Raw genomic sequence first — 140,379 nt, forward strand, 5'->3', positions numbered from 1 at the left:
GTTCTTTCATGATTGCTGGGTAGACCACTTTACAGCTCTTAAAACGACTTGTAGGAATGTGAAAGCATAAACTGAATACTGCATAGACTCGCCAGCAGCAGATTTGTTGTGATGCAACGCTGATGTACAAAATGTGTAATGGGCAGGGGCATAGTTTCTACATATTAATAGATGTATTTTGAAGTCTAGCCAGAAGCATTGGAAACGGTGTAGTTTGAAGTCTGCAAAGAATGCAATGCATGGTGTATGCTAGTGGTTCACCTTTTAACCTCTGGGAACACTCGAGCTTTAAAAAGGTCCAGAGAAGTCCTGAGCATTTTGGCTGCATTATTCTGAATTTTCAACATGTACTCGGCCTTTGCTTTACCTCCCAGATGGTGCGATGTTTAAACAGCAATTTTTAGTGACAAACATCCGTAAATGCAACCTACATTGTAATGCGTGCCTATGAGGATAGCAAGTGATTTGCATGCTGTGAATTATTGGTATATTAATACTAAAGCCGATAATAGAAATTGCTAAAATGGGGTTTCAAAGTTGTCTTTTGCATTCAGAACTGCAATGTTCACTTGCTGTACACCAGAGCCGATCAAAATGGACTTCTATTTGATGCTAGGTGGCACTGCTTAACTGCACACTAGGATGGAACCGTTAGAAAACTTGGTACCTCTGTCCATATATGCATGCAGAATCGAGCATGGTATCTCAAATGCCCAGACTGACTGGCTGTAAAATGAAACAGACTACATGAACAACTGAAGCACAATTAGTCCCAAAACAAAGTGGGTAGTGGAAAAGTGCAGTTTCGAGCATGCCCAGCTTAGGTGCTCGGGCAACTCTGAAAACCCTCTGTGTAAGCAGTTGTCTTGATTTATATATATTGCAACCAAAGTGCTGCTAGTTGCATTGCTAGTGACATTTGACAGGCCCCACAATGCAAAGGACTGCTTTAAACTCTTCCCGTCAGCCCAGCAAGTATGGTCTATCCTGCTTCACATTTTTTCCCTCCCCCAAGTCCAAATTCAACATACTCTGTAAACTCTGATGTAGACACAGTGACACTGCCTTCAAATGTGTGGCAAATCACCCAACACTAGCTGCATTGTAGACTAGCAGCAAAATCTTGCACAGGGTGCCCCACTTGCTAGACACGCAAGCCTGTCCTTTTGGTACTTGCAGTTTGGCAGTATGGAAGAGACGTCCCACCTTGTTTTCCATCTTTGTGTTGCAGCCTGGTCAGCCAATGGCTCTGGTGCAAAGCCTGCCTACCTTACATGGCTGTCCATAGCTTGATGCATTGCATCAGTGGGATGCAAGAATGTATAATTATCCTACCAATTGTCTTGATTTGCTGAAACATTTGGAAGTAGTTCTTTATAATGTCACCACTCCAAAAGAGGCCCCTTTCCACCCTTCCACTGAGGCTCAAAGTAGGCATCACCACATTTCCCTGCCAATGCATTTTTTTGTGGGGCAAGTAATTGCCCAACAAGAGTTGGCTACATGCCTGCATGGCACTATAGTCTTGCCAGTAAGGCTACATTTGATGAACTTCATGCTTCTGCGATGTTTTTTACTAGCCATACCTCTGATCATACCAGTTGTAAAACATCTACAAAAACGTGTCAAAATTGAGCACTGAAAGCCAAAATATACAGACTACCATGCTGTCGTAACCATGACTGCTCACCACTTAGCACAAATATTCACCTTCGCAGTCAGTCTTGTGGCGAACAGCCGCGTAATGAGATCCCTGATAGTTAGATGGCAGGCAGCATCTAAGAATGATTGGGTAGCTTGCAACTTTCTAGGTTCTAAATAGGAGTATTTGAAGGGGAAAGGTTGACAAAATAAAAAGCCTGAAATAAGTAGTAGAAATATATCTACATCTATGTCATCATCATCAGCCGGATTATACCCACTGCAGGGCGAAAGCCTTTCCCATATTTCTCCAATTAACCCGGTTCTGTGCTAGCTGCATCCACTTGACCCCCCCCGAGACCTTCTTAACCTCATCCACCCACCTAACTTTCTGCCGCCCCCTGCTATGCTTTCCTTCCCTTGGAATCCAGCTTGTTACCCTAAGCGACAATTGGTTATCCTCTCTTCTCTGACCCACTCTGAACACTTGCTATCTCTTAATGTTACCCCTACCATTTTTCGTTCCATAGCCCTCTGGGTTGTCCTCAACTTAAGTAGAACCCTCTTGGTTAGCCTCCACGTTTCAGCCCCATAGGTGAGTACAGGTAAGATGCAACTGTTGTATACTTTCCTCTTGAGCGATACCGGTAAGCTGCTAGTCCGAGTACTTGCCAAATGCACTCCATCCCAATCTTTTCTTTTCATGGTCCGGATCTGCGATTACTACCTGTCCTAAGTAGACATTCGCCTACTACTTCCAGTACTTAGCTATTTAATGTAAACTGCTGTTCCTTCCCGAGGCTGTTGAACATTACCTTAGTCTTTTGCATATTGATTTTCAAGCCTACCTTTCTACTTTTCCTGTCCAGGTCATCAATCATCATTTGCAGTTCATCCCCCCCCCCCCCCCCCCCCAAGTTGCTTAGCGAAGCAATGTCATCAGCAAATCGCAGATTACTGATGTATTCTCCATCTACCCTTATCCCTAACTGCTCCCATTCAAAGTCTCTGAATACTTCCTCTAAGCAAGCTGTGAATAGTACTGGGGAGACTGTCTCCTTGCCCAACTACTTTATGGGAATTTTGTTACTTTATGCAGAACTATGGTTGCTGTGCAGCTACTATATATATCTTCCAGCACTTTCATGTACAACTCGTCTGCCCCGACTTTGCAATGCCTGCATCACCGCAGAGGTTTCAACTGAGTCTAATGCTTTTTCGTAATCAATGAATGCTATGTATAAGGGCTGGTTATATTCCGAGCATTTTTCTATCAAAGGCATTTATCTAGAGTACTGACATCTATGTCAGTACTCCATAATGTTGGCCCAGTTTTGCACACACCATTGCTTTGACAAAAGTGGCAAGGCCCCAACGATGGCAGTTTGTCCAGTCAGCCCATAGGTGGCAGCACCGTTTGTAACCCTTGATGAAGTTATTTGCAGTTCATCCCCCCCCCCTCCAAGTTGCTTAGCGAAGCAATGTCATCAGCAAATCGCAGATTACTGAGGTATTCTCCATCTACCCTTATCCCTAACTGCTCCCATTCAAAGTCTCTGAATACTTCCTCTAAGCAAGCTGTGAATAGTACTGGGGAGACTGTCTCCTTGCCCAACTACTTTATGGGAATTTTGTTACTTTATGCAGAACTATGGTTGCTGTGCAGCTACTATATATATCTTCCAGCACTTTCATGTACGACTCGTCTGCCCCGACTTTGCAATGCCTGCATCACCGCAGAGGTTTCAACTGAGTCGAATGCTTTTTCGTAATCAATGAATGCTATGTATAAGGGCTGGTTATATTCCGAGCATTTTTCTATCAAAGGCATTTATCTAGAGTACTGACATCTATGTCAGTACTCCATAATGTTGGCCCAGTTTTGCACACACCATTGCTTTGACAAAAGTGGCAAGGCCCCAACGATGGCAGTTTGTCCAGTCAGCCCATAGGTGGCAGCACCGTTTGTAACCCTTGATGAAGTTATTTGATGTGTGATGAAGTTTCACACATGGTATGATCAGAGAGCTCCAAGGTATGACCATTGCCTTGGTATGGCTTCCTATAATGAAAACAAAAGGCTAGGAGAGCACTTGCAATTCTGGCCTGATGAAGCATGAGTTTACCTTGAAACAGCTAGGCTTTGAGCCAGGAGTATCTGGTGCCTCCCCTTGAATGGGCAAGTGAACAAAAAGAAACCAGGCAGATTGGCAAACCCAGCATGGGTCGGCCTAAGGCCGGCCAAAGCGCGCACACACTTTTTACAAGAGAGGTCCGGCAATAAGGCAGGCCCTCTCGTACAGAAAAATGGCGCAAAACAAAAAGAAGAGGGATCCACCTGTGTCCATCCTCTGCATTCCATGGGACTCGCTTGCAAACAAAAGAGGAGGGCACGCCAAGGGTTAGTGGCGACCCGGCAAACGGGAGCCAGAACACAGGGCAAAAAGTGGGAGGAACAAGCTGCTCACAACAAAGGTCACACCACCACCCACAGGTGCAAGGCTCTCCTACAGCACACATGGGTTTTACAACTCAGCCCTGCTCCTGCTTGGTACCTTCTACATGCCTATGTGCACCTACTGCAGCTTCAAAAGACAACAGAAACTTTACTCTAGACTTTTTGTTTCTGATTCCATGTTTCCAAAAATTTTATGCTCTGCTTTGCTTAGAAGAGTAGCAATAGTAGCATGATACACCTTCGCTTTCCCAAAACTTAAAGCAAAACAAAACAAACAAATTAAAAAAATTATAGTAAATAAATATGTGTGCACCACTACCAAGGCTTGCAAGCCATTGGTCTCTCTTAATGGCACAGATGCCACAAGAAACAGACTGCATAGGTCATGAAATTTTGAACATGCACAAACCTAGGCTTGTTCAACCAATTTGTTTGTACATACTACTACACTACTTAGCAAAAATATGATACTTGAGCAAAATAAAAGCAAGAAAGGCATAATGCAAACCATGAAAAAAGGCAAACAAAACGCACATGAAAGCATGACATTTTATTACTGCTGGGATCTACTTGATGACAGTCGTGGCATATTTTATGACACCAGCGTGCAATTCAAATGAGAAAAAAAAATTCTTTATCTCTCTCCTGCTCCTTTAACTGACCAATGAATACACACAACAAAAGAATACATCGTCAGAAAACTTTTTGATGCAAGGGTGCGTCTGACAGGAGCAAGAGAAAGGTCTGCCACAAAAAATAAAACGAAGGAAACAGTGCACAAAAAAAAAATATTAAAGGCAATGAAAAGTAAAGGAAACAAGGAGAGCGGTCTTGTGGGGTCACCGCCTGCGGCGACGATGGCCATGCCGAGAACTGCTGCGACTCCTGCTGCTGCTGTACCTCACTCTAGCATCAGGAGCCCTGGACCCAAACCAAGGAACAGTCAAACAAAAGAAAACTAAAAGGTACGGTGCGCACTTAAAAAACAGAACCAGTAGAATCCCCTGGTAAAACAGCCCTTCACCAATGATGGCTCCCTCATGGAGTAGGCACAAAAGACATGCCATGCCAGATACCTGTCTACAGTGCTTTAAATTGGACATACTTTTACAGCACTAAAAGGTTTTCTATCCTACAGTGCTTAATGCATTCCCTCCTCCTCCGATGCATGATATTGCCCATCAAATCACATCAACGGGTCTCTGCGGCAACAACAGCACCATTCGGCATTCCCTTTTCTTTGAGCACTAGTCTGTGCCACTACAGAGCCTCAGATAGATATATATATATTCTTTTTTTGCATGCTGTAAGCATAAATGCAGATAAGAGACTTCCTGCCTAGTCATTAGGCGAACAAAGAGACGATCCGCAGACTGGCATCAACCAGAGCAGAATTAGGCCCAAAAACCGTTACCCTTGACAGGCAGTTTCCTAAACGCACTTTCAAGTGATTATAGCCACACGTAGACACCACTTATTGCTTGTCCAAAGGAAAGCAGCAAGCCTGCTGACATAGACTTTTATGGCAATACATAAAAGAAACCACGAAGTGCCTAGCAAGCCGAAAAGGGGAAAGGATGCATTCCGGTCAACAAACCAACAGAAAAAAGACAGTAATAGAGAGGGGAAAAAAGAAAAAAGCATGCACAAAAAGGCCGGAGACGGGCACCAAACTGAAGGAACAAAGGCAGGACCAAACAGCCACGTATGACGATGAAAAATTGGCAGGCAGAATGTGAGTCTCTGTGGTGCATTGGTGAAGAAAGCAGAGGAGGAGCCTCCAGGGTTTTACGCCACTGTGGGGGAGATGCCCAATGTTATTATGCATCCCTGATGCTGAAAGCAGTCATGCTGGTTACATAAAGCAACGAGTAAATGCGCAGCATGTCACAAACCTCCCAATGTACACTGCTGTTGATGAGAAAAGCACAACATTAACTTCACATAGTCAGGATGCCTTTCCAGGCGATTCTAAAAAAAATTTTGTAACTTTGTTGAAAAGTTGTGTCCCGAGAAGCAAAAATTTGCTGCCACTTGGGGCCCCCTACTGATGATTTACCGCGACTCTCCATATTTTTACGTGCTGACTACGCCTACCGAAGTGCGCATCACCTCCAGTGACTCCTCCTCTGTGCAGGTAACCCCAGGTGTGTGTGCACTGCAACCTCTATGAGTGAGTCCATTTACCTGGTGATGCGTCTCTTATCTAGAAAGCTCGGAGACCCTTTGCGACGCGGTATGGAGGGACTACGTGCGTACGACCTCGAACGAGACGACGCAGACCTCGAGCAAGACCTGCGAAAAACCACAGTCCCCCCACAGGAATGAACGGGCCTGACCATACAAGTCCATATCACGGAGACACTGCAAGAGTGAATTAAGTGGCCGTGCAAGTTGTGCAATAACTTTCTTCAGCAGTATCAGGGAAGGTAAACAATGCGACAAAAGTGAAAACTCGTCACGAATTTAGTCGATTAATGTAGACCCTGAGGGAAATGTCTAGCTCGTATGTTTGATGTGGTCTCTTAACAATCATATGGGTGTGCATTCTCACGAGCAACCACTTTCACTTCTGCGAAAAAAAAAAAGCTTAATCTGAGTAAAAGTTGAAGTGATATTCATATCCCCTTCCATGACACTTCTTGACGTTCTCATTGTGACCCTTTACCATTATAGCGGCAAGCACAGCCATAAGCACCACATGCATAACAATGCAACTGCACGGCCAGCAGTTTTCATTATGGGTATATAAAACCCGTTTGATTTCCATTTGTGAAACCCATTTGCATACAAACAAGTCCTTTTAGCAAATTCTGGAGGGAAATGGGGCACCAGCCCCATTTGTGGCTTGGTCCCGAATTTGGGATGATCATTAGGGACCTTTAGTAAACCATGTACCGTACTACCATTACCGTTGCTGTAGCACAGGGGACACGATTGCGTGACTTTTACTGAAAGCGGCCACACTACCAGAAAACACTATCTACAGCGATATTGTAACAGTCTATGGCTTACGCCTTCATCCCAGTAAGAACTTGTATTTGATGTCAAACTCGCTCGCTTCATTGATCATGAATCACCGGTGCCCCCAACTAACTCTCGGTACTGTTACAGTACAAGATTACACCATGCTAAACATCTTCTCAAGCGCGATCTTGTATGTGGCGGTGTGTGCAAATTGCTTCCAGCAACAGTAACATGGCACACAGTATGTTAAAGATCTTCACTTTTGCAAAAAGTGAAGCAACAAAACTGATGTGCAATCATATATACAATATGGCGCTGCATTTCTATGTGGGCAATACATTTTTGATTTGCATGTTTTCAAATTTGTTCCTCATATAATCGCCTTTTAGTTGCGTCTGATTTCCCACCCTGCTCGAGGTGTCCCTGCTGCATTTTCCCTCCTTTCCCTCACATTCCTTCGTTTGTGCAGAAACGCTCAACTTGGATGTAATGATGACAATAGTGATGGGGTCCATTACAGTGTCGTTTTGGTTTTACATTCTATTGTAACCCAGATGCAGTTTCGAGGTTCGACTTTTCGTGGGGAAAACAAAATGAAGAAAAAAAGCATTAGAATTGGAGATAAATATGGTATATACAGTCGCTACCAGGTATATCGACCTTGAAGGGGATCCCGAAATTCCACGACTGCCTGTACGCAGTAGGTCCGAAGCTCTAATGACCATATTGCATTGTTAGCTGTCAGCTTACCGTTATTGCAGAACAAGAACAGAAGACCCAAGCAAGACGTGGACGAAAAAAAAGCAATGAGCAAAACTGATGCACCACGTGGTTTAGCTGCAGTTATACGATAGGTGCAGGCAAGCTGAGAGGTTAGGCTATATCAAAAAGCAGATAGACCACAAGGTACAGGACAAAGCAGACCACCTGCAATAAAACACAGTTGTGCTAACGCAAGGAAAACCAATATTGTGTTCACCATCACTAGAATAAATTAACAAAACATATGGAAAGCACAAAACCATCAAAGCAGTTACATTATTTACGATACTCCTAGAATTCCAAAAATTCTAAAATGTACTGTAGGCTCCTGGAAGAAAAAAAAAAAAAAGAAAAAAGACCCTTGTCATTTTTATTGGTATAGTAAAATCTCGCTATTTCAAAATTGAAAACTACTGTAAATACAGTAGCCGACCGATTTTTCGGACTCCAATAATTCGGATTTCCGAAATATCCAAAATACTGCACAAGTGCGCGATATTTCGGACTTTGTGCAGGAACTGTCATGCAGCCCATAGGAGCGTGTACATTTTTACGACCTATATTTTGGACCCTGTGGTGTCCAAAAGTTCAATTTTTCGGGCCAAATTTGGCACAAGCAATATTGTGGAGATTGTATTTTGGCTGAAGGCTCGTTTTTTCGGCATCACTTAGACGTGAGCGGGCATCATTATTGAAAACAAGCACTTTTGCGCGGCCATGAAAGTTAGGCAAAGACATTCGGACAGACTAGCTTGACTCTTTATTCATGTTTGCCATTTGAGGCAGTAGCAATAAGCGAATGCTCAACCTTTTCATGGCGGCACCCTACAAGGAGCTCACAATGGCACGTGAGCACCGTCCACGGCAGCCCGATCCGATGCCGCCACCCGTGGGAAAAAAAAGGGGGGGGGGGGGGTCCGGTGTATTTACAGGGGTGGAAGCAGGCTTGAGCATTTGAATTATATTTTGGAACCTGTTTCAAAGGTCAAATGCCTCTGATAATTGCAGTTTTCTTTTTCTGAAATACAAAATCTCCAATCTGATTCCCTTTAATGCAAGTTCAACGCCTTTCCAACTTTGCACTCATATCTGACAAGACAAACGGCCAAAGTATATAAAGATATATAAATATAACACAGGCAGACTTTAGCAACAACTTGGAACAGACTAACTAGCAGCAAACGGAACGCTTGCTAGCCCGCTTCATAACTGAGCACCTAGTCTGGCCTAATGCGTTTATTTATTTCGACTTGAATAGATTCAAATGTTGAGTCTACCACTTCAATGCGCTCTAGCAGTGATACTAATTTGGAGTTCAGATTAATGGGTACGACATTTCTGCTCCCTATCTCGTGCGTATCTACTTTTATTTATTTAGAATACACCTCAAAGCCCCCAGATATGGGGTATTAGATGATCCTGTGCCTGGGTTTATAAACTCCTGAGCACTGGTTATTTTGTTTGCCAAAAAGGCGCCTTCAGACCACAATAACGCGCCTTGACAACCTTGGCGCCAATGCCGCTCCCATGCTTTTTCCAACCGTAGGATCGCAGATGACTGCAGCATGACCTCATCGCCTTGTCTGTAAATATGTCAGAGGTCTACAGGGGTGCAAGCAAGCTCAAGCATTTTGGGGCAGCTTTGGGTTATATGATAGATGGCATTGAAGGGTAGCCTTTCCAATAGTTCATCATTCTTTTCTTGAGCAATGCAGTGCCTCATTTTTAATATCTTGGCGATACAGCTCCGTATGCTTTTCCAACACTCTTGAGAAGCTTCCTAGTGATTGACGGCTTTGGTGTACCAACCCATAACGCTTCAGGTATGATTTTGTCTGCCGTAGGCCTGGCATGCTTGTCATTGACAAAGAGGCCCGGTGATGAAGTATTTGCTTGTTTTCACAGTATAACCATTAGAATAACTTATGCAGTCTTTTGCAATCGGGCAAGCTTCCTTCCTAACGAGTAATTTGCACAATCTGCTTCGCTTTCTTCTCTCGCTTCCCTCCACCGGCAATTCAAAAGGCTGCGAGGAGGTACTATGACACATTCGCAGCGCATTTTTTTTTCCCAATTACCTCCAATCGCTGGTAGCATATACTAAATTTACTTGCGAACAAATATTTATTGTGCTCCATGCTTCCTTCCCTTACAAAAATTTCATTTGTATAGATTTGTATTAAGCCCCGTGCAAGATGCATTATATCATTGCCACTGGTGCTGTGACATTGTTCCCGTGTTCAGTTAAATTTGATGGCAGAACATCAAGGCAGCCAGTTTGGAGCAATATTGCATTTTGGAGCAGGACTGAGCAGGGAAGGCAGTTTGGAGCAGAATGGTACACCTGGAGCAGCACTTCCACCCCTGAATTTATTATTCAAGGGGGCAGTCGTTCCGCAGTTTCCTTCCTGCGAGTTCCATCTCACGACCTTCGAAAACGTCATTAACCATGGAAACTGAATGTTGTTGCTTCATGCGATGTGCGGGGGCCGATCACAGTAGCAGACCACGCTATGCTATAACTCCCTATTATTGGCATAAACGAAACGTAGGGAGCAGCGAATTTTGTGATTTGTAAAGTTGATTTCTTTGCAGAAAAAAGATTTTTTTTTTTGCAACTTCATGAATTTTTCAGAATGTTCAATTATTTGGACCGTTTCCTGGGTCCCGCCAAGTCCGAAAAACGATCGGCGACTGTATATGTTGAAAGAGGCTAGCAGTTCTGAATGAAAGGAGACTCACTGGGTATGACACTCCACTCCACATAGTTTGTGTTCAGCAGGCAGTCACGTGTCGGTTATCGACATCGTGTATCAAACAGCTTGAACTGACTTGTGTACACGAGACAAAGAAACAAACACAGCGATTTGTTCGTCTGTTTCTTCCGTCTATTGTTTAAGTCATTGTGCTGATCCGATACATGATGCTCAACCAACTAACCCACCAAAACATATTTAGTGTCAGCAGCTAGTATTGGTAACCTGTGCAAGCAAGAGAAGTTATATAATGTGGTTTGTGACACTGTTACAAGTCGTCAGATTGGAAAAGCAGGGAGACGGGGCGGCTTTCGCCCACTGTTAAAGCTCCAGGGAGAAAAGGGGGCCACATCCTAACAATCCAAGTCTGAGGTGTGACGCTAATCAGCACCTTCGGAGGAGGAGGGGGCATGAAAGCCTTGCGAACAAGGCATCAGCAGCAGGCTGACAAAGAAGGGCTTAGAAAAAAAGGGACGCTCATGAATGTAAGGCCAGAAAAATCCACCAAGACATTGACTGTTGCCTGAACAGGTCTCCCCCCTCCCCCGTGAAGTACAAAGTCTGAACAGAACCAGTTCTAAAGCCTGCCCTGTGCTGTCATGGAGCTTGGCCTATTTCTGGGCAGTGGTAGTGGTTCGTCAACATGTTTCACTTCAGGACATCATGATATTACACTCGGGAGGAGCATGTTAAAACTCACTCTCGTGCATTTTTTTTTTTAATAGCCCCAGTCGCTCCAATTTCAATCAGTTGTTCACTACCAAAAAAAGGTTAGCATATATAGGATAAAAGTCATGATTACTGATAACTAGCATAATGAGTAGCCATTAAATATCAAGTGAAACTGGCAAAGAGTGAAACATGTATGGCAATCTCACAGCATTCTGGTTATAAAGCCAGATGCTTTTAAATTCCCGCGTATAAAAGTTTCCATTTCTTACAGAAACTTGGATATCGAGAAGGAATCAACAAATGTATTTTCTCAAGGGAGCAAGCCAGAGTGGAAAGGGGTGTGCTTGTTATGAAATTGCGAGCAATGCAATTTCTTAATGTGTCCAGATCTTGCTCATGACATTTTTCTTTTGAGAAATGAAGTCCGAGTTTCTGCTAACCTGTAGAACCAAATCTCACCTGTTCAAAAATTCTGCATAGACCAAGGAAACGACCCACTAATGGGAGCAGAAAACAGCTTCCGCTTCGGTAATCAACAACACAAGAGACAATACCTTGAAAGTAGCGCACAGAACACACACTGCCCGTAGCTATCAGACGACAAAAAACGAGATGGAGAACGCTGCTAAATGGAGCCTATTTTCAATTAAAGACTGCTTCAAAAAGATGCAGCAAAGAGCGCAGATGACTGGAAAATCGCCAATAAATCATGTGTCATCACAATATAGTATCCACTTGTTACAAACCTTTCTCAAGGTCCAGACAAGGATAGTGTTAGGGCTCACCATAGTTAGTTCTTCAGACCTCTAATGTAGAAAAAGTGTTACTGTACCATAAGGCTAATCCCTCTCTGTCCCGGCTCATTCCTTCCTTAATGGTATGGTCCAGATCTTTACACGCTGAGATTGTTACTGCGCCTTTCCTTCACTTCAACACTAACTCCAGCACCAAGACCTCTCCCTGATTCACACTGAACCCAAATAATCCAGGTTGCTCTATTCTGCCCTCCTTTCAAGATTTAAAGTGTGTTGATGTTTCTTTGAAATATGCCTAGAGGACATCATTAAAATGATTTTCATCACAGTGGAAGCCATGTCACAGTAAGGAAACTACACTTCCAATAAATCCACAAAGCCCTACATAGCTGCCAAAAGTCAGCCCTCTACCCATCCATGCCCTGCTTGGTCAGCTCATTTGCACCATTCTACCCTCATGGAGGATGACAGCCTGCCCCAATCCTTGCTGATGAGACTCGCAGGGTGGGCCTCCCGGCTGGCCAAAGGCAAGACAGAGCTCACCTGGAGCTGTGCGAGTAACTCCGGCTGCTGTAAGAACGGTCTCGCGAGCGGCTTCGCTCACGAGACGGCGTGTGCCTGCGCTCCGGGCTGTGGGATCTGCTGACAATGAATGGGGGGGATGGGAAGGAGAGACATCGTTTGACAGCGGGAAGAATATCGCACAGTATAGGAGGGGAGAGAGAGACCAGCAGGAGGAATTGAAAAAGGAGGACAGGGGAAGGACAGAAGACAAGCGCACCTATGATCCACTGCACAAAAACTGAATGCGGAAAAGGAAAGCACCTTCAAAGTATATTAAAAAAAAAAAAACAGAGCAAGATGCCCACGTGTGGACAACACCGAGCCTTGTTCTAGAAACTAATGACATGTAAAGAAGGTAGTGCACCATGCCTCGAGCCTTGCTGGAAAAAAAAAAAACCTTACTGCTCATCAGCCATACGTGTTTCTTTGTACAGCGGTCACTATTTCTTTCAAAGTCGACTTACAATAAATATTACACCTGCTCAAAAGGCCCGAAAGCCTACGGCAACGGAAGCAATTACACAGCTCTTGCCCGGAGGTAACTCTTTTCAGTGCATGAGGCTCTTAACTACTACACCTGAATATGGCATGGGCGTGCTCGAAATTACCGAGTGGCTGCTGGTTGACACTCGGCAAAGACAATATTTTGTGGAAAAAGAAAAAGAACTGGAGATGAAAACACAAACCAAATCTGAATGTGAAAATTTGGCAGATAATCGAAACCTACCCCATAAATAATTAAAGACAAGCAACTACTATTAGGCTAGCATTGTCGCAAGTGGCAGAGGAGCCTGGTGGAATTAGTCTTTCAAGGATAACTTCGAAACCAAGCTTACTTTCAGAATGCTCAAATAACCTGCTGATCTCTGTGATTATCTGCTTCTTTGCCGAAGCTGAAATGGGCTGAAAGTGCCTGAACCTTATCAGGATGATGACACTATAAGTACTGCATACGACATATTTATGTGGTATGCAAACTCTAGGTGCAGGGAATAGAAGGTCATCAAGGAAAAGTTGCTCGGCCGGAGACCACCTAAAAACGGTGGTATTGCCCCCGCTTACGCTGTTCAGAGATCAGCTAAAGCAAGTGACTTTAATCAGTTTGGCACTAACCCCTTCTAGGAAACATCCTCGAGACTGTGTAATACCTGAAAACAAAGTGTCACTTAAGCAAAAAAGGGGACGACGGGCTTAGCTCCAAGGCACCAATTAAGACTAACACTTACCTACCTTTCACTTTTATAACATCAACGCAGATTCCAAACTGCATCCTCATCGATACTGCTCTGCCAAAGGCGCCCCAAATTAGGCTGGTACATCTGAAGACTTTCCAACTCACTTGCGGTAAGAGTTGTACGATGGAGAGCGCGAGTCCCGACGACGACGGCGTGGCGAATCCCACGGCGAATGCCGCCGACCCTTGCTTCGAGACCTGTGGGCACAGGGTACGGCAAACTGTCCAAGCATACTCTGCAAATGGCACGTGAGCTAAGCGCCCGTTTGAGCCCCCGCTACAGCAAAATCTCTGCCACAATGAAGCATCTTTGATCATCCATCACCAAATATTACCAAATTGTACCGAACAATGCGGCCCATGTTCTTCGACAACTAACAGCTTTCAGAACAGGTTTCTGCTTTGCAAAGATGAACTGACATTATGAACTTATGTATCAACAGTATAAGCTTAACACTGAATACTGTATGTTTTTGGATGATACTAAAACTTGGGTTTACATTGTTTTGCTTCTCATCTTATCTGAAGTGAACAAAAAGAAAAACTGCACCATCAGCATCAAGACTAGTCGCCCTCTGTTTACAACACTCCAAAGCCTTTGTGAAGGCAAATGGTGGTAGAGGGCTTGCTGCAGGAACTTTACATATTCTGTATAAATCATAAGTCTGACTTGTAGATTCCGCTGCACTGATACAACTAAAGCCTAAGGGGGGGTTGCATACAAATCATGTATGTGAGCGGCCCTACCTGGAACGAGACCTAGATGAAGCTCGGTGAGGAGCAGGGCGTGACGAGTGCCCGTTGGGCTGCTGTGGCTGCTGTTGTGGCTGCTGCTGCTTAGGAGATGGGACGTCCACCCGAGGGCTGTGCTCTTTGGGCTCTTTCGTACGCCTTTGGGAAGAGCAAACCACATAGCAAACTTTAATAAGATCCTTACCGTACCAAGTCAAAGTTTCGGTACACTAGTAGGCCATCTGAACCCTCCGCATACATTCTGTCACTTATTCAATGCAACGTTCCTGCTTTGTAGTAAACACACAAGGTTGCACGGACTGAGGCAGCCAAAAAGCACAGTCGACATTCATTACAGCAAGCAGCATTAAGACCCGGCACAACCAAAGTACTCATCTTTCAGGCAAGGTCACCAATGTGCGGCTAACTAGATAAGTGCTACCAGTGTGTTTACACAAAAGTGACAACAGTGAAAGCATTAATGCACAAGTTAAGACATTCAGCTTACCAGTACTTTCGGGCCCCTTAACCGACACTGACTGCTCGAATTTCAGTGCATGCACATGAAGGGCGCGTCACATCATACTACTGGCTTCAATAACTGATGTCTGGGAAGCCAGCCATCAGAAAGGGGCAATGGGGCTTGCCTGTCATTGGCCGCGACCTCTGGCTCATCATTGTCATCACGGTCCTTGGCAATTTTCTCCTTGTCCTTGACAGCTTTGCTCGCCTTTGGTTCTTTCTTTTCCTTGACAATCTCCTTGGCACGATGCCGGTCCACATCGCCACCTCGGGATGCCTTGCTTGGCCTGTGCACAGAACAAAACAGCCTTGTCAGCAAGAAGCTGGAGGACACGTTAGAAGCATCGCCTTCCGTCACCCCCATGCCGAATCCGGTGATGCAAGGAGTCCATAACTGCCCAAAAAAAGTGAAGCTACAAGTAGTGCTGCTTAAAGCATGAGCTATATAGGTTGTAATGCCATGGCCTCTACCCTTTTTGCTGGCCGGAAGGACCCTGATGCTTTCCAGTATTAATGTTGCGAATCTAACTGAACGTCTTGACCACAACGCTCAAATAGAACATGGGTCACTAACTGAAACAGAATGCAGAGAAGGGAGAAAAGAAAGCCCCTGAAAACGAAACAGCCCAAAGCATTGCAAGAAAAATGACCAACTTCTTCCGAATCTCCGCCTCTTCCTCCGATGAGCTAGACTCCTCCGAGGACGACTCTTCGCTGGACTCCTTCTTGGACTTGCGGATTTTCTTGATGCAGCCAGCTGCCTTCACAGCGTGCCTCCTGTGGCGGCTTTTTTGGGGGGGTGTATCATCCTCGCTGTCGCTGCTGGATGCCTTGGCCCTACGGCTACTACGCGCCGGCGGCTCGGACTGGCTGCTCTCACTGTCGCTGCTGTGCTGCCGCCGGTGCTTGGAGGAGGTTAGCGCCACGCCTCCTCCCTTCCGGTGTTGACGCTCCTTCTCCTCCTCGCGGCGCCACTTCTGCACGAGGACCCCAGACTCTTTCAGAAACCCTGCCCCATCACACTGAGCATATGCGCGCCACTGTGGGCTACATCTACCCAGAGAAGTAGAAACCAGCATTCCCTAACAGAGATCACGGCAGTCTTTGCACGTGCAGCAATATCAGCAGCTTTCTTCCTTGTCAAAGAGGCATCCATTAGGCTAAGGTATGCAGTCAACTCAAACCAGCCTGCATATACTACCAGAAGGCCGAAAGTAGAACATGAGCTGCTTGCCTAGCACTGCAATGCTGCTAGCACTGCTAACAAGCCCCATCCTTTTGTTATGCTTTTAAATGCAAACCCTTTAAACACAAATTACTACACATGCTAAACATACGCAGCTGAGGCAGCCAATCAGAAATTGCGACAAACATGTGACCAGGTATGCCAATGCATTAGCACGTGACCAAACAATGCAGACAGAAAAATAGCTCTCACATTAAGCGAAATGAAAGCTGCTTAGCAGATTCACTGAGATCGCCACCGGTTTGAAGGGGTCTGCTTTCAGGTCTTACAGAAGAATGAAAAAATAGTTGCCGAGTAGACAGGGAACAATCTTTTTTCACTACTGCTTTGATAAACTGCAGCACTGTATCATGTCGCTGATTACTTTATTACCGTAGCGCCTAAAAGTTGTGCTCCGAGACCCTTTAACAGTGTAACTAGGCTTGTATGAATAGTTGTTCTTGGTTTGAAGCGAATAGTAATGTCTTTCAATGATGTGAAGCGAAGCAAATATGCAAATACGTTCAGCACTACGACCGCACAAGAGGTATTTTTAAACTCATGTATTGTTTTACCACACAAGGCCGTTACATGGAAAGATGGTTTGGTTATGAGCTTTAACGTCTTAAATCGGCTAAGGCTACCAATGAGTGGCACTGTAGTGCAAGGCTCCGGATAATTTTAAGCCCCTGGCGTTCTATAACATTCACTGACACGGCATAGCACATGGGCGCTTAGCATTTCACATCCATCAAAATGCCAACGCTGCAGCTGGAATCAAACCCTGATCCCCCAACTCGGATCATCGCCGGCGTCTGACTGCGATGTTAACTATGACTGAGTCGCCATGCCACAGTCACTTCTAGCCGTGCACACGCTTGCTATGTGAGGTGATCCCGCAAAGAGTATGCTGAACCGAACCACACGAAGCAAGTATTCCGGAAACACTGTTCGCTTCAAGCCAGTACTTTGGGATTTCGAAAACAAAGCATTCAGACTGACTAGAATACTTTGCCACTCAAATGAATATTCAAAATTATCAACACAAGCGTAGAGTATACCCATGCATAACAGACTCCTTGCTTAGACTTCATTGTGGATGGCATGAGCAAAACGAATATAACCAGGCAAGAAGACAACGTTCCAACAACAATTGGGGCTTCATACTAGTTACAATGCTCAGTGCTATAAAGTACTCCAGGAAGCATAGAGGAAGAGTATAGGGGTGTTGGTACGGTTGTCATTTCATTACAAGTGCGCCCCATGGGGCTTTTTGATCTGACGATATGTGCCTGGAGTGCAGTGTGACGTCACCACAGCTATTGTCATTCAAGATGCCTCACGGAGAATGACCCTCAAGAACTGACATGCATGCAACCTCTTGTGTACCAGACAGATCTGGAGACAAAGTTGTAGGAGCACCCCGAAACCAAAACATTCCTACCAACGAATGAATTTCGGCAGCTACAAAAAAGGTTTCGAACTTCAGCAGTTGGTGCATAGGAATTGGTCGGCAAGAGGACAGACCTTGCTTTTTGCAGAGTACGAAGATTTGTCTACCAGTGGCAGAACGGTCTCCTTTGCTCGGCTTCTTGACTGGTGCTTGTTTTGAACAGCACAATGAGAACAGTACTCCGTGTGAGGGCATGCTGTCAACGGGCACAAAAGTACTCTCTCTCTCTCTACAAGAGTGATAACTAGCCCAGAATGCTGGCAATAAACTGTTAGGGGGGAACTTGCCAATGGCTCCGACGATGTGGAAAACGATGCTAGTGTACTAGTATTTGGCTAGGGTTCAGAGCTAGCCCCTTTTCCAATACTATTTTGGAAACTGAAAAACAATGGTGGCATATGCTTTGAGAGTTCAGAGACGGCCCCTTTCTTTTACAAGGTCTGCTTTCAAGTGGCATGCACACAAGGAACTGAAGGGGCAACAGCCCAATAACCTTACTGTGGGTATAAAGGCTAGCTGTGCATCCCAGGCGAGTCCTCAAATCAATAACTAACTGTTTAAAAAGCAGGCTCCTGAATTGATCCCACAAATATCTTTGGCTTCGTTATACTTTAACCCTCTTTGAAGCATGAAACTGTGAAGGTGATAAAAAGAACAATGACAAAAGAAATAAACAAACAACGACTTGCACCACTGGTGTCTACTTCCTGAACTAGCATGTGGAGTCTTTTCCTCCTGCTCCCTAATGGCAGACTGAGAAAATTTGAAAAAAAAAAAAAATGATCTGTAAGGTGCAGCGCCAGAATATAATGAAAATGTGCTTCAACTGAAGGCATGCTAATGTATGAGAGCAAGAGCAGAGAGAAAAGAGGGAGATCAAGTGGCTGCAAACACAAAATGTGCAGGCCTCTTGATGACTGAGCACTCCCAGCAGCGAAGGGGAGGGGATTGAGCCCAGCGGGTGTGACGTGTGCGTGTCCGAGCACACTACTGCCATCAGTGTCCTGTATACACCCGGGGCACAATAAAAATAAAAAAAAAGAAAAAGAGAGAGAGCCGAGCGGAGAAAAAAAACAGGCTTTCAGGGCAGAGGACATTGTTTCGTGTGTACTTACGCTGGCTGTGCCTCCTATGTGCAAGCGACCAAGGCATCAAGACAGAAGGACGGCACACATTTTAATCCAGAGAGAGAGACAGCAAACCTTCCTCAAAAGTAGTGCATGCACAAACATCCTGGTTCTCCTACTACACTGCTGCCCTCCGGCAGCAGAGCTAGGCTATGCTCCCACACAAGAACAGGCACTGCAGACATGCTCAGAGTTACCCCACTATCATCCTTTAACAAGGCCCCTCTTTCTTCTTGAAGACCCTCCCTATTCACAGATAGAAATACAGAAGCAAAAACAAGACAGCTACAAGGGTGACATGTGTAGTACATTCCAGCATTAAAGAGACAAGTGAGATGGGCATGTCACTGCCGTTACCTGGTTGTCATCCTGAATGCCAGAGGACAGAAAGAAGTAATTATCCAGGTCTTATTAATACAGCCAGAAAAAGTGTCGTCATGCTGAGTATTGTGGCACATTAGTGACTAAAGCCATCCACCATGCGCCGAACGCAAGGTAAATGTAGAGGCAACACAAGTCTAACATGCTGTAGTTTAAGGTATACGCTTCATTTAGAAATTTATGTAAAGACCTGTTTGGCATCTGCAACTGAGTAGTATTCTCTTAAGAGCAAGGGCTGAAGTGAAGCATGCATTTTTCAAAAAATATACAGCTTGCTCATTTTGTGCGTGATAACAGAATCTCATGTGCTGCTGTTACATGTTTGCATAACTCACATACAAGTCAGTATCGTTTTGTAGGTACACAGCTGTGATATGACGACGAGGAAAGCGAAGAGAATCTGACCTAGAGCAGCCTTCCGTAGCACCTACTCACTGCACCCTGGAGAGTGTTGCCAACTCCCTACTGTAGCAGATAAAGGCATATGGTGCAAGCATAAACAATTGAACATTACTTGCCATTTCAGGGCCAACAGCAAAAGAAATTTCCAATTTCTGTGACTGCTCCTTTCAAACTGCAGTTTGCTTCAGCTCCTGGTGATATGGCATCGTTAAGAAACATTCTAGTACTGAACCTGCAAGAAATCTGCCCACTGCTACTACTGCTAGCTTACAGTGCTCAACAACAAAACTGCAACCTAAAATGCCTACCCAAATAACCTACGGTGAAAGGCTCGAATAAAAGTGACAAACCTACCCCCCAAAAAATGTCTGTTGGGAAAGAACACAACACAAAGCCAGTTTGCATTCATAAAAAAAAAAAAAAGGAAATGCATCAGACACGTGGAAAGAACAAAATGTAGATGAAAGTAAAAAAGACGAACAGCCATGTCGACTGTTTGCCGCCCCCTGCAAAGAGAGTTGTGCCCCTAGCCTACCTTGCCGTCATTGTGCCGGTCTTTGCGCGACTTGCGAGACTTCGAGTTGCTGCTCTCTTTGACCGACTTGTGGTGGGGACGCTTAGCCTTCTTCTTGTGGTCTTGCCTGCTTCGCTCTGGGCTGCAAGCAGAGACAAGATCAAGGCCAATGCAGCTTTGTGCCTTGCAAACCATTATCAACCAGTTCCTGGACTGGCAGATGTGCCGCTGGCAAACATGCTATTTACAAAGTGAAGGTAACTGCAATAGTTAGGTGCAATAAACGAAATGACAAGTACTAACAAAATGTCTTTCCAGTGAAAAAAGAAAACCTAGTAAAGTCACACGAGCAAAAGTGCCCTATTCAGTAGGCAACGATGCAGGAACAACAGGCACAACCTCGATTGGCAGTAGGAAAGAAAGCATTGACTAAGAATGCACCACACAGGTGCTCCTTAGGTAACGGCATCAAGTGTTAAAAAATTAAATATCAGATGAGGACTGCACAAAAGAAAAGACAAGCTTATCACAGTACTATAGATCGGGAGATTCAGGTTCCTTGATGTATATTTAAACATTTAATCATTAACCAAAAAACACAACATGAAACTTGGGGGAATGTCAACCTTCTACACACATCTCCTCTAGGCTGCTCCCCAAGGCTGTCAATACTTGATAAGGCAGGTTAACTTTGCCACGAAGCCTCTAGGTTGCAATCTAAGGGGTACAGTTTAAGCATGCCACTACTGCTTATGCCGCCGAGTCTAGGACAAGAAAATCAGAATCAGCCACTCACACATACCCTCTGCTTCAAACAATACCTGCAATTACAAAGGGAGAAGGGGGAGGTACTCATGCGTGACTTGCTCAAATCTCTCAATCACGGCTCACAAGGATCCAAGCGAGTTGGCCGAGCCAGAAACTAAAGCTGCAGCAGCTACAGAGCAGAGAGAGCAGCAACAGCACTCTCTTCCTAACATATAATAAAGTGTGGACATGCTTTTGATTAGAAACATCTAGCAAAAAACAAAAAAGTAGTCTTTTTTTTTTTTTTTTAAGACTGGGGATGCTCTGCTGTGGCTAGGCATACTGTTCCTCTAAACGGCAGCAAGACATGGTCTGCATACGGATTATGTGCTTTCACGCAGCTGCTTTGCAATCAAACAAAATTACACAGCCTGCTTTAACCTGGCAATACTGTCCTGTATGCACAAACAAAACCAGAAAAGGAAAAAAAAAACAAAAGGTGCAAAATTAATGAGCCTTATTTAATAAGGTAGCCATTTGAGAGCCCCTGAAGAACAGCATACCTGACACTCATGCCAACATATTGACACTAAAAAACAGTTATCGCGACATGAAACAAATACATATGCGACAGTTCCAAACGCACTTAAAAAGCAGGAAATACAAAGACCTAAAGCAGACCATGCTCGGCAACCACGCTCTATCCCAGCATGCAAGGGAAGGAAACTGCCCCACAATGCTCAATCGCAAAGAAGCACACAAGACTCTAGATACGATTGTACTCACCGCAGCAAAGAATGAGTGTGAAATGCCTATCTGGAAGTGTGTTGGTAGCAACTTAAATGAATAAACATTCAAGAAAACCAAAACATACAAAGCAAAAAAATCTTCCAAAGCCACCACTCAAAACAAGCACAGCTCCAACAAGGCATGGCATGGTTAAACAGTATGATTACAGATTTCCAGCAAGTACACAAACCTTCGGCCCATATATACTAAGAAATAATAGTAGTCAGATTGACACAGGTTACACGCTTAGACACAACTTGCTAGCGAGACTGAGAATACGAAGAAAGTAGGTTCTCGCAGCAGCCATCAACAATTAAAGGACTTAGTTCGATTCACCCAAAGTTGAGGCTATTCCAGTAACAGCATATCTGAGAATGAACTGAGCTGCAAAAATGCAAGAAAAGCTAAAAAAGCAAAACAAAAAAGGTGTTCTAATATCTAGAAAGCTTTACAACTGCAAGCCTATCCTGCTGAATTAAGTTTCAAGCACTATATCATGTTGTAACCACACAATCAAAACACCACATATGCACTGAAGTCTAGACAAGCACTGGTAAAGAAGCCATGCCAGACAAGCAAGCAGAGTAAATGCTTTCACATGCAAGAAGACCACATCAAAACATACCAGCAGTAAAAGTGGCTGCAATACGTAGAAAGCAGTATACTTTACAGATGACATGCTGCACTGCCCACTTGGAATGACGGGAAGGGGCCATCACAACCACTAATGCCTAGGGGCTAGAGCAGAACTTGTGCCTACAGGTAGGGCAAGTCTTTAGAAGTTCTCTGCACCCAAGTAAGAAGCTTGGACTTTCACTATATCAGAGCTGCCAGCATAAAACGTCACAGGACGACCCAAGTGCTCCAGTTCAAAAAGATAACTGGAAATTCTTGAGAACTAGTTTTTAAATTAGCGTGTAGATGCTTTGAATACCTGACACTGTCATTAGAGTGGCACCAATGGAAGCTCTTCTGTACCTCGCAAGTTCACTTGCAGAAAATGTGAACTACAATAAGACATCACAACACAGCATTTGACAAGCCAGTATACACATACTTGGAGTGTGCATGCTGAAATTAGTGGCAAATTATGTGGAAAAAAAAATCTAACTAAACGCCGACAAGATAGCATTATACAAAGCTGAGCAACAATGCAGCTCGAATGGCAATCTCACCAACAAAGGTGTCCAATCTTGACCTTTGGCGATCTGAGAAACTACAAACAAGACAAGAATCCCAAAGCTGTAAGCAAACTGGACTGTTGGCAGTGCATGGACAACAACAACAAAAAAAAAGTGCCTCTGCTCCAATTTGTGACTGCACTGAATTGCGTCTGAGTTTAAAGAGAAGGCTAAAAATTTAACAGAAAAAAAAACCTAATTGCAAGACCACTTCTGGATTGAGCTCTCAATTTCTAAAAGCAATGATTACAATCAATGCACTCAGGCAATACCTGAAAACAACGTCCCACAGGCACAGACAGAGAAGCACAGGCAAATTTTCATGCAGGGATGCAAGCAAGAAGTAGGAAGAATAGCCCCTTGTTAAAACTAAACTAAGAGGGCACGGAGCAATCAAAATGGGCCCTACCTGCTTTCCTCGGATGAGGACGACTCAGTGTCTTCCGAAGATGTCTCAGTAGACTCATCACTACTCTGGTCAGCCGAGCTGCTGGATTCCGACGGGGAGCGCCGTGGACGCTTGCGTCGGCTTTCAGCAACCGGGCTACTGGGAAGTCCCAAGAAACAAACGTGCTCCCATATTTGCTCCCTTCTTTTATTTTAACAGTAAACAAATTCGTCCAGAAGCTTCTTAGATTTCAGGTATATTTAAGTGAAATGCAATAATGTAGAACTGCGTGAAAGGTAGTACAGTAGGAGGTCTCAAGTAAAACTTGTGCAGGGAACTTTCCACACATTCCCAACCAAAGCAACTATATTTTGACAAAAGCTCGGGTACAATCCCACAGCCAACTGGCCAGCAAAATGCAGAATTTTTCTTTTGTTTATTTATATATATATATATATATATATATATATGAAGGAAAGAAGCCAACAGTCGGCGAGGCCAAGGAAAGCGTTGGGGATGGTATCATTATGTCATTTTTTTTTTTAATGTTTACTTCGATAACCACAGAAATTAGTAATGTAATCTGTTTAGGGGAAAGATAATTGGACACAAAGTAGAAGAAAAAACAACGTGCCGATGGTGGGATCCGAACCCACGACCTCCGAATAACGCGTCCGGTGCTCTACCAACTGAGCTACATCGGCCGCTGTCCCCCCTGCTACTTTCTTGGGTATTTATGTTGTCTGTATACGAACCTTGAGAGTGTTCACCAGCGCCACCCTCAGCCATAGCGGCGGACGTGGGACGTCCTTTGTATTATAACGAGCACCCTCATTTCCCCTTGATTGATCTGCTTGTAGCTTACGGGGGTCTCGGTTCTGGCAGTCTTGAAGCCATAGGTAGCGTAAGAGGGTTCTAGCACAGCTTTCGCCCTCGCTCTTGATCACGTTCTACGTGACGCTGGCGGTAACAAAGGACGTCCCACGTCCGCCGCTATGGCTGAGGGTGGCGCTGGTGAACACTCTCAAGGTTCGTATACAGACAACATAAATACCCAAGAAAGTAGCAGGGGGGACAGCGGCCGATGTAGCTCAGTTGGTAGAGCACCGGACGCGTTATTCGGAGGTCGTGGGTTCGGATCCCACCATCGGCACGGTGTTTTTTCTTCTACTTTGTGTCTAATTATCTTTCCCCTAAACAGATTACATTACTAATTTCTGTGGTTATCGAAGTAAACATTAAAAAAAAAAAAAAAATGACATAAAGATACCATCCCCAACGCTTTCCTTGGCCTCGCCGACTGTTGGCTTCTTTCCTTCATGTATTATAACGAGCACCCTCATTTCCCCTTGATTGATCTGCTTGTAGCTTACGGGGGTCTCGGTTCTGGCAGTCTTGAAGCCATAGGTAGCGTAAGAGGGTTCTAGCACAGCTTTCGCCCTCGCTCTTGATCACGTTCTACGTGACGCTGGCGGTAACAAAGGACGTCCCACGTCCGCCGCTATGGCTGAGGGTGGCGCTGGTGAACACTCTCAAGGTTCGTATACAGACAACATAAATACCCAAGAAAGTAGCAGGGGGGACAGCGGCCGATGTAGCTCAGTTGGTAGAGCACCGGACGCGTTATTCGGAGGTCGTGGGTTCGGATCCCACCATCGGCACGTTGTTTTTTCTTCTACTTTGTGTCTAATTATCTTTCTGTGGTTATCGAAGTAAACATTTAAAAAAATAAAAATGACATAAAGATACCATCCCCAACGCTTTGCTTGGCCTCGCCGACTGTTGGCTTCTTTCCTTCATGTATTATAACGAGCACCCTCATTTCCCCTTGATTGATCTGCTTGTATATATATATATATATATATATATATATATATATATATATATATATATATATATATATGAGCCCAAAGTATGCCAGAGACCTTCCTCAATATTTACACACTGGAAACGCTGGTATTCTTTCCAGCTGAAACGCTCAAAGTGAGATGGAGAACCAGTAGAGGATGTGAGAGGAGACGACACTCACCTCTTGCGAGACTTCCGTTTGGCCTTTGTTGCCTGCTTTTTCTTAGGCTTGCTCTTTCGGTGTTTCACTACTGGAGATTCTGACCTGCAAGGCAGTGATGCGAGCCCCAATTAAGTACTAAGTAATTTTCAGCTGCCAATAGAGCCACAGGCCATGGGGCGCCGAGAAGGAACGCACTTTCTATCAATTTCAGCCATGTGGCACTCTCTGGCATGCACAAGAATGGGTTGGGTTGGGTTGGGTTTTTGGCACATAGGCTACTATGGCCATCATGCGCCAAACACTAGGTTGCTGAGCTTCTTTATGAGTGAAAATGAAAAGTTTAGAAAATTACAGCTGATTTAGAATCCCTAACTCTTTAAGAAAACTAAAAACAGATGAAATTTCAACAAGCGGGTTGTCTCCTAATAGTAAACAGGGGTGGAATGGGATGCGTTCATTATAGAATGGAGTAAAATATTTTTTCCTTAACTGTTCAAGTTCTGTGCACGAGATCAAAATGTGGTTCACGGTGAACTCACCTCCACATTCTTCGCATAATGGTTTTTGCTCTTTTCTCAGTAAGAAATTGTGTGTCAAGTGTGTATGTCCGATTCGAAGACGGCACAAAATCACCTCACTGAAGCGTTTGTTCTGTGTACATGATTTCCATTCTCCTACTATGAGTTTTACTGTGTGCAGTTTATTTTGCTCTTCGTTATTCCATTTTTTTCTGCCATTTATCTATCAGGCTTCTTTTTACTAACTTAATACAATCCTTGTAGGGAATTGGTATTTTCTTTATTTTCTTAGTTCGAGCTTGTGCAGCACATGAGTCGGCTACTTCGTTACCATCTATCCCAACATGGCTAGGAACCCAGCAAAAGATTATGGTTTGGCCTTGCGTTGTGATTTTTTCTATGCCGTGAATGATGTTCCCTACTATAGGCTCAACTGCATTTTTGGAATGTAATGCCGTAAGCACACTTAAAGAATTGGTATAGATTATGCTCTTTTCACAGTTCTGTTGCATAATTTTATTTACAGCTACATAGACAGCGTAACATTCTGCAGTAAATATTGAGGCACTGTTAGGTAGCCTTACAACTTTTTCTCTGTTGCCTTGCACGACAGCACATCCAACATAATTTGCTATTTTTGATCCATCTGTGAAAAATTCTGTGAAGTTCATATACTTCTCTCGTAGTGCTAGGTATTCCTGTAATATGTGTTCGTGTGCTGTTTGATTTTTTCGGAAGGTTGTCAGTGTGAGGTCACATGTAGAGGGAAGGCTGTACCAGGGCGGAAATGGATACTGTCTCTGGGCTACGGTTGGAAGTGCATCCAGTATTCCTAAATCTTGCCATATTTCTTCAAAGCGGAGTAGTAAAGGCCTGATAGCATGGGGTTTGTTTATGAACAGTGTTCTGGAAGGGCACTTTGTAACTAAGGGGAAACAGAGATGTTTTGGTAAAGATCTTATCCTGAGTATGTATTCACATGTAAGCATGCTCCTCCTGTCGGCAAGGGGTGGTTCATTTGTTTCTACATAGATGCTTTTAATGGGGGATGTTCTGTATGCACCACTAGAAAGACGTAAGCCGAGGTTATGTATTGGGTCTAATTGCTTTAGATATGATGACCTCGCGGAGCCATACACAATACAACCGTAATCTAAACTGGAGCGTACAATAGATCGGTAAATGTCTAAAAGGCATGTTCGATCGGATCCCCAGTTCTTCTTTGAGAGATTTTTGAGTATGTTGAGGGACTTAGAAGCTTTCTTTTTAAGGTTAGTTATGCGAGGCAGGAATGTTAATTTTTTATCAAAAGTTATACCTAAAAATTTATGTTTATTTTTTACTGGCAGTTCAGCTTCATTTAGGTATAAAGTTGGATCTGTCTGTAGGCCTCTCTTCAGTGAAAAAAGAACAGCTACTGTTTTTTTAGGGGAGAATTTAAACCCATTCCTGTCTGCCCATGTAGCTAACTTATTCAATGTTATCTGTATTTGCCTCTCACAGGATGATATGTTGGATGATGTACAGGCAATTTGCAAGTCATCAACGTAAAGTGAATACATAACAGACTCTGGGATTGCTTTACTTATACTATTCATTTTTACAACAAACAATGTAGTACTTAAAATACATCCCTGTGGTACGCCATTCTCTTGGATAAATGTTTTTGACATAGTTGTGCCTAGACGAACATTGAATGAGCGGTTAGAGAGGAAATCACGCAAGATGTTTAGCATTCTCCCACGGATGCCCAAGTCTGCAAGGTCACGCAATATTCCGAACCTCCATGTTGTGTCGTATGCCTTTTCAAGATCGAAGAAAACCGCTAGACAGTGCTGTCTGTGTATGAATGCTTCTGTGACGGTATTTTCCAGACGGACAAGATGGTCAGTTGTACAACATGCCTTCTTAAAACCACACTGATGAATATCGAGAAGCTCTTGGAATTCTAGGATAAACATTAATCTAATATTAAGAATACTCTCAAATGATTTTGCCAGACAGCTAGTTAATGATATTGGCCTATAACTGCTGGCCGAAGTTGGTGGTTTGCCATGCTTCAAGAATGCTTGGCACGTTTATGTGCTCACACAATACCACCACAAAAGAGCAATCTTATCACATAATCCACAGAAGAAAAAAAAAAAGAAAACATCACTAAAGCATTCACAGCAATCAATGCAAGCCTTCCGAGAACCACAAAGTATGGTCAACCACCAGAACTTCAAAGGAACATTGTGGACCAGAGACTCGAACTATTTCTTGAGTGGGGTGTGTCATGACTGATTTTATTTTTATTTGATTTTATGTGTAATATTTTTCGAACTGTTTAAATGTGTACTTGTTAATAATGCAAAAACCAAATTTAAATAATTAGCTTTGTAAAGGTGTACACACGAGGAGTGATGGACACCTCATTTAAGCATTTGTATGTTTTGTTAATCATGCTCGTGAACAGAAGTCAGTTAACAGCTTCTGTTGGGACATGACTGGTTTCAAGTTACCCAAACGAAATGCATTATGACTAGCTGCAAAGCCAACCAACCCAGTAGCCCCCACTATTACATTAATGATATCCTAGAATGTAAGTGTCTGCCATAAATCTAAGTGCAAAAAGTTGGAAGCTAGTGGAGGTTGGGGGGGGGGAGGGTACTGCTCTTATTCTTGATCCCCATGTTTCAGACTCTCTGCTGGGAACAAACTGAAGCTGGCATACGTTGAGTGAACATTGCACACTGATTAAATGCATTCTAAACAGAGCTGACAATCAGCAAACGAACAAGTTTGCCCTCGGTACCCATTCAAGAAATAAATATGAATACTGGCCTCCACAGCCTGCAACTAGAGAAGTAGTGAAACAAGGTTGAATTCCAGCCTCATACCGCTCCCACACGATACACGCGTCTAAAACGGCAAGCTTGTCATGCAACAACCGGAATCCCCAACAGCTTCAACGCTTGCCAATGAAACAGACTGCCCTCTCCGACTGAGCATTGTCGCCTTTCGCAGTGCCGCCAACATGCCCAGACAGCACAGGGGCCACGGCCCGACTTGCCTGGACCGCTTCCGTTTCTTGGAGGAGGAAGATGACGAGCTCTTCTTCTTCTTGGGGGGCGGCTCAGGAGACGGACTCCTACGCAGCAGCACAAGACCAGAACATGGTCAGTGGATGACCGGCAGTGAATAAGCAAGCAGCAAGCAGGTGGCATACAGACACGCACACACACACACAGTCAGAAAGCGTGACAAGAAGAGGGAACTAGGCAGGCACTACTACAGCAGAGTGAGACAGAACACAAGCAGGGAGGGCAGGTATGCCCAGAAGAAGAGGAAAACAAAAAGGAAACCAAGGCAGCACTACTCACCAACTGGGCCCTGTAAATACCAGGGTTTCTTTTACTAACACAAAGACAAAGGCACAGGGTAGATAAAATTTGGTCACGGCACAAACAATTCACAACCAAGGCAACAACACAGTATCAAGTGTGAAACCTAGAGGTGGAATGCTCATTGCATAAAAAGCAAACAGTCGCAAAGATAAGCTCAATGAGAGGTGACATCGAGGTGTAGTAAACTGCCCTCAGTGGGACAAAATGCAAAACACAGGACAAGCATTATCTCACAGCTGCTCGTTATTCAGGAAAGTGCATGAGGACGAAAACATGTGATTGGGAATTTCGTTGCAGTACGTCCCAAAACAGTGTACCCTTTTCGTTACATAAAATTTAACCCCGAGCACAGTACTAGTGCTTTTACTCTCCCACAATGTGTAAATCGCATGCTGGAACGTTAATTGTACAAAATAATTGTCAAGGAATGCCTGGATTCACTTTTCCCAACCATGTACCGCCATGCCCACAATTGAGTAGCCGTAAAATATCACCTGTCCCGTGTTCTTTTTTTTTTTCTTCCTTACAGACAGTACTGAACTCCTCCTACTTCCTAATTCCTCCTAATAAGTAGCATCGCTCATGGTACTCGCAGTGAACAAACGACAGCTTGCCAAAGTGAACTTAAATGAAGCAAATCTTCTCCATCAAAATAAATTTCAAACTAGCACTGATGAAAAAAAAATAAAGCATTTTACTCACAAACCACTGCTCCAAAACCTATAAGGCACAATTCTACAGCTTTGTCCAACTTGCCTTTTGCTCTGTGCCTCTTTTTCACTTTTCTTTTTCTTTCTGCTCTTCTGCTCGGGCTCAGGCGAGCTCTCAGAGTCTGGGACGAGACTGTAAAGAAGAGTATTCACATGCAAGAACATCCAGCCTAGCAACAATGCCTTTTTGCAAGCAAAAAAGAAACAGCCAGTATTTGCTAGTGCACACTTGTGTGATGGCAGGCATCAGTGCTAGCATAAGCTGACTGCTTGCAGCATACATGTATAGAGATGCTGATAGACATCAAAATTTACCCATATATATATATATATATATATATATATTAAACTGCAAAGTTCTCAGCATCTTAGTCCGTGTGTAGAGCTTCAAACCACTGCACAACACCGTTTCATGAAACCTCGTTAAATCTCCACTACACAGCAATTATGAAAAGTCTTCTTTGCTTTTGAAAGCTCATTACAATTAAAATTTAACAGCAATGGAATGTAAACACAAGGCATCTTGTGACTGAAATAGTTCTGTTCCAAATAGTAGTGTCTCAGTCTCAAAAGTTCACGACTAGCCTTTCTCTACCGACAAGTAGCACAACACAGTTCAATAAACAAAGCATGTATATATACTCAAAGTGAAAAAAGAATAAATCACCTGTATGCTTGGCTCTGTTAAAAGAAACAAGCCTACAAAAGAAAAGCACGCTTGCCTAAATAGTTGTTTCCTCTCCTGCACAGCAAATAGCTTTATCAACAAATTCAAAGGAATCTTGAAAACATACAATGTTCAACATAATGACAGAAAAGCTGCCCAAACCCAAATTATACCAGATGTATCGGGAGACAATCTGCTGTTATCAACCACAGCATGGTTAGTTTCAAAATAAGGTGGGTAAAGGAAAAGAAGGATGGAAGCATGCATGGCTTTCCGTGCTTCAGAAACACCAAGAACTCAAAAGTTCACTGAGTCTGAGAACCCTTCTATAGACCAAAGAGAAATAGTGTATTTCCGCCCTCAAATCTCTGGATCAGTACAAAGCCTCAATGTCAACAATATGAGGAGAGAGCTCCAAGGTTCACAGTCCATGGCATCTTTCAAATGCTAAGCAGAAGCAGAATATATATACATATGCGCACCCCATCCGCAGTTCCATGCCCCCTCCCACTTGCCTGTGAAGCTGCTTGTGGGCCTCGGCAGCTGCTTGAGCCTCACGGTTCTTGCGGTCTGGGTCCAGGGAGCTACCTTCCACAAAAAAGTTGCTGATGCCCAGGGCCTCCTTCAGTTTGGCATTCTTCTCCTGGTTAGCCTCAGCCATCTGGTGGGTTTCTTTGACACTGCAAATATTGTGTTCACATTTTTTCCTATCAGCCTTCAAAAGCAGATTACTAGCAAATGATTTTTTTTTCTCGTTCTTCTACAAGCACTGCAGCACACAAATGACTAACAAGTCCACTGAGCATATGCCACCTAATTCAATGTGTGATGGTCACGTTCAGTGAAGGAAAAAAAAAAGGATGAGGTGCAGGCTCCATCATCCACGATTTATCAGATAATGCTGCGATTTCCAAACTTTCAGGACATCAAAGTCATGACGTCGTCCCTTCCTACGGAATCAGTGGAGGAGGGTGGAGGCACGTTCTACTCATACTACCACACCTCCACACAGCACCACACACAATGTCTTCGTTCCACCGGAGATGCACTTCTACAAGTGCAATCTTTCTTGAACCCCGAATACAGTGTATTAGTTTTTTCTAAGGCTGTACCAAAATAGACGTTCTCTTATACAGGAATTGGTGCTATTGCAGTGTTGTAGCTTTTCAATACAATCTTTATTTAGTTGACAGAAACTAAACCCTGTTGGCGAAAAGAGAAAACAGCGCTGGACACCTTAAACCAGATGGCTAAGATTGCTGTCAAAAGGCAGTAGGGCTGGCCTCAACGCAAGCCAAAAATGACCGCAGGCGTACGAGAAGTGTGAGGCGCCAAAGTCCGCTAGGGGGTTAATGAGGCAGTCAGGGCAAGCTCTCTAGAGGCACAACAGTCATTGAAGTATACCTAGCAGGAAAGCAAATGAGTGCCAACTGTACAACATTCGAACCGCAGCAGAGAGCTCCTTTGCACATCCCCACTGCTGTGGTTCAACACAAAATGGCTTTCAAGTTGCTTACTCCATGCAGCACTTGTACAGTTGGATCAATAAGAAGGCAACTGCTTCCATGCCAGCCCAGCAAAGCCTGTAATTTTTTTTTTTGCTGCGACAATTACTTATTCTTTGGAAGAAGATGTGGTAAACTGATACCCCTGTCACACGGACAGTTTCGATCCTCATTGAACTCGATCTGCATTCAACTCAATGCAGATCGAGGTTGTCACACGGCAACTTTCAAGTGCAATCGAGCTCGAGCCTGCTTGACTTCAAGCTGCTTCCTCAATCGATCTTGAGATTTCAAGCACACTCGAATGTGGTCAACGACACACTTGTAGCGCACATGAGGAAAATTTCTCAATGCTCATTGAAAACGACTGTGTAGCATGGGAGGCTTCAATCCTTCTTGAAAACCTCAACGCAGATAGAGGTCAATGAGGATCGAAAGTGACCGTGTGACAGAGGTATTAGTCTTTCATTCTGTCTTCTGGCAAATATGCACTGTGGTAAAGTACCTTGTCAAGGTAGGTTCGCCATAAAGCGATCGCTTCACACTGATTGCAAATGTAGCAGGACACACACCACTGTATCTGCCAGACTACATCCCCTTTATTAAACACTGCCACAGCACAAATGCTGCGACACTTTCGGGACACAGCTTCTACCATACCAGCATAATTTCCATCATCGGTCGCAGTGCACCAAACTAACGATCCTTGCACCAGAAATAATGACAAATCATATGCTTGTAACATTCTATAGATATCAGATATTCTTGAACACCCCTTCAATCTCCCATTTCACGGCGGGGCTGATAAACACACGCAGTTTTGCAGGCTGGTGCGGCAGCGCGCAAACCTCTTTCACGTGACTCGAATATATGACGACATTCACGGACGCACTCACTGCGTCGCGGTCATACGTTCACAGGAGGAGGCCAAATACGGGGAAGCATCGACTAGTATTTGAGCAAACTGAAACACGCAGTCAGTAGCAGCAGTTACCGGAGAAACGCTCCGCGTCCAACAGAACTCGCCCGCTGTGTCCAAAGAGCGTAGCGAAACGCCGGAAACGCAGGCCACACGCTAAGCGCTCACGCCGTAACCACGATGCTGGGAGCTCACTTACTCGGCCAGATGAACGTACTACGCGCTGGGCCTAGTCAAGGGTCCCGACGGACCATCTCACCTGCAGCAACGAGTGACTCGCGGGCAGGCACGCCGGACGGCAGACGCGACAGCGCCGGCAGCGCCTCGGCACCAACCGGGAACGCCGCGGAGCCCGCCGGGAATTAAGCCGACGACGCTTCAGCCGCGCCGATCGATGGCGCAGCCTCCACGGGCACCTCTCGGGCCTCATCGCGGTTCTGACTGTGGACAGCCTCTACGACAGCGCCTCGAGCTTTCAACGAGGCGCGACCAGACTCTCCCCCAACGAGGTAGCACGGTGTCGCGTCGCGGACCCGCCGCGGGGGCCGTGCTTTTGACGCGCTTCTACGTATGGCGCCAACGTGCGCGGTTTTCAGCCCAGATTTGGCGAGCTCGCTGTAAATAAGCAGCGAGAGCAGGAGCACCGCCGAGCCACGGCTCCGAGCGCTCCTAAGCGCCTGACACACTGCCCGGGCCGCGGGCGCACGGACGTGAAAGCGCCCGGGCCACCGTGCGCTTTCTCACGCCGCATAACTGCTGCAGCGCAGGCTGATCGCACTTGCCGCCCGCAAGGGTAAACGCACCTGCCTCCGAGCAGCTGCAGCTGCTCGGAGCGCCTGCGCAAAGAGCGGCCACGTCGACGCGGAAGAGCTGCCAAAGCCACGCGCGCTACCTCAGGTCCCGACTCTCGATCGGGGACACGGCCTGCGGAAATAACGCGCGTGGGCCCAACTCGGTGACTGCAGAGACGAAGCTTTCACCATCACCACACAGACACGCAGGAAGGAAATCTGCCCACACGAACAAAGCGCCACGCGGCACAGACGACAGTTCGAAAGCGACCAAGTTTCACGATCGGGGCGCGAGAAAAGTGATGCACGTCGGAGCACAGTGCGAAAGCCAGCCTAAGCAAAGCGCCAACCGCAACATCGAACTCCACAGGAGGATGGCTGCGGTAATGTCCTTATTTCTCCGGTGCTGCTTTCTGTGCGGAGTCAATTTGGATTGATGTTCTATTTGCGAGACGTGGGCGCTGTGGAGCGGGTGCTACATTTCTCCAGTGTACAATAGCGACGACGTCAGCGCCTCCATCATGCTGCGTCACTAGCGCGATCGGAGAATGCTCACGCAGAGCACCCGAGCCCATTCTTTCGAACACCCACAGAGAGCTAAGAGGCAGCGCGCCGACGTGGCGGTGCTTCGAGACAGACCAGGCGCTCCAGGACTGCGTCGAAACCCCCCGGACATGGTTACCTGGCCACCTTCCTGCCGCCGGAGATGGAGAAGGGCTTGACGCCGCGGGGCTTCTTGGACGCCTCGGTCTCGACGGGCACGAACCGGCCGCTCCCGCCGCCGGCAGCGGTGCCGGGGCCGTGCTTGGGGCTGGTCTCGGGCGTGGAGACCACCAGGCCTTCCTCCTCCTCCTCATCGTCCATAGGCGGGAAGGACAGCATCTTCGCTGCTGAGACGGCTCTCGCTCTGTCGAGACGACGACCACCGAACGTATCCTTGTCGTCTTCGAGCGCGTGCCTTCGAGCGCGAGCCGAAAGCGTTCCGAGCGCTGGCCGCCAAACACCACCACCGGCGCGCGACTCGGCCGTCGTCAGTCGGTCGCGGTTCTCCCGAAAGAAGAAGAAAATGAAAAACAATCACGCGGCGCAACCGGCTCACGCACAGCTGCTGCTGCTGCCGACGAGGATCGCGTGAACCGACGGGCGTGCGCGGAACGCGGGCGCGACACCGCGAGAAGGCGACGACGACCGGGACGCGCGCCTTGGGCTCCCGTCGACGCTAGCGCCCAGGGCGGCGGCGTAGACTGCGTAACGATGTGAATCCACACACGTCGGCCACTGGCGGAACCGCCGAGACGACTGCCCGACCAGCTGCTGCTCGCCGCGAGCGTGCGCGCACCGAAAACAACTGGCACGTTTCCCCTCCGCTGCATTCGCGCAGTCGTTCATTCGTTTCAGGAACAAAAAAATTAAAGGCCCATAAATGGGGTATTAAACGAGAGAGAGACAAAGGGGCGCCAACGTGCAATGATTAAAAGCCTGCGCAAGACGTGTCATCGAGGGCATTTTTTTCCGGCGAGGACAATCGGCAAACATTTGCGTGTTTTACTCGTGGGAAGCGAAACATGCTTTTAATCGATGGTCTATATACGATACGACGATACGCCGAGACGAATGCGCGCAGAAATGAAATGTGGCGGCTGCTGCCAGCCGTCTACAGAACTGCTGTTCTGAAATCGAGCGATTGACGCTTGCAGCAGGGATTGAGGTGGTAGCTGCGGCCTCCGCACGAAGGACGCATATTCAGCCGAGGTCCGACAGATATGATGCGTGTTGAACGTGGTATGGGTACCGAGCCGGTCGTATGCACAATGCTTTCTGCAGTAGTAGACACGTAATTCGGCCACATACATCAACAGAGTACTTTGCTAATTATCTGGTTTTCTCACTGGACAATATATTTTTAAAGGCAGGCTATTTATTAGAGTGGCCTGGTGTTAGCATTTCGCTACCAACACAAGGAAAACTAACAAATATACGAGTCCCCAATTATGCAGCTTATATTCGGAAGGTTTCTACTCAGACAAATGCAAAGATTGTGATACCAAAGCCGATTTAAGTCACATGACCTGGAAATGCCCCAGTCTACCCCATGGTCATTTTATACGCGACTCTGATCACTGCTCTACTGTTCAGCCCTGACCCGGGGACATAGATTAAGCTCCTGCAGCTAGTTGAAAACGCCGCCGCTGCCCAAGAGATACACGGCCGTCAGGGCAGTCCTTCAGATTTGTATCCGCTGGCAATAAAGTTTCACGACCACAATCAGCACTTTGGACTCTCTTGATGTGCGATGTCAGTAACAAGGCGGAGTCAGACAATCAGTCAAGAATCAGTCAAGGCAATTTACAGCGCCAAGCCAATGATCATCATCGGCTTCGCAATCACGTTCGCGACTTCACGATAGCACGAGTCAAAATTATTTAGTCTGAGCGGTTAGGGAACTTCAAATAAATACAATAAATAGAGGTTAGCAGATACAGTGCGTTTTAGAGCGCAGCTCTTTGGCGTCGTCGTCGCCGTTGTCCTTCGTAACCATCTCCATTTTCACTCCCACCTTCCTTCCTTCCCTCAAGGCGCGATTCGGTGTCCACAGAAACAAGTGTGACAGATACTGCGCATTTCCATTCCTGTGAACCAATTAAAAATGCACGCTTCAGAGCTCAAGCGGAAGACGTGACCAAACATGGTACACACTGCAAAGATAAGAGATCCGGACTATCAAACTAGCTGTATATACGCAAACTACATCAAAATATGCTTTTCTCTGTGAGTGTGTGAATTCTCGGTTACTGCACATGTTACCCTGCAGTTCGGTGTGGGCGCTCACTCACAGAAAAAAGGCATCATATTTTGATGTAGTTTGCGTATATACAGCTAGTATCTCTCTAGCCGACCGTCCCTTGGCTTTCAAGGAAGGCCTGGCCCGGATCTAGCCCGCCCTCATTTTCCTTTAAAACATACTGCAAGAAATTCGATGTGACGCTTGCTAACTTTGGCTACAGCGTTTTCAAGTCAGTTTAAGATATTTGCGAAGGTTCTTTCTTTTCGTCTGCAGCGTGTACCACTAGTCTCTTCGCCGCGCAACGTACAGTGGTGAAGCAGCCTTGTCTAGAGCGCGCCGCTCCGCAGAGCAAGTCAGCGCCATCTAACGTTAAGCCCTGGGTTTGAGTTAAGCGTCCCGTGCGCATGCGTGGCCAAAATAAAGCGTTGCCTGCTCGCGTGTTCATGGCCTCATTTCCGCTCAGTGCTTGCGCATCATGCCGCCAGGTACGCTCTTAATATGTAACAGCGGCCGGAAAACCAAACCGTTTAGCGCTAATCACGAAGCGGCTGGGCAAGTAAGTGCAAGTGATATCTGGTGGTCGCTCAGTGATGGACAAGGCCGACGCTTTGGCATTGCAGATGGTCTGGTGGTCGCTCAGTGATTGAAAAGGCCGACTCTTTGGCATTGCAGATGGGCCGCATGGACTTCAATTGCAGCAATGGCTGATTTGAACGGTTTAAGAAGAGAAACAACGTTGCCTCGATTGTAAGTGATAACAGATGATCGTGCGTTTCAGACACGCACCAGGCTAAGAGTTCGAGAATTGGGCCTAGTGGTTGTTTAATGCGCTGCAGGAGTAACGTTTTATCACGTCTTTGCATTGGCCTATCAGCTACATGGGACACCGCACTTCGCATCCGTACAGATCTATAGAACTTGACATCCTAAAAGGGGAAATCACCGGGGCTGCTCGCGCTGCGTATGCATGGAACGCGCGTTAATCCGCTATTGCTCGCGCTTGCTTATCTGGCAATTTTGATACACTCGAGGAACACTGCGGCATCGCGACGCGCTGGCGACCGTTACAGCCTCACAAATGCAGGCAGCACGGCCCAATCCCGGCCTCGGCGGCCGCTTTTCGATGGAGGCGAAAAGCAAGACGCCCGTGTGCTGTGCGATGTCAGCGCACGTTAAAGAACCCCAGGTAGTCGAAATTTCTCCACTACGGCGTCTCTCATAGCCTGAGTCGCTTTGGGACGTTAAACCCCACAAACCAAACCAAACCTAACGGCACAAAAGGTAATCGCAAGGGAGTGGCTGGAGAAGGAAGCGGTGAACAGGCATCCCTTTAACTTGCCGCGCATGCGCACCGGACGCATAACTCAGATCCAGAGTCTAACGTTAGATGTCGCTGACTTGCTCCGCACAGAGCGCAGTTGGAGCGTTTTAGACAAGGCTGCTCACCACTGTACCTATGGGCCCACGCACTGCCTCCCGCAACCTCCCAATAACTTTTATCGCTTTCTTTATTTCTCCGACCACAAAGCTTCCTTCGTGACAGTCAAGAACTGTTAGCGGGGTGTTTCTTGAAGGAACGTGTGTGAAAAATAAAATAGTTGTCTGTAATTGTACATACATGTCTTGCTCTAAATCTTTGCCTCAATCTATCGAAAAAGGTGAAACAGCTGATGAGCTGCGCACAAATTTCGCATTAGGAAATAGCGTAATCGTCGGCATTTTTTGTTTTTTTAGAAGCGCCCGTTCATGTGAATACCACAAGGCGGCAAGACTTAATGGGCAACTCCGGCGAGTTTTCGACCGTACTAAGTTAATGACTGATTTATATAGCTGAAGGCTTCGTCATCACAGTACGCGATTAAGTTTTTTTTTTTTTTTTTTTTTTTTTTTTTTTTTTTTTTACAATACGCAAGCAATAATTTTAAATAAGCAAAAAAACTTGAATCAAAATTTGCGTGACGTCACATGATGACACAGGCGTGCAGCCGCGCCGCACGCATCCGCTGCCGTTCTGCCGAGGGGTACGAACGGCCATCGCTGTCGCGTGCGGCACCATGTGAAGCATACTATGTGATGTCGGTGAGACGCCCTCGATGTCATCAGACAGGGACAGTTAAACAATGTTCGGCATGCATGGCCAAGTAGGGCAAAACGAGCGAGAGATCTTGAATGCGGCAGAATTATGAAGCATTAATTCCCTAGAATTTTTAAGACATTTATGCACTCCCAAACCCCGATGCAAGTGGCCGGCATATATATGAGGGCGACCGATCGTTACTACAAATCCCCCTCCTCCCTCCCCCTTTCTTTCCCCCTCGAAACCGACCCTAAATCCGCTTCGCTGCGAGTGAGATTACTGTCCACAAAGACCCCTGCCAATGTAATTTCATTCCCACCGAATGACATTTGTTCAATTTAATAGCACTTTTTTTATTCTGCGGGCTGCTACACGACCAAAAGTAGTCTAATGCCTTTTGCAAATAATGGCAATTGCGATGGATAAAAATTGGAGCGAACAAAAAACTTTATAAGCCTTCGACCCATGTTACGAAAATGATTGCGCTCTGAGCGAAAGCAGCTTTCAAATTACCGTTGACATCTTAAATGCCATAGTTAACCAACCTGCTACCACGACTATCCAACATATACCTTGTATCCATTAAGAAGCTGAGCGGCGGTGTCGGCGTTTGTTATGCGGAAGGGTATGGAAGGTGCGCCGAGCCTGGGTGCAAAATTTTCAAGCGCATGGGCTGCCCGTGCAGTTTCAGTTACGTGCACTTCGCACACTAAAGTAAGTTTCAATAGCAACAAGTCATATAGGCGCATTGCCTTTATGGCGACCGGCGGATACAACTTTCGAGCGTATACGCGCCCGAAGCCCCGTTCCGTCCTCGCATGATCGTTAACTCGGCGTAATAAATGTTAAGCGAAACATAAAAATATGAACGACCCCAGACGCATCAAGAAAGTAGACGACAAATTAGCAATACTTGCCGCACTGAATGCAGCGAGCTTACCGCAACGATGCTGCCCACGAGAGCGGCGGACAACGGGAACTCTGACCGTGCGCTGCGCCCTATTCGTGGCTATGCCTAAACTGTTTCACACCGAAGCCGCAGCGGACAGCGCTTCGGAATTGATAAGCGGCGCTATAGTAAATGGTGTACTCGTGGAACAGCTTTACTATCAACTTAACTGTATCAGAGTATAAGAAAGATGTAATCTCGGCGACGCCTAATAAGCAGAGGAGCGAGCACGAGGTCGGACGAGCTGAGCCACATATCGGCAGCTGCATGGAGCTGCAAGCAGAAATTCGCTTGTATCGCAGTTATTCCCAGAACCCCGTTGTACATCAGAGATCCTCAGTAAGGTTGTTGTTTGTTTGTTTGTTTGTTTTTGCATTAATTAATTCAGTCACGTATTATTTAGAAGATAAACAGATTTTAGCATGCTTTTTTTTTTTTTTTTTTTTTTTTTTTTTTTTTTTTTTTTGACGGTGGCTCGCAAGTAATCCGCGGTGCCGGCACCGCCGGACTACGGCAGGCGGTTTAGCCTATGTCGACTGCGGAATGATCGTCGACATAGAATCCGCGATTTCAACCGTCGCATAGCACTCGCGAGGCCTAACTCTTCTATCAGAACCATCCTGTGTTGGTAACAGGCCCGTGCGAAATGTTCCGAGCATACATGCGTTCTCAGGTGCAGAGGGGACGCGGGATCGCACGATTCAATTTGTCGCGAAGCTCTTTTTTTTTTCTCGGGAAATCGGTCATAAATAATTGTTTGTTTTTTTCGTAGAATAACTCGTGCAGCCAACAACACAACACTAGCTACCACCCATCGCTGCAAAGGAATGCACTGAAGTGTGAGCTGAAACTGCAAGACAGTGACACAGTGATTCCAAAATCTATGCTGTTTGCAAGAAAGCTGTCGGTCGTGTCTGCATCGTTTGAGTAGTGCCACCGTGGCCCTCCCCAGTGCCAGTAGCACCTCGTAGGCTCGCACAGGCGACGCCACACGTAGTACGTACAAGCCACACTCAGTAGGGCCATTGCATTGTCGCCATCGTCTGCTCGAAAACCCCAGCACGGCTATGGTGGCTAGAAGGGGGCAGTGTGACGGTCGACGTATCCGCGCCTTGTGAGAGGGAGGCGCGATCCGCGATGAAATTTCCCGGCGCCGCAAGGGGCGCTGCAGCGCTCTGGTGTGCATGGGGAACCAGCCGCTGCCGCGCGATTGAGCGCAGCAGCGCGGGTGAGGTCTGGGACGCGTGGACCGCGAACGATTCGAAGCTGGTAGTCGCACATGTACCACAGTGATCCTTTTGAGACGCGAAGTGAGTGATTTTGTGCTGATCCTGTGTTATGCAGTAGATAACGCTGTGCGCACTCGTGGCGCAAAAGCGCGAACATGCTTTGTACCTGGGCGCAGAAGCGCGTACAAAGCGCGCAAAGCCGAAACCCCCTTTTCAGACCACCTAAATATGTAGCTTAACGCGAACTGGGATTGCGAAATATCAAACGTGCTGACAAGGAGCTGACGACTTATTGTGTCTCGTTTGCGAACGCATGGCATACAGGACAACTTTTTCGGTGTAGAATACCCGAGACAATTCTTCACCAAGAATCCTGCGAAGTTGCTCGTAACTATCTGCCCTAGTTTCTATAAACTTGTCCATCCACAGAAACAGAAGAATATTCAAGCCAAACTTAAATATTACGCTATGCCTTTTCTGATCAACAGCTGAAAATAATATTTTAATACGCTGGACATGTTTATATTTCAGGACATATGCTGGGAGCATTAATGTGATGCTGGCTCTCTTATTCAGCTGTGCCTCAGTTCAGGCCACAATAATGTGGGTGAAACAAGGGATAGCCAGCTTACCTTTTACATGGCAGGATATGTGTGACACAGAAGTTTAGCAGCACAATTTCTTGCCAGAATTGTGATTCTGGCCTCAAAGTCACCCGAGCAGCAGCTGAATGCAATTAGGATCGCTGTGCACGCAACAATTTGGTAGGTGAGGCTTATTTTACAGCCAGGGACAAAAGTTTGAGGGATGCTGGCTCGTCGAATTTTTTGTGCGTGTGTGTGTGTGCGCGTGTGTGTGTGTGGTCGGGCAATTATAAAGAAAGAAGTTTGTGGAGTCACGAGAGGACATGCACACTCCATTCAGAGAAAAAAAAATATCAGAAGACAAACTTGCGAGGCAACGAAAAAATAAATTTTTCCCACAAATCCGGCCGCCCCCAAACGTTTGTTCCTGGCTGTTCCTGGAACGCATTCACATTTGAAAACGTTTTATGCTTTCAGTGTGCATAATTTCGCGCAGTTTCTCAACAGTCTAACAAACTCCACCAAGTGGGATGCGCTATGTTCGTCATAAAGAGGTTACTGCAAAATGCTTCCAGTTTGTGGTGCTAACTATGGATTCATTTTTTTTTACTCGTTGAATAAAGGACACGGCTCTTCAGAATGACCGCCAGAAACATTCGAAGTTATAAACAAAGTGAATTCAAAGCAGAGCCATTAATTCGTTGTTCGCTCGGTCTGACGTCTGCATTTGGAATTGTAGTAATAAAATAAACGTCATTTATGCTCTTAATTGTAGACATTTTGTGCAAATGATTTCTTTACCTTAATTGTAATGAAGTGTTTCCTTGAGTCTTGTGGATTTGTCCAGCAAAAGCAGTGATGGAAAATATTTAGTGCATGATATGAGATGCGCCAGATCATCCATAAGTGCACCTATTATTTATGAGCTACAACTTCCAAGTAACGTGATTCCATAAACGGCATGTTGCTGGCGCATGCAGCCTGACGAACAGACAGCGCTCTGTTCGTCGTCCTGTCTTTTTTACGTTTGTCTACTTCTTTGCGTGTCGTAGCGCGCTGAGAACTAATTTGCTAGTACGTCCTTTTTTTTTTTTCTGTGGCCACTCATTATATTTTCCGCGGCTGCATCCGAACTCCAAAGCTCCCAGTCAGAGTTCCGAATTGTCCGTGTTCGTTGTCCATGTTCACTTGTGCTATCAAGCTTTTAGTGAAAACTAAGCGCGTACAGAGTTAATATTCTGATATGCGTTCAATTAAGCTTGCTTTTCCTAAATTACGTCGCTAAACTCCATTTGCGCGCACTGATGGAGAGAACAATGCATCTTTTCATCTCCGATCTGCAAACATTTCGTCATGTTGGCATCGCACCAGAATAAAAATTCAAACGCGACACAAAATTCACGTGACGCGCCTGCCTGGTGCCCTGTGCCGCACCCTCCAACCGCCGCGACGGCTGCACACCTGCTGCAAGTAGCGCCATCTATAGCTTTCATCACTCCGTTGTGCGCTTCGCCGGCTCCCGCCCGTCACACTGCCCCCTTCTAGACACCATAGCACGGCTGTGACGTCATCAATCACAGTGTTGGCCGTAAAAATTCCTGTCTGGCAGCGCGAGTCGCGGGTCCCGGAGCGATATCTTTGAATGTTTTTTTTTTTTTTTTTTTTTTTTTTTGCGGAAAAACTAAAAGGTCCTCAACTGTGCTTTTTGGAGCACGTAATCTTGACGTTAAGAAGAACGTCTGATGCAAATTTCCTTGACATCTGTGAGCATCGAAAAATTGCCGGAGTTGACATTTAAAGGGACAATAAAGAGAGAAAGGAAGTGGGTTTGCATCGATAGAATGCCAGTTCCTGATTACAAAAAGACCACTCTTACTGAAAACAGAGCTGTTATAAGGTAGTAAAGAAGAATAACAGAAATACAGGTATCGCCACCACAGCCAAACGGCCCAGGCTCGCAACTACAAATCACGTGACGCGCTACGGATCCCGGAGGCTGACAAATGCGAATTACATTGTATGTTTGAATGCGGTAGTACGTTTTTTCTCAAACATGATAACACGCTTTTATCATACGTAAACAACGGCGAAAAGACAACGTAAACGTTGCAAGGCAAATACAGAAATATTCTTGGAGGCGCCACAGGCGCCCACTTCAGTTTTGGTTGTTTCGGCTCAGGCATTTCGTGCGCACTCGGATAGTTTGTTTGAACCTGCAGCGCCTGAATTACGAGCTTGGAGAAGCAGATGCGCCTTGATGGTTCCCATTTGAGCATTCGGAGGCACGAGCGAGCGAAATCCGCTACTGCCGACACACTCCTTCGTTCACACTTCTGCGCCAACATATCGCCGCCGTTGCCGCTTCGACTGCGACCTGACCGCTTGACTGCAGCTACGTACGCCACGAAAAGCATACATATGCTAAGTACCGAAGGAAAAACGCATTATCATTCAATTGTTCACTAAATCATGGCACATCTGACCAACATATACTGCGTCAACAAGACCTTCAACGTGCTATTTGCAGGCGTCGTAAACAAAAGGGGCATACGGGCATACTTGCCGCTCATACCAAGGAGAGCGTCGATATATTGCGCTCGTAGCCCGGCGAAAAAAAGGGCCTCGGGTAAAATGTAAAAACTAGAAATAACGAAGCAACAGAAATACATTACAAAAGGTTAAAAAAAATCTATTTGTAAAAAAAAAAAAAATGCCAGAAGCGGTAAGACTCGAACTCGCTACTGCTTGCTCCGTAACGTTCGGCGCTAACCGCTCGGATGCGCCGCGCCACAAGAACCTTGGAAATATTTCTAGTTTTTATGTCATGGCCCCATTTACAACAAAGTGTTTCTGCTGCCGGTCTAAAAATTACAACTTCTTGATCATCGGCGCATGCTGCCTGCTCTCACGTCTTGCAACTAATGTTCTGGATGCCTATGCGCACTATATTGTGCACTGGATCCATTTTAACATGTGGAATTTCACAGCGCTGGCAAATGTAGTACGTGGCGCCGGCACTTCGGTCATGTTCTACCACCGTGGACTTAATTTTCGCTGAACACGGAGCTGTAGCACAAATCTTGAAGGAAAAAAGTGCGACGAAGCTTCAAAACTAACAAGCGCAGCAGCGAGGACACTATTTTGCTGGTAACTAAATCTTATTTGTATGTAAACATGTCAGGAAGCGTTGCGATGACCGAGGGCTCGGTTTGTTTATACACAGTGCAAGAAGGAGCGCAAAAGCTTGAGAAACATGTAAAGTATTGTGCATTACAAGCGTTCTATGTTTTTTTTTTTTTTTCTTCCTTTATGGGCCCATCGCTCGGTAAATTACTCTCTTCATCGTTTTATTTATTTCGGCTGAGGCCGTCATTGCGAGTACGCTGTTGCCAAGTTGGCCCTTGAGGGATGCGACGCCGCGGGCCGCGCCGGCTCGCTAGCTATCACGGAGTCTCCGCTTACGTCATAGTGTGCGTCACTCAACTCCAACTACGTAGTTGGAGGCCACAGTTTGAATTCGACCGGCGGGAACAAGAAAAAACCTCAGCTTCTTATCGCAATATCTCAGCAATTATTCGATTTTTTGCTGCCGGATATAAGGCGACAGTGTCACCAAATGTAGTTTATTAGATTTTCATACCATCTTTGGCTGTCTTTAGTGTCCCTTTAAGAAATCCAAACCTGAGCGGCAGATTTATTGTAGCGAAAGATACGCTACGCTAGTCAGAGTCATGTTTCGTGTGGACAGGGTAGTCATCCGGCCAGAATGCGCATGCGCTGTTACCATGGCAGTCAACTGCGCCTTTGCGCGGGTGTTGGGCCGCTTCGCCGCGCCGGTGTCCACCGCTGCGCCGACGTGTGACGACACGCCTTATCGCCGAGCAAGTGCCGTTACCATGGCAACCAGCTGCGCCGTTCCACAGACGTTTCGCAGCTGCGCCCTGTTTACATGGGCTCGACAGCGGGGATCGAGTTGAGGAATTGAGTTGAGTGGACTCGACCCTACCGAGTTTACATGGACCGATCCGACAAGCTGCAGAACCGACTCTGGACGAGCGGCGATTACGGCGGCACCTCGCATCGAGGCGAAGAACTAGCAGACGGTAAACGATTCCGGTTTTTCTCCCGCGCATCTCTAGCTTTTTCTTTACTGTTCTCCTCTCCAACTGTGCCCCGACTCAACCCGACAGCGTTTACATGCTTCCTGCAGGGCGGTTGAGTCCTGTCAACCCACCCCCTGGCCGGAGTTGACTTGACCCCTCGAATTCTCGATCACCCAACAGCGTTTACATGAACCCTGTAACCGGTTTTCGAACCGATAACTCAACTCAACCCGCTCCTGTCGGGTCCATGTAAACGCCGCTATAAAAAGCCCTGAGGGGCTCTTTGCTATATAGTGAGGTGCTCCAGGGTGAAGATGTAACCCCGGCATGGTACCTCAAAGCGACCACTCGCGCACACCAGATCCGTATATCTGGCGCACACCAGCAAATTGTGGACCGTAAGCTGCCGCCCCACTAAACTTCGGCTGCATATTGCATGCGTGTGCAAAGGGCGTTGGTGCAGACCTGTGTGATGAGTGAGCAGGCGATCACTGGCCTCTTTAAGTCATGGCAGCGAATACCGTTTCGCGGTCCTAACATAATTAACCACGTAAAAACGACGAGAAAGAAAAAGCAACAGATGAAGCGAAACAACGGCATCAGAGTGACAAATGTATGGTTCGGCTCAAGTAGACCGCAACCGTTACGATACTGAGGGGACAGCCTACAGGGGTAACTCAAAAGAAACTTAAAACGATCATTACTTTCGGACTGAAATCAACATTTACACTACCGAGTTGCCTTCTGGATGGTCGCAAATATATAAAGGTGTATTTTAGACCTCAAGAAACTATGAAGGTGGTTGACATGAACACCCGCCGTTCAGTGGCTAGGGCGCTCGACTGCTGACCCAAGAACGCAAGTTCGATCCATGTCGCTGCAGCCGTGTTTCGATGGAGGCGGAAAGCAAAGCACCGGCACACGTTAGCGTGCATTGGCGTGCGTCAGTGCACGTTGAAGAACACCAGGCGGTCGAAACTTCCGGAGACCTCCACTACGGCGTCCCTCATAGCCCGAGTCACTCTGGGACGTTAAACCTTATTAACCAAGCCAAGCAACTGAGAACGTAGCCGGACGTCCAGAACAGGCGTCCTCCGAGGCTGTCCGGATTTCACCCCTACCAGAGGTAAAACAAAGCAATAAAGTACAAACTGGGCAGGTGCTAATAATGAAGCGCATTTATTCAGCCTTGTAGAGACGGCTTTCTAGTGATAAGCGGCCCAGCCAGACGCATGAAGCGTCTCTCGGAACGATGTTGGCCCATCAAATCGAAAACTGGAAACCCCAAGAAAGTTCTTTTCATTCGATGACACGTGACGCCATCAGCCAGCCCGCGCGGAAGGGACGTTATACCAGCGTGGGCGTGTGTAGACGTGCCCCAATTTATTTGACGCCTTCTGTGCACGCGCAGTAACCCCGCCACAGCCACTGCGCAAGAGGCGCCCAGCTATACGTTTACGCTACAGTACATGTACTGTAGCGTATTTGAAAGGCTTCTTTTCTAACCACGCTGCGGAGCATTCCTAATCAACATTATGGCGCCCCTTGAGCTCCAAATAAGTGCAAGGCATATGCCTTCGTCGTCGGTTTTCGAGAGAGCTTGTGTCCTTTACATGGACACCGTAAGGGCTCCGCTCTACGGCTGAGGAGAAAATGCAGTAACGCCATAGTAACGCAACGCGGAAGCAGTGAGAACCTTGACATCGAGTTTCGAAGTACACGCTTATATCAAAGCGCTACGCACCCGCAATATATATGCTATTTCAGACGCCCATCAAACCACGCAGGGCAGCTCGTCGACTTGTATACGACGCGCAACACCTGAGAAGAGTTTGTGGACAACCTTTCAGTACATTTAGCAAAGTTTACTTGAAAAAAAAAAATATCCGGCTTCTTTAACTTCAATAGACAGCCAGCTCTCCTGTCCCACACATCAGTGTGAATAAGAAAAACTACACGTCCGTCTCTTCTTTTTTTTCAGGCGAATGATTTAGGGGACGTGTAGACCACGTGACTCCATGCTCAGCCAGACTCGTAAATTTAAGAGCGAAGTTTCTTCGCAAAGAATGGCCAGTCTCGCTCCAAGAGTGATTTCTGCAACTGTATTCCGACAGCTGAGAACAAGACAGCTGGAAACGGCCGCCGGTTCCCGGCAAACACGGGGACGAGCCAGCTGAGGTGCACGCTTTGCGGCAGAGGTGACTCCACGCACAAAACCTGCGGGCCCCGCACCCTACTTTGCAGCCTCGCGCACTGTAGACCCCCCCCCCCCCCCCCCCATTTTTTTTTATTTTTCGCTGCGACTCGTATAGATATACCAGCCTGTCCTTTTCACTTTGTACGTGAAACAGTTGATCAGTCGCTCTTTATCTGTCACTGTAGGTGCTTGCATCTAAAAAATTACAGGGTCTCTTAAGATACCTCGTAAGAGGTGAACGGCGAAAGCCTACTCTTACTCTTGTCATTCGCCTCTTTCTCTTGCCCCTTCTCTTTACCTATATCTCTTTCCTTCTTTCCTTTGGCCTCTCGTTTTAGTCACTACTAAAGATTTTTAGTCATTTCTAATCAATAGTAGTCGTCGTTAGACACATTAGTCATTAGTAGTCATTACTACTCATTACTAAGCATTTTTAGTCATTTCTAATCAATAGTCGCTAAAAATCGTCGTTAGGCATATTGGTCATTACAAGTCATTACGAAGCATTTTTAGTCATTTCCAATCAATTTTAGTCATTACAAGTCGTTAAATATCTCATTTGTAGTCATTAAAAGTAATTATTAGTAATTTTATTTATTACTAAGCATTTTTAGTCATTCATAATGAATTGCAGTCACTACAAGTCGTTAGACATATCCGTCATTACAAGTCATCAGTAGTCCTTTAGTCATTACTCATTACCAAACATTTTAGTCATATCAATTGCAGTCGTTACGATTCGTCGTTAGACATATGACTCATTACAATTCATTAGTAGATATTATTGGACATTATCAGTTATTACAACCTCTACCAATAATTATTATGACCTCTATTAATCACTATCACTACCAATCATTTTTCCTTTAATCTGTCTTCATGAGGCTGACATTTCCTGATGACGCGTCCGGTGATCACATCCAGCCGACGCACCATGAACCCAGAAAGGCTTTTGCGCCTTAAAGGCCCACTGTCCACCCTCCGGTCGAAAATATTTTCTTCCCCGGTGACTGTGGGACTTCGCCCCTAGAACGCAAGGCCGCAAAATGTTTTTGAAAAGAGTAACTAATAACGCAGTTACAGCCACCGCAATCACCCGATTCTGTCATGCCTCTCTCTCCTTCCGTTCCCTCGCAAAGGTTTTTCACTCTCCTGCCCGAGGTCGTCTAGCCTCCGCAATACAAATTCCCCTTCCTCCTCCGCGTTTGGCGGGAGGTGGGGCGTGGCTCTCCGCGAGCGCGAAAAAAAAAAAAAAAAACGGTTGAGGGAGCGCGCGCCGCTGGATTCAGTCTGGCCGTGGCGAGGGAAAAGCGCGCTGCGAGCGGTAGACACCCATCCTTCTCCCGTCAGTCAGCGAGACGGACCAATGGACATCGTTCCCGATACGTACGTCATTATCGTGGCCCGTCGGGCCAGCGCAGGAAGCGGGGAGGCTGGCTTCCCAAAGGAGAGCATGAGAGAGCTTTGAATTGTATTTTCGATGCTTTGCGGCGCGCGTGTCACTGTAGCATTTTGCACAGACTATCTCCGGTACCTGATCGAAACACTGGGCTCCTTTGTTTAAAAGGTCCTTCCCTGGACAGTGGCCCTTTAAAAGAGGTCCACGCTGTTTGGGCTTACGCATCTCCTCGTGCATACACATAACCTCCGCGCCTGCTTTCAAAGCAATGAAATAAACCTGGTAGAGATCCTGAGCTACCGCACGGACATACGTAAAGGGGGGACTCCAAAGCACTTTCCACGCGTTGAGACGCCAACTTCAGGCGTCGAAAAAGGGGAATGCACCTGCATCTGCATGTTCCTGGTGCTGGCTAGTTCACCCTCGCAAGGACTGAGAAAATTTGAAAACCGTGAACAAAAGAGCAGAGGAGAGGTGAAAGGCCCCAGTCTGTGAAGAAAAGAAGCAGGAGGAGCCAAGTGGACTTCAGGACGAGAAGAAAGGAGTAGGGGACAGCCGCGCGGTCCCTTACTGGTAGAGACCTTTAGCTTTGCGCAACCGCGCGAGCGTCATTACGCATGCGCAGATCACCCCGAGGGCGACAGATGGCGCCACATTCCTGTCAAATTCCAGTGGACACCGCACGCAGAGACCAATCAGCGCGTGCTGGGCTGACGGCGCGCGGTAGCGATAGACGGCCGCGGTAAGCAGCAGCAGTAAACTAAAAAAACCCTCGCTAGTTTCCGGCGCTTGTAGCGCGAGCGCTTACGCACCAAATATCTGGCAGGGAGATCGGAGCGTCAACGCTCGCGATGCACGCGTCAGGTGCCGCGCACATGCGCAGACCGGCTTTGGCTGACGCGCGCGACGACGTTGGCGCGGCAGCGCATGACGCGTGTGTGTTTGGAGTCGGGGCAAGCCCTGATCTCCTAAACAACGCTCCACATGAAACTGGTTAGGGTTGTTTTATGGGGTTTAATAAAGTCCCAGAGCGACTCAGGCTATGAGAAACGCCGTAGTGGAGGGTTCCGAAAATTTCGACCATCTGGGGTTTATAACGTGCACTAAAATCGCACAGCACACAGGCGCCTTGTTTTTCGTCTCCACCGAAAAGATGCCGCCGCGGCAGGCATTCGAACCTGCTCCATTGGGCACAGGAGTCGAGTCGTGCACCCCCGCGGCGGGGCGCACCGGAAACTATTGCGTCGGACGCGGTATTGAGTTTAGCAAAAGTAACAGAGCAACGCGAGGTCCGACACTCAAACCTTCGATTTTGGCATTTTTTTTAACGCCTAACCGTCGTTGTTTACAGACACCTAAAACATATTTGCAGAGTTGCAAAATTTAGTTTCAGAACGCGCGATATCAAGGCATCCTTGTGCCATGGCATGTCAGTGTAAGTAAAAGAACCCGGGCGGTATAAAAAAATACGGAACCCTTCAACAAGGTATTCGTCACAGCCCAAATGACGCTTAAGGACGTTACCCCCCCCCCCCCCCCCCTTCCCCCCATTTTTTTTCACGTCCAAGTCAGGGTTTTTTTGCTTTGGGATGTTACCTAATGCAGAAAAAAAAATGAACCACCATGTGGAATTAGCCTGCATTCAGTAAATAATATAACTAACAATAATTTTGCTCCAACGAAGTTTCAACTTCGATAGCCGAACGATGGGCAGCGACGTCTCAATGCGAAATGAAACGAGGGATTGCCGGTTTGTCGTTCGAATTCAAACAGGCTAGCCTGCTCCATAAGCCGAAATACCAGCTAGTGAAGAAACTATTATACGGCAGCTTCATATTGACGTCACGACTGCCGCTAAAATTACTCATAAAATGTAATTTACTTAGAGGATGCGAATTTCGAGTATTGTCCCATGTTTACTAATACGTTACGTATCATTTCCTATCAGAAACAAGGTAAGAAGGATATAGTGTGTGCACTCATTAGGATTGCTGTTAGTCGTGCCGCCCACCGAAACCATGTGCTTGGAGCGAATAATTCTGGACTCTCGACGAAGCGGAGAGCATCGGCGTACTCCCCCAACCGTCACGGCAGAGATGTCGAAATGTAGGTGAAAATAGCGTTAGCCCAACCGGACTGACACTCGTCACCGAAGCACTGCACAGGGTGAAAGCGGGCACGTGAGTGCGTATCAGGCGGCCGGCTACTTCAGCGTGCGTCCATACTAGCACATCTCACCTGTGCTAAACTTCTCTAAACACGGGTAAGGAAAAAAAGTAACCGACTCAAGGCGAACCTCCTCCTAGAAGTTCGAGTCAATTACTCGTGTACATGTTTACAAAGGAACCGACTGCGTAACGGGATGTACGAAGATCAACGGGATACAAATTAGCAGTTTTCTCGAATTGACAGTAACGCTTCGTGCGCCAACTTGACTTTCCGACGACGTGCATGCCGACACCATTCGCGCGGGTCGCTTCCTTCACATGCAGAGGCGACAGCGACATAGATGGCTTCCACGCGTTCTGTGCTCGATACGGTGGATTCGAGGCGACAGAAAGCTAGGTGGGCGGATTAAATTACGAACATTGCGAGGAAGAGATGGCCGCAGCTTGTAGAGGGCAAGGTTGACTGCATAGGTATGGGACAGGCCTTTGCCCTGCAGTAGGCGGCACAGTCGAGATGATGATGACAGCGGCTTGAGCAGAAGCATCGGCGCCGAAATGCGCTCCGATCACATGAAAAAACCAGTCACAAACCGATCAATCAGTCCCGACCGGCGGCCACATCAACCGACAGTAGCGAGATTAACTGATCGGCTTTGTGCAAGGCTGGTTTTGTGACGTAGTCGTTGGCCGATTCGGCCCAGGAAGAACGCGTTTTTCCTGCTTTGTTCATCGCTTAAAGTCACCCACCCAGAAATGAGCGAAAGAGATGACAGTTATCGTGGTCTATGTATCCCCCCACGCTCGCTCGGGGCCAAACGGGGACCGAATGTGAGCCAGTCTTTAGCGCGACTGATAGCAATTGCTCAACTGAAAAGGAAATCGCACCTATCGCGAAAACGAAACGACGCCCTCGTTTCGCGCAGTATCTTCCGCACACGTTGGGACACGAAAACCGCTTCATTGTCCGCGTCAGAACGCTAACACTAAACAAAAAATCTACACCGGTCAATGGTTTTCACAAAAGTAGCTTTTTTTGGCAGACTCCGTCTCAAGGGGGAAGCGATTTATCTGGATGCTCCGTTCAATTCTCCCCTGCCGACTCGGAATGGGGAAAAAGAGGAGTGTTCCGAAAGGGAAGGGAGCGTTATCGCAAAATAAAACGGTGTTTTCAAAGCGACGCTTCCCCGGATCGTTTCTTCGGGAAGCGCTGCTGTGCCGAAGCTATCGGCACACGCTCAATGGCACGGAAGAAAACGACGCCCGCCCGTACATCTGAGCGGAAAGCGGCCGATAACGCGCGGCACACTCACCTGACAACGCTGCGAAGCAGGACGCGTGGTCTCGGCGGCCGACCCCTGGTCGGCGGCGCTTGCAGCAGGGCCCGCACAGTGCCCTTCCAGAGCCGACGGAAGAGCTCACCGTTGGCGCCGCCGCCCCCGCTGCTGCCGCCGCCCCTGGGCACTAGGCGAGCCGTGCCCCGGAACGAACACACCACGGCTTCGTCCATGTGCCCCGAAAAGAACGCTCTCTCGAGACGGGACGCCGACGGACCTCTTCGAAAGTAGACTTCCCCGCACGCTCCTGATTACAGTGCTCGAGCTGAGCAACCGTTTAGTGGCACGAGACAGAAGAATCCAAAGCGCGGAGGCAAAACTGCTACAAATGACGCTTGGTATAGACGCACGACCGAAATCGCTACAGAATAGACAAACCTACAGAGCTAAGCTTCCCAGCTTATCGCACTATTCAGCGAAAGCTGATTCGAATTAGCGGATTGGAATCAGAGGCCTGCAGGTCTGGAGCGGCAGCCTTGTTTTGACAATTCGCAGGCGACTTCCCGGTGGTGTGTCTCACAGGCCGGAAAACGGGCTCAACGACCAGCCCTGCCGGCAGATATGAGCCGGCGACAAATATCGCGCAGAGAAAACGAACACAGCGCAGCGACTGCCCCGAACGAGACGCGCGATTCGCAAAAACAAACAAGCAGTGCAGAAAGCGCAGATGGGATCAGCACTCTTGTAGGAAGACTAGGTGAGGCCGCAGTAAGGCCGACGAGTCACGCAGAGGGCTTCCCCCCCAATGCAACACGACCGCGAACCACTACTGCAGCCCGTGGAAGACTCTGAAAGGCTACCTGTAAACTAGCACGCGGTAAAAAGACGATCAAAACGCGCTTTCAGCCACAAGACAGTGTCTACCAGCTACACAGAGCGGTGGAGGCTACGAACACACCAGGAAACCTCACGGGTCAATCACAGAAGGGCATTCAACGACGACACAAACGACGACACGCTACAGTGGAAGACTGGCCGATGGGCGCGACTAGGCAACGCCTTTCGAGAATCGCCGTATATATAGATGAGCGTGCACAATGGAAGACAGTGGATTACCGGAGGCCACCGCGGAAATACGGCAGGGTTCCCCGCAAGCTATGGCAACGACGACGACGAACAAACGCGGGCTATACGCCGCTCGAGACTCGTGATACAGAGGAGCGCTCTCTCGTACTGTATAAGGCAACTCGCGAGCTGGAATCTTGCTTGCGAGCTTTATGGAAGACTTGGTTTCAAAGGAACGCGGGTTCCCGCCTGTTACATGGCGTTCAGAGCTTTACCGGGTGGCCGCGGTAGAAGCCGCGTCACTGCAGAGCGCGCAGGACTCGCGTTGCAACACGCGCGCATCGCGATGCGCGCGGCCGATCCGGACACGGCGCGACTTAAGAACAACGATCAACGACACCAAATAAACCAATGGCTCATCCTAAAGCGCTTGGCCCCGAGGCAGAGAGCGAGGCGTCCGGGCGAAAGAATGCAGCAACAGAGACCTCGAACAATGCGTTCACCCGAGAGGAAAGCTTACTCATGACCAAGCCACACGGGTCGGCACGCAGTGGCGACTGTCCATGGGGCAGCAGCAGCAGCAGCAGTACGGGAACTCACGGCCACAGGCCGACGACGCGGCCAGTCCAGGTCGACATCACATGATCGCCGGCGAAGCGCACGCGACGGTAGCGAGAGGCGACCGCACGGGAAGTCAGGCGCCGCGACGGGAAAGGACGCTTCGAGGAGCGACGCCGGGAAGCCAATTTTTTTTCCCCTCGCGCGCCATGATGGGGAGGAGGGGGTGCCAGCCACTCCGGCGGCCGCACGCGGGGTCCTAACCAGCCAATTCCGAGACACGCGAACCGCGGGCTGCGCAGCATCCGCGGCGCATGCGCGTTCGGGGAAACATTTACGGGGAGAGGGAGTCGGCGGGGAACAAGCGTCGGCTCCCGATTGCGCCGCCGAGGGAAGGAAGATTTCGGGGTCTCCTCAAAAGGGGCAACATGTGCAGGAGGTTGTTGCCCACTAGCAACCCCGGTGTATCTGTTCCTTTCTATTTATCTCTCTGTATGTGAGCGTGCAGTAGCTCCCTGGGAAAGCCACAGCCTTTATCTCACGCAATCGTGCCTCCGGGAATCGCTTACAAACGAGAGGAACTCCTGCTCGCGATACAGCGTATTGATTGTAACTTCCGCGAACAAGCACACGCAGTTGTTCTCCAAAAGAGAAGCTTTTCTTCTTCTTTTTCCCTATCCTGTCTATTCATGTGAAATACTTTCTCCTGTTCAAAGCCGTCACTATAGTTGCACAACAGATATATAACGAGCGCAGTGGAAGAAATACCCACGACCAGCAGCAGCACGAAAAACGGGTATTTCGCGACATCAGTTATAGATTGCAACGGACCCCACCATCATTTGAAAGGCAAACAGAAAAATGTGATAGCGCAGATAAGGCTTCTACAGAACAGAAGGGGTAATTTTTGAAGCAATCTTTAGCGAAGGAACTGGAAGGTGAATGCGGAGCGCGTACAGTATTCCGCGAGAGTCAGGTCATCACGTACTACACCATCAGGAAACGTCTGTTGTAGACGCTGTATCACTACATGACGTCGCCGGAACTGCGGATTACTCGGGCTAATTGAATTAGGTAATTCTAAAAAAAAAAGAAAAGACGATTCTGATGTTTTGGCTTCCATCGCAGGTGTTGGAAGTACGCAGAAAAAAAAAAAAAAGGCCATCTCTTTTTACGTCCGCAGGCATGCGGGAAAAATAGCTTTGTTTTTTTTTTTTGTTTTTTAAGCAGCTAAATAAAATAAAACTCTAGATTGACCTTGATCTCGCGGGGGGATTGAAAAGGAAGAGCGAATGTCTATCCCGACAGGAAGAACGTGAACATGAAAACAAAACGGTGCCTAGGCGGCTGAAAAAATATATATATATATATATATATATATATATCCGCAAGCACCTGACAACGGCTGACAAAGTGTCAGTCTTTCTTGTTTCTTTTTCTTTTTTTACAATATATCATATCCACAAAGCGCTCGAGCGCACGACACAGGGGAAGCTACGTCATATCGAACGTAACTCCACAAAACAACTGTTTCCACGTGTGGAGAACGCTTACAAAGCTGGCGGCGCCAACCGCAGGCCGGGGCAGCTGAAGAAAGCGCATTTAAGAAATCCAGGTATTTAGTTCATTTCTGTCGCATTAATTTATTATTACACTCACTTTAAAGAACGGCGTGGTTCCCAGAGGTGCGACGCAAAAATAAATTACAGCGTGCCCGTTAACTAAAGCAAACCACTCCGGTTACGAAATGTCAACAAAACGTCCACGAAACAGTTTTATCATGTTTGTTTGCGGGAAGGCGGCTCCTTCCCTAGTACATGCAAGCAAGAGGAAAGGGTGAACAGAAAACTACATCTTCTGTTCTTCACCGATGGCGGTGACCGATGCCACCCAACACATCCTGCGTGTGAGGAAGGAGGTGGCTATCGCAGAGCTTCGGAGTGATGAGACAATTTTCGAAACACGGGCGATCGTGCCAATACGCCACCGCGGGCGCCACAGAGAACGAAGGGCACAGAGTTCGATTCCGTGCACTCAACGCCTACACGGTTCGGTAACGTTGGAAACCATTGGGAACGCAGCCAGCCAGCCGGAATTAGGGCAACCAGCGAGCGCTCCACGGTTGGCCGCGTTGCGTGCGCGGTACCAACTTCGCGCGCGAACTTCGTCAAGCTCGTCGTCGCGGTATACAGAGGAGACGGACACAGCCGTTCGACGCGTCATGAACGATGTCCTTCGCTCGCGGTCCGGAGCCACGCCACGCATCACTCTTCCAGAGCGTCGCTGCGAACAGCGATAGGCCATTCTGGGCGCATTGCCGCGTGACGCCCGCGCACTCCGAACCGGCCGCAGCACTCTCGAGGGACAGAAACACGTTCGGTCTATTACTACTGTCCTCCGCGACAAAAACACACGAGCTTCCAACACCGCAGAACTCGGTGCCCGATTGGCCTGACGACTTGGGCACTTCCAATTGTACAGCGAGTATAGGGGGTGAGAAGCTTAAAGGGCAACTCCGGAGGTTTTTTGACATTCGAATATTCTAATAAAAATTTTACTGTATATTCTCCTCTCCGTCCTGACGCATTCTACAAAATTTGGGCGCCGTACGATAATCCGTTCGTGCGCAACACGACTTTAAAATATGCTGTTTTCATGGCTTAAGTTGAGACTATTTCTGCCGGCAACACTGAGTTTCTGACGTCACAAACAGTGTACCAGCGTTACTGTCCACTTCCCGCACGATTATGAAATTGTGAGGCTTATATTGAACTACCTCAGACATTTTATGCAATGTTTCATGATTTCCATACGTTATTTTCACCATCCAATGCACGTACGAGTGTTTTTCTAATAGTGAGTGTGACGTCACCATTTCGTCACCTGGGACGTCGTTTCTAGCCGTGAAAGCAGCTTCGGTTTCGATTTGCTGTTTTTCTTTTTTAAAAATACTTCTAATTGGAATTTCGAAAAATGGTTTTGTGTGTTGAAGTCAGGACGTGCCGAGGAATGTAATTCAATGAAAAACAGAAAATGATGGAAAAACCACCGGAGTTGACCTTTAATTCGAAACTTAATTCACTGCCAGAATACTGAATCCGGGTTCGACCCCGACCACGGCGGCCGCGTTTCGATGGAGGCGAAATGCAAAGTCGTCCGTGTGCTGTGCGACATCAGTGCACGTCAGATATTCTCGGGTGGTCGAAATTATTCCGGTGCCCTCCGCTATACTGCACCTCTTTCTTTCCGCTTACACTGCCACCTCCCTCCCTTCCCTTGGGCGCGGTTCAGGTGTCCATAGAGATGTGTGACAATTACTGCTTCTTTCGTTATCTGTAAACCCATTTACGTTTAGATTTTAGTACTCAAAAGCGCCGTGAAAAAAGAGGACTTGCTCCGCTAAAGCCAGTCCGCCATCCGGCGAGTCGGAGCGATGCCAAGTACTACAGGAAGAAAGTAAGGAAAATAAGGCAGAGAAAGTAACGGCGGTGTTACATGGAAGACCGTTAAACCCCAGAAGTGGTCCGTGCTTTTCACAGCAGTATACCTGCCAGCGGATCACTGCTCCACATGTGCGACGCAGAAGCTGGAAAACCCGCCTTCCATTTCACGATTTACGTAAAAGTGGGCCAGTCCATGTGCGCGAACTTCCAATAATCTATCTGGGCCCAGAAATGTTGTCACGTTGACAGAGAAAGGAATTCTACTTCGTGATGCAACCAAGTGAGAGAAACATGCTTTCATGTCTGCAGCTTGCGCGTGCGCGATTCTTGCCTACCATGACTTACAGTTAACCTTGCCAGGGGCATAGCGTGTCGTATCCCATTACACTTCCCAAATATGCCTGCAACTTTGTCCACCCGGTGAATGGCTACGTTTTCTTTGTTTTATTTTCAGAGCGCGTATATGGTGCAGGCTTGCAGACGTCTATTTTTTATCGTTTTTGTTTATTTTTTAACCTTCCTTTCTTTTCTAGAATGCTTCTTGATCTTTGCTGCATAAAGGTGTCTTCAAATTATTTTTTTTTTTTTATTATGTACAGGTTCGGAGTGCGACCACAACTTGCTCGACGCATCGGTACATATCTACGAAATTTGCTTTCGACGTGCCACGGAGTCTCGGGAGTGCTAAATGCCGCAAAACTCGGGCTTAAGGTGCTATACTGAAAACTTCCCGCAAGCGCATCCGAGTGGCGACGATCCGGAGTCCTTCATGCAGCGCCGGTCGAATTGTAACCTGTTTCATTGCTTTTGATACCCTGCGTTCAGAGTTACTTTCGCAGGTTCGCGCAGGTTCGCAATACCCGGTATCGCGAGACACGATGGGGCAGCGCCGGAGAGGGCGATTCGCGCGCCCTCTCGACGGAGGAGGCCTCCCGCATCGAGGAACCCTAGAAGAGGCCCTCCTCCCCTATGTTGGGCTTCTGGTGGAGCGCGCAAACGTGCAGGAGAAGCACGCTTTACAGGCACAAACGAGCGGCCGCCGCCATCAGCTCGGCCGAACGAGCTGTTTGTCCGAGTTAACAGATCGCCTGCCCTGTGCCAGCCAGAATCAAACGCGGAGAAAATGAAGGCGGGTTCCTTGCCTGAATTCCGTGCCGAGCTTCTGGCACTACAGGCGAAGTAAGCCTGGCGGGCGAACAGCGATTGTATACGCACCAACACAAGCGGCACCACCGTCGACTGCGAAAAAAGAGAAAGGTCTCCTATCCCGGGGACCACGCTTTCAGACACAAAGGCCCTCTCGACGGAGGAGGCCTCCCGCATCGAGGAACCCTAGAAGAGGCCCTCCTCCCCTATGTTGGGCTTCTGGTGGAGCGCGCAAACGTGCAGCAGAAGCACGCTTTACAGGCACAAACGAGCGGCCGCCGCCACCAGCTCGGCCGAACGAGCTGTTTGTCCGAGTTAACGGATCGCCTGCCCTGTGCCAGCCAGAATCAAACGCGGAGAAAATGAAGGCGGGTTCCTTGCCTGCATTCCGTGCCGAGCTTCTGGCACTACAGGCGAAGTAAGCCTGGCGGGCGAACAGCGATTGTATAAGCACCAACACAAGCGGCACCACCGTCGACTTCGAAAAAAGAGAAAGGTCTCCTATCCCGGGGACCACGCTTTCAGACACAAAGCGCTGAAAAAAGTTGCGTGCAGGCACTGCCCGTCCAGAAGCCAGGCTTACCGAGCGAAGGCCAAACTAGTTTCAGCACTGCACGAGCATACCGCCTCTTGTCATCACTGATCCGCCTTCTTCCGCGAGGGACACATTCTTGGAAAAAGACTACATGGCACAGTCGCCGACCCATTCGCTCTCTATCTCGACGGAACTGGTAAGGCCGCAATATTACGGCTCTTTGTCTAAGGTAGCCGACCACAATATATACTAATGCCGAAAATGGCGAATTAAGAGGGCGCCTGCATACAAGGGCGTCCGGCCCTTCGGTAGAAATCTGGAAGATCGCACCACGAGCCGGGAGACCAATGATTGCCGTATTCGCGTTTTTTGCCGCCCCTCACATATGTGCCTCCCAAGCAACTGACCCCGCGAATAGTTGCGGCAAATGGAGCTCCAATGCAGACCCTACCACTTCCGCTTGGCGAAATTTGGCGTTCGCGAAAAAAAAAAAATCGTTTACAGCACTAAACGCTTTACGCGCACGTGGCTTCCGGAGGCGGGTTCTCCGAGGATCCGACACAACCGCGCTCTGTCGTCGCTGTAGAGTCAGGCATGACGGAAGGCAAAAGGAGCTAGTCCAGGCACACCTGTTGTCATCCAAAACTGCCCAGACATAAAACGTGGACGTTCTTCGTTCTAAAAAAAAAAAAAAGAAAAAAAAACTGAGGTTTAGCCCTGCTAAGCCTATAGTAAGGCGAAACGAAAGCGCCGTTTAGCTTGGTTTCGCTTTGTCTAGGCTTAGATTTAAACATGGGAAGACATGGTTTGCAGCAATTAAATTGGCGAGACTACGGAGTCGAGGACGCCGCAAACTACACGGGGGAACACGTGATGCTGTGTCTGTCGTCAAAGGTCAAGTTGTGGCACACTATAGGTGGTGGCACACTATAGGTGGTACCACAGTTAAGCTATTACAGGGGTGCAGCAGCTGAAATAAGATTTGTAGCATTTTTTTGAGCAGCTCAAAAAAAAAAAAAAAAAAGGAACGGCGCTTTTCAACATGAATTCAAAATTTGGAGCCGTTAAATAAGCTAAAAAATACCCTTACTTTTGGCACACAAAAAAAAAAATGTAGAGATCTGAATATCGGACCGTATGAATGTGATCCTGAGGAAATCTAGCAAGGGCCACGCAACACCCACGCTTAGTGTATTTCCTTTAGGAATCCGGCAAGTACCTATTTTTGTAAATAAACATTTTGCACTGCAAAGTATGCTATCAAACTTTAAAAAAAAAGGAAAAAATAATGTGAGCCATAATACCGAAGTTAATTTTTCAAACTTGGGGGCCGAATAAAGATTTAAAAAAAGCTAAAAAATAGGTGTGTGTGTGTGTGTGTGTGTGTGTGTGTGTGTGTGTGTGTGTGTGTGTGTGTGTGTGTGTGTGTGTGTGTGTGTGTGTGTGTGTGTGTGTGTGTGTGTGTGTGTGTGTGTGTGTGTGTGTGTGTGTGTGTGTGTGTGTGTGTGTGTGTGTGTGTGTGTGTGTGTGCGTGCGTGCGTGCGTGCGTGCGTGCGTGCGTGCGTGCGTGCGCGCGCGCGCGTGTGTGTGTGTGTGTTTTATCTAGCGCGGTTTGGCAATCATTAGTCACGGAACCTTATCTTCCTCGCAAAACTCATCAGACAACGTTTTACTGTCTCTGAAATCCACAACGTCGTGCGAGCGCAGCTCTAGAAGGACCCAATTCGAAGCCGTGACTGCGATCAACCTGTGCCCAAAAGCAAGCGCAGTATAAAAACAAAACAAAAAGCAAATAGAAAAAAAAAAGGGAAAGAAAAAAGGAATTGCAAACTGCGACCAAAAGACGAAAGGGCAAATGCCGAAAGCAGATTTAAAAAAAAAAAAAAAAAAAAGCAAGTGATAGGCAAAGGAAACTGACAAGCGAGCGCGTTTTCGGCCAGTGATTTACGCTTTCTATGGACTGGCGATGACTCGGTGGTTCTCACTCGATATTTTGATTAAGGAAAGGTGGACGACGACACGGAATATTAGGTTATATATTTCGCGCACAGAGAAGGCCTTACGGTATTTCGGTGTTCCAGCATCAATTTTTCGAGTCTTGAGCTCCACTGCAGCGTTATGGAATTTAAAACGTATAAGGCTGCTGCGTATTTCCCGACCTGCTGACGACCGAAATAAATTTCACATGTACCACCGCTAGCTACATTCGCCCAAGTACTGCAGCGGCCAACTAATGCACCTCCTACACTATCTGGCGACGGGAAAGTGAGTCTATCGACGAGACATCATGAAAACAACCTTGCTGTATATGAATGGCCCAAAAACTTCCAAGAGCCGCATAAAAAAAAACGCGAGATACACCCATTAAAAGAATGCAGCGCTTAAAACACAGTGTTGAAGCACTGCTCCAAAATCGCAAGTACCACCAAGGCCCTTTTCACAGTGCGAGGCATTAGCAGAGGTGCGTCGTTACAAACGGCCCCTTTGCGTTATGGTGATGCTTCACCGCACGGACTGTGACTCGCAACAGTTCAGCGTACTCCGAAGAGCGGAGGAAGCGCGTGGATCTAAGGGAGGAAAATATGAGTAGCCTTTAGAATTCAAAATAAAACTAAAAGTGGTCAGTGTCTGAAACGTTGCGACTGGCCATATCACTGTCGCAGAAAGTTGTCCCCGAGTATGGCAAACTTTCACGGCTAGTAGAAGCATTTTGACGCAGCGTAGAGCAAATTTAACAAATTTCACTCTTGTGGCGCAGCTTGGCGCGGAAGTATGCAGCTGCATCAAAATGGCTCAATTGGCGCAGCTGTAGCACCTCGGCTATATAGCCGCATTGGCTCGCTGAAGGTCAAACGGACGCCAAGGTTGACCTTGGCTGATACATGACGTATAGTGAAGAATAAGTGCCGGAAAAGCCGCGCGCCGAAGTCCTACGTGACTGCGGGGACGGCCTATATATGTACGCCACGCGGCTCCCGAACTAGGACGCCAAAATCGCGGGCGCATGTTCCTTCGGAGCCTCCCTTCACAGCGACGCGAAAAACATTGGTTGTGACGGCCCAAGTTGCCATACGCGGTGCAGGGGCCACGAAGTGGTGCAGTCCATGCTAGCGGCGCCGATTCCCGCCCCGCACTGCGGTCTCGCAAGCGAGCAAAATATGACAACTGCTGAAAGCGAAAAACCGATGGTCGCGACTTTGAAACCGCAACATCTTTCCCACACAGCCGGCCCCCCACAGGGAGCCGACCAGTGTGGCGAAAGACGCCACTCCTCGCGGTGCGACCGGCGCAACAATGGACGGCCGACCACAAAACAGTTCGCTACTCAGCGGCTCAATTATAATCGTCCGAGGCACTAAGTGAAAGGCGGCCACTGCGCGGAGCGGTGATTGCGTCTGGCGACTGATTTGCTGCCCACGCCTTGTTTCTTTTTATCTCCCGCTCTTCGTTTCTTGTGCAGGAGGCAGTTCCACGCCCTTTGTTGCTGCCAAGCTCATCGAGCGCACAAAAGATAAAGAGCACTTCACTAGAGGAGGGCCTTAATGGCTTTGAGCGCTCCTACACCCTGTATCGCCTCTCATAATGGCAGGCAAGCGAAATGTGTAGGCTTTCTCCCGACCCGAATCATTTGCCGCCATAATAGAGTGCGAGACGAAATCAGCGAGTCTGAGAAGCCTCCGCATTTTACACTACTCCGAACACGAGTCCACGTTTCAATAACTATCATTTGCCCCTCTTTGTCAACGTTAGCACTGCTCTAGTAACGTGGTTTCACCACAGGGTTAAAATCACAGCCCCGAAGCGCTCGGTAGATTACAAATTTATAAATGGCAACTACAGCGCGGGCAGCCCATACTCTGCATTTTAAAGCATGCACCGCTCTGCGCTTGGTTTCGAGAAAATTTACAATGAAACATCGTTCATCACATGACACACAGTTGAGACCAGCTTACTGAAAACTCGCGTTGAGGAGCAGTGTTAGAACCAGGGTCCATATTCGGAGTTTGCGTCGTTATCGAAAGTGTCGCTATCTTCCCGACCTCGAGTCACCCGACTGGCAGTATTTGAACCACGAGGGGGAAAAAAAAAAAGAAAAAAAAAAAAAAGACAACGACAAGCACAGCTGAGGCAACTCGGCAATCAGGTCAGAAGCAACGGCCGTCACGCGAGCCTTTTTGCTCAGTTGACCCCCCTCCCCCCTTTACTTAACCGCGACGACCTACCGTTCGAGCGAGTCCAGCGTGCGGGGTCCCAGAGGAGACGACGTGGCGGCGCCGGGCGTGCATACAGTGCACACGAGGGGGAGGGCGCCTTTCAATGCGCGCTCTGCCTCGTTGAGAGCCGCGAGCAGGTGCTCACCATTGGAGAGACGATTTACTGCCGGCGAAACGTGGCGTATTTACTCCGGCGACGCGCGCGTAACGAGCCCATTTCGCCTTCAAAAGTTTGACGCGCACGCGCGACGCGGGAGAAGGCACAGAGCGCGCGCGCGCGCGTCCGTCCGTCACCCCCGCGAGCCGGGTAAATAGACGCGCGAAATTGCGACCCCGCCAGAAAGGGACGGCACATGCGCGGGCTCGTCGCGACGTCAATCACGGACACAGACGCGCCGTAGAGTGCGCTATATGGCTATACTACGCTCGACAACGACTGCGCGCTGGGAAGCCGCGGTGCCAACGGCGTTCGAGCGCGCTTCGAAACTCGGCAGCCGCCGCTCGGTGGAAGTGCAATTCAAATGACGGAAGCGCGCCCCACGTGGTCGAAATTGACCAATAGCGCACTTTGCCACAGCGACTTCTCTCGTCCTTCGCTCTATTTGCTCACAATGTGGTTCTCAGAGTCACGCGAACACTTCTGATCCTGATTGAACTCGATCTGCATCGAGGTTTTCAAGCAGCATTGAAGAATCCGGGCCACATGGCCATTTTAAATGACCACTGAGAAGTTTCGTGTGCGTTAGGTGGCGTCGAGGGTGGCGACGCCAGCTCTTGAATGTGCTTGAAAACTTGAGAGCACTTCAGAAAGCAGCTTCCAGCCAAGCAGGCTGGGCTCGATTGCACTTGAAAGTTGCCCTGTGAAAACCTCGATCTGCATTCAACTCAACGCAGTTCAAGTTTGATGGGGATCAAAACTGTTCGGTATAAGGCTAGGTCTTTTCCTATTCTGCAGGCAACTTGTCGATCTAGGCAGGCTGTGAAGTGCCAGTTTAGGAATCTGCGTGTACAACGTACGTCACTGTGGTGTGGCCGGAACATGCCTCAGAACTGGGCCACCACGCAAAGTCCTCCCTAGCAGGCCTTACAAAGGAATGAGAAGCCGCCAACGGTCGTACGGTCGTCCACACACCCGTTCAAAGTGCTTGAATGGCGTGCTTTGCTGTGCAATAAAGACAATCGCCTGGCGACCCTGTATGTATGGGTTTTAAATACATGATGAGTTAAACGCGACCCAATGGAATGTAGATGCCGAATAAAGTCAGGTTTCAAGCCCTATGACACTCGTAAATGACACAAGTGTACTCCGTGATGCACCATCTGAGCACTCTACACAGGCGTATGGAGAACTGCATAAGGTGTCAGTCACTTCAATGACAGGAAAAGGTTCAATGAACTGACATAATCACCAGCTGCAACCCGGGCCCTGCAGACCCGGACAGACAACGCCACATTAGGCATGCGGCGTTAGCTCTAAGCCAACGAATACATATACCCAAAACACTGCATAGTCCAAGTAGTTTTTGCCACCTTAGAATTGCAGAACACACAGTAAATCCAAGCCATGTTATTTTTCTTTCTTTTTTAATTGCCCATGCTGTCAGTAAATCTCAGCCATACTCAAGGAATACGGCTACTTCCTCTATGGGCCCACGAAGTCAGAACCCAGCCAGCACTTTAGCTAGCCTATTACTATGCTGGGCTTACGCCCACCATGAATCCGTGCACTCAGACTAACCCAAAATATGGGACACAAAAAGGAAGGGAACAGCAATCCGGCAAAAACATTTACTATATCAGGGTCTTTACTATATCAGTTGTAGGCGATGAGTCCTGAAGATGCTTTCTGGTAATTAAATATCTACTTATGAACCCATGCTTGTTGCTTCATGAAAAAAGCACTATAAAATACCTTCCATTTCTCTCTTATCAACTCTTTGTGCTATTTCCTTTTTTTTTCCCCAGTTATAAGATTTTTTTGTTGCTTACATCTTGTGGAAGTACCTCTTTAGCATGAATGCAACGTGATTATGAATACAGCTGAATTTGATTTCATGTGAAAATCAATGCCTTGTGTGAACATGGCGTCATCTTCCACTGTTTCTGTCTTTTAAGAGGCAATAGACGAGAAATGCGCGCCACAGTCAAGTACTGCTAAACTGTAAAGCCGCGCTTCTGGTTCTTGCCACCTCTGCCTTGTGCTTCGTGCTGCACAGTGCAGCGAATGTTCGGTCATTTCTTCCCTTCCCTATTTCTTGCTGCACTTTCACTCTCATTTACTTTCTGGGCAGACCGTGCTGCCTTCTTTTCATGTTTGTAGACTGCCTTACTTTTCTTTTCTCCTACGCGCTGCATGCTTTCCGCCACGGCTCTAAGGCCTACGTAAAGTTGGCTTCTCCTAGGTGCTGCTAAGCTTAATGGTAAAGCCATTTAAAGAGACACTTGTTTTTTTTTGTTTTTTTTTTAAGAGATTGCCTCGCGATTCTGGGTAGCGTGCGTGCGGCGATGTCACTTCGAGGAAAGTCGTCGCCGTGGCTAGACACACCTTACTATAACCGAATTTTTCCAAATATGTCTCTACTGTAAAGGGGGGAAAATGTCCAGTCATCTATGGAAGATGAACTGGGACTTCAGTTTCTCTTTACTGTACCCGAGTTTACTATAGCGGGGTTCTACTATTTTAGCTTCTTATTATAGCTGCTCAGTGACTTATTACAGCTGCTCAGTAATTACAATAAAAATTCTCAAAAAAATCATCACCGGGACATAAAATCATTATAAAAGCTGTCCATAAGTTGTTGTTTTTTTTTTCTTTTAATTCCAGGATGCTCATAAAGCCCTGCTGGGTGCAATAAAGCTACTAAATCTTTTTTTTTTATTTTTTAGATGCAGAGCGCTTATGAAAATAAATGTTCAGCTCTAGCATATATTCTACATGAAAGCATTTCTTACCGAGATAACTTTCAAAAGCTAGCATATTTCATAAGTAAACAGAAATCAACGGCTTTACTGCATCCTCTAAAATCTTGGGATTCATTCCTAAACAGCAGAATCATCCTACGTACTGCATTTGCTATGAAATGCCACAGGAACGAGTGAAAGTAACTGCAAAAAAGGCGAGAGCTGAGAATATCAAAAAATTAATTTCCTTGTTTGCCTCATTTATGGGCTCATTTGCTTTTGATTAAAGAAATGTGATGACACAACCAGTAGAAAAGCCATGAAATCCGTGATGCGCCAAGACTATACGATGTGCAATTCACGCCCAATTTGTGACAACCACCAATAAACAAAAATTACTTCAAATTTCTACAGCTTATTCTATCATAATTTTTCATCACGAGACTAGTGAAGACCAAATAAATCACAAAAGGTAATGTATTGAGAAATCAAACATTCTGACCAAACTGGACACAATACTTGTCGTGTCTCCCCCCTAATCAAAACTCCACATACTGCAAAAGCACAAGTGAACGCTACAGCATACAAAAATATGTTATTGCTGCCTGGAAGCTGGCTATCAATGAACGGTTGTTAGTGTAGCAAACTGGGTACCTCTGCCCAAAACAACATTCAGGGAGTAAGACTGTTTGGACAGTGTCAATACAAACTATGAAATATGTGCAACCGAACAGTTTGCAGGGTATGGAATTCCTGGAAAAGCTTAATTCAACTGCAACCAAGTAGTACACAAAGTAGCTGAACTGTAGCACACTTCCTTTTGTGACCCCCACAGTGCATGCCTCAATTTCAGGCTGCTAACCAAGGAAATGAAACAATTCAGTTCTTTCAAAGCTGTCCTGCCCTGTAGATGTTTGCGGTCCAGTGTACCACCACTTCCTTTCTTTCACTTTTTTGCTATTCACAGCAAGCGCACTTGGTGATTAATGAGAAATTTTCCTGAGAGGTACAGGCCGCACAAGACTGGAGCAATGGCCCAAGGCTGACAGCACTAGAACTACCATTCCAATTCAATTTGTCCCTAAATTGGAAGAATACGAAATAGCCAAATTCCTGTGAAAAAAAAAATATATATATATATAACAAGCAGACCTTTCTACAGTTGCAGAGTGCACCCAGAATGCTACGTACATACTTTATCCCAGTAGGTTCTACGCATGGTGCTACGATTACTTCACAAAAAGATGACATAATGTCACAAGACATAACTTAAAAGTTGCGCGACAAAAAAAAAAGTCTGTCTGACATCAGATCTCAATGTAAGTGCCTTGCCAGTTGCTCAATATAAGCAATGCCATTACAAAACCAGACCGACTATGCACCTTGCCTTCGGTCAACACTACCTGTGGAACAGAAAACAGACTCGTAGTCATGACACAGCCTTCCCTGCTTCCCCAGAGTGGATAGAGCTGACTTACATGGGACGCCCTGCTTCATCCTTGGGAACTGGGAAGTCAAGCAGGTGCCCTTGCTGTTGCAGCAGTTCCCGCAGTTCGTCCACTTTGGCCGTGATCTCCTCCTGGTCATAGCTGCAGGCACAAAAGGTTAAAATATGTACACCATTTATGAGAATAACATGATGACGTGAAAGACAACCATAAATTTTCATTTCTGCATGACATGTAAAGTGAAAGAAGCCACAACATTGCGGAAGACACATTGTGTATTATTGAGAAAACTTCAGTGCACAAGAAAGAATGAAGTAAAAAGAAAAAAAGCGATATGCACAGCACTAAACTTACAAATGTCCCGAGTCAAGAGCTGACTATATGTCGTTCATGAAAGTCTCACAATTAGATCTTCTAGAGTTTACGTCGCTGTACTAAAGGCACAGTTATGCTTTCTGCATGCAAAGGAATTTATTCCCTTAAAATATCCGCTCCTGTAACTAATGAACCAGCAGAAATATGAAATGAGACACATTTCTCTGATTTCGGTGGATGCCAGGAAGCGTGGCTTCTCTATACTGCACCAACACAGACAATTGTTCAGTAGTTGTAAGCAAAGTGTTTATCACGCAGTGACTCTATTTTCTGAAATAAAAAAAAACAGGAACAGGAAGAAGCAGATGTCTCCTGCTGGCAATCAACATTCTCTACTCCCCACCACAGTGTTCTTTCAATGCACATCTCTCACTGTGAAAACGTGCTTTACAGAAGCCAGTTCTCCATGTACATTTGATGGATATATTAGCGATGGATAATAGCCTTTCCTCAGGCCAATTCATTATTCTACTGCATACAAGATGATTGTAGCCCTCCACTGTAGATTGTAACCGTCTACCAGAGGAAAACATCAGCAGCCACGAGGTGAAGCACTGTTCCGGAAGTGGACCAGCAGAAGACGACAGGTGTCCAACATCCTGCCTCCCAAATCTAAAAAGAAGTCTTTAAAAAGAGTCCCCGTCATAGAACTGGCAGAATCCTTCAATTTTTCTATGACTGAGTGTATATAAAACCGCGACATTCTCTTGTTTCCGTAAACATATCCACGATGCCTGTATACGTATCATTGATCGGGCATGCCAGAGTGCGTACATGCACATTGCCTCCATATTGTAGTTTCCCTTGGTTAGCCCCAACTCTCCCTTTGCCCGATCGGAGGTGCACGTGCTGCTTGGGGTGTCTATTTCCCCCCTCTCCAAGTCACCCTTACAACAGCCAAAGTCTAGAGCCACATTTGCATATCCGTAGCTTTTCTTCCCTAGACATGTGGCCCCAGCAGAACCGAAGTTGTTAAGTATGTGCAGGCTGTTCTGGTTGTGCGTTACTTTTCTCAAACCCAACTTGACTGCCACGCAGTGTCAAAGTGTAGTGCATCTATGTGACCCACCCTCTGTGAATGAACTACTTTGTGCACGTCTAGTGTGTGCTTTATTTTCGGACTCTGGGCACAAGGCATCATCTGCGAGTGTCCGTTTGCAACTCCCGAAGGGCTTAAAAGGAAGCGGACGAGGCACCAATGGCAGTACGGTCCTCGGGTGGAAACCCGAGCTGTCACATACTCCCGATATCCCGAGCTGCCACCGCACCACATCCACGGAAGCTACCCCGGAAGGACCACCGCCTTCGGGGGCTGCCCTGTCTGCACCATTCAGCGATGGACTGCCGCCGAGCTCCTCAGTCAACTGTATGTGCACTCCTGTTCTAAACTTGCTTCCTACTGTTGTAATTGGACTATTGCATGCATCTTGAAATGCATGTTTAATTCTTTGTAACGCAAATTATGGTGTTTGATTCAATATGTTCTTCACTAGTAGAGTTGTTGTCCCTTAATATGTTAACGTTGCTTTTCACTACTACAAGCGGCGTATTCCCTCTTTCTGAATATATAAACATAGTTTATAGCTGTTACAAATCAATACGCCTTCGTCTCATTCTCTACATTTGCTTGTCGGCTTCACCGGGTGCAGCATGTCGTTGGATTGTGTAGAGATTGCTTGGGTACTCCAAATGTTTACGTGATGTGCGTGAATATGTCCTTAAGACCAGAAAGTTGGTCTATTTGTGTGAATATGTTCGGTGAGACGAAGTCTGGGAAAACGTGTCACGCTGTTGGCTGCACTGACAGCTACGCAAACTCTTCGAATGCTTCTAAGTCGATTCATTTCTACGGGTTTCCACATAAGCATGGGTGGCAGGTGACTTGGACACGGTTGGTTCAAAAACAGATGCACACATCTATGCATTGGATTACTGTGTGGTCGTGGAAAGTGCGGAAGTTTTTAATCTTGTTACAACCGGAAGCTTTGTGCCATTTTGTTCCCAGGAGTGACGGCACGTGAGTCTCGGACCTGAAGCCACACTCCTGCACCTGTGGTCATTTTATCGACAATTAGGAATTGGGGGAACCCAACAGCCTAAGTTGCAATGCCAGCATTTTCCCACCTGTGCACATGAAAAGGCTGGCACGGAAAAGTAAAAGGCAGCCAACATAGTCATTTGAGCCGTGTTACGCTCTTCAGTGATGACAGAAACAATGTTTGCATAGTTACTTTTGCTGACATAGTTATAGCGCATCTACTTTTATTCTTAAGAGAAAGAGCAGAGAGGAGACATGAGCAATTTCTATTGCCATGAACTTCTTTTCCCATTTCTCTTCTTCCTTCGTCAACTAATGCAACGTGCTGAGCACTCTGCATTGAAACTCTTCTAATTTGTTCAGCTTTGTAGCATGCCCTTCTCACTTAATAAAAGCACTCAGTACAGAGATCATTCAATACTACATGATCATAAAATTAAACAAGAATAAAATTAATATAAACGAGCATAAACGGAGTTTCGTTTTCATTTTGAAAGCACTCAGATTGCTGTTCGGAACGTTACCACGTCCCACATCTCAAGCAGCAAATATTTCTACGTTGTTTATTTCACCTTCACATTACACTTGACCCTATTTTACATACTTTCTCACCTGCACCCACCCATTTGCCAGCCCACCTTCACATTACACTTGACCCTATTTTACATACTTTCTCACCTGCACCCACCCATTTGCCAGCCCACCTAAGCATGGTGTTTCTCATTGGTGTTTTAGATTTCCTGATTAGGACGTACGTAGTAAGGCAAAGACTGTTTGCCTCGGAGAAATTGCTCATACGACTGTAATGCTGTGAAACAGATTTAACAGCACTCCAACAAGCAGCAGCTTACGAGTAACACGTTATGCGAAAGGTACCCTTTTCAATCGCCTGGGATTCTTAACGTCCAAATAGAAAACTGTCCATGCCAAATTCGTTGCACGCTGAGAGTGTAGAACACCTTAGCAATGCCATCACGGCGAGTCCTTTAGTAATAGGACACCCACTTAGGTGTTTGGCGGCCTATCTGGCAACACATCACGCTCTATGTTTTTATTCGATTGTATTTCATGGTTTTGGCAGTATTAAACTACTGGCTTCAAATGCTTTAACAGGTGCCCTCAATAGTGATGAACCTTCTGCGCTGTGAGAAGACCTAGATGAACAAAAGAAAAATATTCCTAGAATCACATCTATCATAGCAGGTGTCCCAAAAATAGTGCTGCCCAGAGCAGGAAAATTATCTTTCCTTTTCAAACCCTCCCCCACATGCTGAGAAAGTGTATTCATATTATAGCTTTTCCAAAGTGAATTATCTGCAGCAGCTGTGCCGTGTTCAACTACAGCATTGGTGGATACGTCATATACAACTCAAGAATGAAGTGGCAAATACCCTTCAAAGGAGGCCCTCCATCTAATGGCGTCGACCACGATTGTTGAGGTTAATCTCATGGGCAGCTTATTTCGTAGTGCTACATGGGAAGCTAGGCAGAAAAGGGAAGGACACACACCTTTGTTACCGCGCTGTGGCGCATATTGTTCAGTGTATTCTTCACGGAACGGGGACAAAAGCCCAGAAACCTTCTCTTTCCTACCGGGCCTTCTCAGCAGTCACAGAATGTTGTCCTCGAATATAGTATTCACTACGATTTCACGATATGTGGTTAACCACCATGTCATGGGAACCAGACAATGCCATTAGATAGAGGGCCTCCTTTGATAGGTATTTGCCGCTTCATTCTTGAGTTGTATCAGACTATATGACGCGCTCATATGACGTTAAGTTGGGTAGTCCCATGGCCAGGTTCAGTGAGCCATTGTTGCATAACTGTGCAGTGAATCCTGAAAGTTTATTTCTTTACTTTTTCCTACTTTTTTAAAAAGGTCATCATATTTCAGCCTTGTTCGTTTATTTTTCTACCATTCCAGCTCTTGTTGCAAGGCTGAAGCTGGAAAATCATCGACTATCATTCTCTTCTGAATAATTTGAGCATAATGCCAAAACAGACAGATACAGAGCCTTGTTCATTTTTCACGAACTGCAACTACCGCTACTCAAGCATCATCACTTCATGGCCCGACAGTATTTGATCTTCTGGCAGATTTCGACAAGAACAAAAATAAGATTAACATGCAGTGCAGGCGCAGGTTGTGTCGCCGCCGAAGTAGTCTTCATAAGTGCCTAACAAAGGCATTCTTAATGCATGGTGAATTCACACGCAACATTTCCAAGTATATGACAGAAATACCATGCACTGAGCAGTTTCAAAAACATGCACTCCCTGCCGAGGACGATTCTTCCCTTTTTCAAGATTTCCTGATCAAAAAAACTCTGACAGATTACTTCAAGTTTGAAAGTCACACCGGAGAACGATGAGTACAGACATGCTCGAGTATGCCTTGCCGAATGAAATGGGTTGCGCCCCCCAGCTACCTCGGCATTCCATTGGCGAGCATGTTGCAGCGGGCGGCATTGTTCCGCCGAGGCGCCACGGCGGCGCCCGGTCCCTATGGGGTTTAAAATCGCAAAATGACCCAGGCTACGAGGAACACAATAGTGGAAAGCTCTGGAAATTTCAACCACCTGCAGTTCTTTAACATGCACTGACATTGTACAGTACACAGGCCTCTTGCTTTTTGCCTCCATAAAAAAACCAGCTGCCGCAGCCGGGATTGAACTTGCGTACTTAAGTCCAGCAGCTGAGTGCCCTAACTACCGAGCCACCACGACAGGGCACTAAAACCTGCAAAATCGAAATGTCCATTGGAAAGCTTATCTGATTAAGAACAACGTGTGCACAATTTGAACAGCACCTATCTAGACCGAAAGAAGTCTGCAGACTAGTTTTTTTTCAATTTTGAAAAGACAAGAAGATTTGTGACAAAAACTCACGTCACACACTAAGAATACAGAATACGTGCCAGTTAAATGTAAACAGAGATTCTGTATTAAAATTCATAAACGAATTTTAAAGCATTTTTTTCCTTTGTCCTTTTCTTTTTCTGTTATGGCAACTACTCCCTTTTTATTTCAATAGCACTCAGCTTTTGCAATATATTGTTGCGAACCATTGAAAGCTTGCCGGCATGTGGCATTATCATTTTGATTGTAGCGCATGAAACAATCTTGTTCATGCTCACTGTCGTGAAACACGGCTTTATCACTTTCTTCGTAGCGCGAGATGCACCGAGATAGTTCTCGAGTGAATGCAGCAAAGCACAGCTACTTCCGTATAGTTCCAGATGTTTCCAGGTCCTTTCGGCTGGTTATCTAGATGGTTCTTCACCCATTTTAAATTGAGTGCTGATGAATGCTACGGCCGTTCCCTGATCAACGACCGACAAGCACATATGCTGTTATCGCCGCCACCGAATTGATTAGTCCTTTTGAGGGCGCAAGTCAGGCCAATAAAGAGTTCGTTCAGTTCAACGCCAGTCTCTTAGTTTGCTGGTTTCGGCATCGCCACCAACATGTGACAATATGTCTAGAAAAAAAACTGTAATGAGAACATCAGTTAGAACAGCTTAATCATGCGAAGAGATATTGAAAGCTGTTTATACTTTTTGAATGCCAATCTCGTGTCTACGTCCGCAGTCACTTTCCAACATGCAATTGACGTGTTTCAGTAAAATATTAATTTTAAATGCAACTAAGTCATTTTTTTCAGCAGTGCAAAAGAGATCGATGCTAGAACTGCATTATCTATTTCTTACATGTGTATCTGTATACATGTGAGTCAATACCTTCTGACGAGATTTAAGCAGGCAGGTAGCAGACGACACGACACGCGTAAGCCCATTGTAACCTGATTAAGTGCCGCTGCCTGAGTGGCGACCATTTGGGCCCACTCCATACCTCGGCGTGCCCGTGCTCTTAGCAAACTGGTCTTCGTCTAAAAAGGCTGGGCACCTTTAAGGAGGAATGACTTGAAAGCTTAAGACAAGGGTTCTCTTTATCTTAAACACATGTCAAACATGACAGGTGCCATAAGTGCTCCACTAAGAAACAAACCTAGTTGCTCAGTTGCTTTTGGCAAATACGGTCCGTTACCGGTATGATCTGGAGTGAGTATCCACTAGAGAAAATGCTATAAGATTCATCTGGCATTACTGTGTTCGGCAAAAGCTCATGGTATGCCAGCAGCAGTTATATATGGCGCATGTTGAGTAGTGTAGTGCGGTTCCTGCTTCACTGCTGGCAATCAGTGCTGGCATAAGGCCACTATAATTCACTACAAATGTTGCTTGCTGCATCACAAAAATGTTGGTGCACTTTCTCTCCATGCATAAGTGAGCAGAAAACATTTCTCTTCAGTGGGGAATTTCCTTGCTTTGTGGTTCACTGTAAAGCTGAGCAGCCTACGGTTAAGTGAAACTTTGAGGAGGCTCTCTGACACTTCTTATCCAAACCTCCATAAGCTTTCATACCAGCCAAGTAGAGCTAGGGCTAGCAATTGCGGAACTGTGCACATTTGGGGTGGTCTCCATAGCTCCTACAAGCTCTTGCTCATTAATTAAGCCCCTCACTTTGGTTGACGAGAATAAAAAAAAAAAGGCAGATGAAGGTGACAATACATGTAAAGTATGATGTCTACATAACAAATTTCGTGAGGGAAGAGCAGCAGTCTATATGTGCAGTGTCACATTAGAACAAGAGCAACGAATGAAGAGACCAATGAATTCCTCCAACATATTTAAAGGTGTACGGTCTTCCCTTCAAGGAACATGCATCAGCCATCTGAGCAAAGAACCAAATCACCTCAGAACAGTCACTATACAAAACAATGATTAGGAGGAAACAAGGCCTAACTCATGGGCACGGCATGCACAGCAAAAGAAGAAAAATAGTGACCAGTTGATAAAGTGCTACCGAAGTATGCAATCATAACATGGCTCTTAAAAATGAGGAGTAACAGGCTCCACTTCCAAACTGAGGCCAACTGCTTTCAAGGTATAGGGTCATCCACTTCTAGCTATAACATGGTCACTGCTTTCAAAGCAACATTGCGTCTGACGCAGGCACATATCGATGCAAAGCGATGCAAGCATAGATGGACCCGGACATGCTGCTTTACATGGCCTATCACTTAGCTTTATTACGTAGCCGGGTCGGACGCAATGGCGCTTTGAAAGCAGTGACCGTGTTATAGCTAGAAGTGGACGAGGCTGCACATGGCAACACGGCATTCCTTCATATATAAAAAAATACCTTCTGTGTGAGACGAGAAGGATTCGAAGCCATAGCAAGCCAAAGCCATCAGGCTGATGACTGACACCACTCAGCCACTGCCACGAGGCTCTGAGCAACCCACCTAACCAATACCTATGTACAAGAAGCATGTCTAAGTGTTCCATAGCAGTAGTGCTTCAAATGATAAGTAGAGTTGAATAGATAGAATGCCAGCGATCTCTTCAGAGCAATTAATGGGATGCCACGCCCAAAACTGAAAGTGCTCGACCTCTCAGCAACTGCAATTTTATGCACGAGAAAGGGGCTGAGCAGATCTCTAAGGTTGATGAAGAAAAGAAAACACACACCACCCTAAACACCCAGCCGAGATTAATCCAGAGAGTGTAGCTGGCAGAGTCAATGGCCCATCCTAGAATGTGCCTGAAAACCAGCTCAAGAGTTGTCATAGATATCACTGCAGCCAATCCCATGTATCTTGCCGAGGGTTGCAGATTCCTACATCTCGATTTAATGAATGCCGAATAAAATGAGCAATAGACCTTTCCAGTAATTCTGCAGCGCCACTGCACAGTCGCGCAAAGCCACCTGGGAAAGTGGAGCGCCGCTGTGCTCACATCTCTCCGACTCTGCCGGTTCTCAGGTGAAATTTTCTCTGCCATCTCGGCATCACTGCTGCGCTACTGCTTCCCGCTGTTTTCTTTTATGTTGTGCCCACCATTCCTTTGCGTTGTGTTGCAAAGTTGGGTGTTGCATTCTAAATCCATGGATCATCAGCCAACACGGAAAGTTCGGCATTCTCTCACTGTAGCTCTCTGTGGCAGCGCGCGCATGCGCAGAGCAGAAACACCTCTTCTCCTCTCCGCGCTGACGCACGCATCTGGAGCCCAGCGGCGAAACACCTTGGTAGGGCGCAGCTCGTTGCCATGGTTACAGCACGTCCGCTGTAGCGGCATGTGCCACGAACGGTGACCTTGGCCTTACATGGCATAGTGAAGCTTTCACTTCAAAAGTCATAAAAAAATTGCACAAGGACTAGCTGCTAATCATCAAAGCAATCCGGTGCTTGCTGCATTTTACAAGGAAGCACCAACAATGCGCATGAGAAGACGCATGACGGCAGAAAGCAGCGGCACAGCATGCCAAAACGTTTGCCAGCAGCCAACGCGGGAAACAATCGCTAATCATCAAAGCAATCCGGTGCTTGCTGCATTTTGCAAGAAAGCACCAACAATGCGCATGAGAGACGCATGACGGCAGAAAGCAGCGGAACAGCATGCCAAAACGTTTGCCAGCAGCCAACGCGGGAAACGATCGCTTCGTTCTCCCATCATACTTTGCGTGGATCCTCCAGGGGATGGCGTGGCGCTGTAATCTGTGAAAAGGTCTATTATAACAGCCTCCAGATACATAACATTTCATTTATCTCCCTAGTAATTCTATCCCCATTCCCATGAGTTCAACACACGTCCACACTAGTGCTTCAGGTGTGCCCTGAACAATCTTGGCTGTAAACATATGCTACAGAGCAAGAAAGGATATGGGAAAAGAACCACACAAATTGGTGCATACTGGGGTTTAAAGTCCCAAAGTGACATAGGCAATGTAAAGGACATAACAGTGGTGGGCTTCGGATAAATTTCAGCACCCTGAAGTTCTTTGCCATTCCCTGACATGGCACAGTGCACAGGCTTTTTGCTTTCCATCTCCACTGAAACACGATCACCATAGCTGGGATCGAACTCACGTTCTTGGGATCAGCGGTTCTGCATCTTAGCCAGGAGCTCCCACGTAAAGCCCGTCTACCATTCGCCACTGTTTTTTTAAGTAACGCCAATCTTTGAAGAACCTTGCTGCCTTCTTTCCGTATCCACACATGGCTTGTCAGCTTCCGATTTCCGCCTTACACAGGTAGTTGTCCACTTTGTATCCTCTCGTATCCTTGCCTTCATGCGTCCGCTCGCTTCGCCTCGGCGCAGCGTACTTTAACACTTGAGCAGACATATCATTTCGCTGCTACGCTGCTTTTCAGCCTATAGCAGGCTTGTTAGTCGCAGCCGCAGACTCATCCCAAGACGCTTCTGTTCAAGATCAGAAGCCGGAAAGCTATGTAAGGAGGAAGAGCTGTGGGAGAGGGGAGGTTGGTGCTTATTTAACCCGGTTGACAGAAAACGTCATCAAGGGGCTTTACTCCCACAGTGAGGCACAAGTCGAAGTGACCATGCCCCAGAATTTTTTTAATACACAAACAAGTAAAGAAAGCTAACTCCATTTCATGTTGAAGGTTTTTACTTTCCTAAACTACTTAAACAAGAATGTTTAAGAGACTCAGCTTAGAAATTGTCACTGCCCCTCCAACATCCCTTGCATTAATTCATACTTTAATGCCCAATCCTTTGGTAGAGTATGAAAAAATACATAGTCAATGAAAACACCATATTCGGCTATTGGGCAAGCTGTTGTGGTAGCCAGGTACCACAGAATTAAATGCACAGTGAAGATATGCCAACTGGAACGAGCCATCAAGCTAGCCGTAGCAGTATGTCTAGAATGAAGCAGCCGGTCAAACTCCCATTGGAACCATCAGGAGTGACTTGAATGAACAAAGGAATGTTGTTTGATATAAGGGCATTGTAAATGCAGTGATTAATGCTCTTGCTCTTCAATTCTGAGCTTAATTCTTATGCAAATCTAATTTGCAATGGTGTCAAGCACAATAAAATGCCACAGCAGCAGCTGTAGATGTAGACTGGCTATGCAAGCAGTAGGGACCATCTCACCTATAAATGTCAAATTATCCACGTGAAATTACTGGTCATAACAAATACCACAACTGCCCCAAGCAGTGCCAGTGTGTTGCATCCATACTGAAGGGCTCTTTTGCATCGCTTTTAATATCATGCAAATATCCACTTTTTTCCGAGTTATACAGCACCCCAGGCAACAAAGAACAGTGATATGGTAAACAAGAAACATGATTCCTGATATATATTCAGCTGGAGCCAAACCACTAAGTATTTTTTATGACTATGAATTTTTAGAGCTACCCTTCCTGAATAAGAAAACCAGCACCTGAATACCCACTCTTCACATTTTTTTGTTGTGGAACCACACTACCTAGTACAGACAACGACTGCAGAAAGCTGCCTCCAGAACCTAATCCTTACCCTTGTTCCTCCATAGTCTCTTGTAGCTCCAGACACTTGATCTCTAGTTTGCGCTTGCGCTCATGGTCGAGGATCTCAGAATTGGCCTTGCGGATGAGCTGGGCATCCAGGCGCTGGATGTCTTCCTCTGACTTGTAGGCAACCTTCTCACGAGAACGTTGCACAAGGGACAGATTACGCTGGACATAGCCATTGGTGCCACTGCCCCGGGCAGTCTGCAGTCCAATGCCGTTGTACATGACTTGTCGCCTGCACAAAGCATTTTTGTTTGCCATAAGCACACATAAATCATTGAGTCCAATTTGCAACTACGAACACATCAACCAAGTGGCTGCATTTTGTACATAGTCAGACACTGCCCCCCCTTCCACCTCTCGCAGTACCCCAATATTACTACAATATGACAGCTCTTTTTAATTCATTGTACTCTTTACGGGCAAAATAAATGGGAATGTAAGATCCCGCGATAACTGCATCTGAATACTATAGCTGGATCATGAAGAGAACTGTATGCATGTGGAAGAGGTAACAGGATAGCTTGTTTCTTGATGCCAGCCTACGAGAGAGGCTTTTTCTTAAAGGCCAGGAAAGTAACGGAAGCCAGCCTAGGCTCAGTTAATTACATGTAAACACAACTCGTAGGAATACTACAGTCGTAAACCTGCTTCAGCTTTAACAGGTCCATACCGTAAGCATCCAATTACTATTGCACCGTCACTGTCACACCAGTGTACCTGTTGCCAAAGTGACTGATGATGATAGGCGGCGCTGACATTGAGCAATTCAAGAAAGTAGACATAACCGAGATTAAATGTAATCAACCCTTTTATTTTGATGCCATATTTCTCACCATCACTAAAAGGTAAAATCTGAAGTTCACTACTTTGACCTGCCTCACACTATTGCCATATACAGATTATATTATATGTTGGCATGGAGCAATCAGTTTGTTCATTATTTGCACCAGATCACCGCAAAGGTCAGGCAATGAGGAAGTTTAAAGCTGCAGGCACAACCGAAACTTAAGTCTGAGTATTGCCATCCTAGGTTTGATTTTTGTCATGGCCATCTGTGGAAAAACGACCTTCGGCTCCATGTCTGACAGAAGTAGCAAGACCTTAATGCACCTTTGGGAAAAGGGGCATGCATTAGAAGCACTTTGTTATACTGAGTTGCAACCATTTCAGCCTGTCTGCACCCACCACAGAGCAAAGGCCTCTCCCATAGCTGGGATAAGTTTGGTCAGCTCCGGCCACCTTATCCCAGCTATAATAAAGCAAGTGCTCACAACTCGGGAACATGTCCTGCTTCTGTGAGGTTACGCTTTACCTTCCAAATGATGCCACCTTAAAAAGCTAAACATTTTGAACATGCGCTTATTTTGTCATGTCGATCAGCCTATGCCGGGTGACATATTGAACCCTAGCCTGTATGAAGCCTGCAACCGAACAAGATTATGAAATGTAGTTTGCAGGGTAAAGCAGCTCTTAAATATTGCACCAGCTTCTGCCGGATACAGACATTGAAGGCACTCCGTCAGTTACTACCACAGTTGAGATGGATGCGTTTTGTCATCATATATATTAATTCCAATGATACGAACTGATTGCAACTGTGCGTTTCTGTAAATGGCAAAAATGTTCTGCTCTTAACTAAGCCAAGCCATAGTCTAAAAGTAATCAAAAAGCTATGAAGGCACCAACACAAATTTTCAGTCGCCCAAATGCTTTTGAAAGTATCCAGTTTGGTGCAAAACTGTCAATAAAGGTGACATTGACAATGGGCACCTTATAATTGCAGCATAGCCAGTAAAACAATCTTAGGAAGGAAGACACCAGCAAAATCTATCGAAAGTATTCTGGGAATTATTGGTTCCTCTGCCACGGTTAACTGTGAGAATTTGCTGACACTTTTACTTCAGTGCAAAGGAAGTCACTGTCAAGCCTATTACAAGCCTGAGATTTTCCGTTATAAGACACTGCAGCTGATTAGGATTTAAAGGAGTCACCACCATCATCATCCACTGGACTATAATCAATGCAGAGCTAAGGCCTCTCCCCTATTCCTTCAATTAATCTAGTCCTGTGCTATCTGCGTCCACTTGACCCCTGTAAACTTCTTAACCTCATCTGCCAAACTAATTTTCTGCCCCCTCCTGCTAAGCTTTCCTTGCCTTGGAATCCTATTTGTTACCCATAGCAACCATCGGTTACCCTCTCTTCGCACTACATGTCCTACCCATGCTCATTTCTTCTCGATTCCCACTAGAATGTCAGTGACTTGAGTTCATTTCTCTGACCCACTCTGCACGTTTCCTATCTCTTAATGTTACACCTACTATTTTTCATTCCATAGCTCCCTGTGTTGTCCTTAACTTAAGTAAAATCCATTACATTAGCCTCCACGTTCCAGCCACATAGGTGAGTACCAGTAAGGTGCAACTTTTATATACCTTCCTCTCGAGCAATATTGTTAAGCAACTTATCACAATTTGCAAATACTTTCAAAATGCGCTATATCCCAATCTTATTCTCCTAGTTACTTCCTTTTTCGTCGTCTGAATCTACAGCTACTACCTGTCCTAAGCAGCCATATTCACCTACCACTTTCAGTGCTTAACTAATTACTGTAAACTGTTGTTTCTTTCCAAGGCTGCTGAACACTACATTAATTTTCTGGATATTAATTTCTAGACCTAACTTTCTCCTTTTCCTGTCTTGGTCACCAATCATTTTTCAAAATTCATCCCCTGAGTTACTTAACAAGGCAATGTCATCAGCGAAATGCTGATTACCGAGATATCCTACCGCGATATTACTGAGCAAAACACAGATTACTGGGGTATTCTCCATTAATCCTTATACCGAACTGCTTCCACTCCAGGTCTCTGAATACTTCCTCTAAGCAAGCTCTACTGACGGGGAGATCATGCTTCCTTGCCTAACACATTTATTTGAGGGAAGGGGTATGGCGTTATAATTTTTTGTAGTGTTTTATTCCTTGCAATTATGCAAGACATTACTGCATATCGATTAGCATGTCGTTATGCCTATGGCCTCTAAATAATTTATAATCAAATTTCTTCTCTCACCTGTTTCAGTTTCAACAGCTGAGTGATGGCAATGACAGCAAAGTTCTGATAGTCACAAGAGGGATGAAAAAACTGCCAAACCATCATCGCTCTTTCGCTCATAGCGATTCTGGTTGCTGAGGAAGGCTGGCATTAGTGTTGTAGTGAGCCAAAACAACAAAGGAGAGATAAATTGCAGTCTTTTTCATCCCTCACATGACCTATGCGAGACTTTCACACTAAAGCCATTGCTCGGCTGTTGAAACCAAAACAAGTGAGAGAAAAATAGACAAGTGCAAATTATTTAGTGGCTGTATGAGAATATGTACTATGCAGCTATTCATGCACAGTAATATTTTACACAGCATTGTAAAGGAGAAAGCATGTCACCCAAATTCTCTGCCTATAATCTTTTAACAGGACTCTGTGCCTGGAAGTGAATATGCGTAGGAGTGGGATGCTCGGCTTTAAATTTTTTTCAGCTATTTACAGTAAAGCCTGATTCTAATTTGTTTTTCACAATTATATTTTTCCTAAGGATAAATTGCTACTTTCATTTTTTTTTTAAGTAATATAATTTGGCATTTCTGTTTGGGAGAAGCTTCGAAGATTATGTTTGCCTTTTTGCCTGGCTAAACATTTGGTTTATAGTAATTAACACTATTTATTGTGGCGCGGGTCACCAGTGGATCACATCAATTATTCATGATGTGCAAGCATGAACACTCGATCAGACGGTGAATCACGGGCTGATTTTGTTATGAGGTCTAAAAAGGAGGACCCCACAACAAAAGCTGCCCCACTTCTTCATCATGTGACCAACCGTTCCCGGCCCTGCAATATGAATAAATGATGTGAATCTCCAATGAGCTATGAAGCAGTGAATGTGTTAAAAAACAGTGACAAGCATTTACTGCTGCGCTTGCACAACAAAATACTTAAACCAATAAGGAAGTAACAGAACTTAAATAGGAAAACACTTAAACAAAAGCACAAATGTAAGCTGATCACTCATGTGGATAGCTGTGTTACAGCACGAGAGAAAGATAGGGTATCCCATGGTCTGGGAGTTGACAACAGTGACCAAACTTCCACTTAGTTGTCGTCAAAACAAGAACATTACATTTTATCACAGCACTTATGCATGATTTCAAGCCTGCTTACATGAGGTAGTGAAATCTGCTTAACGAAGTAACTGTTTTAAGTGGCTGATGGCAGTGACGAGATCATGCTAGCAGATGGCATTGGGCGACGAGGTGGAGCCTTACAGTATGAAGGGGCATGTGAGGTAGTTGAGCTATACTGCACAACAATTAACCGTACTGCTTCATCCAGTGGTACACCACTTGACCATTCCCCTGGTGTATGCACTTTGTTCATTTCTCCTTCAGCTGAGTGCGATTCCTACTCGATAGCCAGCTAGCTGCGGCATATACGTCAATGATTCCACTGTTTTTCAGTTAGGACTAAATTTAAAAACTGAATAATGCTTGCTACTTTTATAATGTTTTTTTTGTGACTTTAAACTGAGCAGCACAACCTAGATATGTAGCAAGTAAGGCCTAATGACTTGGAACCACACATGGGCCGTGAGGGATGCCGAGCTGAAGGGCTCTCGATTTATTTGATCCCTTGGGATTTTTAATGGCGCACCAACACCCAGAGTAGATGGGAATTAGTGCATTTCACCATAATTAAAATGCAGCCACTGAAGGCAGGATATGATCCTGCGACAGAATAGTCAGCAGACGAATGCTAAACCACTGAGACACCGTGGCTGGTGATGATATGATTTGAAGGCTGAGAAAACTGCACACACACCCAAAGGGCAAAGCATCAAATTTGCATATACAACTCAAGAATGAAGTGGCAAATGCATATCAAAGAAGTCCATTCCGCTAGCTAACAGCTTCAAACAAATGTCATGTTACTGCAGTCAGTTCATTTCTTTGTGGTTAATCTTCTAGCATTATTCCCTGTAACTTCCATGCCTTTGCACACGTCTTAACCGAGACCATTGAGGAATCCAATAAATAAATAAAATAATAAGAGCCTACCAACACCCTGCAGTATCATGCTACCAGGTGTAAACCACAAAGTTGTGAGAACTAGTCGACACCATTGGATGGAGGTCCTACTTTGAGGGGAATTCGCCCCTTCGTTTTGTGATACAGGTCAACTGCACACAAACGCAGCCGATGCCAGAATGTGAAGCAGAAACTTCCAGTGATACATACTGCACAGACCATTTTTGCACACTACTACTACTATGAACCACAACAGCAAGCCCTAACAAGCCTACTGCAGTAATGCTTGCCTCGACTATCTAGCAAACATGCTTGCATGTGATGCAAGTGAACTAGTGCATTTAATAGTTGTAAACATCCTGACCCACGATTTGAGGCAGTTTGTCTTGTATAAGAATTTCATCATTTAATTCACCTTTAATTCTGGCTGGTCAAGTGTTGCAAGATGATAGATGCCAGTGAAAATGTGTAGCGTGCACTCTCCTCTGTGCACTGTGGTTTTTGTGTATTATACTTTTCCTCCTTTTTGGGCACCCTTACGAAAGCAATGCCGCATAATATTCGTTTAGCAAAAATACTAAACCAAATGTTGTTACGCGGCTTTTTTATGGTGAATAAAACGAACTACGTGAATTTATTCGAATGTGAAAGACCCATAGTGAAAACTGGCAACGAAAACAAAACTAGCACACACTGAAAACATTACCGAAAGATCGTAAGCAACCCTCTGTCAGCTTTAGAGCCAGCTGGGCGTCATTCGCATGAAAAAACTGCTCTTGATACCGTGCGAGCGATCTCCAGGGAGGCTTCCACTCATCATGTAGTGGCTACGCGACCATCTGTGCAAACAATTCCGCCCTGTGAGCGCGAGATCTTGCGCCAGACGATAGCAAAATATGCGCCGCACAGACTCGAGTGCGCCTCCGCTTGGTAGAAAACTTTCCACGCAAGCTAAAGTTGCACAGTGACTAGGTTGCTGCGAAAACTAAACGAATTAAGGCAGAAGAAAATGGTTGCGTCTGTTTTTGCGATAGTGCAGCGACGACCGACTCTGTCCGTGAACTCTATTCGTGAATTCAGTGGTCATGTTACTGCAACAGAGAGTAAGATGATTTCTAGAAACTGTCTTTGCTTCTGTTTGGTATCTGTTACCGCTGAGAAGCCGGCGTTGCCACGATAACATCAATTTGTTTACACAGACTAGACATGCAAACGCTGAGGCAAACCGTCGTCGCAAGGGATTAAACGGCACTACTCACCGCTAGTAGAAGCTAGTGCACCAAAAATGAGCCCACTGCTAGTGTAGCGACGATAACAAAACGATCACGCACAATATACGACGCTTTTGCGTGCGTGACGTTATCCCTCGGCCATTGAAGCTGGCTGCAGATGGCAGACGCGAGCAAAGGCAGCAGAAATTCACAAACGCACAAAACTGGCGCAACTGCGAAACCAAGCCGAAACGCGAGAAGGCGCAAAGTTCGATAACGAGCCAACGCAAGCCATGTCTCCATGGCAGCAAGCGCCGGTCGCTGCACGCGTCTCGGAGCGGTTTTGACTGTAGAAAGTTCTACTGAAGTTTGACTCCTGTGGTAGGTTTGTTCTCGAAACTGCGCCTTGCAAACGTACTTACATACTATACGAGCATAAACAAAGGAGTTTGACATGATTCAGCGACCCCTTGTACTGTGACATTTCCCTTGGTTGGAGTGCATCGGCGCATACTGAGTGCGCCCCCCTTGATTTATTTTGCTTGTCAATGCGATACTGTGGGCTATGCTAGGCTGCAGATTAATTCCGAATGGCTGAGATTCCTTAACATGCACACCGTACATGTATTTTTTTCCCTATTGAAACGCAGCCGGAGTTCGGTAGACAACCGCGGAGCATAACACCTGAGACGTTTTACACTGGTCACATTACTAAAGAAATTCAATGAAGAACATTCATTGTACATTGTTAAAATTCTCTTTTCTCTATTGTGCCATTTCGCGCGACATTCCACTTTCTTCTTCACGACAGGTTCACGCAGCCATGACGAATTTGCGAAAGTACTACACTGTGATATATGCCCAGTGCTTTTCCCCGTGCAACAAGTATCTCGTGGCCGCAAGCAACTACGGAGAGATCGCCGTCTTTGCGTAAGACGAAATGCATCCCTTATTCTGTGTTCTCTACGTCTTTTATACTGTGGCTGTAAAGAAAACATGCCAAATACCTATATCATTACTCGTTTTCAGAGTTTCTCACTTTTTGTCAGTAGAAGAGGATGGAGAGAATTTACAAAGAGACCCATTCTACAAGTTTGCAGGTGGGCTTTTCACTGACGCGCCTTAGTAAAGCTTCCGTGGTAACCAGCGGCAAGCTGGGAACAACTAAGTTTTGCGTGGTAAGAAAAGCCAGAATCCGGAGCCACATAGGAGGAGCGTGATCTCTGATTGCGCTAGACAAGCAAGGGGCAGCTGAAGTGTACAGCAGCAATCGTCAGTAGAAGCGGACAGGCAGACACTGTAAAAGTAATCTCATAGTCACAGGTTATCTTTGAATTTGTGTTGTATCTTCACTTTCCTACTTAGCAGTTTGGTTTATAATTTGAGTGGCCTCGGACAGCTTTTGTACCTTCATACCGCAGATTTTATGCCTACCTTGATTGTCTTTTAAGTGCATGTTGGTATTCCTACTTTGCTTGGAAACATTATGTCTTCTTCACATCTCACATGGTTTCAATCTTGCAGCACACTCAGGTAGCATTTTTGCTATGGTCATGTCTGAAGACTTCTTGATCAGGTGAGCTTGAAAGGTGTCTGTTCAGTAGAATGCTTTGTTGTCTTGTAAACAACTAGTTGCTGTTGCCAGCAGTGACCTCAGTTCTTTGCTGAAGCTTGAAAGCATAGCTTGTTCTCTTCCACAGTGGAGGCAATGGTGAAATCTTTGCTTGGAACTGGGACAAGCTAAAGAAGAAAAATGCGGAGAAGTGCTGGGCCCTTAGCATACCACAAGGGTAAGTTCCATCTTATTTATTTTGCAGAAGCTGTAACATCTAATGCAAGGTCAGGGTTTCGCAGCCCAACAATATCTGATTTGGATTGCTCTGTATGATATTTGACGATCTTGCACAACCCTAAACATGTTAGGTGTGGACCTAGGAACCACAGGATACATGCACATTTGAGCACAAGTACCCATTGTAAACACGAAACAATTCTTTGCCTTCCGTTGTTTTAGTGTACTTCCTTTAGTTGTTTTTTATTAGGCAAGTGAGGCTTGTGAAATACTGTTCAAGAAACCTAATTTTCTTGTCTTTCAGCCCAAGGGGAATGCGTGGTTACCTCTGCACCTATTGTGCTTATTTTTGCAGCCTCTTGGAAACCTTATCTACCCAGGAACCCAGAGTTTTAGTGAAGGCTTCCAAGGGACCTTAAACCTCCTTTAAGTTAGCAAACATTGTTTCATTCCTTGAGAAAAAAGGGCCTGTACTCATTCCTTGAGAAAAAAATGTACTCTTTCAAGCACTTTGTTCCCGGAAAGGCTTCCCAAAAATCATATGCCGCAAGAAACTGATGGTTGTTTGGAACTGTTTAGGGATGGAAGCTTCCTTTTTAACTTGCATGGTGCTTCCAGAGCGTTATAATCTATGATCCACTCATTGTGTGAGCGTCATTTGTTTCCCTCAGAGGACTGTTTATGATGAAATAATAATTATGCCATGTTTTCTCTCAGATTGCTTGATATATCATAAAAGTCGTAACTTCGGGAACCGGAGTTTGAGTTTGAGTTTGAGTGCTATACAGGTCGACCATCAAGAACTACAAACTGTCAATTAAGGCGACGGGCGCTCTGCACCACACCTCGATGTCTCACGCTCTCTTTAACTATGTCAAAATTATGTTGCTAAGTTATTTTATAGCTTCATGTGAGAAACAATGGCTTCCTAATTGCTGCTGAGTATGATCATCCACATTCGGGATGCATGGCTCCCTGCACAGCTGAGTGACTGTGAGGACGAAGGTCTGTTTTTGAGACAATGCTTATTATGTTCATGGTCATTGCAGGGATAATGGGGCTGCATTGTTCCTTAAAGCTTCAGTTCAAAACCTTTTGCACACATCTGTTTATAGGGGTGTGGGGGGGCTAGCTGACAGTGCTAGCTGACAGTGCGCCTCGCTTTTATACCCCGCATGAAGATCGATTTTCCTGGCGCGTGCGGGAGTGGGATGGGGGATGCAGGGCCCACGATAGGGAGTATAGGAAAATGCGCGCACATTTGAATACCATTGGTGCGGGCTCCACAATGTGAACCACTGGCAGAGACTCACGGATAGGTTTGTGCTGTTTACAGGGATGTTAGAATGAACAGAATAGTGAAAAATAGGTGGCTCATGAATTGCCAGGAGGCAGAACGGATGTTTGGGATAAAAAAAGGGGCAGGAAGGCGCCTGTTGCCACTGAAGGTCTTCTTCACAATATTCAGAATGAAATTTACTAGAATAAACATGTATCAACATGAGAGTTGCATCAACTCATTCTCAAAGTGTTGAGTGTTTCGTAAAGATGCAGGCTATGCCGGTTCCTTGAAAATAACTGGAGGGTACATCTGACAGGTGATGTACATTGCCTTCACAACAATGCTTGGGCCTTCTCGTCACATGTTACCACCTTCCTTCTGGCAAAATTGAAATGCTAAGTTGTGGAGAATCTGTCTGTGTGGCCTGACACTGGTGGCCAGTTCTCTTCGTCTAAAGAAATGCCTCATGGGCGAACAGTTCTCTTATGGCAAGGGGTCAACGCACAAAGACATGACATAGTTACACGGCAGATGATAGACTTCTATGACAAAGGTATACAAAAGTGTGTTCCCAAGCTGTACAGCTTTTTAAGTAATGGTGGAAAATGTTTGGAAAAATTAAGTGGCATGATGAAATTACTTCTGAAGCATAAGTTTTGTCAGACGAAAATTCGTGTCAGTTGTGCTGACCACTGTTTCTTTACTTCCCAGATACATCTTGTAGTATAGTTAGTATTGTCCTCCTTTTCTTTTTCTGAGTTTGTAACCGTGTATATGCCTCGCCATGGCTGTGGTTTACAGATTGATCAGTCCCTGGGATTTGAAATCACGATTTTGAGAAGACTGGTTGAGCGATACACGAATAAATGCAGTAATGGTCGTATTTTGAGCCATTTTATGCCCCCAAAATGAAAACTTTAGATAGCAGATTTGATATTTCAGCATTTTGTTCATACTTGCTTCTGCTTGCCGAAGTTTATTTATCCTTCAGAACTATTAAAATAATCATAATTACAGCAACAGTAAAGTTTGCAAACTAAACACATTTGTAAATGTCTAGGAAGGATAATGTGGCACACAAATAATTATACACTCATAATAAATCAATAGCTTTATTCAAAATTGTTTCACCATTAGCTGTTGTAGCTGCAAGTTCAAATTTTAGTACATCTTATTGGCAGGCTTAGTTTTTGCAGTGGGTGGTCTTTAAACACTCCTTCATCTCTAGAATCTGACACCTTCACTTTACTTTCTTAAAAATGTAAGGAAAAGTTACCTGTATGATCTTATGCAAAAACAAATGAAAAAATATTGCCATTCTTATCATTTTTATCATATTTAACAAGCCAGTTATTGCAGGGTCAATGTGGTAGGAAAGCTAGCAGCTTTGCGAGAAGGCTGATCCAGCTGGACATTTTAGGTTAAAAGAATCACTGCTGATTAGTGGCAGGGGCAGATATATAATGGCGTGGTCAATTTAACAATCAGAAGCAGGTTTTTGCTTTATGTCCAAATAGAAAAATAGAAATCCCGTCCTGTCCCCCACCTCCATCAACCACCCTCTCTAATAGTCTCTCATTAATCGGCTCCTGCTAGTGGTCAAGTAGTGGGTGAACACTCCTAGGCCCTTGTTCGGAGTTTGCATTGTTTTCAAAAGTGTTTTTTGCAATTTTCGCTCTCATCTGATTGGTGGAAATGTTGGAACTGGAAGTGACGGTAGACATTTGTCACCATTTGCAGTGGCAACCACACTAACATCCGGTTCCAGTGTCTCCGCTAATCAGGTTACTCAAAGTGAGGGCAAAAACAATGCTTCTAAAAAAAATGTGAACTCAGAATATGAGCCCAGTTTTCTCACCAGAGGGGAAGGATTTATCATCTTATTTCTCTTCAAATTGCTCATTATGGCACTGATAGTGGTATGGTGGTGCCGCAAAGCTTCCTGCTGCTCTTTTTTCTCGGTAAACACTGTTAGAATTTTTGTGTTCTGTTATGTGATGACAGTGTGTGATCTTGGTCTTTTCAGTGAGAGCATTGTGCAACCTGAAGTCAATGCCCTAGTTCTTTCTGGGAGGGTAAGTACAGTGGTTGCGACCAGAACTCGCTTGTGTGACCATGGCAGCGCAACCTTAGCGTTTCTCCTCTACTATTCCAGGATTCGGAGCAGAAGCTTCTCATAGCTGGCTGTGGAGACAACAAAATATATGTTTGGGACATTGAAACTAGGATGCTACTAGTGAGTGGGCTATAATCAAACTCCTAAGCTTTTCTGTTCTGCTTTGCAGTGCTATACCTGCTCAATGCAATAACTCTTTTTGTCACTCCAGTATTGTCGTGAACAAGTTTACTTTGACTTCTTGTGCATTATCACGGCATGTTCCCACTAGCAGGGTTACAAACCTTGGGTATCTCCTGAAATCAATGCCCATGTTTTTGCAGTTTATTCACTCTGGTATCAGCTCCTCACTTAGGCACATATAGCTGCTGATAGTGCATTGTGATTTCACGAACTATGATATTTTCTTAGTAAAACTGTTATACAGCAAGTTTTTACTTAGGCAACAAAACATTTAAAGGGGCTACAGGATCAACTCCTGAGCATTCCATTTTCTAAGCATAAGCTACGGGCTTCAAATTAACTTCAAGCTCTGAGTGTGCACTGTTATGCTAAGTGCACTTTTATCAGGTTTTGGCCTTGTCCATGCTGTTTTCTCATGTCTTGTCATGTTCTTACCTTACAGTCCACACTTGACAGGCACGCCGACTACATTCACGACCTCGCCCTGGCATCGAACAACACGCAACTGTACTCTGCCGGGGAAGATGGCGCCGTTCTCAGCTGGGGTAAGCAGTTCGTTGCTTGCTAAGGAATATTTCAAGAACAGTATTTCACAGTGTAAAGCAAAAATTCTTTCAAAGTGTGTGTACTGCAAAGCCAACTTTCTTGAGCTGCGCAGGTGCATTAGGCAACTTTCGCACTAAGGTAACGACGCTAAGGAACATGAATGTTTGCATGACCAGAAACAACTCCCCTTTAAAATATCATAAATTTATTGCAACATTATGTTGTGTAAATGTGTGTTCACCTCAAGTGTAAAGAACCACTGTAATGGAGTTTGCATCATGCAAAGCTGTACTGCCTTCCAACAGGTACCTTCACTTAGAGGTAACATCTGCAGAGTGGTCACTCGTGTCTAAGTAAAAAAAAAAACAACAAAATGCTTCACTTCATGGTGTAATGGAGCTGAGACCCTAAATAATTTTTTTGTTGGGAGACGAGTTTTATTTAATTGCATATATGTTTTTGTTTGTGCTCAGCAAGGAATCATCTGGAAGACCATCGTGGCTGCATTGTTTACTTGCTGTCAGCATACTGTATCCATATCTTGTTCAAGCAGTGCTGTGTGATAGTATTGCTTTTATGCAATAGCATTATAGTATCAGGCGCGAAAAGGCGGCGTACACAGTGTCACATACTTGCTACCTCTCACTGGCCAAAGTTGGTGCACAGAAAAGCCTGCTGCAACCCGTGACCTGTCACTGTTGGCAGACAACAGGAAAATTTCTCTCTCCTCTTCCAGCGGAGAGGAGGGAGAGACCTGAAAGTAGCTGCAGTGGAAATTTGAAAGATGATAATCAGCTTAAGAGATGTGTATGGTGGTGCATTGCTTGTGCAGTCATGCATTGTATGCATGGTATGTGTGGTCAGCCCACTGTGGTGTTCTTATGCTATCGCATTGTTGCAGCTAATAGTAATTAGGTGTACTCCAATTATTGAATATGATGTTGCTTGGAAACTGCAGCGGCTTGCTACGAGCTACAACTTGCTCTCTGTTGCAGATACTCGAACTCTCCGCCGAGAAGTCTTTCACATTGAACCTTTCAAGCATGAGGTATGTTGGCTTTTTCTGGAGTAGTAATTTCTTCTATGCTTTACAGCCTCGTCCACTTCTAGCTATAATACGGTCACTGCTTTCAAAGCGCCGTTACGTCCAACCCAGCCACGCAATAAAGCTGAATGGCAGGCCATGCTAAGCAACACCTCCATGTCCCTTTCTGCTTGTATCGCTTCGCTTTGATAAGCGCCTGCGTTGGATGCATTGTTGATTTGAAAGTAGTGGCCGTGTTAGCTAGAAGTGGATGACCCTGTACATTCCACTGTAGCATTACAAGTCTGATAAAAAAAATGTGGAATGAAACAAGGGGTCCTTGAGGAAAGATTTAACATTTTGGCTACTGATAATTGTAGGAGCTGCAGCGACCACGCTTTGGCAAGTGGATTGGATGTGTTGCTCTGGAAGCTGGCGATGAGTGGCTGGTGAGTACACATTAGCCGAATTTTCCTACTTGGGAGACCAAGGGTAGAGGGAGATGCTCTTGGTCCAAGTAGCCATGACTATTCTGCAGCTGGCACGCACTTTTGGTCTTTAGAGGCCACTTTTATATTTTCAAATTTTAGTTGTGAATCACACTTGATGCAAAAGCACTTCACTTTCCTGCCCCCTCTGTGCATGCAAGTAGCATGCTGTGCAGCTTTAAAGCCATCATAGTCAGAGCACTGCTAGTTGCCTGAATGTTTCTCAAATTCATTGGGACATGCACGAGAAAACACCCTGCTGCATGTTGTAGCACTTTGTTCAACATTGCGTTGTACTTCCTGTTCTGCATTTTCCTGATTTTAGATGTTCTGGTTCAATAGACTGGAACAGTCAACAGATGTCACAGTTTTGTAGCACCATTTTGGCTTACACTGTAGATGCGGTGAACCACCGCAGAATTAATCGAGCAATTGCGCATTTCCTGGGGCTTTTATTTGTCCAGAGCAGGGAACTGCATGATATATACATTATAGGCTCATTCTGCCCCTGCCGTAAGTGAACTATCTGCAGTCTGGTGCAGTGCCCACCCACGTTTCCTATTATATCCACCCATCCCTTTCTCCATTATTCAGGATAGCACACCAGTATCTTTCCTTCATTTGCTCCTTTGCCTTTCTTTCTTTTTCCCACACTTATTTCCCTCTCACAGTTGTACCATTTGGCCTGGCCTACTGGTCCTTTGTTTGCTTTGCTGTTCATATATTTAAGGAGAATAGTATATGAACATTTGGAAAATAGACCAAATTTCTGAATGTTCATAAGTACCAGTAGGAATGCAGGTGTGTACTGTATAGGGGCTGGTGTGCAAGTACTTTGAAAGTCTAATTCTACCACTCCATCGCGTATTGAGAAAGCTGAATATCAAATCAAATTTTAGGTTGTTCTACTATTGTAATTACTTTCTGCAGCTAGCGGTTTTGCAGTACACTTCTTGTACCTGTGACTGTTAATACTACATGCTGTACTGCATCTACTCGTATTGGTGAATGTCTTGTAGAATGTGGCTTGCATAATCATTTGAGGGTGTCATAATTTTTTGCACCTGAAAAAAAAAAAAAAAACTGAAATGGCTTTAGTGCTCTCTATACTGTTCTTGATCACGGTGTAAAAATATATTTAGGTGCTGACACTACGCCCAACAGTGTGACTAGATCTTGTTCACTGTTCACCGCTCGATGCGCTTCTCTTGAACATGGATAGACGGCGCCGCGCCACAGGGTTTATACCTGTCGCCGGGCTGCAGCGGCTGTAATGCTGGTGTAGCAGGATCTTTCGATACTCAGGAAAAATACTGGGCACAGCATTCGCTGACAGCAGTGGTTTCTTCTTGGGTACATTTAAAAGTGCATTGCCATTGAACTCGTTGTAGAATGATTTTAATATTGTATGTTTGGGAAAACGCTTTGCGCAGACGTGGTTGCTCAGCTGCAGTATCCTATCTGCTATGGGGATTGCACGCAAGGCTGCAGTTATAAGTGAGTGAGGTCAGACGGAGTTTTAAAAACTGACATTTGATCTGGACAACTCTATTAGCCCGATTCGCAGTTGAGTATGAAGCACCTCTCACCCATAATAACGTCTGGTCAGCTTCTGTGCCCAGCTGGACTTCTAAGTTGTGCAACGGTATCAGCCAACGTATCACAGCCACCAAATATATAGGCCACAAAGACCATCTGCGGCGTCAGCTCGCTCTACCACGTGAGCTTGCACAACGATCACTGTGGCAGGTCCCAAACCGTGACATAAAAAGCTAGTTGTAGCAGACATTGTTCGTGTACGGTGCCTTCGATAATGTGAAAACTTAATGCACACATCTTGTGATGCACTCTGGCAGTGTAAAACACTGACAAACAGCCTAAAACAACACCGAAAGCCGGCCACGTCGCCTATCCATGCGTGCCGATCCGCAAGCGAATGGATACTGTGACGCAGTGCCCCAGCGCCGTTGCATTCAGCGCATGTATTAGAGGGCGAACACAATCATGCGCGCTCCCCGCCGTAGTGGGGTCAATTTCGCCACCTAAATATTCTTACACAGGGTGCATATCGAAATATTCACGGTGTGTAACTGTCCATCCTGAGTACTTTTGTTAAGTTCACAGAAGGAAAAAGGGCTATTACTTCTTCTTTGGCAGTGCTGAAAAGAGTCTGAGGACAAATGGAAGTTGTCCTGTACTGACAGTATAACATGAGTTAATGGCTTAATGGTAAAAGCACCACTTTCATGGGACAATATACTTTTAAGAGCTAGAAAAGCCAGCATAAATTTAAGACATTTATTGTTGCTATTGGACTTTTTCACAAATTGCAACTGCTATTCACTTGCAAACAATGGTCATGGGATCCTTTCTTCTTTATTGATGTCACTACTTCAGATCAAGCGATAGGGAAGAAAATGTTCATTGAAAACATCTTTTTTTTTTTATTTTAAGGAATAAATCTGTCTTGGGTTCCTGAACGAACTTCTACATGACTTTAAATAACTATGCAGTTGAGTTTTATGGCAAGACAAAAATTGCATATTGTTGTCCTCACTGTCTAGGAAATTGCATATTGTTGTCCTCACTGTCTGCACTTCGGCTCCTCTTTCTCTCTTTCCACTTTCACTCCCACCTTCCTCCCTTCCCTTACGGCGCAGTTCAGGTGTCCACAGCAACAAGCGTGACAGATACTGCGCCTTTCCCTTCCTTTGAACCAACCAACCAACCAACCATTGTCCTCACTGTCTGTTTGATATGTGCTTTTAGAGTGATAACGCCACAGATATGTAATGGCTTTTGGCTGTGCCTTGATGTCTGTTGTGCTTGATGGTGGTCCTGACTGAAATGTGGAAATTGGTCATCATTTATCTTTTTTTTTTTTTTCGTGAAGATGAATTGACTAGGACAAAAAAGTGCAGCTAAGGTGTGCATCTTCACTTGTGTTCTCGCAGGTGTGCGGTGGTGGTCCCAGTTTGTGCATCTGGCACATACCAATGTTGTCTCCTGCCACACGCTTGATTGATTTGGCAAGGCCGGCTCATGTGGCCCACTTCTACGATGACATGGTTAGTGTATCCCCTCACATTGTGATCTCCCAGTTGCTTTTCAGCTTCTGTGATGTTAGCCTAGGCTGTCCACAGCACTACGGCCTGCGCATTGTGCATGGGAAGGGAACGCCGTGTTGTCAGTGTTGCCACATACTGTGACCGAAAGGTTGCCAGCGTGCCATGCGAAAGTAGCTAAAAAGCACGAATTAAAATGGCAGTAAAGAAAAAAAGGTAGTTAAGTTTTCACAAATGCTGTTTCAACCAATATTTTGCATATGTTGCACTTTGAAGCCGTGTTTTAGTTCGCCGTAGTGCTGTCAAATGGGTTCATATTTTTTTTTAATGATGAGCAGCATTATGCCACACTAAGGTTGAGAACGTCATTTTGCTAACAAGGGCATGTGGTGCGCATTTCGGAAAGCGTAAATAGGGTATGTATTAGTGTGCTTTAAATAGTTTGTCACTGTGGGGATCTTCATCTGTAATGCATGAAGAGAATGCACAAAGCTTCCGTGTCATTTTTGTGCACAGCATGGTCAATCAATCAATCAATCAATCAAAGTGATCTTTATTTGTAGGAAACGAAATACATAAAGAATATTTGGACCGATGGACCGAAAGCGATGGACCGAAAGAATATTTGGACCGAAAGCATGGTGATGCTTTCTCAGCTCTGTCATCTGCTACGAGCACGTATAACAGAATATTTGGCATGAAATAGGACTCTAGCAGATTGCCAATACACTGCATCATATCTTCTCTGATGCTCTCATTCCTGTTTCATGTTCAGGAAAAAAAAGATATGGGAGACACTTAAGCTCCGCCTTTAAAGGTATGACGCGATAGCATAGGCTACCGCCCCACGCATAAAGCCCCGCTTTAACCGAGCCCTATGAACGTGCTTGCGTGGCCTAGGCATAACGTGAATGCAATGGACCTGGCAGGTTGATTTTTATATCACCCTCCCATATGAAAGGAGAGGACCGAGTTGGCAGCTTCTGCCAAACGTAATGTCGGGCAACCCTACGGCCAGTCAGCACTCAGCCATGTCAGCTGCCAGCTCCATGCTCGTGATTTTTGACTCAGATTGCCAACACCGACGTTGGATTTTTTTTTCTGGTGAATAGGGTCTTTAATGCAATGGCATTCAAAAAAATTGGGCAGATATAATACCAGGCAGCTCAGCTTGGTTGAAACTGCTTGAGATGAAAGTGTCACCTGCCTTAGCCACCTACCTGTTTGGACATTTGTTTCCCACTAAGTCTAACTTTCAGCAAAGTACTTCAGTGCATTTTAAGTGGTTGAAGAACTGTTATTGCAATTAGGGTCAGGAGGTTGCCTTTTGGCTCTGACCACTGTCTAAGAATACTGAGTTGTTGCCGCTATGCCTAGCGGGGCATTTGCGATATGTTTGCAAGTTCGCTTGAGATGGTCCACATTTTTCGATGGGAAATTTAACACTGAAGCTTGCCTACACTCTTGAATCGGCAGAAAAGTACAGTTGGTGGTGCCAGAACCTTTTGTCAAGGCGAGCAGTGCAGTCTATTTGGCAAGCTGCGCCACCTAGTGTAGTGAACTGCAAGGCAACCAGTGTCCCCAGTCAGGGCGGCTGCAGGTCTTAAACCCCGCCAGATGGCACAGGCTGTCAAATCAGCTGCATTGCTCGCCCTAAGGTAAAGTTCTCCTGCAGCCAGCTGCAGTTTTGTGCGAATTCCAGAGAATGCTAGTAAGTTCCAATGTTAAATCAATCATCAAAAAAGATGAACCATCATCAGCTACTTTGGGGTCATCGTTCAAGCCCAAATCAGTTCTATCATTTTTGCGGGATGTTTTGCAAACCGGACTAAGTACAGAACTTACAGTATGTTTGGCCGAATGTTTAGGGGAATCCCCCAAGGTAGAGTAGATTTCTAAAAAGGAAGTACTAATTACTCATTGGGATCCACCCAAGCGCAACTATACAGTATGTTTATAGCACGAGTCCTGAGAAAAATATATTCTGTTATCATTAAAATGCCTCTCTCTCTCTCTCTTTCGCTTTGAATTACGCATTTTAATTCAAAGTTGGTGTGGGAACTGTAATTTGCCCTGAACTTATGTGCCCCGATAAAGAGATGTCTTAGCTGACACTTTTTATTTCGCATTTTATGGGATGTATGAAAACTGTATGAAAACAAGTGAACAGGAGTTGTAGGCCCTGACTTATATAATTTGACTGTACTTCTCTCAAGTTATCCCAGCATGTATACCTATATTAGGGTAAGGAGAATCAGTAGCACATAGTTGTAACCCATTTCAACATCCTGTATAGATGCATGAACACAGTTGTAAGGTAAAGCAAAGTGCTTTTCAGAAACTTTATTCCTAGCTTTATTACTTCTCGCAGCACGAAGCAGATCACAAGTAGTAATGGCCAGAAGCATTTCGGAGCCTGAACAGCAAATGCAGCATAGCTTTTAAAGGGATACCACGATGTATCTTATAATGCCAATTATTTGCCAATGATTTCTCGCGCATTTCAGAAGCAAGTGCAAGAAGAATAATTGAAATCTGAGCATGAAAAACAAAGTTATTCCAATAAGAAGTTTCAAAATAGAAAGATCACGTGAAAACTAATTTCACTCACCCATTTCTAATAATTTGAACTATCAGTTAGAACCGCACCTTGTACACACGCAACGGAAGCTTGCAAGCAATTGTTGTCATGCTGGCCATGGCTTCCCACAGCTGTGCATTTTGCCAGTGTCATCCCTCCATTCACGCACCTTTCTTAGGGCAGGGCAGTTAACTCGAAAAAGTAACCTTCCTAATGTTTGTTTGTTGGTAGGCGTTCAAAAGGTTGCGGCCTGTTCGCCCCTCCCAACTTCGCCTCCAGATCAGCTTTTATTTCTGGCCAAGGTGTGTTGCCTCGCTCATTTTATTTATGCAAACAGCAGCACTCCCCCTTACGGCAGTTTGAAACTAGATGAGACGTGTCACTGCTTCATTTTAGTTTTTGTTCTATGCAAAGAACATACTGCATTCAGACATGAAATTTTGGATTCATTTCCTCGGTATAAAGGGACTAATACAAGCTGCACACCCAGCCATTAAGAAAGACAGTACCCCATCAGGCCATCAGCTCTTCACTGCCAAATATAGGTGCTGAGTTGCGACACCATCAGCTTGAAACACACTTTTGTGGAAAATTTTCTATCGCTATTTCAGCGATCTCTTTTGGCCTTCAGGCATCACAATTTCCCATACTATCTGTGCGAACAATAAAAGCCGGATGCTGAGTTAATGGCACGGAGCCCCATGTAAGCCAGTTCTTGTGTAATGCTAGCTTTTCGTGACACACTGGCGGCTTAGGCAACACACAAAACATGGCTAACATGCAATGATGGTGGATGACCATTGTCCAGCCGTGTGTATGCAAGAATTGTTTGCATTTTTTGTTCTTTGCCTAATCAGAAAGAAGCTCTTTGTGAGCTTCCTGGTGGAAAATTCCTGTGCTGTATTGTCTTCTAGTTGTCTGCAAGGCTTCAGGGCCTCGTCTGCTTTCTGTGCTGCTGAACTTATTTATTTATTTAGTTATTTATAATCCTCCAATTCTCTTTGCACACCAGGTGATGGCAGGGGGAGGTGAGCCGAACCTTTACCACTGGACCTTTAGTGGTGACCTGAAGGCAAAGATAGAAACGTCAGCGTCAAGCTTGTACAGCATTGCTTTCCAGCTGGACCCACCTCAAAAGGTAAATAGACCTGATTGCCTTCTGAGCATTCTGTTTTTGGAAATGTACGAGACAAGCTCAAAGCAAACACTAGGAGTGACTGGTTGACACATCCTAGCTTAGCAGCAATGGGCAAGAACAACCCGGATCATGTTACAGCTGCTTTCTTATGAAATTAGATTTTAAAAACTTTACTGAAGGAGTAAACCGCTGGATAACTTGACATAACCCAGCAAGGTAGCTGAATAAGAAAAATGAAATTGTGCATAACTGAGCCAAAGGGCACACTTTGCTTTCAGAGTTTACATACTCTCTTCATTGCATGGTACTACATACAATTTCTTAGTCTGTTGTTGCGTTTTATTTTTCAGGGGCTGTGTGTTGCAGGTTCAAGCTACAAGATTGAAGTTTGCACAAATTTTCTATATCGAGACTTCTCTTTGAACTTTTAACACATCACTTCATTTCACCAGTGCATCATTAAAGTTGTTTCATCAAGACATTCATTGTTGAGTTTGCTGCAGGCATGCAGACTGCTATTTGTGGAAATTTCATCAAAGTAGCTGTTGTAAAAGTAACGACAAAACTAAATTGGCAGTAGTCACTGTGAAGCTTACAAGTTGCATCTGTCATTCAGGCAGCCTTATAAAAGTTTCATGTATGCATACATGCAACACAGTTGCTGCAAAGTTTCATGTATGCAACACAGTTGCTGCATTGTTGCTGGCAGGCCAAGTAGCATAATGTAGGTGCTTGCTGGTGGTTCCTGCTGTTGGTTCAATGTGTAGCTCAGACACATTGAGCTATATTTTCTCCTTTTCCAACTCCAGTCTGGATTGCCATGTTTGCACAGTCCAGGAAAGATTATGTTTAGTGTCATTCTGGGGTGCTTTGGCCAAGAATTCACAGGATGATTGCTTGCTCTTGGGTGCCTCTATGTAGCTTTTCATTACCAGTGCAATGACATCTCCACCAAAAAGTCCAATTAATATAATTCTGATTACTAATTTAACTAATTAATGACAGTGTCCAATTAAACTTCCAGTTATTGAAGTCTTATTTTTGATTAAATTTTAGCTTCATAGAGATGATGCACCTTATTACACAGCTCTCTTCCTCTCAATGAGAGGAAAGCGGTAAACCTGGAAATGGCTCATCAGCTCACTGTACTTTGCAACAAAATGTAGCATAATGCAAAGTAGTGTAATGCAGTTTCCTTCTCACACATAGTGCTAAGCGTCTGCAATATCTTTTTCAGACTGTTTAATACTAAGAACGGCTACTGCTCCTTCTCTAACCTCAACAACCCACCAACCCATAAAAATTTAACACCCCCATTTCCAATTTTAATTCCTGTGGGGATTCGTGGTGTGGCACAAACATGTGGACAGCCCTTAGTCGAGTATACTAGTTACGTTGGATGCATTCGGTTCTTCAAGAACTGTCTTTAATTGCTTTGATTATTCTTTTGCTTCTTATTCAGTTTTCCAGAGACTGTGGTGCGAAATGAAAGTGATCCTTAAAGGAGAGAATTGAGAACCTACTATATATTATGGCCATAATGGCTGAACTATTGAGAGGCTAGATTGCTCATTGCAGTAGGAGAGAATTGAGAACCTACTATATAATATGGTCATAATGGCTGAACTGTTGAAAGGCTAGATTGCTCATTGCAGTAACCCTTGTGTGTAACTAGCAGACACGAGAGAAATTGGCAAAAGAAAGGTTGAGGTTGAAACCAGCATGGATTAAACGACGCCTATGCATACCAACATCTTGGCAACCATGAAGACCCTGTGTTTAAAGGGACCATTAAAAGATGTTTACTAATATTTACTAAAGCTAGAAAGCAGGCACATATGAATGATATATTCCATCACTTGTCTCCGCAGTGCAGAAATATTTAAGCTATCTTCCTGAACACGGAAGTATGAATGATGAAAAATTATGCTCCTTTTCTGCCCCCTACTTGGGCATGCCCAACAATAAGACATGCGCAAATGGCCCAATTTAAATGGCCATTTTACATCAATGGAGAGGGGACAGATAAAAATGCACAGCGAGGTGTCACTCTACTCAGTTGCGGGGAGCAATTCTTTAAAAATGTTTCGTAAATGATGGGCTCCTCTCAGAGTTTTTGAATTTGACTCGAATACTGACGGACGTACCACCTCCAAACACATTTATTGCATAGAAATATATGACCGAAAATGTATTTTCAAGCTCCCCTTTATGTGTTGCTGTTCTTTGTGTAAAAAACGGCAGAATAAAGACTTGACAAAGTCTGACTGAAGCTTTTATTCTAAAACAAGAAACTTAGCAAGGACTGCACAATGCAAGAGCCATTATATCTCGGGACGCTTGACCTTGTCCACTGTAACCAAACATGAACCCACACCAACTGGCCCAGCACTGGTTTGCATGTCAACGTCTGTAATGACCTCCCACAGTGCAGAGTCACCGAGAAATACCTTCGTGTGGCTGGATAAAAAGCTTCTATCAGCCTTTTGTGCGGAGATGCAAAACTGCGACTTCACTGGCGAGTTGCAACATCCGCGCCGTGTGCCACCATTCCCGGGAGGTGGCTGGCGCTGCCCCAAACGAGCTTGTCAATGTTCTTTTCGAGTAGCTTGTCCGCGGCACGGCCCCTGTGATGAGCCAAGTTGCGGCGCAGTGTGTCCAGACTGGATGCAGCGCTGACGGCGCCGCTGGACCGGCGGCCGGACACCGCCCTGCGCACGGGGGGCGCCAGCAGTGCCCCTAGCGGCGCACAGCTGCTGCGGCGTACCAGGCCATGCACGCCGTGCGGCGTTTGCACGCAGATCCAGTCATGGTCCCCGTAGAGTGCAGTCACCAGTGCGCCCATTGGAAGCAGCAACGACTGCGGGCCGCCCAGGTGTAGTCGCGCGCACCGCATCACCACCATGGCCACCTGAGCGGGACACTTAGCCGACGCTCGGCGAAGCTCAGCTTCGGGCCAGTCGGCTGCTTGGGGCAAGGCACCCTGGTTGGCGACGTTGTACGCTTCCTGGCGGCAACAGCAGCAGCAGTTCTTTCGCAGCGGTGCGGACACGGAACAGTCGCTGCAGCTGTCGTCCTCCTGCATGGGGTTTGACACATTTCGAGGAGCCCGTTTTCCACGAGAAAAATAAACATACTCTCGCGACAAAGCACCGGTTAAAACGCGCATGGTGGTTTGCGCGATTTGTTGGTGCCTTGAAGCCAGAAAGGTGTTGAAATTTTGACACAGCGCCGCCTGATTTTAAGCCCGAAGACTTTCTAGGCTCATGGAATAAAATCCCGTGCACGAGATCTGTCATATATATTCCACGGGATTAGTTCTTGTCTAGCGTTCTTTCCATCTGCAATCCCGCGCTTGAACGAGCGCCAAAAAACGAAAGATGGCTTAGCTCTGCTATGCCTGGATGTATGTAACGAAAATCAGTGGCTACCTCGGGATCAGAAGTTAATTTCTCCAGTCTTCTGCGCTCTTCGCCAGGAGCCAAACCCTCCTTGGCTTTCATGTCGAGCGCGTCTGAGTTCAGCGGCGTTCGGAAAGGCACAGCATCTGTCACTCGCGGGAGGCAAGAAGCGCCGCCCGGCGGCGTTGTAGCGCACTCGTTCCCGCTTGGTCCTCATGCTGACGGCAGATGGGTGACGTCACATCCTTGACATCACCCGTGACCCTAATTGAGTGACTTAACGACTTAACTTTGGTACTTTCAAGTTGTGCTCCAATCACACTCGCGGAATCCCGCTATCATCCTCACGGTAGACGCGTTTCACGACCGCACATCTCTTAAGTATTGCTAGGCAAAGCCGGCAGAGCTTGGCGAGGGGGCTGCGCAACTGGCCTTGGCAGTGACGTCACTCGGTCGCGGCGTGCGCGAAGCTCGGACCCTCGTGGTGAAGTTTTTCGCTTCAAAAACGCCACGCGATAGGAGCGATGGTGTACCGTCCAAACTCACCCTTCCTGGAGCCGGCGGTCAGGAGACTATCCGCTTGAGTTAGGTTTTGAGAAAAGGAAGGCGGACATCCGCACTTAATTAGGTCAAGGTAATTTGAAGGGCAAATTCAGTGTCACAGGAAGACCTGCATACCTAGCGTAGCGAAGGTTCGCTTCCATTGTAAATTGGTTTATAAGAAAGGAAAGGTGCAGTATCTCTCAGGGTCGCTTGAAGGTGAAAACCCTGCACACCCAACGGCTCGAACTACCTGGCTTAGTGAAGGTTTCGCTTCAAAATCCTAGGTGGTCAAAAGTATACGCCGCAGCCGTCCACTACGGCTCCTCTTGCTCTATTTCCACTTTCATTTCCACCTTCCTCCCTCCCTTTCCTTACGACACAGTTAGGTGTCCGCTGTTGTTGTTGTGGCTGTAGGAAGAAGGAAAAGAAAATGCACGGGCGCTACTGGCTCTGTAGCTGATTGATTTATAGGAAGGAAAAGGCGCGGTGACTGTCTCACTTGCTTTTTTTTGTGGACGCCTCAACCGCGCCGTAAGGGAAGGGAGGAAGGTGGGAGTGAAAGAGAGAAAGAGGAGCAGTAGTGGAGGGCTACGGAGTAATTTCGACCGCCTGGGGATCTTTAACGTGCGCTGACATCGCACAACACACGGACGCCTCTTCGTTTCGCCTCCATCAAAACGTAGTCGCCGAGGTCGGGTTCTGTAGCTGAGCCACCTCCGCTGCCTCGTGCGGACAGAAGAGAGAAAGTAGAGAAGGAAAGAAAAATAAGAAATAAAATAAGGGAAAGAAAGACGCGCGCCGCAACATCCGTCGTCCACCACCTAAGCGGTGGCGGGTGCAATGACGGCCCACAACAGATACAAATTCGGCGGCTGGCTAGCCCCCGCCGTAAGCGGCGTTGACCTACTGTCCCAGCCCCGTAGGGCCAGGAACAGCCACCCTTCATCACCTCTCCGTGTCCGCAGAAAAAAAGTGACAGATACTGCTGTAGCTCTCCGCAACAGCACCCCTTCTCTCTGTTTGCTTTCACTCGCACCTTCCTTCCTTTACGGCTCGGTTCAGGTGTCCACAGAACAGGTGTGACAGATACTGCGCCTTCCTTTCCGGTGAACTAATTATTATTATTATTATTAATATTATTATTATTATTATTATTATTATTATTATTATTATTATTATTATTATTATTATTATTATTATTATTATTATTATTATTATTATTATTATTATTATTGCACCTTTTCTGTAAACCAATTTATAATTAAAGGACAAGCAGTACGTTAGCGAAGGGGGTGAATCTGGCCAAAGCCATCTAGAATGGCGTTTATCTGGCCAAGGATGGTTTTTGTTTGCACGCAGCAGCCGGCGCTACTTTCGCTCACTTGGAATGCATTGCCGCTAACATGCACTCCGCCACTCGCGAACGCCTTGGTTCTCAGCAACGTAATCTAGTAACGTTGGTTCTCAGTATCCACTACTTACACTCTTCTGCGGGTTCTGGCTGCAGGAATGTCTAACGAGCTGTTTACTGCCGCTGCAGATACCGTGCGAGAATCGCATATGAACAAAAATCAGCTGCGCGGTGCCTGCAGTGCCACATCCCTTTCGTTAATATATGTAATCGTCCTTACGTCTGAGAAGTCATTGTCCTCGTCACTGCCGCAGCTGAAGTCGTCGAGGTCACCGATGCCGTGGAGGTCGTTGGTGCTGCAGTTGAAGTGTACGATGTTTGGAGAATCCATCGGTGGCTTTTTCTGCGAGGACCCTGCGCACGTGGCAAAAACATGCAGCCGAACGTGAGCAGATGATCTTAAAACGCCGTCTTTAATCGCGGCGGAAAGTACCGCCCAAGAATTATTTTTTTTTTTAAGCGATAGCTTCACTACGCCAGTTCTTCAAGCCGTCAGCGTCAGAGAGGTTTCCACCTTCAAGTGACCTTGACAGATTCCGCGCTTTTCCTTTCTTAGAAACCAATAACGAAAGCTTCACTACGCCAGGTATAGCAGGACTTCGTGGGACACTAAATTTGCATGGAGTGGTTTCTAGTCGAGGAGAAATCAATTCGTAAACGAGGCCTGATTTCTCATAAGTGCACTATTTTATTTTTTTTTTCTTGGAAACAATAACTTCGTCAGTATGCGGAAAGACGCCTAACGTACTACTTGCCACCTGTAGTTTAACTGCACAAAATATATTAACTATGGCTTAAATGACTTCATTTGTTTCCGTCATTACAAAATCCGGACACAGCGTTATGTGCGAGAAGTCTACCAATGGCGTGACATTGTTCGTGTTTTTTCTCCCTTAATATTAAGGTTAAAAAATATAATTGATCCTGTTGACATATTCACTACTATGATCACAATACATCCAAACACAAAATAAATTAAAAATATAAAATAATTAGGCAGTTTGACCCCTCGAGGAATCACTGATCGGCGTGTTGTGCTGATTTCCTCGATTGTCGCACCTTTTTTTATGGACCAACTCATGCGTCCTTCATGAATGCGACGATTGGATACATGACTCACAGCAGCTTAAATCCCCGAGCGGGGGGGGGGGGGGGGGGGGCTGACCACTATTTGATTAGGGTGGAAGGTACACATCATATGCCAGTGTGCGTGACCCCCCCCCCCCCCCCCCCCCCCGGCCCAAGATTTGTCCCGACACCATTGAATGACACATGACACGAAAAAACAAGGAAGAGAGGAGGCCTATTCCCTAGTTCTAGTTCCTAGCACGGAATGGGGCAGCAGAATCAGATATTCAATATATATATATATATATATATATATATATATATATATATATATATATATATATATATATATATATATATATATATATATTATATATATACACTCAATTCAGATCCGTCTACAATCACATGACATGGCATGACTACGCGTAGTCTATTCATTTTCAAACTGTTGCTTTTTAGCGACATGAAGTCAGTCTGTGATTGACACCGAGACATTAAAGGGCGTTAACGGCGATCGACACCACGCTAACATCGGCACTTTCTTCGGTGTCATTCGGATTCGGTAAGCACTTGACTACTCGCTGAGTGAGTAATATATTTAATGCTATCGCGTTAGAATCCCTGTTTTGCAGAAAGCACGTACGGCGTCGTCGTTGTCGGGGTTTTATAAAAAAATAACGGGCATAGCTCTGGCATCTTGAGGCTAGCATATGACATGGCCGAACACTGAGTCATTGACCGGTTGCGTGACGCAACTAGACCACATTGAATGGCAAAGTTGCGAGGAGTACGTTTCGAACTCTGGTTGCTCATTTGCGGTGGGAAGGTGGAATGAGATTAAACCTTCGTAGGCTATAGGCCACTCAGGCACGTTTGTACGGCTTGGCTAAAGTAGCGCATTTTTGTATTTGTATCATTGTCTTCAAATATCATAATTTATGATGCTGCGCGAGATTCTGTGAGATTTGTATGCGATTTGTGTGATATTGTATGATATGTGATATTACGTGAGAAAGCTTTACGGTTATTGACTTACAGAACTTATTTCAGTGCCTACTAGCCGCAATCACGGATTTCGCCGATGTCTGTCCGAAGCCGCGGGTCCACTGTCGCGGGGGAGATTCCGAAGGGGCGGCCAAGGTCAGGTGGCAGCTTGACGCGAGTTTATTTATGACGGTCGCGCAGGCGGCCGCACTTCGGAAGTGATCATAGGAATACATGGAAACGGACGACGCCGTCGGTTCGGTCCGTTCCGATTCTCGGAAAAGTCGCGCTTCGGCCGTGCCGCGGAGGCAAACCATAGCAGTTAAAAAGCACAGCGTAAGCGCTGTGGTTGTGGGTTCGGCGCTAACTGCTCTGTCTCTCGGTTTGAGGGAAAAGGGCGGGGAGTCCATAAATCGCGGCGAAACACGGGCTGGGAGAATGCGCGGCAAAGGGACCTGCTCTCGGTGTCTTCTCGGGAAGACGCCTGGACATACGTCCCTTTGAAACCTGTATTCGACTCCATATCTCCACCTACGGAAGCAAGATGAGGATGCCCTCGAGGTCATTCTCCGCAAAATCATTAAGCGGGTCCTTGATATTCCAGTGAATACCTCAAACCAGCGCCTCATGGCGCTGTGAATGGTGAACACCTTCAGGGAATTGAGGGAAGCGCACCTCACAAATCAATATACGCGTTTGTCGCAGACGCAGTCGGGCCGCCTCCTTCTTGCCCGGCTCCACATCAAACATACGACACTTATGGAAGAACGGGCACTCATTCCAGCGCCGTGGAGATGCGCCCTCCGCGTACGCCCTCTTCCCGCCAAAATAGCACGCGAAGACCATGATGGCAGACGCCTGGCGCGGGCGGAAGCCCTGGCACGTCATTATGGTTCTAAACCCGGCGTTTTTTACGTGGATGCCTCTGGCCCGCACCATGGGGAGTGGTACACGGCCGCAGTCGTCCACGAGGCGAAAACAGTCAACGGTCTTAGCTTCAGGGCCCGCAACTTATAACTCATGCGGAGGAGGTCGCCATAGCATTGGCTGCTTCCCACTGACTCGAAATATATAATTTCCGACTCGCGAGGGGCCTGTCGGAACGTCGAACAGGGCTGGACCCCTTATCTAGCCTACCGAATACTTCAACATAGCTCCTACATTGGGGACCCCGCTACCCGATATATTATTTGGGCTCCTGCTCATCAGGGGCTGGCTGGAAACGAGGCTGCCGACGCCGCCGCCCGCGCGCTCTCTCTCCGGGAAGTTTCCTCCTCCTCCCCTTCCGACCAGGACGCTGATCCTAATCCGGCTTATACATTCAAATATATCGTAAATTACTACCAATCTAGCCACAGCCTTTACCCCCGCCCATGTAAAGGCCTTTCAAAGGCGGATGAGCGGCTCTTACTCCGCCTCTATACAACACACTGCTGTGCCCGTCAGCTCTAAAACACTTCGACCCTGCTTTCTCTGGCAGCTGCCCGCACTGTGGAGTGGTGTCTTCGGACATCTACCACATGGTGTGGGCCTGCCCCTCAAATCCGGCTATCCCCCCTCACCCCAACCCAACCCGGGAGGACTGGGAGGCGACCCTGCTCGGCTGCTCCGACTTGAAGGCCCAACGGGCCTTAGTCGGGCGAGCCCGAGCGGCGGCAGACGCCACTCGGGTCCCGAACTATGGACCTCCACCTAGTGTTTGTGAGGGTTGGCCCCTTCAGGGTGAGCTCATGCATAACCTCCAGTATTTATATCCTATATAAATGTTTTCCACCACCACCACCACCCGCGCACAACCGACCAAGGGCAGCAATCGGAATGTTTGGGTCTTAGGTTTGTGTGTTGCTTGTTTTGGAAGCGCAACCGTCAGCGCTGTTTGTCTTTGCGACTGCTGGCCACCTCTTGCATGAGCTAAGGGAAGATATTGGAGAGAGTGAAAATCGCACATGTGCGTGGTAATGCATGAAAGGTATAATAAGCGGTGCTACGCACGTACCTACTTCGTATTTGATTAACTATTCAAATCGGGCATATTTTTTAACTATAGGGAGACTACATGTACGCGAACGATGAACCGCAACAGGAGCCGCAGATGGAAACGATTAAAGCTATATCGACGAGTCATATAGCGACGAGTCATACCCTTGAAGGCGGAGCTTAAATGTCCCTCATAGCTTCATTTCTCTGTTATCCCACAAATACTCTTTAGCATGTAGCTGTGACATGCAATTATTGGTTATCCGAGAGAAGGAGCAAGTTTTGAGAAAGGAACGCATGAATAGCCCTCTTCTATTCCCATTTACCCGACTCGACCTTTCCCGAGTTCATGTAAATGTAGCTTGTGCGGCCTAGAGGAAGAGTGTCTAAATCGGCATGGAAGGCTGGATTCTGATCACACCTTCTCATCACAAAGACGAAGTCCAAATTGGTAGAGCCTGCGAACATGGGCTCTCGTGATGCCGCACAACCCGACGGCCAGTCACCGCGCGGTCATGTCACCTGTCAACTGTACCACCTACTAGATCCACGGCCGAATTTTCCTCAAACGCCGACAACGCCGTCACAGTTTCTCTTTCGTTTTGTTTTGTTTTGGAAACTATCAAAAATGCATGGATCAAGCTACGTGTATATAATGAAGGTGAAGACTATATTTAGGGTTATATTGGTGATGACAGCTTACTCGTATGAAGCAGAATGATACTTATGTTCCCCGAGAAGGCTGAAGACATGGCTTCATAATACGATGGGGTAGTAATACACACGTAGTGTGTCGATGGCACACGTCCAAAAGGCGTTAAAAGAAATATTAACTTGACTGAATTGATCAAAATATTTTTGAGTGTTTGCCCCCAACCATGTTTTGGACCTTGGACCCTCTGAAAAGTTATAAATTATGGAGAAGTTACGCAATGCTTTCTGCAACGTGTGCGTGACTGTATGTATTCCTGCTGAGTCCTGTGTTAACCTCAGCACGTTTTGTTTAAACGCGAGAGTAACCTGAGCGAGTACCCGTTGAATGTTTTCGTGATATTTTTCATTACTTTTAGGGATGACAGGTTAACAGAGTGCATTAAAATCATCGTGATCTTATTGTATCCAATTTATTTTAAAAAAAGCTGAAAAAAAGAAATAAATTTTGATTTTCAAAATGACCACGAAGGCAAGCTATACTTGTACCCCCTTACATTTGCATGATTTTACGCCACTGCTCACTTTTTAGAAGCCAGAGGTCATTATCATTGACACTCATTGCTTTCGAAAGCCAGCGGTTCAAAGCGCGTCACACATCTGTAGTTTTGCCCTACACCGCTGAGAAAACTCGGATTCTTGGAATGCGAGCAGCAGCTCCGTTCGCGCGGGCGCGCGTCTTGGCCCGAGGGAGCGCCGGTAATGGCGGCAGGCGCCCTGTCGACACGCGGCTAACGTGGCCGGCGGTTCAGAGGTCGGGGTCAATCGCGGGCCGCTTATCTCGTGCGCCATCGCTCTGCGGCCGACCACGGCCGTCTCTAGCTGCGTGCGATCCAGGCGCAGCCGCGGAGCACCGCTCATGCGTGCCTGAAGAAACGACGAGACATCCAACAAGGGGGTAAATTGCGGAGAGGGTATACTTTGCGCGAGCCCTTGGTGGTGCCTCCACTTGTGACAGCGTCTAGAATGCTTGCACGAATTTAACTATGCTCCCTCATTCAGCAAGCATTGAAATCTGTTTAAAAAGAACGGTTTCGAACGTCTAAACTCCCTAATGTTGAAAACGTTTCAGGAATGCGCCTGTTTTATTTTCAAGGCAACAGCGGTCATCGTAGTGCCACTTAGAACCACGTGACCAGAAACAATCCTTTTCTTCTTCTTTTTCAGATGCGTTTGGTCCGTAAGGTATCAGTACCCATTAAAGGACTATAGGCACCTCATTTTTGGGTCTGTGTATTATATTTGTAATGATGTCTAGGACATTACTGTACACGGATCACCACGTCACATTCGCATACGACTGCTGAATGATTTATAATCTAATTTCTTCGGAATAATTCTCACCTGTTTCGGTTTCGGTTTCAAGAGCCGAGCCGAGCGCCGACTGTGACGTCACAGTCAAGTTTAGGTCACGCGAGGGATGAAAATACAGTCATATAATCATTGCCGTGTCATTTGAATTCACTGCAATTATAAAGCCAGTCTGTCTTGAGAAGAGGAATCATAACAAGTGAATAATGAACGATTATGTCGCTAGTACTCATTAGATTATGTCGCTAGTACTCACTAGTACTCATTAGCCTGCAGTTATAATCTGCGGCATTGTGGGAAGGACCATCCGACGTAGATATAAAACCCCACTTCGGCTTCAGGCAGACGGGCATTACCGGAATTGTATATTAAAGGCCTTAGTGCACACTACCCATTGGTATATAGTCATAATTTACCGCATTGTGTGAAAGTCCACCCGACATAAATATAAATTCCCTTTAAGAGCATGCCTGCGTTGCCTAGGTGTAGCCTGTCTGACTCGGGAACAAAGGGTCCCGGTGGGTTCGAATGCCATCTCAAGAGTGCTGTTTGGTGTCGATTTAGCGCCACCATAGCATTGAAACCTGCTCCTTCTACGTCGAATTGTGCTGCATGCCGTGTATGAAGCTCTGCACACTGCGTCAGAACTTGTCCATTGCTCGGGTGAGAAGAGTCTCTCTGTCGCTGTTGCAGCGTGGCCTACTAACTAGTATGAATGCCCCTCAAAAAGAATGCGGAAGACTTCGTTGTGTCCTTTATACTGTACGCAGCGAAGTTGGATTAAATTTCGTTTTAAATTGATGTCAATCAGACTTCCGACCCTTGATGCGGCATCGCGGACTGCTTGTGACTATGCACGACTGATATATCTAAACTCAAGTATTACGGGTTTAGCATTAATAGCAAGCCACTGTCGCTGCCACCAGGTTAAATCCTTGGTATGAATGAATAGTTCACATCCGAGTGCTCCTGCCAGGCTGCACTGGCATGTCACAGTGCTTTTACAGCGAAGTCTTGATGACCGAAATTGTTTTTTTTTTTAAATCTGACTGTGGGATATACGCGCAACATTATACTACCGAGCTTTACTGTTTTTTCAGCAACTAGCGTCCTCTGTGGAGCGCCTGCAGCGAACGCTGCGCAACTGAATGGGAATATTTCAAAACTTGCAGTTTTGGAGAAAAAAAAAAAAAAAAAAAAACAACAGAGTACCAACGCATTTACATGAGCTTGACGATTGCCATCGTCTACTCTTCTTCCTCGGTACAAAATACGACCTATAACTGTTTGCAATGGTCTTAGAAATTCAATCGAGTGTGCCGAACATTCGAAATTCCCGCGGATGTCATGCGTGTTCAGCGCCGTGCGCTTAGTGGTGGCAGCCGTGCAAACTATAAAAGCGTTCGTCCAAACTTCCAGCGTTTGATGGGCAAATCGTTATGCCGAATGGTTTGGAACCTAACTGCAGGCACCGCAACTCGATCGAGATTGAGCTCATTGGTAAGCCTGCTCCAGGCGTCTGTTTGTTGAACAGCAAGATGTTTGTTGAACAGCAAGATTAGCGTTCGCACGGGAAGAGAGGTGAGGTTCGACGCGGAACAAGCTTACATACGAGGCTTGCCCGCAGATTCTGCAGCAAGACGCTGTTGCACAACACATTGCCAGTCACCTCAGGTAAAATGTACTAGAAGATACCTCAGCTCCATGTTCACCGCGCTTTTCTGGTTGCCTAGTCACTTGACAACATTTATGCGCTGTATATCTTGGTCGCTATGATAAACTCTGCTTCTTTCAATAGCATCAAAAGTGCAGATGAGATGTCATGTTATTAGACGTAAGAAAAACATCCACTTTTTTAACGTATGTACGTACCGGTGCGGACAAAAGGTAACGGAACACGTTATTTAACTCTAAAATTTATCACGCGTTGCGTAATTGAAACTGGCAGCCGGGGTACATGCATAGCGGTAGTAGATGCCAGTGCGCTATCACTAGGGCAAATAATGCTTTCTTATTACCAATACAGAAAACATGATTGTAATTTGAACGGAAGAGCGTACTGCGTTACTTATGTCCGCACCCATACATGTTGAAGTAGCCTGAGCGACTTCGCTTTAGAATTAGCAGCTTACACTAGCCGTGTGCAGCAGCTAGCAGTTATTTCATCGTTTCAATCCAATTCAGCATTCTTCGCACCTCAAATGGGATGCCTTTTTGTACTCGCTAGCGAATACAGTGAAACTGTTCTTTTGAAGCTTAGATCATGTCCTTCGAGGCATCCGTGGACATTTTTTCATTGCTAATAAGTTTCTCTCTGAGTGTGCGCGCGCGCGTGTGTATGTTAAATTCCCTGTCCTCTCGATAATCGGGGAAATCCTGGTACGTGAAAACTCGATTTAAAGAAGTCTTATTTAACGAAACTTTCGATTTAACGAATATATCCAGATTCCCCACCTGCCTTGACTAAATGACTCACTGTCTTGACGAAATCAAATAACGAAACGAATTTCATGACCTGTACCGATTTAACGAACCTGCTCTAAAAAAAAAATTTAAGATGAAAATCTGTTAATTTTAGGCCTGTTTTGAAGAGAACACCCAAAAAGCGTATTGATTACGAAACAACGGTAACCACGCGGAGTGCCTTCGTCCTGCTTTTACAAAATTGCGCCACATAAAACGAGATTTCTAATCTTAAATTCACCAGATTAAGGGTGAAGTGATGGAAACTTAGAGCCAAGGTTTTTATGGATGACTTTTGTCTGCTGCGGCAGTTTGCCACAACACAGTTTGGGATGAAAGACGTGCTGGACGCAATTCAAATTTAAGAGGAATCTATGTGGCCGTTGCCTATACAAATCGCGCGCTATCATAAAATCTCCGATCTATTTGCCGGGAGACAAATTTTTAGTCCCCCAGGGCTGCTCTTGTTAAGGTTACAATTTTAGTTGTTTTGTTTCCGTGGGTCACAATTTCAGTTTCGGCGCACTATGCTTTGCAGTACGATGCCACGTTAGCCTTCTGGATACCGCCATATCATACAATCGACTGCATCGAATTAGGTGAGCGAGAAAAACCTCACTAAATTTACCGAAATATAAAGTAATAATATTGTAACAGATGAAATAATAATAATAATAATAATAATAATAATAATAATAATAATAATAATAATAATAATAATAATAATAATAATAATAATAATAATAATAATAATAACAATAATAATAATAATAATAACAATAATAATAATCATTCGTGGCTGCCTTCAACTTCGTTAAATCTACTTTTAACAGTATTTGATTCGACCACTTTAAACGTTTTAACTCTATGGTATAGAAATGGTACGTGTTTTATGTTGAAAACCTAAATGGTTTTCTTGAAACCTGTGAAGAATTTTTCGGCGGATATTTTTTAACGACTGACGCGCGTTCCAGAAATATTAACGACGATCCATGGAGATCCCATGAGGAATATTAAGCTCCATCTGCTCGATTCAAGCACCCTCTAAAATGAGAAGAAACGGAAAGCAAAACACTATCTTCGACATTAGCTCATGACCTGTGCCTGCGTCGCAACAGCTATAGCTGTTATTGTCGTGTTCATTCGAAATGCCTCTCCCAGTCTCCCTCAAGGCGAGATAAGGTCACGGTTTTCGGCAAATCGCGTGCCTAACCTTACCGACCCCTGCTTCATATCTGAGCTTGCTGTCATCTTGATTAGAGCCGGTCGCTATGTTTCGCAGGTCATTCCTTCAGGCAGCGCCCCGCGCACTCTTGAACGAGATTAGAAATTGGAAGATCATAAAAGCGCCGCATCCTGATAGCTGTACCGCAGGAATATCGCTATTTTTATCCGTTCTTTTTTTCTTTTTATCGGAACGGTTGTTTCGCCAACTATTTATCTGCTGTCATGAGCGAACGCGTCGGCGGAGAGAGCGCGACCGCGAAGCCATCACTTGTGCGGCGAAGGAGGGATGACGTCGGATGCGGCTTTGTTTCGGCCGCCGTTCCACTCGCCGCCGAAGGCTGGGAATGAGAGCACGCCCCGCGCGGCCCTCCTTCACCCTGCGCGCGCGCCCATATCGCACTGCTGCAGTCCCGAGGCATTCGCTACAACGAAGGTCGCCGCTGCGCCCCCCGGCGTTTCGGCCGGGAACAGGTTCCTCCAATGAAGCGGATGTTGCGGGGGTCATCGGGGGCGCGCACGATGCCTATCGGGCGTCGTGACCAACAATAAATAATTACCATAATGGCGCTAATGGCGGCGCATTCCTGCGCAGGGTCGCGTGCCGAGTGCGGGGGCGGCCGACCCCGGGGCGAGCATGCGGACGCGCCGGGCCCAATTAGGCGGCCGCCGCGCTCGAGTTTCGCGGCCCAACACAATGGCCGCGCGCGTGCGCTATGCGCCTGCGCGGCCGTTTATCATCGCGCAGCTCCGACCGCGCGTCGCCCCGCGAGACACGAGCGCGGTTGACGGGGCATGCCCTCCTCTGCACGGTTCTCCTCCGTGCCGCGCCTGCGGACCTCAGAAGACTTCAGCGATGCGCCGGCGTACTATCGTAGAAGTATGAATGACGAACATGACGTCACGGGCGTCATGATGATGGGCCGCTGATAGCTTCTTCAGCGCACGTCGAGACAGATGACAATCAGTAACGAGCAGACTTTCACCAATGTACGTACAAGGTGGCTTGAACGGGACGTCACGGATGCTAAACTATGTGTCGTTGATAAGCTTCTACGGCGTACATCGTATCGGGAGTATGCACCTACGTCACATTGGCGGCCATTTTGTGGTGCACAGTGAAAGGCTTTAAGCATATTTAATCGGCTTATCGTTATATGTCCTGGCTTGCACTGCTGACGCTCTGCGCCACAGAATGGTGGCCGTGACTTCACTGAATACCTCATATATGGCGATGAGCTGTGCAGGTAAGAGCACAAGCTTTCGCTTTGATATACGGGGACATGCCGCTTTTATAAGTTGCGTAAGAAGGCTTGATCGTTAAGTCAGAGGCGCAGCTTTGGGGATCGCGGATAACTTCACAATGCAGATTTATTCCTCGAACTGCGAATGACTGGAACCACCTCCCTGCCTTCGTCACTGCCATCACCGATGTCGAAAAATATAAGAAGACTACGGCTGAGTTTGTATGCCCCTCCTCTCTGTAATGCCTCCAGGCCTTGATAGTATTGAAAATAAACAAATAAACAGGTAGCGGTAAGTGGACTATATAAGTAGTTGGCTTTCGCCGTGGTCGTGCAGGTATACACCAATATGGTGACCGCTGCGACAGGCACCCTACGGCGCATGCGCTGTGCCGGATGGGGGTGGTGTGCATGTATAGTTGCCAGCACATACCCGGCTAACCCGGTGTACAGTCGTCAGCAAGCCTGCTAGCGCGCTTGAACATAGCCCCATCGCACAAAGGAAGTGAAAATTTTAAGCGGCTATCGGTTGTACAGGCAATGTCGGATTTAGACCAGAGGTTCGTAGGCATACTTATATATTTGCACTGACAACTGCATTGCATCTGCTGTACAGAAGCTGAGCCAAGACTTAACTTTCTTTGTTCCGCAACACACAGTTCAAGCTCTTTCCTCGCGAATAGTTAGAATTGCATGTCAGTGGTTTCTGACTGTATGTGCGGCGGCCGTTTTCGAGATATGTATGGCTTTTCCCCCTCACCCCTTGATATGCTAGCCTGTTTGAGCGAGAACGTTCTTCACACGCGTGCTAAGTAATCGTAGTGGCTCACGGTTCTCCACTTCTGTACACGACTGTGTACGTTTACACTCGTGTGTCTCCGCCATTCTACAAAACGCTCTTTTGTCGCGTAGAGTGCAGACTTATAGCGTGTCTTGGCGATGTTCGGGCGGCTTGCGAGCGCTACCAGGAAGCCCGCTCGACAATGTGCCCTTGTGGACTCACGTATACCCTTGGAAGCCGTCCGAGACAACGACGCGAAGCGCGCAAGGTTTTACCGGAAAGACAGAGCGGCTCGAGTGGATCTCTCTGATCGGTCTGCCGGCCAGCCGAGCTGCGATAACGTGCGCTCATTCGCGACGCGCAGTCATGCGAGCGAAGGAATTAAGCAACACAGCCACCGTGATCGTCGCTACACTAAAGGAAGTAAGGCCGCGGTATGTACTGTGAAACGCTGGAAAGAGCTGTCCTGTTATTGTTTTATTTTTATCCAAGGGAAGGGGGTGGGATGCTAAAATCAGTTTCTTTTTGCTTTGTTTCCACCCTGCCACCGTTGGCGCACATCCTGCGATTCGCGTGCCTGCTGCCATGGCATGCATGTGCGAGACATTAAAACCATTGCCGTGACGCCACTTGGACCAGCCAATACGAAGGAAGCGGCTATACAGGACGACTCATTTGATTCTGTACACGGGTAGCACTGACCTCTTAGCGCTCGAAGTCTGTCTCACGGGCCTACTGTTTTCATCCTACTGCAGTAGCTGTTAATAGTGCTTTCGTCAGTTTTGCACCATCTGTGCTCGAAAACCCGCCGCTGGGCATAAACCGGCTAAGGTAGAGTGTACTAGTAAAGGTGATGCCCCACTTACGAGTCGAGAAACTTCCACCAGGGAGCTCCCGCACGCAAGACGGATAACACCAAGTTCAACACCGCCGTTTCACAGGCAACCGTCCTTAAACCGACACCTAATGTAAAACTCACTGGGGTCTTCGAGGTAATGGAAGTAAATAAATAAATAAATCACCTGTAATAGATCCAGGAAAACTTGCAATAACAAAGTCATTCAACAGAGAGCTATAATTAATGGTACGCCAAGCATAACAATGCTTTTCAGTTATCGCAAAGAGCAGTCAGACGTCGTTTCGCCAGTGACGAAGGCCGAGGTTAAGAAAGGTTTAGGAGCTATGAAAAGGGCTAAAGCAGCTGAGGAGGATCGATCACGCAACTAAAATTTTGTTGAAGGACGGGGTATATCGTGCCAGAAAAACTGGCCACCCTGTATATGCCATGCCTGGTGACATCGACGGTACCGGAATCATGGAAGAACGCTAACATTATCCTAAGTCATAAGAAAGCGGACGAGGACTTGAAAAACTACTCACCAATCAGCTTACTATCCGTTAAGTACAAGTTATTCACTGAGGCAATAGCAAAAAGAATATGGACAGCCTTAGACTCCAATCAATCAACGGATAAAGCAGGTTTTCGGAAACGGACTCTACTATCGATCATATCCATACTATCAACCACTGGTAGAAAAATGCTCGGAATATAACCAGCCCTTATACATAGCATTCAGTGATTACGCCAAAGTATTTCGCTCAGTCGAAACCTCGGCAATCATGAAGGCATTGCGAAATCAGGGTGTAGATGAGCCTTATGTGAAAGTACTAGAATATATCTATAGTGGCTGCACACCAACCATAGTTCTGCATAAAGAAAATAATAAAATTTGCCATAAAGAAAGGTGTTAGGCAAGGAGACACGATCTCCCCAATATTCAGAGGCTTGGAATGGGAGCAGTTAAAGGGTTGATTCAGAATACCTCAACAATATGCGATTCGCTGATGACATTGTCTTGCTAAGTAACTCAGGGGATGAATTGCAAAGAATGATTGACGATCTAGACAGTAAAACAGAAAGTATAGGCCTAAAAATTAATACGCAGAAGACTAAGGCAATGTTCAACAGCCTTGGGAAGGAACAGCAGTTTACAGTAGGTAGCGAAGCACTGAAGTGGTCAGCGGATATATCTAATTAGGGCGGATAGTAATCGCAGATCCTGACCACGAAAGGGAAATAACTAGGAGACTAAGATTGGGATGGAGTGTATTTGGCAAGTACTCGCCGATTATACATACATACTTTCCTCTTGACCTACCGACATAGGTCAAGAGGAAAGTATGTAACAGTTGCATCTCACCTGTACTCACCTATGGGGCTGAAACGTGGAGGCTAACTAAGAGGGTTCTACTTAAGTTGAGGACTATGTAGAGAGCTATGGAATGAAAAATGGTATATGTGTAAGAGATAGGAAGCGTGCAGAGTGGGTAAGAGAAATAACTCGAGTTACCGACATTCTAATGGAAATACAGAAGAAGAAATGGGCATGGGCAGGCCATGTAGTGCGAAGAGAGGATAACCCATGCTAGAATAAGGTGACAAATTGGATACCCAGGGAAGGAAAGCGCAGCATTGGGCGGCAGAATGTGAGGTGGGTGGATAAGGTTAAGAAGTTTACAGGGGCCAAGTGGATAAGCACAGGACCGGGTTAATTGGAGGAATATGAGAGAGGCCCTCGCCCTGCAGTGGGTATACTGCGACTCATGACGATGTTGATATTAAAACCTTTATTTACTTCTTTAAAATTAACAATTATGGTACTGCTTCATTTCATCTGCCACGGTGCATGGCTTAGCGGTTAGAGCGTTCGTCTACTGAACGGATGCACCCGGGTTCGAGTCCGGGTGCGGCGGCGAAATGTAAAAGGCGGCTCTGTGCCGTGTGGTGTTGGGGCACGTTCAGGACCCCCAGACGATCTAAATTGGGAGCCTTCCTTTGCAGCGCCCCTCGTAGCTTGAGTCGCTTCTATAGCGACCCCACAACCATGATGTCTCCATTTCACAGGGATCACAAGAGCTGGTTGTGTTATTTACATGTCGATTAAAATTGTATTTTTTGACGATATTTATTGCCTCAGGGCATCAGTAGGGTATGATATGAAGAATGAGCTAATGAATTAATGAATGGAAAAAGGTTGGCTGATTTTATGAAGTCCAAGAGTGTGCGATGATGTGGTCCTTGCGTCCAAGCGAGATACGAGGCAGGATTGCTTGCTGAAAGGCCAGCTATCGTCAAGTGCCGGATTCGTGTTGGTTTCAAAGCTGGGCAGACCCACAGCAAATGATAAATGTCGGCTTCAACATTTTCGTCTTTACATATCGGACATCCTGGGCGGGGGTACAAGTATCGGAAGTGACACCACATCCGAGTGACAGCTGGTGTGAGGGCAACCCCGACCCGGATCCTCCTAAGCGCAACCTCCTATGCACGGGTGAGACCGCGGGGGAGGGATACCGCACACGGAGGGATTAGGAGGAGAGCGTCGTCCACATGGAGGAGTCGTAGTAATGATGAGTCTTGGGACACGAGGCGCGTCGCTAAATCTGCTTGACTTCAGTAAGGCAGAAGGTCCCGTGGGACTCACTCAATACGTACTGACTGCAGGATGCGCGCCGCAAGAATGTCTTGACATATTTTTGGGCAACGGCTGACACCTCGGAGCAAACGTACCGCTTGAAGTGCGTCAGTGCGGATGACAACTTGGGCGGTACAGTAATGGTGGCCACGGAGCAGAGCGCCTCCTGAACTGCCACGAGCTTAGCGTAGAAAGATGTTGGTTCAAGGGTGCCGGCTTGCACTGAGTATCAGGTTCAGTTTTGCCGTCTACAAGTGCATTCGGCCCGAAGAGGAGCAATTTAAAAGGTACCAAGTTTTTTCGTATCTGTTGCTTTTCGCCTTACACCTTCCACTGCATCATGCTGAATTTTTGTCCACTGATACAAACAACATAGCCAAGGCAACACGGTTTGAAACGGGGCTGTCTCTAAATTCAATTCCTAGCATATAAAGGGAGAGACTGTCCAGCACGTTTCTCCAATAGTGCCAAAAAAGACGTGCTTAATGAGGAAAGCTGAGATGAGTGTAGGCTTGCAAATATTCATTTCTGTTACAGAAAAAAAAAAAAAAAAGAACGGGCATTGTGTTTGGTTCAGCGCTTAGGCAAGTTCTCTGACGGATCTAAGAACAAGGACGTATTCCATCGTCACAGTAAAAGTAATGCGGGATCCCCTCACTTCTCGTAGTGTGAAGATGCGCAAAGGCTCTCCCTGAACGTCTGATCTATAGAGCCACGCATGTTATCAGTAATATTTGAACACAGAGTATGCTCAAAACAGCACGAAAATACGACGAAGTTACTTGGCTTTCATGGGGCATAATGCAGATTAGAAATAAGACTAACAATGAGCGACTAACAGACAATTTAGCCTGGTGTGATAAAACGTTCGTAGTCACTGATTCCGTTTAACAGAGACCGCTTTCTTATCACTAAGGAGATCAAGCTAAAATAAATTTCATATCTAGAAATGAGCCCAATTGGTGTGAAATCTGTTGAGTCGACAGCCTTCTAATGTGATCCCGCTTTCTTGCTTGTGTCCAGTCTCTTACACGTTGTCCTTTTTCTTGAGGCTCTGATATATCCATACCTAAGAACTGTTAAATATGTGTTTTGCAGCTATTGCTGAATACGTTTTGTATCTATACAGCATTCGGTGGGAAGCATGTTAATGCACTTTTTTATATTTCGGCGCATTGTTATGCGTGCTTTTCTATTTCTGCTGGAATAAGTCCTATATTTTCATATCTGAATCATAATTGCAGCCTACACTTATCGAAATGACTGCGCATTCAAGCAGTTCCGCGTATTGTTTTCCCAAACAAAGAATACTATGTATATTCACGAGAAGCCCTTGCAAGCCGTCAACACATTGCTACATGGGCGCATCTAGCTGGTCTATTCGTCTTTGCGGGGACCGCATATAGCCTGCTGTTGAACCACATCAAATCACCAAAAGAGGATTCGTGTATTGTTTACAAGTCATTCGTGTTCATTCGTGGCCCAGAGTGAACGGAGCGTATGGTTCATTGGTTCCCTAGAAGTAATATGGCCGAAGCCATATTACTTCTAGGGAACCCTATCGGCTCTCAATAGGTTAATGGCATTGAAGGAGCTAGAAATATAATAGAGAGGAAAGCGCTAATAAAAAAAAAGGTCGAAAACAATGCCGCTTCTATTATGTTTTTGTTTTCTTTTTCGTTATGCGTTTCACGAGCTGGGGTGTTTAAGCTTTTGCGATTTGTGCTGTTAATGTGTTCGAAGAAGCGAAAAAAGTTCACCTATACTGAGCGCGCTTGGACGTCTCCTCGCTGCCGGTAACGTCACCACGCTCCCGCGACCATGACATCACAGCCATGCGATGTCTTTTGACGGTGGCGTCACGATCACGGGAAGGCAGCGGACGTCACTGGCCTGATTACGTCACGATGACGTCGCGATCCCGTGGTGCGTGGCGTCAATAATGACGTCGCTCGCCCTGTAAGTGACCCACTAAACGTTTCGTTGTGAAAAAAAAAAAAAAATAATAATAATAAAAGTGGCACCCACGCACGTCAAACGAACACAAATGTGCTCTGTGTGAATTTGGCGATAATTTTCTCAGGGCGGTTGTTGTTTACCGGGAAGCAGCTGACACGGAAGTGCGAACTCACCGGCGTAGCTCCTCTTGCGGCTAGGCCACAGCTGGGCTCGGCACAGCTGCGACAGCATCCTCGGCCGCCGGGGCAGTCATAGGCGCGGCTGCGAGGAGACGTGAAGGGAGAATGAAGCGAGCAGCTAGCAGCTGAAGCCCACGGCTTGCTTTCAAATGAAAAGAAATGGTATGCAATAACTTAAAGCAGCTGCTCAAACCACCTTCGAGGAAAATATAGTCCTCTGACCCTGGTTGTCTTTCGAGAATATCTTGAATGCCACCGTGCACAAGTATGGCGTCAGTGCATGTGAATGAGCGTATTTCTGCTAAACTCGTTTTCCTTTTGCGACTAAGTGTATTACTTCAGAGCTGAACATAACATGCCGTCTTTTACAAGTGCTTTTCGAGTTTATGTGCTCGACGCGTAACGGAACTGCAGGAAGTATTGGCCGGTGCGTGTATTTGGGATAACTGCGCTGGACTGTTTAGTTTCGTGCCCCATTTCTTTGGCTGTGCAATGTCTGCTGGCAAAACATGTTGGTATGTAAAATGTGGGCGTAATTACAAATTCGAATCAACCTTTCCGACGGCTACAGTTAATTTGCTTCCTCGTTACTCCTTTGATTAATTACTCCCTTATTACAAATCTGCTCCACTTCGGAGGTAACCCGACAGTGGAGGGGCTAACGGGAGGTTACGGCGCAAAGCAAAAACGCACTGGTTAATTCACTGGAAGCAGAAAGTATTTCTCCACACAGTGGTAAAGGCGGCCCGAAGCCCACAGCAGAACCTTCGCTTGAAGGGGCATTATATAGAACTCCAAGGAATGACCGTTCTTAAAGTAAACCGATCCTATTGCTTTCTTTGGCTGCGCCGATGCTTGTTCGGTAAGAAAATATGCATTAATTGCCATAAAAAGAGAGAACTAATTAAGAGTGGATCATTATGTCCCATTTTAGAGCTTATTTTTCGCTTCTTTCTTTCTTTCTTTCTTTCTTTCTTTCTTTCTTTCTTTCTTTCTTTCTTTCTTTCTTTCTTTCTTTCTTTCTTTCTTTCTTTCTTTCTTTCTTTCTTTCTTAGTCGAAAAAAACTACAGAACCGTGTCAAAAATACGACAAAATTATCTGTAGTTCTGTCGTAAACGTTAGATTCTTGTGTAGTTCTGTAGTACTTTTCTGTAGTTCTGTAGTATATTTCTGTTGTCTGTAGTTCTGTAGCACTTTTCTGATGTAACTGCAGAACGTTCTGTTGTCACAACAGATTTCCTGTCAAAAACCGCACAGAAATTTTGTCGCAACATCAGAAAATGTTCTGTAGTTTTGTCTTTCATTCAAAATGAGAAGAATGTAGATGCTATATTAACATATAAAGGGTCGTATTTCAGAAGGAAGTCGTACAGTCGGAACAAAAAGCAAAAATTCCGAAGTTAAGTGATCCAGCCATCCAAGACACATGAACGTAAGTGGAAGTTTAATTGTAAAGCCTCGTTGTCATCTTCAAGATGCGAAGTGCGCTGAGCGAGGGGACCGCGCGTCGGCGTCAAATCGTCCGTGTGCTGACGACGGGGATAAAATTGCCGCTTAACCCTTGCGGAAGCCAGAGCGTGATGCCTTCGTGTGCCTTTTATGCTTGATTGAGCTTTGACAGATGCTTGTTACGGTTCCAAAAGTTGTGAGTTTACCTGCGGTGGAAGATCCGAGCTAACCAAGCGACAAACATTTGCCTCTTAACTAGTAGTGGGGTTTATACTACTTAACGTCCCAAAGCGACATCGGCTATGAGGGAAGCTTCCAAAATTTTCGACCACCTGGGATTGCTTAACATGCACTTAAATCGCACAGCACACGGGCGCCTTGCATTTTAAATCGATCAAAATGCACCCGCTTCTTCGGGAATCGGACCCGTGTCCTCGCAGTCAGCAGTGGAGAGCCCTAATTATGTACTGAGCCACCGAGGCGGGAGTCTGTGCTTATAAGTCGTCTCCCTAGTATAATCCGCTTAATGAAGTTGCCTGTCTCAGGACTGCGGAATCGTATTGCCCTCACGGTTTATCGTCAGCGCCATCCGTGGTGAAAAATAAGTACTGTGTGCTTGTGTTTGTAAAGACAACTGACATGGACTCACTGAAAGTGTTAAATGTTAGCACATTATCATCCGTAGAAAAAAAAAAATATCGGCTCCATATCGCCATAGCGGGGGCATACCGAGCGGCTGAGGGCGAAAGTTGTCCCCGGTGATGCTGCCCGTGGCAGCGAAGATTGCGCCGTGTGGGGCAGGCTAAATGGGCGCTTTCTCTACAAGGGTGCCTTTCTTAAGCAGGAAGGTTCAGTGAACCCACTCGCAATACGATCAAGCCGCTCTTCTTCTGCGGAAGCTGAGAAAGCCTACAGGGAGGCATCCGTGATTGCCGGCTCACATTGCGCCGACAGAATGCGATCAGCCCAACTCTACAGTGAACAATTTTTCTACTGGACCCAGGGTCGCGGTGCAGAGTTCTGGGTGTGTCAGCGCAATGCAAAAACGCCTCTGTACTGTATGATGTAAGCGCATAAAGCAGCTCGCGCGGTGCTTTCCGACGCGTCCGAGAAATCGCCGAACGGTTCCTCAGCTGTTTTTCCCAACGAAAGAAACTGCAGTATTATGCCTTGAACTGCAGAGCAAAGGACGTTGACTCCACACGCTTGCGAAGCGTATGTGCAGCAAAACAGAGAGAAGATAAGATGTGCATGGGCAAAACATGTATACGGCACAGGACACGCTCAGAAGAACCTCGTGATACGGGCCGTCTCGCAGCTATACGTTTTTGTTAGATTTTTTCCCGATTTCTGCTCTACCGTCCATTAGATAAAGTTCACCTCCGTGCAGTGTCGTTATTTCGGTCCCGTACATTCTCGCCGTGCACACGCGGCTAGATCTTTCGCGGCGAGCTGGAACTGTATAGCCATCTGCACTGAAAGAAGCCAAGACTTAACGGTAAAGTGACGTGCACATCTCAAGTCGCATCCTCAGCTATATTGCGCGTCCTGTGCGGTACTTGGGTGAATGGAAAGGAGCACGTCAGCCGGCGGGGAGAGAAAGAGCCGGTGCTCATTCCTCGCCTAAAAATGGCCCTGATCAGGCGAAATATGGAGAAATGGATGAGGCCGTGCTGATCTAGTGATTGGTGATCTCACAAGCACATGTACGGGATCACTTTTCATCTGAATATGTTGTCACGCAGTTTTTTATATTTCCTATATACTTTGATTCATGCTCTGTTACTTCGCTGTTCTCCTGTACCTCCTTTGTTATCCCTTTATATGATCAAGGTAATGTGCATTTGAGAATATTAATGCATCGCGTTATCGTTAACCGTTTTGAGGCGCAATTGCACATATGTAAAGCCTTTATCAAAAGTTTACAGTCCAGGGGGGTCTACTTCTGGGCGATATTATGTGGCTCGTTATGCACTCTCAGCAATGGCTAAGACTTCCACGATTATTACAGAAGTCTATTATACGGCTTAAAAGCAAACCCTCTGGGCTGTAAACTTGCGATAAAGGCTGTACATAAGCTTTTTTCCAGCAGATTACAACCAAATGTTATGCAAGAGGTGCCTAGGTCGTCTTCACTTGCACTCCCGTTCCTCGATTCAGGAACGAAGTTCTGAAATGCCCCTCAACAGAGGCCCTCGACCAAAGCCATAAAGTCGTCGCTGACCACCTTACCCCCCCTCCCATCCCCCCCCCCCCCCCCCCCCCCCCCACACACACACACTTGTTAGTGTGGCATCGCAAGCAGCATGTGATCACAACGTGATGGAAACAGATCGATGCCATTAGCTAGAGTGCCTTCTTTGAGTGGATTTGTCGATTGTTGCTCTAGCTATATGCGAGTGCAGACAGGTCTCATATCGTGATCCTCAATCTATGTTTTTGCTAAGTGGGCGCACTCTGCTTGCAATATGTTCTCTGATATCCAAGAAAAAGCGAGTGGCAACGAGCATTGGTTCGCTCAGCCTTTGTCTCTTTAACCGCTGCACGCGAGAACCGTATAATGCTTGCATGAGAAAAGCTACTTAATTGGGTGTGGTCAACCGTCAAAAAGGCGATGCTCCTCGACACGTAATACATACGCCACATGCAGACCGCAGAACATTTAATTCAGTCCAAACAAGAACAAGCAAATCATATATGTGAAAATGCGCAGACATGAGCTCCCATCGAGGTTGAGAGGCCTGCGCTGTTTATTCTTCCTTTTCTTGTAGACAATTTTCTTCCACTCCCGGCATTTGCCCATTACTTATGGGGACTTTGTTTGTTTGTTTGTTTTTCGCGAAATTGAGCCTTGATATGAAATGCGCGTTACAATAGCCTACAAGACGAAAGCCAGTGTTCGAACGGGTGGGTGCAAGAAATAGAGTGCACCTTAGACTCGGTTAGTTACGGTATTACAACTGCATATCGATGAGTTCTTATCTAACTCCACTAACTCTGAGATACAACGGTTAAGACAACTTGAGGTGCCAGCACGTAATCGGAGATGACAAGTACAGCTTTCTACGCCTTTTAAAGTGGTGGTTCGGAGACCTTTCTTCTAGGACCTTTCCTTCCAAGAACGTACGATGCTCTTTTGAGAGGGGAACCTCGCCAAGAACGACCACATTGCTTGAAGGAACCAATGAATTTTTACTTTAATTATTAAATGGAAGACACGTACGAATGCGGTTCCACAAGAACCCGGCGTACATACATCGTCTGAAGTATAACACACCAGGCCCGGAAGGACCGTGCGGTAAGCTGTACAGAGCATGCAGGTAGTATTACATGAAGCGTATACACATATCTCGTTGAAGAAATGAAATCTAACGTTTGACGAAAACTCGTCCGGTCGGGTAGTAGATTCATGTATTAAGAAAAGAGAACGCCGTATCGTAATTTCTAGTAAACATTCTCCACACGGTATACGTATACCACACGTCTTGAATGTGCGCTGAAAAAAAAAAAAATTGTTTTGAATTGTCCTTACCCGGTACATTGAGTCTCCCGAGTATTTCATTGTATATTGGGCGGTATGAAAAAACAACAAAAAAAAAAAAAAACTGCTGGATTGTCTGCAGCTAATGCGGACACAAAACCATGAATTTAAGTTTTCTATTTAGCCCAGCCTGGGTGTTGTTTACCAAGATTAACGGTAACCGGGAGTGTCGGAGACTGTCCGTCCAGCTACTGCCACGGCCTTTTTTCGCACCAGTAACTACATTTAAGTTCGCCATTGTGACCTAATATAGCAACAGGCAAACCACGATCCATGCCACGCACTTTCGTTCAAGGAGTCTCGCGAACGCAGGCCATGCAAATTGTTTAGTCAAGTTGCACCCATGTTCGATGAATAAAGCTCAGTTTAGGAAAGCTCAGCTTCTAGTTTATAAAATACCGTAAAAACTGCCATATATGCATGTCCACTCTTACAGCGTCCGGAGATTAACGTTTACAAACTTCGAAGACTGCGGCATTAACGTGCATACGTCAACATCAGTGAAGTAACTTCCGGTCATGTGAATATGGTAGCGCAGACTGATGATCTGCACTCAGTAGTGAGTTCAATGTCGTGCGGTGGAGAACTCCATCAAAGTGAACAGTGTTTCCTTTTATGCGTCCGTTTTGCATGACACTCCAGAATATATCGGTGGAAAGAAAGTTGTAGGTCATTGTATACAGTCATATAGCACTCGGGAAGGGCTGATGACAATTAACATACAGCGGTTACCCTGTCGACGGGCGTTTAATATCTGTATTCGCTGTAGCTCAGATGCTTCACGCCACCTAAGTAAGTGCCGCGGCTAGCGAATCCCTTTGCTTCCGCTAGTTACTCTTGAATGTATAGCTAAGAAGAAGGGATCAGAGATGGTACAATCGTTCTTTTTCAATTACATTCCATTTATATATTTATTTTATATTGTCTTTAACGACACCGCGGTCCGGTTGCCGCTTATTGGACCAATCACGCGGATGGAACATAGGAGTCCGTCATATAATGAAAAAAAGCGAAAACAACACATCATGTAAAATTAATAAAAAAGAAATTCTGATTTCAATGGAGACAATATCAGGCTACCCATGTGCTGAGCGATGGGCTTTAGAAAAACCCACCTAGCGCGCTACTATGCGGTGTCACCGTAGCACAACTGCAGATTTAATTTGAACGTTAAACCCTGCGTACCACACTATATTTAAATGAAGTATGTACTACCAATAATTTAGACCAAAGAGTACAGACTACCTATTCGAATCGCGAGAATTTATACTAACTGGTATATTTTTAATATATCTGATACTGATGGCACCAACACCCGAACTAACCGAAAATTCGAATTAAGCGAGATTTCGCTGTTCTATACTAGCCCTGACAGCAGCGCGTACCGTGCAGCAAGTGGCCCAGTGCCCGTGCGGTCGGGGCTGCATGAAGAACAACTCACCCAGCTGCTGAGCCGGCGTGTATGGTCACGCGGTACTTTGGTCGGGGCGCGTGAGCAAGCAACCTGCTCGGCCAACAGTCAGGGACGCGAGTGTTGCTCGGAGGGGGTGGTTGGGGGTGGTGGCGATGAGGCGAGGAGGGCGGGAACACCCCGGCCCGGATAGGAGGAGGAAGAGGAGGAATGGTCGGTTGAGAGAAAGGGACCGCAAACGAGCCGCGGTAAACGCCATGCCGCGCCGAAACAAAACAGGCGTTCACGGAACAGCGCGTCGAAAGCGATTTAGCGATCGAGGCAACTTCTCTCTCTCCTCGTCTAAGGCGCGTGTCGAAGCTATGACTGCTGGTAGAATGATTAGGGTGCCTTTCTGCACCTTCGCCTCGTTGTTCGAGGCTCATATCTCTAAAATAACTGTGCAGAGTCGCATGGTTTTTCTTTGATCTCAAAATTAGTGTTTTTCGCGCATGACGTCTATTAAACAACTTCACTTGCTAATGTACAATCTTGAGACTTTCAAAAAGACTTTCATGTTTGTCAAAAAGATGGGTGTTTGGTTCGATATCCTTTGGGTCCATTGGTGAGGCGATTACCTCGTTCGTAGAAAAAGTATTTAAGTAAGCCTAGGCTAAGTAAGTAAACAAGGCCTGGGGCCGATTGTGGCACCGATCATCAGCTTCTTGTTGCCAAAATTAAGCTTCGATTGAGGAAAACTCAGAAAACTAGAAGGCCTTTCAGGTATGATCTGGATCAAATTCCATTAGAATATGCTGTGGAAGTGAGCAATCGATTTCAAGAATTAGATCTAGAAGACAAAGAGCCGGAAGAGATGTGGACTGATGTTCGTGATATAATACAAAAAGTTGCTACTAAGGTAGTTCCAAAGCAAAAGAAATGCAAGAAAGCAAACTGGTTATCTGAAGAGGCTTTGCAAATAGCTGACGAAAGGAGGATGGCAAAAGTTATGAGGGAAAGAGAAAGATACAAGGTTCTCAATGCGGATTTTCAGAAAATAGCAAGGAGAGATAAGAATGCCTTCCTGAACATACAGTGCCAAGCAGTTGAGGACAACAGCCAATTAAGGAACACAAGAGCTCTGTACAAGACAATCAAAGATATCAAAGGAAGCTTCTGTGCTAAGCTGGGCGTGATAAAGGACAAACGAGGCAAGGACCTCACTGAAGCCTCAGAGATAAAGAAGAGGTGGCAGGAATACACAGAAGAACTGTACAAGAAGGACCCGAATGTGCAAACCCAACATAAGACGGTTGTGATTACTGATCTCGAGCCGGGCATCCTGAAGAGTGAAGTTGAATGGGCCTTAGCCAGTCTTGCTAAGAAGAAAGCCAGCGGAAGTGATGGCATTCCAGCTGAGTTGCTTCAAAACCTCAACCATGACGTTGTTAGCATTCTGCATACATTATGTCAGAAGATTTGGACAACTCTGCAGTGGCCACAGGATTGGAGGAGGTCAGTTTACATCCCCATTCCAAAGAAAGGCAGTGCAAAAGATTGTTCCAACTACCGCACGATCGCACTTATTTCGCATGCTAGCAAGGTGATGTTGAAAATCCTCCAAGGTAGGCTGCAGCAGTATGTGGATCGGGAGCTTCCGGACGTGCAAGCTGGGTTTCGCAAGGGCAGAGGAACTAGAGACCAAATTGCCAACCTCCGCTGGATCATGGAAAAAGCAAGAGAGTTCCAGAAACCCATCTACTTCTGCTTTATTGATTATGCGAAAGCGTTTGACTGCGTAGATCACAGCAGATTGTGGCAAGCTCTCCAAGAGATGGGAGTTCCAATTCACCTCATCTGTCTCCTCAGGAACCTGTATGAAGGACAAGAGGCCACAGTCAGAACTGGGCATGGTCTTACCGATTGGTTTCCGATTGAGAAAGGAGTGAGGCAAGGCTGCATGCTGTCGCCCTGCCTATTTAACCTATATGCAGAGTGCATCATGAGGAAGGCCGGTCTGGACGAGTCTTCATATGGAGTGAAGATTGCTGGAAAACGTATCAACAACCTTAGATATGCGGATGATACCACTTTAATGGCAGAAAGTGAAGTGGAACTCAAGAGACTTCTGATGCGCGTGCAAGAAGAGAGTGAGAAGTTTGGGCTTAAACTGAACATCAAAAAGACAAAGATCATGGCGTCTTGCCCTATCAAGTCCTGGAGCATCAATGGACAAGAAGTGGAAGCTGTGACAGATTTTCTCTTCTTGGGCTCCAAGATTACCTCGGAAGGAGACTGCAGCCATGAAATTAGGAGACGCCTGCTTCTGGGAAAGAGAGCAATGGTTAGCCTTGACCGCCTAGTAAGGAGCAGAGACATTAGTCTGCCAACCAAGATCCGTATAACTCGTGCTATGGTCTTTCCAGTTGTGATGTATGGATGCGAGAGTTGGACTGTGAAAAAGGCTGACCGCCGAAGAATTGACGCGTTTGAATTGTGGTGCTGGCGAAGACTCTTGAGAGTTCCTTGGACTGCCAGAAGATCAAATCAGTCGATATTGTCGACCATTAACCCTGACTGCTCATTGGAGGGTCAAATTCTAAAGTTAAAACTCAGCTACTTTGGTCATCTGATGAGAAGAGAGGAGTCGCTGGAGAAAGATTTGATGTTGGGAAAGGTTGACGGTCGCCGGAGGAGGGGTAGGCAGCGAACGCGATGGTTAGATGGCATCCTCAAGGCACTGCAGATGAAGTTATGTGATGTTAGGAAGATAGTGAGAGACCGGAAAGCGTGGCGTGAAATGGTCCATAGGGTCACGAAGAGTCGGACACGACTGAACGACTGAACTGATACTGAAGCCTAGGCTAAAAGCGATAACGTGTGAAAAAGCGCCGACCACCTTGTACAATGCCCATAAAACTAAAAAGCACGTTGCATAAATTTCGACCAAGCAGTCGTCGTAGGATGAAGATGAAGCGCTGCCTGAATGAGACGTTGTTTCTAGTGCGGTCTATCAGTTTTGTCCATTTTACCAACGATTTTCTGCAATGTCATCACCACAGCTTTGCTGCATGCGCTGATAAGCGGCCACCTGTTCGTCGCACTGGTGATAGTTGTCGTCCTTCACCGAGGCGAGGAGTAACCTCACTGCTCCCAAAGCGCAGCGAACGACGACTATGAAGGAACGCCTTCATTGTCCAGGCACCACGTCTCATATCAAACGAGTCGTCCAGTTGACAGCTGAGTCTGAACCATGCTTCCAAGGAACTGCCCAGAAGAGAGGGCGCCTTTCTTCTCATCCTGGATGGTCACCGTTCTACAAGGTGGTGGTGAAGCCACGTCAGTGCTTTGATGTCACAACATTGTCACATCGTCGTCTCCAACCAACCCTTGATAAATGCCTTGGAACGACAGAATTTCAAGGCTTCGGTGTTCACCTCCCCACTAACAGTATAACCGCCTGGGTGCGCTCCCTTTCCGACGTTGATCGACTCCGGGAATTGAAAACTCTGCTGCCTCTGATACACCCGATACGACTGTGTTGACAGGACAAGCTTACGTGGCATCTGGATCGAACCTTCGGCGTTATGTCGTGTCGGGTGTCGACCCGGATATCGCCTCCAATGATCTTGATTCTTTATTTGACCGTTCTACACACAAGGTGGTAGAAGCACGCTATATGGGCAAAGAGCGCGTACATGTCCTGTTACGCTGCAAGGGCCTCTGTCTCCTTGTACTCGCATTTCACTTTATGGGGGAATCTTGCAGCACCGCCTGTACAAACCCGGAGTGATGCATTGTTATCGGTGCTTCCGCCCAGGCCACATGAGAACTTTCTATCTATATCCAGCGCCCACCCAGCTCTACGAAGGACTCTGATTCCAAAGAATATCGTTGTGGCCTTTGCCCTCAAGACGACCATGACATTACGTCCAAAGACTGCCCAGTAAAGCGTCACGCCAAAGAAACCCGCATGCGCCAGAGTCATCGCGTGAAACCAATACTGGATTCACCAAATGATCCCTTGTCAACATTGAACCGTATTTCACTGCTCCAACTTAACGAAGATGGGACCACTGCAAAACCTATACGGTAAATGAAGGTTCCTCCGCGACCCCAAAATATGATCAATCATTGCGGCGCGGCAAAGCACGCTCCACTAGAAGACCCCAAAACTCGGACTTCGCAGATGAAGACAGACGAAATTGTCGAATTGGACAAGCAGCTTGCAAGTTATGCAGGAGCAGGTTCAACGTCTCTCCTAAAGACGAGCCTTGCTTGCACGATCATCCAATCGTCCTTTTGATAATCCTCGTACTGCGTCTCAATCACATTCTCACAGCTTCGTTAGCCCCTTGGGAACAACAAGCACCTGCCGCATTGTCTCCTGTGCAACTGCTCCATTTCGTGGCACAGCAACTGCAACAGCTCACAAAGGTGCTAATTGCTAACCTTCCTCCCGTTTCCTAAACATGAATCCAACATTGAAGAGCCACGGCCTTGTGTTGCAATAGAACTACCGGGTTTCGTCAACAAAGCAGGCGAGACTCGTACACGTCTCGGCATAGGTAAATTTCCTGCATAGGCATTACTTTTACACAAAACAAATGCTCTACTCCCACTTTCTAGCTTCATTGCCTACTCTTGCCCGAACAACCCATACTACCTGTAGTGCTACGCCCAAGACACCTGGCAAAGCGGCCATATATGTAGCCGATTGTTGCACCCAAACTGAGGTTTCACAGGCGTTATGGTGCAACAAATGGCGAGAGGTTGTGGCTGCGCTAGTTTGTTTATGCAATTTTTGCGATAAAGCCTAAAAATAATCGAAAATGCTGTTTTTACAAGCACGCATGCTGGTATGCTTATGCCCTTTGCATATTTTAAGAGACAGTGCGTTTGCTTAAAGCTCAGCTAGCATATGAGCCTATTGCACGGAAATTGTAATTGCACACTGCTGTTCAGTGCTTTATTGTGTTAACGAAAGTAAAGCAGACGACAGGGAACTTAAACACCCGTTGCATATTTTGTTGTCTGCTATACTCTTTCACGACAAATGCACTGAGCGCTATGTGACTGAAATTTTCGTGACACATGCTTGCTGAGCTCTACACGAATGTTATTGGCAATTTTTTACACAATAGGGGAGCCTGCGAACAAGTTCCGGGAAACGTTCGAATGTCCGCCACCGGGCGTCCGTCGGACGTTTGTGGAAACGTGATTCGGAGCCACAAACGATAGTCTGACGGATTTCTGCGGTACGTATGCCGAACAAACAGATTTCCGTCGAACATCCGAACCTCAGAAAAAGGACGTCCGTCGGTTGTCCGTCGTACATCAACGGCCATCTGGGATATCGGTGAAGCCCTTTTCTCCATCCTTGACGAAAAAGTAGAAATTTTGGCAGTGTGCAGCACTATAGTATTTAGAACAGTTCTCAGGGCGGCGTGGCGGGGCGAAGAAACTCGTGACTCACTCATTTGTACCCCACGGGGGTCTGTGCACAATTTTGATACTATGGGATCTAGAAGACAGACTAGCCCGTTGCCGAGCAGTATGCCAAGCGCGGAAACGAGCCAAGATCGAAGCGGCAGCTATGACTGCGGCTGCGGCCGATGGCTAGCGCTCGTAAACGTTTGCCCAAGGATAATTTAATCTCTACAATTCTTTAATGTTGTGTAAATCCCATTGATTATCTGGTATTGTCAGAACTGGGTGTTGTGAGTTCAGGAGGCATTTTATATCTCAGATTTTGTGACGGAAAGAATCGACCGTGATAACCACGTTCACAAAGAATCTAGGCGTCCTCTCTAGTTTTTCTCAAAATTACGAGTTAAAAATGTTCCCGAAAGTCACGTGGTGTTCGCAACTGGCAATCGATAGATGACGTTATAGCTGCTGATGTCCAGGAAAGCGGGGCATGATTGCTTATTGGCAGGGACGGCCAAACAGGGATTTTTAAAGAGCCATAGAAAAATATAATTAGTCAGGAACGCGTGGCATTTTTTTTTTTATTTCGTCTTACAGAACTCCTGGTTACCGTAAATGTCCCACATGCAAGAATTTTTCAATTTTTCATTGTGTCCCTGCATTCTGCAATCTAATTTGTGAAGAAAGCACCTTTAAATTCAGCTTGAATGACGTGGTTACAGTCCGGTTACAGTTAGATGTTCGTCCGTAAGTGCGGCACTCTGTTTTTGACATAACCCGTTTCAATTATCAGAAAAGTTAAAGATGCACTAAACAAAGTTCTAGGATATTACGTTTTCTCTTTTATTGACCCTGCCGCGGTGGCTTAGAGTTTAGACCGCTCCATTTCTGAACGCGAGGATCCGGTATCGATTCCAGGCCGAGGCCGCCCGTGTGCTGTCTTAGACTTCAGCGTCCCTCATAGCCCTATATAGTCGCTTCGGGACGTTAAACCACACAAGTCAAATCAAGCCAAGCCAAGCCAAACCAATATATATCTATCTATCTATATATATATATATATATATATATATATATATATATATATATATATATAGTTTTCATGAATTGACTCATTGACTCCCTGTGTTTAAAAGATGACCAGAAAAATATCTTTAGGGCACCTCTAAGACATCTTATACATGTTGTGAAGGCGAAAACTTGATATGTATTAAGAGGTAGAATAAGGTTGATTATGGTGGATTAAGATGGATTAGTAGTGATTAGAGGTACTTACATATTGCACACATTCATTGAGCTGATGAGCCACTGTGACCGCGTGAATTCCCTGAAGACGTCACGCCGATTTTTCGGGACCATGTTCCGCGTACAACCCCGACACCGCGTTCCTTTCATTGTTAATGAGGCATATAAGGCTTTCCCTTTAAAATGCCTCATAACAGTCGGTGGATCGAAAGAGAGGGTAGGTGGAGACAGCATAAAAGGAAGCTGTCATTTGTGGCAGAATTACAGAGGAAGAACAAAGGTTGGCGGGGGGATAGGGAAGGGGGAAGTGAAGATGCCAGAGAGTCACGAGCCCCTCTTGGACACGCGAGAAACCGCATGCGACTCCCGAACCGGTTTTGTCACCCCTGCCTCAGTGTTTCAAAAAACACCTGATTGGCCAGTCATTGATGATCGAGGCACCCAGATAAACCATATTAAAAGAAACTGAAATGGCGCTTATTAAATGTTGGTATTTAAAACCGCCTTAATAGATATGCGTAACTTTTGCTTTCTTCAGCGTAATCTTGCTATCGTGCAAATTTAAGCACTGAAGCATGTCATTTATTATGTACGGTGACAAACACGATAAAACCTAACATGCGCCTAACGAGCAAAACTTTTGCAACGTCATTGCTGCAGGTGGCATGTTTTCCTGTGATTTTATTTATATTGAAGGGTATAGCAGCAAGCGTGACGTAATGAAGAAAGCAGTTTGTTTGCACACACACAGTCATATCGGCAATGTCATGTTCTCCTGAATAAATACCTCCGCTATGAAGGTGGTGATAGATTTCATCAACTAGAGCATTTACATCGAAAAGTGCACTGTCGTTACGCTTTCATTCCTAGCGAAGGTAGCTTGGTTTCTGGTTAATTCTGGTTAACGGTTCTGGTTAACGTATTATTCAGTACGCCTATAGCGTTTTCGCGCTGTCCTGCTGAACTCCCCCAAACTTACTCAGAAGCTCAGAAAATTTTTTCAGCCGGTAAGGAGCTGATTTTATAAACTGAGTTCGAATATTGCGGTTCCGAACTTTGTAAGAAATCTCATACATGCCTGAAAAAAATTATTAGATTTTTGTTTTCGTAGGAAAATAAACCAACTAATTTTCTTCGGACTAAGGCACAGTATTTAAGCGGCATTTTTTTTTAAAGCCAGTATATTGTATCGCGCCTGAGAGTGTTAGACGGACGATGGAGCTACGTCGATCGTTTCATGGCCATCTTTCCTGCGGTGAATGCATTCATGCATTTCCTGGGCAGCGCCGGGAACAACGGTCGAAGGTGGCGAAGCGAAGCCGGCTGCGCTGAAAGAATCGGCCCGTAGCAGGAGTTGACCCGTGACAGGGGGACTACCATATTACAGGAAAATGATAACAGTGTTTCCTGTGAACTGCCGCCGAACAAGCTTTTATTCCCTTTTGTTTCCGTCGACAACAGCTCAAGTACTTCAGAGTACGATAAGAAGTACCACCGCTGGAAAGAATATTTTCTTCCTTTTAGCTGTTTTTAAAAAAGCACAAAGAAGGCATGACTGCCATGTTATCAGAAGACACAAAGCAGACTCAAAAAGAAAAACCAGAGCATGAACACAAAGACGCAAACAAGGGCAGACTCGTTTTACATTTCAGCTATGTCCGAAAAACTGGATGGAAAGAAAATGTCGTTGTATACTTGTCATTTCGTCGTTCACTTTAACAGTTGAGAAATACGGCGTGTAATTCTGCCGGATCTTGCCTTGCGTTTCATATCCAACAAATAATCTGCTGTTAGCTTTTATTGCATAATTCTGTGGGGCTGCGTCACGTCGCTAATATGACACTTAAAGAGAGAGAGAGAGAGAGAGAGAGAGATATATAGAGAGAGAGAGAGAGAGAGAGAGAGAGAGAGAGAGAGAGAGAGCAGGTGGGTAAGGAAGATGTGGGAATTAACAAGGAGAGAACTAGGGGAAGTAAGAAAGAGAGCGCATAGAGGTGTATCACGACGAACATGCAAAAAGGCATCTTAGGAAAAATATACCTTCGATCTCTGCACCTCTCCCCATATTTACACGCCTTCACGTTTCAGAATTTTTCTGAGTGATACGAGCTCTTCATTTTAGTATGATTCGAATCAGCTGTTTGAATAGCAGTAGCGCAATTAAAAAGCCGTTCTTCTTCGTCATAGAGTGCAAACCTGGTACATGGTACGCATTCACTTGTCGTGATCCACCGTAGATCGCAATAAGATCTGCTGATGAGGCACGCCGAACGTGTAAATTGCATTCAGCTGAATATAAATGAGCCTCGTCCAGCAGCTGGAAATTCTGAGCAATGGCTGCAGTGCCTAGCGATACAGCCGCCGCTTGGAGCTTCCCAGAATTGGTTTCCTTAGACGTTCACTGCGGGGGTGCATGCGGTGGTAGTAGGGCTGTTATGATGAAAGTAAGGGCACAGTAAATGTTTCACTTATCAGTGTGATAAGGAAGGAGTGGAAGGAGGGAGAAGGATAAAGCAACCATACGTAATGCCGGGCTGGAAGCTCCGGCGGCCCATCTCCTCCTCTATCAAAATTTTGTCCCCTCGTCCGGGATTCAGTTCCGCGGTATCGAGATGGGCAGCCGAACAGTATATATAGTCACGGCGCCAGCACGGTTGGTGTTAAAAACAATGTTCTTGTTTCGTGTACTACCATCCAACGCTCCACCCAAAGGCCAGTAACTATTCTTTGCTGCCACCGAGTAGCTCATAACCTGGAAAAAGTAGCCGCGGAGTATAATGGGTAGTTTTCTTTTCTCCCTGCAAGTCGGCTGTTCAGTGTCCTCGTATAAACGCTGAAAAACAAAGGGAATAACCTGTGTGACAAATTATGGCCACAAGTACGTAGATCGTAATGAATGGGTTGTTTATCAAGTTCCCCGCGCATGTGGTAAGATCTACATTGGTCAGACGAGGCGATGTTGATGAAAGGTTAAGGGAGCACGCACGCTCGGTGGCCACTGGAACGGGGTGTAACATTCCACTGCATTGTAGGCACTGTGAGCCTACGACTTACGCTCATGCAGGCCTGTACAAGAGTATTGATTATCCAGAGTCGCTATATATGCTGTTCGCTCTCTGTCTACGATGAACTCATTTTCCAATCGAGCACTTCGAAGTGCAAGCAGTGCGAAGTGCAGAGTGTAAGTGAGAGTGGTGGAAACTTCTGAACCGAATCGCGCTTTTCACGGGCGATCAGTCAAAGCCACGTGAATCACGCAGGTGGCATCTTGTCACATTCTGTGGACACTCTGTGGCCATGCTACCCATGCGGCCAGGGCCAGATGAGGGCCCGGTTCAAAAACCAACCCCCCCTTTCCATCTCTCTGCCCCTATCTTACCTCGCCGACCTTACTGTTATGCTTGAGAGTTGACACGCTTTAGGATTTCCTACAGAGAACACACCCCATATTTACTCGAAGAATCTGCGTGCGGATTGTTTACAAACATTGCCTGAGCAGATACTTTACCGCAGAGCACACGGACAGACCAACACCTGGGCTGAGCTATTCTAGAAAATTACAGGACACGCACACCCTCCTTCAAAAGTCAAGATACGCACTCACGAAAAATAAATTTCTCGAGTGGTTATTTTCTTGGCTAATTCGGTAGCGCATGACGATTGGCTGTGTGTGCACGTGCACAGATCAAGTAGAGATGGGTCTTGTTCATAAGCTGGTCGCAAATACTTACCTTAAGTACAATGCCAATCTTATAACAGTTTTGTGAATTCTTCCAGCAAGACGAATTGAAGCTCGCTTTAGGCTGTGTTTCTACAGAAACGGTGATACAATGTTTCCTATAGTGACGTACAGTACAGCAAATATTGCTTTCGTAATGCTGTCGTAATGCAGGGAGGTTAAACTTTTCGAAATGATGGCTCATGTAGAAAATGAGATCGCTAATGAAACTGGCACAAACTTAAATTTTTAACACGTTGTAATAATCAGTAATATATATTTGCATTTATACAGATTGTCCACATTCACAAAGCCAGTATATTTACATTTTGCTCATAACTTCCACTTTCAAATCTGAAGGAAGCACTTTTACATGCATCGCACACCTTTTCTGCTTTTAATTTACAGAATGAATTTAGATTTTACGAAATAGCGTATGCAACTCACTCCACCGAGAAGCTGCCGCCGCCGTAGACGGCGGTCGGAAAAAATACGGTGAGCACTAAAAATAGGGTGGACACTTGCTCCGCGTTTAAGTGAAATATAGGACAACGTCACTGGTACCTCTTTTTCGCTTCCCCATGCCGATTCTCGCTCGCGTGCATGCACTCTCCTTTAAAACAGGATAAGATAAAAAAAATATAAAAATAGGATAAAATAGGATTTTAACAACGCGATACCAGGAATATGATGATTCGAGTATTTTTTTTTAATCAAACATCCAAGTCCGCCATTTATTTTTTCAGCTCTTGGGGGGGGGGGGGGGGGGGGGGGGGGGGGCGGTTCATTTGAACCCTTTGAACCCTGGATAATCTGGCCCTGCATGCGGTGGGTCCGCAGCTGGCTCTGCGCAAGCTGCGGAACCACACGCTGAAATCTCACGCTGCGAATGATCGAGTGATCGTTCATATGGAGGCAGCAGCGTGTCCCCTACGGGACGCCATTGCTGCCGCACATGTAGACGATTCGACGACGAAAGTAAAACGTCATTTTTAAGTGCCATCGGAGATGTTTCCGCAATAACCATATTGAGGGGATAAATAGAACCATAATATAATCAATGTATACTGTACCCTGTATAATCGCAGATTACCCTTTGGGAATTTTAGCAGCTTCCTCCTGCACAAAAAGATGGCTGTTTCGAGAAAATAAAAAAACGCAAGTGGAGTCTCTGACTTTCAACGTCACGCAACAGGGAGTTACATGCGATTTTAATCCTCTGAACTTTGCGGGCGAGTGAGAGGTGCCTGATCTAAAGAGCGGGAATGTGGCCGGAAGCGCTGACAGAGTGCGAACCGCCCGTGAACGCGGGCTCGATCCAGCCACAGTGGCTTTTTAGAGGCAGACTAAATGCAGAAACAGCCGTGTGCTGTGCGATGTCAGTGCACGTTAAAGGATCCCAGATAGCCTAAAATAATCTGGAGTCCTCCAATACGGCGTCCTTCATAGCGTATGAATCGTCTTGGGACGTTTAGAATTCCGTTTACCGGATACTATTGAAAGTCCCGGCACCAACTACTGGGAGCGCATTTTGTTCAGAACTGTTGTGTTGCGTGTACATACATCGACCTTCAAGCGGCAGTCAACGGCGCCCCGAGTTTGTCGTATAGAATGAAAAATGTAGAGCTATATACAGTCGACGAACATAAGCATGTAATCTGATATTGTCTAATGTGGGATATTGGGCGAGTCCTCTACACAATAAAGGTCTGTGAAATTAAAAAAA

General features: G+C 46.1%; 3 protein-coding genes across 13 annotated transcripts; 1 reads left to right on the forward strand and 2 right to left on the reverse strand.

Moving 5' to 3' along the window:
- Positions 1-4,633: 4,633 nt before the first annotated feature.
- Positions 4,634-85,153, reverse strand: Srrm234 (Serine-arginine repetitive matrix 2/3/4). Of its 10 annotated transcripts, none has more exons than XM_084599032.1 (16): positions 84,978-85,153; positions 78,622-78,870; positions 67,886-67,996; positions 31,081-31,245; positions 29,945-30,031; positions 28,855-28,932; positions 25,300-25,383; positions 23,292-23,426; positions 20,187-20,307; positions 15,718-16,040; positions 15,189-15,350; positions 14,557-14,700; positions 13,915-14,007; positions 12,555-12,653; positions 6,287-6,394; positions 4,634-5,020 (listed from the first exon to the last, which is right to left on the reverse strand). In XM_084599032.1, the coding sequence occupies exons 2-16, from the start codon at positions 78,858-78,860 to the stop codon at positions 4,939-4,941; spliced, it is 2,031 nt and encodes a 676-aa protein (XP_084455158.1). In that variant the 5' UTR covers positions 78,861-78,870; positions 84,978-85,153; the 3' UTR covers positions 4,634-4,938. The 10 variants fall into 10 exon arrangements, with proteins under 10 accessions (XP_084455158.1, XP_084455156.1, XP_084455157.1 ...); XM_084599030.1 differs by having other exon boundaries at positions 23,292-23,429; XM_084599031.1 differs by having other exon boundaries at positions 12,555-12,650; positions 23,292-23,429; positions 84,978-85,152.
- A 5-nt stretch (positions 85,154-85,158) lies between these two features.
- thoc6 (THO complex subunit 6) lies at positions 85,159-99,623 on the forward strand. 2 transcript variants are annotated; one of them, XM_084599040.1, is made up of 13 exons: positions 85,159-85,310; positions 85,741-85,859; positions 85,959-86,029; positions 86,454-86,505; positions 86,630-86,719; positions 90,030-90,078; positions 90,159-90,239; positions 90,745-90,847; positions 91,844-91,896; positions 92,253-92,321; positions 95,315-95,428; positions 99,019-99,144; positions 99,495-99,623. In XM_084599040.1, exons 2-13 carry the CDS (start codon positions 85,753-85,755, stop codon positions 99,573-99,575), a joined length of 996 nt encoding a protein of 331 aa, XP_084455166.1. In that variant the 5' UTR covers positions 85,159-85,310; positions 85,741-85,752; the 3' UTR covers positions 99,576-99,623. The 2 variants fall into 2 exon arrangements, with proteins under 2 accessions (XP_084455166.1, XP_084455167.1); XM_084599041.1 differs by lacking the exon at positions 92,253-92,321.
- A 1,788-nt stretch (positions 99,624-101,411) lies between these two features.
- On the reverse strand, positions 101,412-121,931 carry LOC146197244 (uncharacterized). The gene is made up of 3 exons (XM_084597151.1): positions 121,874-121,931; positions 104,720-104,853; positions 101,412-102,223 (listed from the first exon to the last, which is right to left on the reverse strand). The coding sequence occupies exons 1-3, from the start codon at positions 121,929-121,931 to the stop codon at positions 101,657-101,659; spliced, it is 759 nt and encodes a 252-aa protein (XP_084453277.1). The 3' UTR covers positions 101,412-101,656.
- Between the last annotated feature and the right edge of the window lie 18,448 nt (positions 121,932-140,379).

The sequence above is a fragment of the Amblyomma maculatum genome, chromosome 3 (genome assembly GCF_055883805.1).
Source record: "Amblyomma maculatum isolate TAMU_Amacu chromosome 3, ASM5588380v1, whole genome shotgun sequence".
Lineage (NCBI taxonomy): Eukaryota > Metazoa > Arthropoda > Arachnida > Ixodida > Ixodidae > Amblyomma > Amblyomma maculatum.

What these genes read in the sequence shown, in the direction of transcription:
- thoc6 (XM_084599040.1), top strand. Translation starts at nt 85,753, where the DNA reads ATGACGAATTTGCGAAAGTACTACACTGTGATATATGCCCAGTGCTTT. An exon ending in TCTGAAGACTTCTTGATCAG is followed by an intron (nt 86,506 to 86,629) that starts GTGAGCTTGAAA and finishes TCTCTTCCACAG; the next exon opens with TGGAGGCAATGGTGAAATCT. An exon ending in AAGCTGGCGATGAGTGGCTG is followed by an intron (nt 92,322 to 95,314) that starts GTGAGTACACAT and finishes GTGTTCTCGCAG; the next exon opens with GTGTGCGGTGGTGGTCCCAG.
- LOC146197244 (XM_084597151.1), bottom strand. Translation starts at nt 121,931, where the DNA reads ATGCTGTCGCAGCTGTGCCGAGCCCAGCTGTGGCCTAGCCGCAAGAGG. An exon ending in CCGCAAGAGGAGCTACGCCG is followed by an intron (nt 104,854 to 121,873) that starts GTGAGTTCGCAC and finishes CCACGTGCGCAG; the next exon opens with GGTCCTCGCAGAAAAAGCCA. An exon ending in AGGACAATGACTTCTCAGAC is followed by an intron (nt 102,224 to 104,719) that starts GTAAGGACGATT and finishes AACCCCATGCAG; the next exon opens with GAGGACGACAGCTGCAGCGA.
- Srrm234 (XM_084599030.1), bottom strand. Translation starts at nt 78,860, where the DNA reads ATGTACAACGGCATTGGACTGCAGACTGCCCGGGGCAGTGGCACCAAT. An exon ending in TCCTCATCCGAGGAAAGCAG is followed by an intron (nt 20,308 to 23,291) that starts GTAGGGCCCATT and finishes CTCTGCTTGCAG; the next exon opens with CCCAGAGCGAAGCAGGCAAG. An exon ending in TCATCTAGGTCTCGTTCCAG is followed by an intron (nt 14,008 to 14,556) that starts GTAGGGCCGCTC and finishes CTGTGCCCACAG; the next exon opens with GTCTCGAAGCAAGGGTCGGC.